Source organism: Acomys minous, assembly GCF_964271855.1.
Source record: "Acomys minous genome assembly, chromosome: 17".
Lineage (NCBI taxonomy): Eukaryota > Metazoa > Chordata > Mammalia > Rodentia > Muridae > Acomys > Acomys minous.
The window spans coordinates 4,927,140-5,071,318 of record NC_140500.1 but is presented as its reverse complement, the minus strand read 5'-3'; the positions used below and the strand labels follow the sequence as shown (position 1 = coordinate 5,071,318).

Here is a 144,179-nt window from a genome sequence, read left to right as displayed (position 1 = left end):
TTAAAAAAAAAAACCCTTAAAGTTGGGCATAGTGGCACATGCCTGTAATCCTAGAACTCTGGGAGGCAGAGGCAGGCAGGTCTCTGAGTTCGAGGCCAGCCTGGCCTACAAAGTGAGTTCCAGGACAGACAAGGCTACACAGAGAAACTCTGTCTCAAAACCCCAACCACACCCCTCCCAGAAAATAAAACTTTTTGTTGGGGCAGAGCATGGTAGTACAGTCAGTAAAGTGATCACTTTGCAAGATGAATACAGACTTCAATCCCCAGAACCCATTAAAAAAAAAAAACAGGCATTGTAGCATGCACTTACAATGCCAGTGCCGGATCCCTGGGGCTCTCCGGCCAGCCAGCCCAGCCTACTTGCTGATTTCCAAACCAGTGAAAGACCCTGTCTCAAAAAGCAAGGTAGACGGTGCCTAGAAATGACAGCTGCGGCTGACTTCAGACTGCACACATGTGCACACACTCTAGGAGTTAGCTGTGGCCATCTTATGCGACACTGCAGCGGTAGCGAGGACTGCATCCTGCTACGTTCCGTTAAAAACAGAATCACTTCAGCCACGGTGGCATGTCTTTAACCCCAAGCCATGGTGGCATGTCTTTAACCCCAAGCCATGGTGGCATGTCTTTAACCCCAAGCCACGGTGGCATGTCTTTAACCCCAGCAACTGGGTGGTAGAGACAAGCAGATCTCTGAGCTCAAGGCCAGACTGAGCTACATGGCAAGTTCCAAGCCAGAGGGGACTGTACAGTGAGACCCTGTCTCAAACAAGCAAGATCACATATCTTTCCTACATACATGAACTGCACCCAAGAAAGTCTGCGTACACTGCTCTCTGCTTCCTCGCTTTATGTTGGCACGCCGTTTCTTTGCTTTGTTTGGGATCTGTTCTACATACATTCTAAACATGGCAAATCCAAAAGGGAACCCTGGGTTACCCCCTGGGACTTGCTCCCACATCCGAGGCGCGGCCTCCTCACAGCAGATACCCACCAACCTCCCAGTTGCTCAAGTGTGACAAGGCTGTCACACCCCAAGTTTTATCCTCCTTATGCCCCGCATCTGTTCAAGAGCATGTCCTATCACAGCTTTATGCACCTACTCTTATTTAGATGTGTTGAGCTGCAGCTCTTTGTCCACCTCCTCAGACGATCGCTCCTCATCTCATTTCATGACTCTTCCATTGAAGCCATCACTTCTAACCCCCGTACAAGCCATGTTGTCGCAGCATCGACAGTGACCTTAACCAAGTGTCACCCTTGGCTGATGTCTCTCACTGCATTGTCTTCTTATAGATCCCTGAGGAGACTTCAAAGCTCCTGTGATCACTCCCCAGTCTCAACTCCTAATGTTATATCCCTGCCTTGTGTCTGTCTGTACGGGTGCCTGCAGTGCCACTGGAGGCCAGAAGATGGCAGCAGATCCCCTGGAGTGGAAGTTACAGGTGCCTGTTAGATGCCCAACATGGGTGCTAGGAACCAAATTTGGATGTTCTGGAAGAGCAGCAGGCATGCTTAGCCGCTGAGCCAGCTCTTCCAGCGGTTTGTTTTGGTTTGGTTTTAGTGAACCAAGTCCTCTTCCTACGCCGCATAAAGCTGCAGGCGGCTCTTTCCTCTGTCAGAGTCATTAAGGTCTTTAGGCTGAATATCAACATCTTGGCAGTTTCCTTTGAGACACTTCTACTTAAAGTAGCTCTCTTTGTTTTCTATCTCAAGCCCATTTCCCTAATTCCGTCACCTAATTATCAAATTTTCCCTGTTAACTTTTTTCATGTCTGTCTCCATCATAAACATACAAGCTTTAATTTACATATAAGATAATGCATGACTACAGTGTACATTATGATATTCCTAGAAGTGATCACAAGGGTTGGCACAGAAAATCTATATAACACAACACATGTATGTATGTAGGTAGGTATGTATGTGTGTGTATTTATATGTGTCTGTACATGTATGTATATAGGTAGGTGAGTTAAGAGCACTTGCTGTTCTTACACAAGACCCAAGTTTGGCCCCCAGTAGCTGTGTTGGGTGGCTTTTCATAGAGCCCTCACGTACAGCGAGACTGCATTCTCTGCCTGTGAGTCTCGTGCCAAGGACAACCCTCACCCTAGTCTGTGTGTCTATCACACAAAGAAAGCATTCTGCACTCACTGGGGTTTGTTTGTTTTTGTTTTTGTTTTTGTTTTGTTTTGTTTTGTTTTGTTGAGACAGAGTCTCAATAACCCGTGCTGGAACTGAGCTCGCTCTGTGACTCACGATGACCCTGAGCCCCTGACCATTCTGACCTGACCTCCCCAGTGCTTGCAAACAGGTTTTTATAGAGACCGTATTTTGAGTGTTTATTTGAATTTTGTACACAACTGGCCCCATTTGGAAATGGTTACTTCAAATGTGGAACCAGTGCCTGGGAATTCATGGGCATGTTTGCATTCTATACGAGGATAGAGGGATGGCATCTCCTGATAGAGATTTCTAGCCTATTTGTCTTCTTCCTGTTACACTCTTTTCTTTGGGGTACAAAAGCTATTCTAAGTGGCTTCCGGACAACTTCTCATTGCCAGGAAAAGGAGACAAGATGTGTTTCCCTAGGCCCTGTGTGCTGTAACTGTCCTGGCGTTCAGCATCCCCGGGGACACCCACCCCGACTCTTACCCTGTTTTTAGTCACTACACAATGATTAGTTTTAAGTGCTAATTTGACTGGACTACAACACATAGCTAGCTATTGGGTCAAACATCATTCCGTAAGTTTCTATGAAACGGTTTTAAATTTAAGTCACTAGATTCTGCAGGAAGCAAATCGCCATACAGTATGTAAACAGCTCATATCTGTTCTGTTGAAGACATTGGTAGCAAAAGACTATGGCCTAGCAGGTCACTCGGTTGGTAAAGCGCTTGCTGTGCGCAAGCGTTAGAATCCAGGTGTGTAGGATCCCCAGGAAAAGCTGTGCTATGGCGTGCTCCTGTCATCCCAGTGCGAGGGGCTCCTGGGCTTCACTCTCCAGCCAGCATCACCAGGCCACTGAGCGCTCTTACCTCAAAACACACACACACACACACACACACACGGAATCTGTCTACTGAGGCAAGAGGGCAGGAGGGCAGAGGTTGACCTCTGGCCTCACAGACACACCAACACGCACACTACTGGCCTCCCCAAATAAAAAGGGGATTGTGTCAGCAGGGCTGCCTGCTGCTTTACACAGCATCATCAGCCGTTTCTGGGTCTCCAGCCTCATGCTCAACACTGCAGTGCAGAAATTATTAACCCCAGAGAAAGTCAGGGAGACAGCGCCTAGTTTCCATCACTGACCCGCTTTCATTAGAGTTCCCAGTTTTAGGGGTGCCACAGAAGGACTAGAGAGGTGGCTCAGCACAGGAGTGTGCGCCTGCCCTCACAGCACATACCCACACGCGTACACACAGTTTAAAATAAAACTGAAACTTCAATGTAGAGAGGGCAGGAAAACACAGAGAGACCACTACTAGGATGGAGTCTCCTTCCTTCTGGAAACACAGAGCAGAAGAGCAAATGTGGTTCAGAGACATGGGAGGACTCTCTGCAGTGCATGCATCTGTAGAGCCTCAAGGCTCATTCTGGCACCTTCCACTCCAGGCCAGCTCACAGCCTCTAACAGACTACATGGCAATCCAAGTCTCTTCTCTCTGCCCCTCCACTGACCAGGTTGATTGTCAAGGGCCAAGGACCGTCTACTGAGCTTCCTCACTTGTCTGTGCAATGCTTATTTCTCGGATACTCCAAAGCCCTTCTGTGCAGGTACCCTCAGAAGAGTGAGCTATTGATCTGCCACTCATCCCCAAGAAGGACCCTGAGTGACATGCCTGACCCCAGGACTCTGCTTTGTCACATGGTGAAAGTCTGGAGCCTGCTGGAAGTACTTGGTTTGGCTGGCTCCTTGAAAGATATACCATAGCCACAAATATTCACAAAACACCTGTGGAGGACTCTCAAGACACAAAGGCGGACCTTGGCGATATAACGTAATCTTTGATGGCCCTGAAGAATGTGTTTACTCAAGTTCACAAAGGAGGCCTGAGTTTACTTTGTTTCAGCAATAGATTAGAGGTTTCAAAGAAACACTGGCAATGTAGGTCATCGTTTTGTTCTTTTTCAATGAGCTTTGAAGCCTTGCTGAAATCTTATCAGTGTGTCAAGATATTAAAGCTCCCACCTGTACCTTGCACTTGCTGGAACTCTTCTGAGCAGCCGCTGCTCCTCCTTTGCTGATTAGGCGCACACAAACTCTGCTGTAGGCAGCAGGGGCCTCTGACAGCCACTGCTCCTTCCCTACTGCCTATCTGGTAGTATACCAGAGCAAACATGAATTCCTAGGGATCGATTTAAGACATAGCATGTGATTAAAATCCGCTAGCTCACCTGCAACGCTTTTGCACTCAGCCTCGCTCAGACCTTCCATTTTTCCAGCCATAATCGTCCCAGGGCTCTTTTTTAAAAGGCACAATAATCTCAACACGGAGACGCTGAACACCACAACTGTGATTGTAAAGAGAGCACAACAGAATGGAAATAGCGCACTTTCACATTTGTCAGCGGGGCTGCGGGGGGTGGGGTGGGGGGCTGTTCTGTGTGATGTACCCTCTGCAGGCAGGTCCTGTGTGCTTGCTTCCCTGCACGTGAGAAGATAGACAAAGGCCAAAAGCACCTAAAAGTTCGGCAGCGCGGCCTTCTTCTGACCACCACAACTCTGTCCCTAGTGGATGGTTTCTCCGTAAACCAACCAACCAACCCCAGTTCCTATGACAACAGGATCCCAAGCAGCGGGGCTGCATTCTCAGGCGACCTTGGAGTGTGCTCCCGCAGGTAACTTCGGGCACTCTTTGGAAGGAATGGAGTCATTCCTAATGGCTCAGGCTGAGTTCTATCCAAACTTCGGGCCACCCTACATGTCCTGTCAGCATAACACCACACCAACACCCCCAAAATGAAGGAAACAGACCCAGCAGGAGGCAGAGGGCAGGACTGGTAGACAGAGAACTCAAGGCATACATCAGTGTAGCTCAACACTTATATACATATATTTTCAACAACAACAAAAATGGCTCAAAGCAAGCGCAGTGTGGGGTTTACATCCCAACACACATAGTGATACTTTTCTCTCACCCTCCTGGAAAGCTGAGGCAAAACTTTTTATCAAATAACACCCCTAAGAAGAACTTGCCTCAGAAGTGTGATTTCTCCCAGCCCCATGTCACAATTATTTAGTGTGATGAGCACAATATGTCTTTGAATTTCCCATAATCCCTACCCTTGGTCTAGTGTGGAATTCTGTTAATTCTATTTTCACAGGGATGAAGTCACCCAGGGTGGTATGCAGGGCCTAACTGAGAGGACGGGAGCGCTGCTGCGCCTCAGCCTGGCCTCTAGCACACAGGGAAGCACGAACAAAACGTCGAAACATCCACAGGTATGAAAGTCTCTACATACTTTATCTGTATGCACCTACCTTAGGTATGAAAGTCTCTACATACTTTATCTGTATGCACCTACCTTCTGTTCCATCCCCACACGTGGACTCAACATCCTTTGTGAAATGTTTAATAATCCCTGGCGCCATGACACAGACTACAGACTCCACAAGAGTGCATGCAGGCATCCAACTGAGAACCTTTCATCGGTGTCTAGAGTGTGGCAGGCATCTAGCACATGACTTCCATATTCAGGAGAAACTACTGCAAAGGTTTTCTTTGTTGTTTGAGAATTTTATACCCCCATACACCATGGGTATGATCAATCCCATCCCCTATTCAGCGTTGTTTACCACTCTAGAGGAGGTGGGTCCTGAGAGGATGGAGCCTAAAAATGACGTGAACTAAAGTCACAGGCAATAGCCTACTTTATCCAGAGCATCAGACAATTTATACACTGAAGGTTAAGAAAGGCCACTTGAGTAGAGTTCTCATGAGTCAAGTGTATATAATCCCAAGGACAAGCTACATGTGCCAAAAAGTGCATTTCCATAGAGGGATATAAACAAATAACAGCCAACAGTAATGAGTAATGTGCAGCAAGCTCACCCCAATCCAATGTGCATGAAAGCACATTCCAAAAACAACTGACTCACCTTGTTTTCTCAGAGTTTTCACACAAGTGCTCAGCATCCCCTCTCATGGCGCCATCTTGGACCATGATCCGACACACCATGATTACACAGGTTAAGCTGATTTGGTTGCCTTCGCTCTGTTTCCAGTGTTACAGAAACCACTCGTGTGTCAGCTCCTTGGTGTGCCTTGAAACGCTCAAGTTAGGGATGTGTGGAGTCAGCTGGGCGAAACTTAGAGAATGCTCTTCCTCCTCCTCCTCCTCCTCCTCCTCCTCCTCCCCCCCCACTCCCACCCACCCCACCCTTCCCCCTCCCCCTTTCTCCACCCTTTCCCCCTTCTCTAAAGCCTCACCCAGGTTCGGGAGCTGGTGAGATGGCTCAGTAGGTCAGAGCACTTGCTGCTCTTGCAGAGGACCTGGTTTTCAATTCCCAGCACCCACACGTTGGCTCACAAACATGGGTAACTCACGTTCCAGGAGATATGACGGCTCCTCCAACTCCCAAGAGCACTGCACACATGTGCTGTATGTATGTACATTCAGTCAAAATACCCAAACCCAAGTAAATAATAAACAACAACAATCAAGGCTTTGGAGAAGCCCAGTGAACGGTTGCTGCACGTTCATCTTAAAGTCATCAACAGGAAAACATTTTTTAGAGACTTTTTTCATGTTTATGTGTTTCTGTGTACGTGCCTACATGGGTAGGTATATATGTATGTTTATGTGAGTGCTGCTTACCTCAGAGGCCAGAGCACTAGTCTCCTGGAGCTGAAGTTACAGGAAGTTGTGACCTGCCCAAAGTGGGTGCTAAGAACTGAACTGGGATCTGTAGGCTCAATTTTCTTAACAAATATATTCTATTACGAACTTATTAACTGCGAGTACATCACTTATAACCCGACTAACTGAAACAATAGGGAAAAAAAGGTTAAAGCATACAATAACAAAACCGTAAGGATATCAGTTCCGAGGAACGATTCTCCTGGCATTGCCAGTAGGATTTCTTCTGCTGAAAGCTGGGGTAACCAGAACCCAGAACCTCAGCAGGAGCCTGGAGCCCCAAAGCCTTCCCTCAACCGGGTCTCTCTAGGAGCATCTCGAAGTGGAGCGATGAGCAGCCAAAACTATCCCAAGTCTCGAAAGGCTCCGCCTCTTGTTTCTGGCTCATTTATATATTTCCTCCCACAGTCTGTTCACGGATCTTTTCAGCTGACAACAATCAAGTTCTTGCATGAGGTAGTTTGCCTTCTAGTGGATTAACCTCACCTGTTCTCTCACGAGACTGTTCCCCATCCCACATTTGGGATTACAACAAAAACGGGTTTATCTCTCCTTCAGGTGTCCCCTGGAAGGATAGCATACATTCTCAACTGCTGAGCCATCTCTCTAGGCCCAAAAGAGGTTTTTAATACCTCACCTGAGTTTCCATTGTTAGTGGCTATGCAGAGAGAGACGTTAGACCAGGTTACATGGCAGATGCTGTAGACCCAGATAATCACCTTCCGTCTCAAGCAAGGGATAACATTTATTCAGGAAAAACAGTGGATTTATTTTCTTATTTCACTTTATAATGAAAGGAAAATACTAGAACTCATGTACAGTTGTTCCCACTGCTATGTAATGGACAGTGCTTATGTTATTATTAGCACAGTGATCTGGAGGCCCAGTGCAGGGCTCGCGGACCGCGCCTCCAGGGGGGGATTGTCATGGGACTACAGAGATGGAGCGTGTTCAAACCCTGGGGATCTCAAACTTGAGATTTGAGTGTGGGGAACTTCAGCACCCAGAGGCCAGGGCTTTGTGAGTTTAGGGGCCAGTGGAGATCTTGTCTTTAAAAACTAAAACAAAACAAAGCAAGAGACAGTTTGAAGTCTGCCGAGTTCCCTACCGTGCTGTCAGCCACCACCCTGGAGGCCGCCATCAGTCTGAGGGTCAGGGGTGGTCTGCTTCTCTGGCACGTGCAACTGTAAGAGCTTGAACTTGTCTACCCGTCTCCTTCAGAAAGCCGTGTGAACAGGAAAACAGTTGTCAGAGGGGGCAGCCCGAGTCGGGAGCTTCAGTGCACTGATCTTACCGTGGAAACTTTCGTTGTATAATTTTTCATGGCGCCCACTACAATTGGAGTATGTTCTTGGGTGTAAACTCCCAAGGCCACGGCTCTCCTGACACTCGGGGGCCAAAGCTGTCACATGTTCACCTTTTGAAGATTCCTATGATATGAGTGCTAGTGACAGGTAGGGGGTGACAGAAGACGTCTCTCAGCAAACGACACACTGAGTCTCCAAGAGAACCGAAACTCTTGAGTAAATTTCTGGTAAACTCAGACAGGACAGCTGATAAACTGAGGAAAGGTGAAAAGTTGTACTCAGAGATGCGTTCCAGGACCCTGAGTGCACAGCTGACCCGTCAGTCAGGGGGCAGTGAGGCTGATCTGTCTGTCAGTCACTGCGCAGTGAGGCTGATCCATCAGTCAGTGGGTGGTTTGTCTGACCTGTCAGTCACTGGGCAGTTTGTCTGACATGTTAAGGGAAGTATTATTTTGCCGACATCACTATTCATCAGCAAAGGAAGTCAATAGGGCAGGACCTGGAAACAGAAGCTGGTGCAGAAGGCATGGAGACACGCTCTGTTCCCATGGTGCTCTAGAACCCAGGACCACCAGGCGAGGGCTGGCACCACCCACAATGGGCTGGCATCTTCCGCATCAACCATTAATGAAGAAAATGCCCCACAGGCTTGTCCACAGGCTGCTCCTACAGAGGCACTTTCTCAGCTGAGATTCCCTCCCCTCAAATAACTCTAGCTTATATCGAGTTGACATAAAAATTATCCAGGACAGATTCAACACTCAGACACCACGGTTTTAAAAGTCAGGCAAGGTGGCACACACTTGTCACCCCAGCACTGCAGCAGGCGGGTCCCTGCATGCTCACTGGCTGACCTGCTTGGCAAGCTCCAGACCAGTGAGAGACCCTGTCTCTGAGACACAGAAGATGAATAACACCTGACAAACCTGACACCGGAAATGTCCTCTGGCCCCTGCATGCACACGAATGCACAACCCCCTGGCTAATAGTTAATTGATTGATTTTTAAATGTAGGCTGTAATACTAACAAGTGGGAGGTGGAATATCCTGACCTCCATGCCCCCAGTGGAGGCCAGCCTATGGAGCATCTCCAAACAACAGTGTTCACAATAGTTACAGTAATGAGAGCAGACAACACCCACCAACATCGCCTTTCCTTCAGGAAGGACCACGGTCAGTTTTCACTGGACTCCTGGAACAAAATCTGGCAGTACCAAAATGAATACATACATACACACATACATACAAACACACACACACACACACACATACACATACATACATACACACACACACATACACATACATATACATACATATATACATACATACATACATACATACGTATGTACATATACACACATAAAAGTAAACCCCTACTCCATGTTACGTTGAAGGAGTATGTTTGGTATGCAATGAGATTTTGTGTGTGCCTGCTTCATGTACACTTAAAGAAATTAGCTGCATGTTTCAGAAGAACGCGCTTGGTAACCATGGCGTCTCAGATGCAGAGGCCCACAGAGCAGTGCCACTGCCCTGTGAATGGGGCCTTTGTTCTCTGCACTGTTTTGGTAGGAAATGGTTGCTATTTAGGTCTCCAAGAGGGAATATAAATTACGCTCACCTAGCCAAACAGACTAGTGGATACAGCAGTTAATCTGCAACTTCAAATTCCTGAGTTGCATTCTGAGTCGCACTTTCATGCCAGCCATCCTGGAAAGCCCATGCGCATCGGGAGCCTCTGGCCACTCAGAGTTCTGTTGCCCTTCGTTGTACTTCGTCTTATTAATTACCACAAGCGCCTGCTTCTAAGGCACCATTTCTTCTTGGTGGCAGAACAGGAAAGAGGTGACTCTGGAGAACACAGCATTAAACCTATAAGTAAATAAGTCAGGCGTGCTCTGTGGATGTCACTGAGAGATGAGAAAGCCTGTGGATGCCACCAAGAGTCAAGCATGCTTTGTGGGTGTCACCAAGAGTCAGGCATACTCTGTGGGTGTCACCGAGAGTCACGAGTGCTCTGTGGATGTCACCAAGAGTCAGGCATGCTCTGTGGGTGTCATCGAGAATCAGGCATGCTCTGTAGGTGTCACCGAGAGTCAGGCATGCTTTGTGGATGTCACCAAGAGTCAGGCATGCTCTGTGGGTGTCACCAAGAGATGGGAAAGCTTGTGGATGCCACCAACAGTCAGGCATGCTCTGTGGGTGTCATCGAGAGTCAGGCATGCTCTATAGGTGTCACTGAGAGTCAAGAAAGCCTGTGGTGACATATGAAAACAGAAGCCCACCTCTGGTCTGTTTGCTCAGACTGCAAGTGTGTCTGCCATGTCCATTGTATTGTTTGGCTTCCAGCAGCTTCTTCCAACTACCCAGCCCTGTGGCCATGGGTATAGAAGCAATACCTGTCACCCAGGTTATGAACAGTCTTGCAATCCATCCTCCTTGAGAATCCATCAACTGCTGCAGGGACAAAAGTTCTGAAAAATGTGAAGCTGTAAAAACAAAGCTGAACTCGACTCGCTCTGGAGTGCAACATAGAATGACATTTTATAGCCAAGGTCCCCAAAATGTGTTTATTTAGTCCTTGGGAATAAATGCCCACTGTTTGCTAACAATTGCAAGACTCTCTTAAAACTTGTGTCCTTGGAGTGTTTTTAGGGAGCAGGGGTCTCATGCGTCCACAGAAAGCACTAAAAGCATTATCTGAACTATTCCTGCTCTTTTGAAGGGGGAAAAAAAGCTGTTTCTGGTTTTCAAAGGAGCCATTGTCACTTCTGGTTGAATGTTTATTTTACTGTCTCCCGGGCGGTGGGGAGCGATTCACCTAGAAAGCTTGATTGCATACGCTAATCAATGCTAGTTAAACTAGGAATAAATAAACTTTTATGGCACCAGGGTTCCAACCCTCCCTGGAAATTATTGTTAATTTATTGAATCAATAATCTCAAAACAATAAATTATGATGTCTTTTGTTTTACTAAGCCCCTCTCACAGTACGTTAAGAAGCAAGGGTTTGGGAAATAGCACAGCACACTAGAAGGAAGGTTTGGAAGCCAAGTCTTTGTATGTGGTCCATGGAGACAGAAGCTGGACTACAAAACTGAGAAGTGCGCTGGGCAGGCGTGGGCTTGGACACGGGCAGCCATGGGCTTGAACACGGGCAGGGGTGGGATTGAACACAGGCAGGGGTGGGCTTAAACACGGGCAGGTGTGGGCTGGAACACAGGCAGGCGTGGGATTGGACACGGGCAGGGGTGGGATTGAACACGGGCAGGCATGGGCTTGGACACGGGCAGGGGTGGGATTGGACATGGGCAGAGGTGGGCTTGGACACGGGCAGGTGTGGGCTTGGACACGGGCAGGGGTGGGATTGAACACGGGCAGGCGTGGGCTTGGACACGGGCAGGTGTGGGCTGGAACACGGGCAGGGGTGGGCGTGAACACGGGCAGGTGTGGGCGTGAACACGGGCAGGTGTGGACGTGAACACGGGCAGGTGTGGGCGTGAACACGGGCAGGGGTGGACGTGAACACGGGCAGGGGTGGGCTTGAACACGGATAGGGGTGGGTGTGAACATGGGCAGGGGTGGGCGTGAACACGGGCAGGGGTGGGCTTGAACACGGGCAGGCACTAGCACATCAGTAACAAGCTATACTCCCTTTACTGCTTAAAGTGGAAAGAAGAGGAGTGTGGATTCTTGCCCCACTAACTCTGTCACTACTTATTTCAATTTGGTTTTATCTGTCAGTTCTCTGAGAAATATTATCTGTGTGTGTGAGAGAGAGGGACGGGGGAGAAAGAGAGAAAGACATGACATGTAGCTGCTATACAAGTACTTTCGTGGCTGTGCACAGAGATATGTACGTGAACATATATGTGAAAGCCAGAGGTCGATCACTGCCAAGTGCCTTTCTCAACTGAACCTTTTTATTTAATATTAGCATGAGTGCACCAGCTCTTTCCTTACACCTTTACGTGTTAGTGTATGTGCACCATGTGTGTGCCTCCTTTCTCTTCTCCCACCTTTACCTGGCTTCCAGGGACCAAACTCCAGTTGCCTGGCTTTCCATGACAGGCCATCTAGATGTCCCCGTTACCTTATTTTTGGGGACAGGGTCTCACTCTGAACCTGGAGCTGCTAAACTGCTGGGCTGCCTGGACAGCGAGCTTCAAGGATCTGCCTGCCTCTGCCTCCCAACCCTGGGATTACAGACACACACGCCCGGCTTCGAATGTGAGTGCCAGGGCCCCAGACTTAGGTTCCCCAGGCTTGCAAGACAAACACATTACCAACTGTCCCCCAGCCCCCAAATTATTACTTACTGAGGGCCTACGTATCAAGATGAGATATGTTTATCGGGCAGGCTACCGCCTGACTGGCTGGGAGGCGTGTCCCACGATTTTTCTCTGAGCTACAGTCTCATTGGTAATCTGTTCTCCATCACAGTCCTTGGGAAAGATGGAACTGCCGTATTCATTTCGGATGTTGGCCCTGCTACTATCCTGCCTCACTGAGGGTAGGATAAAGGAGTTAAGCCAGTGTCTGGCCCCACGGTTGAGGCTAAACAAAACATAATGCCCCCTCTCTCTTGGGCCATCAGGCTGTTGCCTCTCCAGCACACACAAGTGTAACAACAGGTCATGAGAATTGTACCCTGGAAATCTCAAGCAGTTTTCTCATTAGGTTTTTACCTTTCATAGCCATCAAAGTATCTTTTGGGTACCTATCCATCCTGTTACAAAATTGTACCCAAATGTGAGCTCCCCAGCTCTAAAAGAAAAAAAAAGAAAGAAAGAAAAGAAAAAAGGAAAGAAAATAATAATAATATAATGGGGAAAAGCACGCATATGGGGTAATATCTGAAGATGAGACATTACTGTGGAGGCAGCATCCCAGATGCCCCTAATATCCAAAGCTTTCTGTAGATTAAGCTGCACTAACGGCCCTGCAGCTTCTATACGCAATTATCTGCCCACTTACAGCGGCCCTTAAAGCCGGCGTGAGGGATCTTCCAAGCCGAGATCTGCATACCTTAATTACGGAACCAATTTGGGACACTGTTTGTTCCAACGTTTTTTTAAAGACCTTCCCTAGATTATAAGAACATGTCTAATTCAGGATTGTTTTCTCGCGTGCTTGGAGACTCACAGACTTGAATGCAGGCCGCTGCAATGGCTCCCGGGAGTGCCTGCTGGGGGCCTTGCAGGTTTTGTTACAGACTGACCTAAAACCAGAAATATTAGTCCCCTGAGCTGAACTTGTGACAGAAGTGTGCTCTCTGTGAGAGCCAGCTCTGGTGATGTGACTGTAAAGATTTAGCAGCAGGGAGCTGAAACGCAATGATTTGTGGAACGTCCATCAGTCTTGGACCAGAGTGCCTTAAAGAGCTGCAGGTGGGTTCTGTGAGATCACCTTGGGGTTCCAAAGAGCTCAACAGCCATCCCTGGGCCAAATGAGGGAGAGGGGACCCACCGGCACGGATGGCCTGCTCCAGGCCCCAGCTGACACTAGGGTTATCAAATCTCCCGGGCCCCAGCCTTGGCAGGGGCAGATCCAATTGTAAAAGACAGTTCCGAGCAAAAAACAGACTGCTTTCCTGAGGAGGCCACGGCTGAGCTAAGAATCCTGTCAGGGTCCTGGTACATCCCTGTGGCAGGTCTAGAGCCCTTGCAACCTGGCTACGTAGGGAGAACACAAACCCAGGCATCTTCTTTACACACAACTGCTACGTCAGGCCAGCTAGCATTCTGGGAAGCTGGTAGGGTCTGGTTGTATTAGACATTAAACGGTAGTGTCCGTGTACGGACAGCCTTGCCAAGCACCACTGTGGGAGGTTTCCATACGACTGCTCTTTGTAGTCACAGCACTTGTTTTGGTAAAATACCCAATCCACTTCAGGAACAAAGGATGGAGAGTCAGATTGGGGTAGGGTCTTGCCTAAGGTAACAGGGTGACGGAGCCAGAAAGTGACAGGTATCACAAAGGGCCATCCGTGGCTCCAGTGCCCAGGCCTCTTCCTCTAGAACAAGTGGACAGACTTCCCCCTGGAGTGAACCCTTTCAGTCTATACATCTTGGAGGCCCCAGTTAACTTCTTTTCTACCCATAGAAATCAATCCAAATCTTGCTCCCCGTGCATCGTGCACACCCTGAAATTCTCACAGGAAAAAGATTCACGCTGACCACGGCAGCTGCATCGGCTGGGGCTAACGGAACAGAGGCCATAGAATGTGTTCACGGATCAAGGGAATTTACGCCTTCCGTGTTGACCAGGCCCGACAATGGCTGACTTCATACAGGTGAGGCTGAGAACCCAGCAGCTCCCCGGTCCACAGGACAGGAGGCCTCGGCTGGCCTGACCTGATGCTGGAGGTCAGGAGCTTCTCTGAGAGCCGCTGGTCTCCAGGCTACAGCAGAGGCCCAAGATGCTGGGTTCTGCTCTCCGCAAAGGATGTAGCAAGAGGGCTGAAGCAGCAACAGGCTGAGGGAACTCACCAGGGGAGCACTGGAGCAACAAGGCCAAAGAAAGGCTTCTGCTCCTCAGCCTCTGCCACCAGAACCTGCTGCCCACGCTAGGGAGGGTTTCCCCACGTCAGATAACCTGTATAGGTGTATCTCGTATCTGATCTTTTAGTTAATTATGGTACCCATCACAGTGGCTTACACCTGTTACTCCAGCATGGAGGAGGCTGAGGCAGGAGGCTAGCCTGGGTTACATAGCACATACCAAGTCAGTCAGAGCTCTAAGGCAAGAACAAGCACTTGAATAAAACCAGCACCTACCATGCCAGTCCTGTCGGTGAATTCATTTGTATAAGGTCAATTCTGGTGTCACATCAGCTTGTTAATATTGAACAGATTATCAACTGCTTTCTTACAGCATTAGTCCTGCGGTGTGTACACGATTCCCCTTACTAAGATCCTTAGAATCAATTCTCTTCTATGATAGGTAGAGCACTTGTGTAACCTTTAAAAATAGGAGAAGGGGCTGAAGAGGTGGCTCAGCCACTAAGAGCACTCTGCTCTTCCAGAGGACCTGACTTAGGTTCACAACACCCACATCAGGTGGCTCACGGCTGCCAGTGACTCCGGGTCCAGGGTATCTCACACTGTCCACTGACTTCCACACAGGTCTGTACTCACGTGCACATCCCCACACAGAGACACATAGCTAAAAACAAAAACAAACCTTAAAGACATCTGCGTGGGAGACGAGGGTATTGTTTGGATAGGTACGCGCAGAAGGCAGGATGGAAGGCGGGACAGAGATTGAGGCATGTGGTGAGTTCCTGCTATGGAAACCAGGGCTCAGCACTCTGGCTCCCCCTCAGGACTGAGGCTGCCATCCAGTTCCGCACCTCCATAGTGAGCCTTGGTTGTCATTGCGTGCTGATAGAGGCTTTCTCCGAAGTGACTGCTCCACCCAAGGTCACACACCTGCGCAGAAAGCAGCCCATTCGCCAGGGTACATCTGTGCCCCTTGTCACACTTAGATGTGACGTGGATGGGCCGTCCGGCTGCTGCGGAACTCCCGCTGGATAAGACAAGTCAGCCTGCCCTTGCCGAATCCTTCCTTCCCTTTTCTTATAGCATCTGGAGAAGCATCTATTGTGTGGGACATACCCTGGGGGGAAGTGAACTGACTTCTGCTCACCTCAGAGTGGGCACCACAGGGAACCAAGGAGACGATGGCCCTACTCACACACCCTATTTAGCTAGCCAGTGGCTTTACTGGGGTTGCTTACAGAGTAGAGACAGGGTGGCATAGGCGTGTGGGTGAGGGGTTGCATGAATGCAGGCAGCTCCATCACAGAAAAGCCCACCCCGGGAGGGCTGTAACATGGAGTCTGTACTTGACTTGCAGGCGGCTCAACAGCCCAGCCTGCCTCCTCTCCTCCTTAGTCCTCTGTAGGCTTATGGATTGAGAGACGTCAGAGGGAGATCATGGGGGGGGGTAGAGAGGTGGATCTGGCCAGTTAACAGTGCCGGCTGCTCTCATAGAGGATGCAGGTTCTGTTCCAGCACCCACATGGCGGCTCACAACTGTCTGAAACTCCAGGTCCGGAGGATTCCACACTCTCTTCTTGTAAGGGAGTCTTAGAAAAGGCCCAGAGCACCCAGACACCAAATTCTCAGCACAGAGGAGATTTATTATCCTTTCTCCCGCTCCCCCGAGGTGACGAAGCAGGGATAGGGGCTGCCTCTGGATTGGACAAAGGCAAACAGCAGGTGTTGTTGCAGGAGTGGGTTTTTCAGGAGATAAAGAAGCATCTGTGTTAGGAGTGAGTTGGCAAGTCCTGACTGGACCTGTTAGCCAGGGTAGCCAAAATGTGAATTTTGATTGCTGGGGCCTGTGAGAGAGCCCTTCACTTCTGACCTCCAAGGGTACCAGACATGCATGGCGCACATACATACAGGCAAGCAAAACACCCATACACATAGAATAATTAAATATTTAAAAATAGAGAAACATATCATCTCAGTGATATTGACTTGAACAAACAAACTATAACATTTTTTCTATGAAACAATGGGACAACTTCATTTTAATGATACGATGTAATACACTTATCAGTTTGAATCTAATGAGCCGCCACTGGATTTTAACAGCAACTTCTGTTAAGAACACTGACTATAAATTTCTATTTATTCTGTGTTCTTTTGTTTTTTCCCAAGACAACTTTCTCTGTGTAGCCCTGGCTGCCCTGATCTCACTCTGTAGACCAGGCTGGCCTGAACTTGCAGAGATCCTCCTGCCTCCGTTTCCTGAGGGCTGGGATTAAAGGCCTGCACTACCCACACCTGGCTAATGTTGGCTTCTAACTTTGTTTTGGCATGAAGGTGAAAGTGGCTGTCTAGGTGTTCGGAGGAGCCTTATCATCTTTTATTGTCCAGAATAACATAAGGAAAAATGGTATTAGCTGTTCTGATAGTCTTAAGTATTCTACACTGATACCACCTAGTCCTAAACTTTTTTGATGGGAATTTTTTTGTTACTTTTTCTTTCTTTCTTTCGTTTTTGTTTTTGTTTTGTTTTGGTTTGTTTTGGATTTGGTTTTGGGTTGGTTTTTTTGCTTGTTTGGTTTTTTTGTTTTGGGGGGGTTATTTGTTTGTTTTTTAGTTTTTTCGAGACAGGGTTTCTCTTTGTAGCCTTGGCTGTCCTGGACTCGCTTTCTAGACCAGGCTGACCTCAAAGTCACAGAGATCCTCCTGCCTCTGCCTCCCAAGTGCTGGGATTAAAGGCGTGCGCCACCACCACCCGACTTACTACTTTTTCAACTTCATAACCCACAGTCCTGTCAGAGTTTTCTAAATCTTTATGATTCCCTCTTGGTAAGGTGTGTGTGTGTGTGTGTGTGTGTGTGTGTGTGTGTGTGTGTGTGTGTGTGTGTAAATTTCCATTTCTTCTAATCATGAAAGCAGGCATGCAGATGTGTGTCTTAGCTGTTAACGGTCTTGCATGGTTCTGCAGTCTGTTGTAAAGGCCTCCACTCACCTCTGCTTCTGTGCGCGTGAGGCGTCTCTCCCTTCTCTAGCTACAGGTGGCATCTCATTTCTTCAACTTTTCTCAATAACCAATGCTTCGGCTCACTGGTGTTTTGCACTGTACTCCCCATTTCACTGATTTATCTGATTAATTCTTTTCCTTCTACTAATGTTTGAGTTTGGTTTGTTCGACTAGCAGCTTAGTTGCTTCAAATCTTTCTATATTTTTATATAGCCATTGATTCCTATAAATTTCTCCTTTTTATTACAACCTTAGCTGTATTCTATAGGTGCTGATATGTTCAGTATTTTCAAGAAAATAATGTTTGTTTGTTTTTTAAATTTCTTCCTTGATCCATTGAGTGTCCAAAAAATTTCAGTGTTTTCCTCATTGTTTATTTTAGCTGCAATGTATTCTAAGTGGAAAGGTGCTTGACATGGTTTTGGTTTTGGGCTCTACATAGGATGTAGCCTATAGAATATTCCCTGTGGTGATTAGAAGAATGTATTTTTAGACAACTATTGACTGGAATGCTCTGTACATGTTTAGGGTTTGTTTTGTGTAAAATGAAATCTCACTCTGCTGTTCCCTCGTGGCCTTCTAGGTAATCGCCATTGCCAAGAGTGTGCGTTGAGATCCCTAGCCGGCCTAGTATTGGAGCATGTCTGTCTCTTTGGGTCCATTATTACATTGCCTTATATATTTAATTCCTCAAGTATTTGGCTCATATATGCTTTTAATTGATATTTCCTCTTGCTAAATTGGTGGCTTTGCTATATTACAACCTCTTATCTATTTTTGCTCTTTATGGTCTATTTTATGGATATTAATATGGATAATGATGCTTTCTTTACATTCGTGTCATGTGTATCTTTAGCGATCCAGTGTGCTTTTTTAAAGCATATAGTTGGGTGTTATTGTTTATACACTTAGTTATCCTATGTCTTTTAATAGAAAAATTTAATCCATTTATGTTTAAGGTAATTATTGACAGTCAAGGTCTTTTTTTTTTTTTTTTTTACAGTCAAGGTCTTATAATCAACCTTATGTCACTTGGTTTTCTTTTTTTTTAAGATTTGTTTATTTATTATGTATGCAATTTTCTGCCTGCCTGTGTGCCTGCAGGCCAGAAGAGGGGACTAGATCTCATTATAGATGGCTGTGAGCCACCATGTGGTTGCTGGGAATTGAACTCAGGACCTCTGGAAGAGCAGGTAGCACTCTTAATCTCTGAGCCATCTCTCCAGCCCCGTAACTTGGTTTTCTAATAGTGTTTCTCTCTTTCTCTTACAATTTTCCTTAGTGGGTATTTACTCTCTGCATGCCTTCCTGTGCTATCTCCTTACTTACTAATGTCTCCCATTTTTAGTTCAAGGTCTTCCTTTAGCAGTGCTAGTGTAAGCAGACCAACCAAAGGCACACACTCTCTCAGCCTTCATTTTTCTGGGAAAATCTCTGTCTCTCTCTGCTAGGGGATTTTTAACACAATGCTTTTGACTGATTGTTGCACTTCTTTGTACTGAAAAACATCTGGTGCCTCTCTCCTGCCATGAGACTTCTCCTGAGGGGTATCGTCCTACGAATTGGGTTACCCACGTGCTGTCTCCTTTCCAATGAAACCTTGAGACCTTTATCTTTCTTATTCATACATGAGACCTTGGTTATAAGCTATCTTAGGACAGACTTGACCAAGTTGAATCTGGCCAGTGATCTTTGACTATCCTCTCTCTGGCTATGTGTAATCATCTGTGGTTTTTATATCATTTCTTTGGAAATGATTTCTAAACCTTGGGCATCCTCAAGTCAGTCCTAAACCCTATAACCTCAGTATTTGCTTCTCAGTGTCTCCCACTCCCATAAGCTTACTTCACACCTTTCCAGTTTTTCCCTCACCTGTGTATTTTCCAAGTCTGCACTAATTCTTCATGTTTGCTTTATCTTGCCATATACACAATATGGCCTTCTTATCTCACTGAGAGAATTTTTTAGCTCAAGGATTTATGTTCCATTGGTTTTTTTAAAATTATTATTGCTTTCATGTCTTCATTAACTCTTTGTGTTAGATTCATGAAACATTTTTGGTTCCCTTCCTGATTGGCAGATACTCAGTAACTGGGACCTTACTGTGATCTTTAGGTGAGATCAAGGCTTCCCAAAAGCTCCAAGTGCTTTCTTGTGGTATAAATTGTCCTCGTGTTTCTAAACCTCCTTTCTTCTTACTGTCCATGTTGGCATCCCTGCTCAGATGGAAAGGTATCCTGGGACTCAGGACCCCAGGAACCACACAGCTCTGAGGTTGGGACAGTGCCCCAATGGGAAGGGCATCCTGAGGCTACGGAGCCTAGGGACCACACAGGCTTGAGAGGAAGCCTCCTCAGCAGAGGCATTGTAGTCCTGAGGGAGGATGTCCCTGGCTGAGCTAGAGTGCTACAGTGTAACAGCTCCGCTTCAGCTCCCACAGAGGGTATCCAAGCTGAGCTGAGGCGCTTAGGAGCTTTAGCCACGCTTTGCTTCTTGTCTTTTTCCGATGAGTCATACTGGGCAGCAAGTCTCATAAAATAAATTTATTGGGAGGGACAGTTCCAGGGTTTGGTGGGATGAACCCATCAGTGGCTGCCTCTGCCCCTAGAGAAGACGGCAGGGAACTGAACAGTGGGGAAGGCTTATTATAGAATTTCTTAGGGGGTGGAGCTTTCCAGGGTGGCAATTTCCAGGGTGAGGATTGGTGGGATTTCAAGTCCTGAGTTTGTGGGAGCTCAGGGATTGGTGGGTTTTCCTGTTCAGAGATTAATGGGACTTTTTTTTCTTGTAGGGCAGGGTATGGGCACTCTCCTGCCTTGTTGGGGCTGGGACCAACAGTTACAGCCAGTAGCAAATAACCATTAGCGTACTCAGGGAAGCCTGGCAGTGAGGCCTGGCACTTTTCTGCCTTGAAGATTTTTTTTAAAAAGTTCATAAATATAGCAAGGTGCAGTGGCACATGCCTGTAATCCCAGCACTCAGGGGAAGCAGAGGCAAGCAGATCTCTGTGAGTTCAAGGCCAGCCTGCTCTACAAAGCAAGTCTAGGACAGCCAAGGCTATACAGACGAACTCTGTCTCAAAAAGCCAATAAATAAATAAATAAATAAATAAATAGTCACAAAGTATACAAAGTTACCATGGGAGATGAGGAAGGCTTTCTTTGCTGCTTGAGTCGGGGTGAATAGCCAGCAAGCCAGAGTAAAAAACATAGGAATAACTTCATCTTAATCGACATTACTTTCGGCTCCCATGACCAAGCAGAAGTCGACTACAATGAAAGGCTCGGGGCTTGGGGAAAGTTTGCCAGTTCAGTTGATTTCCTCACTTACTTTAGACTCACAGGGTATCCGCTGCCAAAAGAGCCCGCTGACTTCAGGCAAAAGCAATGGCAGATTGATTTGGCCACCTGGGTGGCTGTGACTCTCTGAGTTGTCATTAATTAACATTAAGCTAATTTCTTTGAAAAGACTACACAGACTTGGGTTTTGAAGTCCATATGCAGAGAATGCCTCTGCCTTGCTCTGAAGAAGCTACTCGCTCTCTGCTTAACAGCTGCACCGTGTGTCGTGGGCTGCAGATGTGACTTAGTCTGTAGAGTGCCTGTCTGGCTTGGGCTCAGTCCCCGCACTGCATAAAGCAGGCATGTCACACACGCCTGCGATCCTGGGACCTGATAGTTAGAGACAAGAAGATCAAAAATGCAAAGCCAAGGTCGTCCTCAGCTACACAGCAAGCCAAAGCCTTGCCTGTCCAAAAAAGGAAAACAAAACGTGTGATGTATGTGTTGTATCCATCTTGGACGCGTTTTGCTCTTCTTTCCTACGCTGGTCATGTGCCTAGGGAAAGATGAGACGCTGCTGAGTGTTTACTCTCTGTGGTCACTGTTTCTGAGGTGGAGCTCAAGACAGGAGGCACAGCCATGGCTAGGCTGCCAGCATTCCACCTGAGGCCCCAGCCCTGCCTCGGGAGCTTGAGGCAATTCCCTTGCCGTGGGAGAGAGTCATGTTCTTCCATGGTGTGACCCTTGTAAGTTGTTCTTCCTCAAGTGAGTAACCCTGACTTGTGTGCAGGGGCCACAGTCAAAAAGGGCGTGAGGCAGAGGGTTTGGTCAGGAGAAGCACAGTAGAAGGAGGAAGGGGAAAGAGGGGACGCCTGGCATGGGGTACGCCTGGCATGGCGTATGCCTGTGTGTGTGTGTGTGTGTGTGTGTGTGTGTGTGTGTGTGTGTACGCGTGCGCGCACGCGTGTGTGCACGTGTGTGTAATTGTGAAAGATTTTTAATGGGTTATAAAATAAAAATCAAAGAATAATCTAAATAGGAAGAAAGAAAGGCAAGAAGGGAAAGGAAGAAATGGAGGGAAGAAAATTGGTTGCTGATTTTTGACACCTCTTTTCAACTGGCAGGTAAAATGTGTGTATTTACTATGGATGACACAATATTCAGAACTATGCGTACGTAGTGACATGACTAATCATAGGCATCATCTCACATGGTTATTGTTTCTATGCTAAGAACATGTTGTGGCCACTCTTTTGAGCATTTTCCAAGAGAATGTGCTATAAATTATGGTCACCATATTGGTTTTGTTTGTTTGTTTTGTTTTACTTTAATTTATTATAACTTATTCAGATTACACCCTGATTGTTATCCTCTCACTTATATCTTCCCATTCCCCCTCCATCCTTCTTCCCCTGTTCCCCTCCCCTAGGCCTCTGACAGAAGGGGACCTCCTCCCCCACCGCAGGACCACAGCCTATCAGGTCTCATCCAGATGGATAGCCTGGCTCCCCTTCCTCTGTGTCCACTGGGCCTCCCCACCAAGGGGAAGTGATCAAACTGGGGAGCAGTACCTATTCCCCCACAACTGTGGACATTGGCTAGATCTGAACAGGGGTCTAGGTTCACTGCATGCATTGTCCTTGGTAGGTCCAACAGTTTGTGCAGGCCCCTGGGTCCAGATCCACCAGCTTTGATGATCTCCTTCTGTGGCTCCTGAATCCTTTGACCCCCTGCCCCCACCTGCCCCCTGCACCTCGTACTTTCATACCATTCTCAGCGCTCCACCCAGATTCCATGTGATAGAAAAATCATCCAACACCATGTGCTAGATCCCAAGTACCATTCGCCCATGAACCCTGTAATCTGCGTTGGTAAATGAAGGCCTCCTCCAAGCTGCAGGACGCTAACAGGCGTGATGGCATTGTTCCCTCCCCTGCAGAAGCTGAAGAACAGCTGTACTGTTTAGACAAGGCTCCCACACTCATCCTCACTGGCTCAGATTTCATGTTGTTTGAAGACGGATGACCAATAAACAAACCCCTCTATCAAAGGCAACAAGGAAGTCACGGTTTACAGTGTAATCTCTTTAAAGATTTAATATCGTCACTTTTATCCCTTATGTGGCCTACAGTCCCCCCACTGCCTATGTCCTCCGAATGTGGATTAGATCCATTCTCTTATGCTGGGGTCAAACAAACAGCTTTAAAAAAAAAAACAGTTTATGAGGACATGGCATATGCTCTGTGACTCTGTGGTAAACTAGTGCGGTGGGGGAGGGGGATTTGACCACTCTCTGGACCCAAATACTATGATTTTGTGAGAAGAGAAAGCATGACGTTACAGGCCCACTCACCCCCCTGTTTCTTCTTGCTGTCCCTGGTTTAGCTGGAAGAGAAGCAGAAACGCAGGAGATGCTACTGAATCCAGCCTTGTTTCACGGTCTGCTGTTTTCAGCCAATACATCAAAACCTATGTACTCACCTATAGGTGGACATTGGCCATAAAATACAGGATAGCCCTGCTGCAACCCACAGACCCAAAGAAGCCTAGAAGGGTCCAAGGGAGGATGCTTGATTCTTATGCAGAAGAGGAAATGAAATAGTCATCTGAAGCAGATGGAGGGAGGGAGCTGTGTGGGGGAGGGGGTGGGGAGGGAAGCTGTGTGGGGGAGGGGCGGGGAGGGGAGGTGTGTGGGGGAGGGGTGGGGAGGGGAGCTGTGTGGGGGAGGGGGTGGGGAGGGGAGCTGTGTGGGGGAGGGGTGGAGAGGGGAGCTGTGTGGGGGAGGGGTGGGGAGGGAAGCTGTGTGGGGGAGGGGGTGGGGAGGGGAGCTGTGTGGGGGAGGGGTGGAGAGGGGAGCTGTGGGGGGGAGGGGTGGGGAGGGGAGCTGTGTGGGGGAGGGGTGGGGAGGGGAGCTGTGTGGGGGAGGGGGTGGGGAGGGGAGCTGTGTTGGGGAGGGGGTGGGGAGGGGAGCTGGGATGAGGATCAGGTGTGGAGGAGTGGGCAGGAGGCTGTGAGTGGGAGGACCTGAAGGAAGAATGAAAATCAGTGGGGGAGCATCTCTGGGACAGGGTAGGAAGAAAATACAACACAAAAACTCAAAAAATGCACAAACAAACAAACCCCTAAAAATGCAGAGCCAGGTGATCATTTGAAATGCACACACCTCTGTTCTAAGTCCATCTTTGTTGCTGTGGCCAAAGCCCTGAAGAAAGCAACATAAGGGAGGAATAGCTTGTCTGGTTTATAAATCCAGGCTACAATCCATCATTTCAAGGCAACATTACAAGCAGCTAGTCCTCTCACTTCCACCGAGAAGAACAGTGAGAAATGGACACACACTGTCTGTGACTGTCATCCAGCTCTCTCTTGTCCTATGTACCTCAGGAGCCCCTGTGCCCAGGAAGTGGAGCTTTGCACAATAGCCAGGATGTTCCTGTATCAAGTACCAATCAAGACCATCCCCTACAGACATTCATGCCACTGGCCACACGGATCTGGGCAGTCCCTCATTCACGCTCTTCCTATGTGACTCCAAGCTGTAGACGCTTAAAAGCTACCCTCACCCTGTGTACCGTTTAGTCGGGCTAAGCACATCTCCCTCCTTAGTCAGCATTTCCTTGTGATGAAAGCCATTGCACTGTTATATTATATTCCTAAGACTATGTACCAAGGTATAATCCCTTATTTGGCCACTTCCTCCTCCTGAGGCTGACTACCAAGGTCCAACTACCAAAGTATTGAAGTCTAGCAACCAAAAGCCCCCTTTGGCTCTCCTAATTAACATGCCCAATTACAACTAAACACTTCATCCTAACACCGAGTTTACCATTGTGCCTTCATAAACCGCCATTTTCCTTGCACCCCATCTGTCTCCTCTCTACCCAGAGGCAGTCCTTTGTCCTCTGGGGCGAACACCCCTCCCCCCTCTCCCTTCTTCCCTTCCCCTTCTCCTCATCCTCCGTCTCCTGCCTTTGTCTCTTACTCCCTGCCTTCTGTCCCCCTGGGGCAAATACATCTTTTTTGTGCTGAGACCCTGGTCTTGGGGTGGTGAGCTGACACTTTTCCTTTCATGGTGAGCCTCTGCTGTGTGTCACAGTGATGAATGCATACTATCATTAAACACATCAAACAAGTCTTCTCTCTTGGTGAAAGCCCAAGGAAGAGAATTGATAGGAAACTATTGAAAGAGCTTACACTAAGGGTAGATGTATTGAAACTTGCTGCACACTGTTAAATGCCAAAAATGGAAACGATAATTTGTTAGTACATCTTTAAAATTGATGTGTTCTTTCCAAGCATTTTTCAATATATTCAAAATGAGGATAATAATGGTATTCAATCTTCCACTTAACAGATATTTGGTGAGGACCAACTATATGCAAGGTGCTGTCCAAGGCTGGAGAGGGTACTGAGCAAGGCAGAGTTCCTCCCCTCCTGTAAGGAGCATGTGTTTTTGCCCAGGAAGACAGTCACAGTATACAGACACTCAAGTGGCCATGGAAGGCTTCAAACATACCCCAGTACCAAGAAAATGACATAGTCATGGGAGGTAGGAGATGCTGTCAGCATGGTTAGTACAGTCAACGATGACCCCTCTGAGCTGAGACAAGAGAAAGGTAGGAAGAAGTGACATGAAGCAAAGCAAAGGGGATTCAGGCAGCAATCTGGGTACCAGGGGCCTGGACGGTGAACAGCCGTGAGCAGAATACACTTTGTATAGCTCTTTTTGTTAGGGGTTTGGGAGCACTTTGTGGCAGTGGCTCCTCTCTGTCCCACAGTGGACACATTCCAGAACCTGGGGAATCCCCAAAACCTAGAGACGCAAGTCTTCTGCCTGCCACACTCCTTCCTCCATGCACATCCCTAGGATACAAACGAGGAATTGAAAGAGAAGAACATGATCCTTCTGGGGTTAGCAAGGAAAGCACAGGTTTATTTTCCTATTGAGCATATTAACCTTTTCAATTAAATGGGCACTTTACTGCTTTTCTTCGGCTTATCCAAATTTCCAGTTCTTGTACTTTGAGCTGTTATTGAGTAAATAAAGGTTGCTTCACCATGGCACTTACGTAGTGGTTTGCGATGAGACAGTCTATTGTGAGGCAAGCATGTTAAGGGAGACAAAACCTTGCATCTAGCAGGGAAGCCTGGTGAACAACACAAGCGCTTCAAGAAGTCCCTGAAGCTGACTGGACACACTAGGTTCCTCCCACTTCTAGCAAACATAAGCAGTGAGGAGTGCAAAGAGATAATGTTAGGCCAATCAAACTGCCTGGAAGAGACTCAGACAAGCTGAGCTGCCTGAAACGAACAGCTCCCAACCTGTCAAGCTGCCTGCAGATTGCACATTACTCTCCAGGTTTCCAGCTTTTGTGGGATGCCTTTAATGCTGGGGTGGGCTTTGGTAATACAGCTGAGTCATTTCTGCTTCCGCAAGTAACCCCTAACCATATTCCTGTAAGTAAGCCTAATGGTTCTTGTTGGTTCACCAAATTGAATTTGGGAATCATCCTTACTCGGGCTGCCATTGTTTCACTATCTGGAATGAGTAGAGGTCTGTTTATATCTCCCCAGAATAGGGTCCCACAACAGCAGTGCAGCGCTACAATGGTCCCTTTGATAGTATGTGTGGCCACCAAATGGCTAGTAAGCAAGTAGCATGCACAGTGTGGGAACCTTGAACAAACGCTGGCTCTTGTCCAAGGAAGGATGCAGAGAACCCACATGAGACGGCATCACACGAGACGTCATCATGTGAGACATCATCACAGTACTCAGAATGGCACCTCATTCAAAAACTACAAATTGGTGCTGGAGAGATGGTCAGTGGTTCCAAAGGACATGGGTTCAATTCTCAGCATCCACATGGAAGCTCACAGCCATCTGTAAGTGTAGTTCTGGACCCCATCTGATGCCCTCTCCAGCAAGCACAGGGTGCACAGACATACATACATGCAGGCAAAACTATGTACACATAAAATAAAAATAAATAAGTATTAGAAGAAACAAAACTTAGAAGTTGCCTGTTTCTAGAATTTCTCACTTAACATTTTCAGATAGCCGTCGAGCACAGATGACAGAAACTGTGGAAACTGAAACCACAGATACCGGAGTGTTGGTTACTTTGCACTGTTCCACCTTAAAACCTGAGAGAAGAGCCAGGTGATAGTGGCACAAGCCTTTAATCCCAGCACTCAGGAGGCAGAGGCAGGCAGATCTCTGTAAATTCGAGGCCAGCCTGGTCTACAGAGTGAGTTCTAGGACAGCCAGGGCTGTTACACAGAGAAACTCTGCCTCAAAAAACATACAAACAAACACAAAACCTGAGAGAAAAACAGAGGAAGGGCTCATTTTGGCTGAGTGCATCAAAATACATCAGTACCACCTGGATGAGGCAGCGTCATGCTGGTGGCAGCATGCAGAAGATGAGGCTGCTCACCTCACAGCAGACAGGAAATCCACACTAGGCTGGTTATACTTGCAATAACCCTACTTTTTTCAACTAGACACCCCAAGGTTCCAGAGCCCCCCAGTGCCCCTGAGGCTCCCAGAGTCCCCCCAAATGGCACAACCACTGGAGAGAGAAGGGAACATTTCACATGCAGTCTACAAGGAATGGTGTCAATGCACCAGTTCTTTTGATCCTCAGGACAAAACCCTAAACTGCTGTAAGTGAAAAATCACATACTCAATCTAACATCAGAGGAGGTCTCTGCTCCCTCTTTCTCTTTATGCTCCTTTTTCCTTGATTAAGGATGGGAATAAGGGCTCGAGAGATGGCTCAGAGGGTAAGAGCACTGGCTGCTCTTCCAGAGGTCCTGAGTTCAATTCCCAGCAACCACATGGTGGCTCACAGCCATCTATAATGTGATCTGATGCCCTCTTCTGGCCTGCAGGTGTACATGCAGGCAGAGCATTGTATAGAACATAAATAAATAAATCTTTTAAAAAAATGGGAATAAATTATCTGAGTTTGTGGTTCAATGTCATGGTTACCTCACTGTTGGCTCCTTTGGTGAAGCACATGAGAGACAGCCCAACCCTGGGTTGAGCAGACCTGCCTTGCTGAACCTCCCTATCAGCCTCCATAGATGAATGCATCTGTCCATTAAAGCCAGACCCTGTACCTGAAGCTTAGGCCCAGGGACCCAGCAAGCTTCTGCGGCATCCATCCTTGCAGAACTCTCCCCCCCTCTTCCATCTCCCGTGGATCATCCTGCCATCCTCTCGTGTTCTGTCCCTGTATCTTCTCAAGTGAGGACACACTTTTGCTCTCCCGTTGGCATATTTCAGGAGGGTTGTTTATACCAGTGGTCACTGACCCCCAACTTCCTGTCCCCTATTATCTGCTGATCAGGACATGCTCTGGGGTTGTCCTTGCTGTCTCTGTCTCACGGCCTTTGCCTTCTTGATTCCGCCCCGGCACTTCCTACTGCCTCCACCTGGGAGAACAAGCCACTATCCCCCCTCATCTGAATTCCTAAGGCTGCCACTGGGCCTTCCGGCTGCTTCACTGAAGACAACACAAAAGCAAGAGGGGTCCTTTTTCAACGCGAGCCAAGTGGCCCCTGCGCTCTGCTCAGGGCTGCCCTGCAGCAGCCGTCGTGTTGCGTGTTCAGGCTCTCACCGAGTCCACACCATCTGTCCTGCTCACACACCTGCCATCTCCTTCCCACTGCTCCCCGCCGCCCTCTCTAACCCTGCGCTAGTCAGGATTCCATCCACCCCTTACCCTCCTACTGGAACTAAGTCCGCAGAGGCAGGAGACTGGCTCCCTGCAGATCCCAAGGGCCTGAAGCGACGCCCAGCCCGTAGTTAGCACTGAACATGTAGCTGTTGAGAAAAGACACCAAACTCATGAACATACAGCTAACTCAGGCATGCTTTCTCACAAGTAGACTCAAGCCTACCGTTGAATTTCTTTTTGACAGCCCTTAACAGGACATCTGTGTAAACTCGTCCAAAAACCAGGGACTATGACAAAAGAGGGGACAAAAGAAGTAAGAACCAGAAGACAAGGAATAACACAGTGAGACATGATCCTGTGGACATAGCCACAGGATGCAACAACATATGGCTGTTGCAGTAAGGAACACACAGCAGCTATGGCTACCTGCATAGGACACATGCACACACACAAACACACACACAGGCAAAACACATGGACACACACATACACACCAACACACACACACATATACACATATACACATGGGCACACACACATACACTCAGACACATAAACACACACACACACACACACACACACACACACACACACACACACACGAGGCTGGAGAGATGGCTTAGTTGTTAAGAACACTCACTGTTCCCCCAGAGGACCAGAGTTTGGTTACCTCCGCCATGCTGGATGGCTCACAACCACCAAAACCTCCAGGACCATAGGAATCAATGCTCTCTCTGGCCTCTGCGGTGATAGCACTCACACATGCTTGCCTTGGATACACACATAACTAAAAATAAATATTTTTAAAGGTTATGAATGAACTCTTTTGAATCAGTGAAGACTGCCATCAGATTAAAAAAGATTTTTAACTATGTATCAGAGAAAATTGTTGTTTATGAAATATACAGAAATATTTCCTTTTGAAATGTTCTGTGATTTAGTCACTGGACTAGAGATTTCTGGGTAAATCAGGAATATGTCCTACACCTCAGATCAGAAATGGTGACAGAAAAATAAATGTACCATAGGTATATGATAAAACAGAGAAAGTAAAATATTTAAAGAATAGGCAACCAGGGCCTGGTAGCACACACCTACAATCTCAGTACTCTGGAGGCAGATGCAAGTGGATCTCTGCGAGTTTGAGGACAGCCTGGCCTACATAGCCAGTTCCAGGGTAAGCAGGGCTACAGAGAAGCCCTGTCTCAAAAGAAAGAAAAGAGAAAGAAAGAAAGAAAGTAGCCAGGTTGTAGACACCAACCAACACAAGATTAGGAGTTCAAAGTCCAACTACATAGTGAGGTCTAAGACTGAGTCCTCAAGACACACAAATAAAAAAAAACAAAAAAAAACAACAAATTACTCCTCTGACTTTGATTTGAAAAAAAATATGTTGTACTAAAGTTTCATAAACATTCTAAACTGATAACGACAAATTTACAAGGTTTTGTTTGGTATTTCTTGGACTTAAAGAGAGAAGCATTTCCATTTTCCTCCCATGACTAAAAGCCAAACACACATATTCTCAGAATGCGTCTTACACCCCTGTCTTTCCCAAAGTCTGGTTGACAGGCGGCCTCCCACTACCCATCCCTATTGTAGAAGAAACTCCAGGGGAGATTCCGAGCCCTGGACCCACCTCTCTCACCTCCTCTGCAGCCACAGGATTGCCAGCACAGCACCCCTGCAGAGCTGGGCTTGCACCCTCACAAGGAGGAAGAGTCTCTATTGCCACTGAGTCTGGCAAAGGTGTTTACAATTTGTGGCTAAAGCAAACCACCCGCGATCTAATTGAAGCCCCGCCCCCTCCCCTTGATATGACCAAGTTTCCAGTAAGTTAAGTTCCATGGAGTTAAGTCCCATTCAGTGTTAGGCACTTACTATAGCATAAACAAGGTTCTCTCTCTCTCTCTCTCTCTCTCTCTCTCTCTCTCTCTCTCTCTCTCTCTCTCTCTCTCTCTCTCTCTCTGCTTTCCTCCCTCTCCCTCCCTCACATTTGTTTAAAAGACAGAATCTCATGTTTTCCTGGTTCACTTTGAGCTTCTGATGCTCCTGCCCTTACCTTCCACGTGCAGAGCAAATCAACACACACTGCCCCACCTGGCCATTCTGGCAGTAAAGGGGCACCACAAAACCTCTGGTCTACTTTTACTCACACTCGTTTTTTTAAAAATGCAAAGGCAGAAGGTTGGCATCTGGGCTGTAAAAGGAGGCTGGGTTACCTGCCCCTTAGTCTGTTCGGGGCTGGCTTGCTGAGTTAACTTGGGGTAAACTGCAATCCCATATTTAAAATGTTTGGTGCAGTTTGCTTCCTGTGGTAGAGAAATCTTCACTAAAAAAAAAAAAAAGTTACCCTGGCCTAAGTTTTGAAAGTAAAATGAGTACTTCTGAATACAATTACGCTTGAGCTCAGTTTAAAGACACTCTTTTTATAAACGGTTTAACATTTTGAGTGATGGTGTGACATCTTTAGAAGAAGTATTTGTTTGAGTGTTGTTTGCCACCATCAGAAGAAATCCCAAGTTTCTGAAAACGCGGCCGCTCTCTGCTTTGATCCTTTGTTAGTCTCTGCCGAATTCGCTGTGCTCTTCCTGTGACATATGGGATTTTATACAGTAAAGCAAAGCTGTGTTTGTTAAAAATAAAAATAAAAGTCTGCTGATTTTAAGTTCTAGTTTTTATTCCATGTACGCTACACCCTGTTAGAAGAAAAAAAAAATTACAGATCATTCTACATTGCCCCAAATTCACAGTACAGAAGCCTCTGTATCGAGAAAGGAGCACTAATGAGAAGAAAAGTCAGGCTACTGTTTACGCGGCCGCAAATATCACAAGGCAGAACTCTGCGGCTACATTTAGCTGAACTGTTTATAGACGGTGCACGCTACAGTGAAGCCCTCTTCTCCCCCATAATGGATATCTTTGTGCCTGGATTCTTATAGGGACACAGTTGACATCTTTATCCCTCTTTGCGCCTGTTATTTCTGCATTATTTTGTCCTCTCTGGCTCACTGTATCAGAGCAGCACCTTCTGGCCAAACAGAGACACGGAAAATCTGTAAGAATAAAACAGCTTCCCACCGCAGGGCTGTACCCAGTGGGAACCGCAGACTACACAAGGAGCCAGTGGGCAAATCCCTTGACTAGGGGTGATCTTCTTCCGTTCTGTTCCGCTCCCTTCCCAGTTGATTGTTGAAAGCCCTCAGTTTTAAGCAAGTTTCTATCTCTACAATAATGGCCAACACCTGTATCTCTATCTTATTTATATCTTCACTAATGAGCATCTTCTGCGTATTCCAAAGCTGTTTTTGAAGAAACAGCGGTCCCCGTGAGTGAACTTGGGAGGCCCCCTCCTGGCCATGGGCATGAGTTTCAGGTGCAGGGGGTTTTCTGCCTGCCTTTCTCAGCCTGGGCCTTACTCCCTGTATCCCTGTACCCTAGTGCCCACCAGCCCTACTGCACTTTGTCCCCTGCCATGCACAGTTCCGTTACCCCATAGCAACGTGCTCCGGGTTCAGAAAGAGAGCCTGTCTCAAAAAATATGATGGAGAGCAACCAAGGAAAACACCAAACGTCAACCTGTGGCCTCTAAATGCGCACCTGTCTTCTGTGTCTTCTGTCTACCTCTCTCTTTCTCTCTCTTTCTCTCTCTCTCTCTCTCTCTCTCTCCAGAGCGTGTGTGTGATTTCTATGCATTACTAATGGCCAGTTTGTGATATTTGACCGTGGCCTTGGGCTTGTAATAAAGTTCTCCCCCTTGCTGTGACAATGGCAAAGTTCCGCAGCTGCAGGTTCATCCTTCCTTGCGCAGACCTTAGAGAGCACCTTGTCTCTGCACAGATATGTTTCTGCACAGCGTGGCCCTCCCTTCTTGTCTTTCCTTTCTGTCACATGACTTCCTCTCTTCTGCTGTTTATTTACGCTAATTCAAGAAAATAGAAAACAATAAATTGTACAAGGCTTGGCATTCTGACTCATACCGGTAATCACAAAACCGGGGAGGCTGAGATGGGAATTTTTTTTCTATATGTGCTAGGCTAGCCTGGGCTACAGAGTGAGACCTTGCCTCAGAAGAAAGGGGTTGGGGAGAAGAAAAACATTACAGTCAGGATCAAGTGACTTGGGGTGATCCCTGATTATATCCTGTCTGACCTTGGTTTCTCCCTTCCCACACAGGAGGTCTCCCCAGAGTTGATCCTTTCATGTCAGAGAAAACTTTCAAACAAAGCCTTGGATTCTGCTTAAAGGAGACAAGTTCTTCAATTAAAAGGAAATTACATGAGGACTGTTTCTAGTCTGTGGTCTCAGAACTGAGCCTTCAACATTCGACCCTGACAGTCTGCATTTGCTCAGAGTGAAAATGAGTTTTCTGCCTCTGTGTTCAGCTGAAACATTCTCGTGCTTCGGGGGTGTTTCCTTTTACTCAGGACACAGTACACTGGGGCTGAAGAGACAGCTCAGTGGCTAAGACCATAGTCCCAGCACCTACACGGCGGCTGACAACTGCCTGTGACTCCAGCTCCCTCTTCTGGCCTCTATAGGCACTGCACTACCATGCACTCATGCACACTTGCATGCATGAACACATTCATAGGCACACGCACTCACAAGCACCCATTCTCACGAATGCTCGTGTGCACGAACACACACATTCACACAAATGTATTTTCATGAATGTGCACAGACACACACACAATCGTTTCCACAAGAAAATGAGCACATGAAATGTTTTGTTTGTTTGTTTGTTTGTTTGTTTTTGTTTGTCTGTTTTTCCTGTAAAGGGAGTAAGCAGAGGTAGGCAAGACATTGATGTTCACATCTCCCTGGTGCTTCTCTCACTCTGTCACATGAAGTACCAGAGTAATAAAGTGCTATGCCATACAAAAATGCAGAAATATGAGTGATCAACCACCCACTAAACTCAATGAAGAGAACTGAGTATACGCGCACGGTTAGAAATGTGAATACACAGCTCACGTTCTTAAGCAGCAAACATAAAAGCCCTAGACACAAGCTATTAAGACATCACCTGCCTGTGGTGGCTCACACCTTTAGTCCCAGCACTCCAGAGGCAGAAGTGTGAGGATCTCTGTGAGTTCAAGGCCAGCCTGGGCTACATAAGGAGATACCACCCTGTCCACTGAGGTCATACAACCAAGGCTGCCTTTGTTGCTGGTATTCAACACTAACGGGAAGAGAGTAAGTGGTTTTCGAGAGAGGACATGATGTGGCTTTTGCTGCCTTTCCTTGAACACTGAAGCACAGCCTGGACCACAGCTGGCTTTTCCGATTGTCCCTGTATCACTCACTTCACTTCCTTGTGCTCTGTGGCTCCATGGTGCTCAGGGATTCTGATGGGATGCTATTCTTCATGTTTTTCATATTTTGAAGGGATATAGACACTCTACACAGCAGACAGAAAATGAGTTTAATCTCTGATAGATCAGTAGAGACTGCCGGGTCTCCAGGGTGCTGTCAATCATCACAACTTTCAGGCAGATTTTCTGCATCTCCAACAGTGGAATTTACACTTTTCCCAAACAACTATTTCAACTATTTCAATGGCTATCATGTGGTCCTAATTATTTTAAATTAGAAGAGCTGGCTGACAAGATCAGAACCATGGGTGTTTAGCACCATCTAATGTTCAAGAATAAAACAACTACATGGTCAATGCCAGAGAAACCATGCTAGAGCAGGGGCTTTCTCTTTATGTGTATGGGTGTTTGGCCTGCGTGTATATGCACACAGCATTTGTGTGCAGTGCCCGTGGAGGCCAAAAGATGGTGTCGGATCCTGGAACTGACGTTATAGCTGATTGTGATGCCCTATGTGGGTGCAGGAATCAAACTTCGATCTAGAGGTCGGACTTTTTTTTTTTTTAAGAGAGGGTTTGTATTAGTTTCCTGTTGGTGCTGTAAGAAAGTGCCACACATTTTGCGGCTTAGAACACAAACTTTTTTCTCTAGGTTCTGTGGATTCTAAGTCTGCAAAGGGTCTCCATGAGCCAAGTTCAAGGCATCAGCAAGGAGTTGCTCCTGAGGGAGAACCCCCATTCTTTTTCCTTCACCTTCTAGAAGCTGATGCTGAGCTGAGCCACCCAGCTGGCCCGGAAGCCTCCTCACATCAAGGGCCTATTTATACATGCAGAGTTTTCCCTTTCCACGAGAAATAAGCTAGTCCTGGGTGCCATGGGTTGGGACACACGTCAGGGTGAAGGAGGAGCCCTGTTCTGCCCGGAACGGGATGTGAGAGCCAAAGCAGTAACTCAGATCTTGACCTAGACAGCCAAAGTGTGAGCCCCTGTATTTTGTGGGTCCATACATAGTCACTGGCATGGTGACTTTTATGCTGTGGGGTGAGGAAGAGGAAGGCCGCATTTATGTTAGAGGTGAGGAAGAAGGTGGCTGCATAGTTGCAATTGCGCCCTGTATCGTTTGCTCATTTTAGTGTTTACACACCTGGGCTTCAGTTTGTTTCCTGAGCCTGGCTATTGTGTACAGAGCACTTGTTCTTTAAATGGCCTCTTAAGACCCACCCAGCTCAGGGTACCATGCGGAGGAGGACATCTCAGACCTTACTACTTTGTATCTTTGGTCATCCGATCTCTGCCTTTGACCATCTTTGACCAACACATACACACACACACACACACACACACACACACACACACACACGTGCCTGCACATGGATTCATACATGGACATATATTCACAAAGTAATGTCATTTCCGTCACTCCTGCTTTACAGAGACGCTCCCTGCCCACCTCCCACTGTGGAAAGCCCACACCTACTGAGTTACTCTTCTGTCTTTTCTTCAGCAGTGCCATTTATATATTAGCAATGGGCAATGTCCATGCTCCATATGAGTTGTACCATTGATGATAGCAGAACGTGCTGTCGGCTGCTGCTGGCACTAAGAGCACAGTAGGACAGGACAGGGCAGGAAAGGACAGGACAGGGCTTGCTTCATTCCGCACCTGCTCTGTCTTCTGGTTGCCTCTCACTGGTGAATCTATAACCAACACTCATTGCTGGGACATAACTAGAGGAGAGAGAGAGTCCCTGGAGAATAGATTCTTTCTCCACAGTGACTCACGGATGGATTTAACGTTTATCTCTGAGTGTGAGGGACGAGAAAGAATAAATATTTTGAAAACTAGAGACTTTTAAAAATAATTTCTCAAAATGTCTAAGAAAATAAAGTTTTGAAAATACTTAAAAGACAGGTGCAGTGGTGCATGCCTGTAATCCCAACACTCAGGGAGGCAGGGGCAGGTGGATCTCTGTCACTTCGAGGCCAGTCTGGTCTACAAAGTGAGTCCAGGACAGCCAAGGCTACACAGAGAAAAACCCTGTTTCAAAATATCAAAAAAGAAGAAGGAGGAGGAGGAGAAAATACTTAAAAATGAATGTCAGGCACTCAAGATTTTTCCAAACTTTCTTCTCAAACTAACAACCAGTACTGGCCAGATGGCTCGACAGGTCAAAGGGTTTGCCATGGAAGCTTGACAAGCTGAGTCCATCCCTAGCACCCCTGTCTTGTAGTTCCTGCCTGTTGCTGTGGCAACACTGCAGACAAAAAAAAGCCCTTTGGGGGAGGGGTCACCGTCTGTCATGAGTGAAGTCAGGGCAGGAACCTGAAGCAGAAACCGTAGAGGAAGGATGCTTGCTGGCTCACTCCCAGGTGCATGCTTAGCTACCTTCCTTACACAGCCCAGGACCCACTTTTCCCAGGGAATGGTGCTGCCCACAGTGGGCTGGGACCTCTACACCAATTAGCGATCGAAATCATTCCAATCTGACTGGGGTGATGTCTTCTTCTCAGGTGCTTCTCTAGGCTGCATTAAGCTGACAGGTCCCCGAAATGGGCCAGGACATAAAGGTGTGAGAGAACAGGCTCCACACGTTGTGTTCTGGCCTACACACGGGCACCATGGCACATACACGCCCACATACATACACTGTATAGTCACTCTTAGATCATGTTCACAACTATGGCGTCCGGCTAATGATGCCAACTGTGTGGTGCCGATGTCATTTTATAGTTGAAGAAATGAACGTCTAAGTTGTTGTTAACAAGGATAGAGAGAAATGGGCTGGAGAGATGGCCCGTTGGTTAATGAAATCACTGCTCTTCCAGAGGGCTCAACTTCTGTGCCCAGTTCATGACTACATGCAACTCCAGCTCCAGGGAACAGGACAGCCTTTTCCGGCCTCCACAGGCACCGGGCACACAGGAGGCACACATATATACATGCGGACAAAATACTCATGTGCGTAAAATATTTCTTTAATTTTAAAAGGATATGGAGAAATTATTACAGTTGTGACAGAAGGACTTGAATCAGCTCTCCAGCAAAGGAAATATCATAAAGTTCAGCCTTTGACCCAAATTCCCTCTCAGCAGTGTGTTCTAGGGAAAGTAACATGAACAAAGATGGAAAGAAAGCAGTGTTCATCTCAGAGTTGTTTATCAAAGCAATAAACTGGAAATAATCTGTGGCATAATGACTAGCATTCAGGAAAATGCTCCCTCTGTCTGTGGCATCTCCTAACCTTTATGGTATTAGATTTGGTTGCAGGACTGTATTTTGGTTCACTGAATATAAGCAGAAGTGACACAAATGGGTTCAAGTTCAAGTCCACCGATACTGCTGAGCCAGCGTCTGTATTTTCTTTCTCTGATGATGGTGAAGTGCGGAGGGTCAGAAAAAGAAACCCGGAGCCTACACTGCATGTTGTCACAACTAGTGAAGAGGAGCCTGCCTCCCCTGGACCGAGCATCTGCGGAACTGCCCTGAACTCACTGCATGTGGTGTGAGCGAGAGATACAGCCTTACTGGATTAAGAAACCGCTGCCTGAGTGTTTACCCAGGACGCTGCTAATGTCCACAGTAAGACAGAGCTTACGTGCCCAGCGATGGAAAAATCAGTCCGGTAGACTTAAGTGATTTTTCTTGCAACTTGGATTCTCTTTGAATGAATTATTGATCAGAATCTGGGCAGTCGCCAAGCCAGAAGAAAGATCAAAGCTGTGTCCCCCACCCCGCTGGACCATCAGCCCTAACTGCGGCTCTTACGTGAAGGCAAACATGTGCTCACTGCCAGCTTTGCCCGGTTGCTGGAGTCACTCTACCTCAGATCTTTAGTTTCTCACACAGATGCATCAGGAAATTACGTAAATGATAATTTAAATAAGTACGTGGAAATTTACCTCTGGCTAAATCATTTTAAACTAAAATGATACGTTAGCTTTTTCCTACTTTGGGGGCAATGCACCTCCTTGACGTCATGTGGGGGTCAGAGGACAACTCCCAGAAGTCAATTCTCTCCTTCCACTGTGTGGATCCCAGAAATCAAATGCAGGTAATCAAGCTTAGCAGGAAGCACCTTGGCCCACGGAGTCATCTCACCAGCCCCTAAGATGACACCTGGTCATAATTTTGCCATAAAATCATAGAAGAGTGTTAAGGACTGGCTAAACCTATCACCCTATGGCCTTGGGTCCCACCCCACCGTTCAGAGGCCACTTTTCCATGCAGACACATTAATTCTAAGGACTCAATGAACCTATAATAAGAAGCAGCTTTAGCGTTCTTTTGTATTCTTGTTTGTTTTGAATGGCTTATGACACAGCTATGGAAAGCAAGCGGGCAGGCTGCTGGGCTGAGAGGAGCCAACTGCCCGCTGGCTAGGCCCTGTGCACAACACACTAGTGACTAATTGTCACAATAGCCCCACTGGGTGGATTTGTCAAGAAATGAGTGTAGAGTGCTGCCGTGCACACCGGCCTTATAAGGTGGTGGGGAATCAGACTGAGGGCTTGGTGCACACTGGCCAAGCACTCCGCAGATGGCCCATGTTCCCAGCACATGGCCCCTGTCTTGTTAGGGTTGTTTTTGAGAAGTCTATGGATTAGGTTGTTACCAGGCATAGAAACAGCTCTCAACAAACTCAACTACATCTGCACAGGCTAAATGTCTGTGCTGGACACTCTGCAACCCTACATTAGCCTGTAAAGCCACGGATAGGCTCTAAGGCTTCCATTAGAGCTAAAATGCCTCCACTCTGAAAAGCAGGGGCAAATAATGAGTTAACGCGGGGTGTGACCGTGCAAGTCTGCAATCCTAGCACTGGGGATGTGGAGGCAGGAGAATAGGGGGCCAAAGGTTGTCCTCAGCTACACAGCAAGTTTGAAGCCATCGTGGGCTAACATGAGAACCTCTCAGTAGTAAAACAAAAATCATCCAAGTAATAAGGACTAATTCATCTCCCCAAAATTATGTCAATATATTCCCTAGTAAACTTACCTACTAAGCTTGTCGCCGTAGATAGAATAATAGTAGGAAGTGGCTCTGCATTTTCTTGTGTGGAGGAAAGATAAAATAGCAGTGTATCGTTCCAGAAAATGAGAGGTCGGCCTCAATTGTGTTAAATCTGGGTAGTTGTTGAGCTAGGATTGGAGGACAGAGCATGTGGTAGAAATGTCACTCTGTTGTAAGTAGCTGCGCAAGCTGGGCATAGCGGGCTGTTTCTACTACTGCAACAAAATCCCAGAAGCTGGATCATTTATAAAATTTAAAAAAAAAAAGGAAATAGGTTTATTTGTTGAAAGTCCTGGAGGCTGACATCCTCCACAGTCCCAAGAGGGGTCAAAAGCCATCATGTTAGCCAGGGGAGATCAGAACTGCACAGACAGGATATGTCACTTGGATCCTGTGTAAGAATTTGCAGTTGAGCTACATGAAGTAAAGTCTCCAGAAAATTCCCCAGCTCTGTCAGACAGCAGACAATGGTGATTAACCAGCTGTGAAAAGCTGGAATGTTGCCTATTGTGAGCCAAAATTGTCTTGTCTTTACTGCCCATCTATGTGTGTGACTCTGCGTGTGACCGTTAGGTAAATTCCGTCCGTGCACACACGTCTAGCATCCATAACCCCAAAGGCTGGCAGCTCAGGCCTCTGCAACCTGCAGTAGAGGTTGCTCCGTTTTCCTGTACCCTTCCGACCTAAAGTTTCTGCCAATGTGTTTAAAAGTGTCTTCAGAAGCTAGAGAGATGGCTCAGTGGTTAGGAGTATGCACTGCTGTGCAGAGCACTCAAGTTCTGTACACACACACACACACACACACACACACACACACACATACACTTAAAAATAAGAAATCTTAAAAAATAGATTAAAACTGTCTTTGTTACTCCTATATAACTTAATGAAACTGTTACCACACTGAACAGAGCAGGGTACTTGAAGCCATCTGAGTCTGCGTTCTGGGCCACGGTCACTCATATTTGACTTCAAACAATCTCTTATTCCCTTTGAGGTGCGAGCTGTGTTTTTGTGTCAGCAACTACAAAGAGCATATATACATGACAGCCACCTGCAGCCTCAGCACCTTCAGAGTCACCTCCACCTTTTGAGAACAGACCACCCTCTTCCTGGAACAACCCTCGAAAAAGACTGGGTTGCTAGGGCTCCGCCGCTGTTTCTGTCCAGTATGAGACTTGTCGTGGGGGGATTTTTCTCGGCCTGGGGAGTGGGGCTGGAGTTATCCCTCTGTGGGAACCCTGCATATTCGGCTTCCATCCTCCCTGCTCCATGGGCATCTTATCCCCCAGTAAACCACAAGTATCCCTTATCCCAGCTCAGCACCCACTTCCTGGAAAATGCATGTAAATCACTTTGCAGCCTTCTTAGGTAACTGATAGGAATTAGGTCAGGGGCTATTTATTAAATTAGTTGCTTATAAAAAATGAAACCGAGCAATTCAGTGTGACAATGTGCCTTCCTCAAACTTTAAATGTAAGTGATCGTCCTACAGATAATTGCTCACTTCGCTGCTAAGGCAGACACTACAATTGGCACATAAATCAGTGTTCCGGGATCTGCTATAAAATGTCAGCCTGAAGGTGCACAGCTCATGTCCACAGACATAAACTGAAATTGATGGCAGAGAGGCCCATCCTCCTACTGCAAGCACTGATTCTCATAAATGATCTTCAGATAGATTCAGTCACAACGATGGGCAGATTTGGGGGATGGAGGGGTAGCTCAGTGGTTATGACCGTGGAAAGTTGTATTAGAGGCCTGAGTTCCCTTCTCAGCATCTAAGTAGGGCAGCTCACAACTTCCTCTAACTCTAGATCTGAGTGAGATGGCGCCCTCTTCTGGCCTCTGAACACATTGCACTCACATACACATGCACACACCCCCCCACACACACATATACACATAAATTTTCTTCAAAAAAAAAAATCAGGGGCTGGAGAGATGGCTCAGAGGTTGAGGCCCCACCTCCAGAGTTGCCCAAATTCAGCTCCTAGCATCCATGTAAGATGACTCAGAGCCAGCTGAAACTCCGGTTCAAGGGATCTGATGCCACTGAAGTCTGGTATCCACGGACACGTGCACACACACACACACACACACACACACACACACACGCACACACGCCTCATACCATATACAGACACACGCCTAAACGTAATTAGAATAATAAGAATGAATATTTAAAGTTAAAAAAAATAATTTACTGAAGACCATAAGAAGAACAAGTGGTCACATGAGACAGGAGGAAAGCAGAAGCAGAAGATGGTCTGTCAAGTGACGATGTCGGGATTTTTTTTTTCTCATACTGTCATAGACGTATTGAAGGAAACTGGACACTATTTGCATTAAGCTTGGTGGGGTTTCTTTTCAAACTTTTATTGATTCTTTGTGAGTTCCACATCCTAGTCCTGCTGACTCCTCGTATCCGCCCTTCGCTCTCGCAACCTCACCCCCAAATAAAACACAAACAAACAAAAGCAAAGCATAGAAAACATCTCATCATGGAAGCTGCAGTGCCCCACAGTATAGCCCTCTGTCCACACATCTTCACAAGCAAATGTTCACTGCAATGAGTTATTGGTATGCTTTGAGGCTTCTGCGACACCATCGATATTGGGTCCTCACTGAGACGTCTTCTGGTTGTCTTGCTGTTGCCTGCACCATGGAGATCCTGAAGCTTTGGGTCACCAGGACTGGCCCTTTCACATGTCCAACCATTTGTAGATGATAGAGAGTTTGGGTTGGGCCAACGCAGAGCCCTGGATCTGGGCCTGGGTGGCACCTGAGCTGGTCAGCAAGTGGGCTTTCCCTTATCAGCACCACCAGGGCGAGTTCCCCAGCCCTGTTCAGGCTAGTCCCACCCAGTGCCACCATGGGCAGGAGGCATGGTCACTGTCCTGCCCTCATGCCCGAGGGGCGAGCTTACTCACACTCAAGCCTCCAGGGCCAGCTTCACTGTGCTGCTCAGCCAAGGCGCAGGGCCCACTCTCCAAAGTGCAGTAGCTCTTGAGGGTCTGGACCAGCTCTCCTGCTCTTGTATGCTCAGGCCTGGCTCAGCTGTGCCTTCACCATCAGCACCAGCTCCACTGTGTTTCCAGGACAAGGTGTCCAACCTCCATGGAGCGTGGTATTCTACTTCATATCTGTGTTGTTTGTTTATAGAGAGGACCTATATGTGGGCCTCCGACCCTCAACACCAGAGGTCCCCAGATATGGAGGAGCTGGGGAGCAATATCTCTGCCTGTGGTGAGTAAGGCAGATGTGAACGACCTGGGAGGCTGTTTTGGAGGACAGCTCATTTGTTGATCGAGCGTGCGGTGGGGGCACTTATATGGCTGAAGCGGGGAGGGGGGAAGGAAAAGGGTCAAAGAAGTACTGTATGCATGCTGGGCCTCTCACTTTCCCTTGGGAAGCACAGGCCCTCATGCGAGCAGTGCTTCCTTCTGAGTGCCTCCTTAACCCTCACTCTTAAACCCAAGTTAGAATCTCGTTAACAAAACCTCCAACCCTGCCTCGTCATGAACCGGCTAGTCCTAAAATTCTTCTCTGCCTTGCAACCCTGAATCCCGATTTGTCCTGAGTCAAGGTCCCTAAAAGTCCTACAGGGAGAGGGACTCCTCAGGCTGCAAAGGGTGCCAGTGCAGAGCTGTCTCCTCATCTCTGACAATCCGTAATCACCCCCAATGAAAAGGAGACATTAACTCCCCGAGGTCTCTAAATTCCCACTCTGTATTTCCCAAAATTTTTTCCCAAAGGCTGTGACATCAAGTTCCTATTCCTAGGCTGCCGTGGAGGAGGCTACGCCACCCAGGCTGCTGTCTTTAGGCTCATCCTCGTAACTCTCAGACAAGCTCTCCCTCCAAGCGTTCCAGCCAGAGGCATGGCGCCCTTAGATCCCTTTACATGCAATTATGACAACTAACAAAGAGAAACTCTTTGATGCACTTTCACTCCTGGAATAATTTTAGTAAATCTTGACCTATTTTGTCAACCTGACTGTTGATTTTGGCCCAAACTACTTATTTGAGTCATTGTTTGGCTTGTATTTCTATGGGTGTAAGTCTATGCCACACATTTTTGAGAGGCCACATAGGCAACTTTAATTTCCATTGCTCATAAGAGGCACGGCAGCTCACACCAGCAATCCCAGCACTTGGAAGGTGAAGGGAGACGTTCAAAGCCGTCCTACCTCAAACAAACAAGAAAACACCATAAGGCACAAAGATATGCAACATGAAAACTGAGCCTTAACATCCTTGTGCTGAGGCCATAATAACTTTAGTTAGCAATATACATCAATACTGGTTCATCAGCATGATGATGATGATGATGATTGCATTAGTACATGCCAATAACAAGAAATTCAGATGGCAGGGAGGTAGCAGAATTAACATTTACCTTCTGCTTTTTTTTTTTAACTTAAAGCATCTTTGAAAATAAAATTATACTAATTTTAAAATGCTTAGGCCAATGCCTCCTTCAGCTGGACCTAGCACTAAACAGCCAACACTGCTAGCCTGGGAAATCTGCAAAGTTTGGTGGCAGTGTCTGCCACAGGGCTGCTTGGTGTCATCTGAAGAGACAGGAGATTACCCAGAGAAAGTTGGGCACTCAGAGGGCCCTGGAGATGTGTGCTTCCTCTTGCACCCTCCCCTGCAGACCCACAGCAGCTGGACAGAATCAGGACTGAAAATGTGAAGTGTCAGCTATTCTGGTAGACTGCACACGTCCCCTACGGAACCAGCACACGTGCTCACCCTACTGTCTCTTAGATACAAACCCTTAAATGGCAGAACATTCTTCAAAGCATGAAAAGGATTTCAACAGAAAATTTTTTCTTTGTCCTTTTTGGTAGCTCTGGATGAAAATTTTGTTACTGGTTTAACAAAGGTGTATGTGTGAGTATATGTTCTCCTGTGGAAAAAAAAAGGGAATGCTGTCTTTACTTTTTACCACAAGCAAAAATAATCATTTCAAGTGGAAATAGTAGCCATGAATACATGTAAGATGTTATATAAACTTTTATACTGGGCAAAAATATTCTGCACCTTAGGAATATTATACAGCTCAGGCAGTCAGGGGAACCTCTAGGGGACAGTGTGCTCTCAAACTTGTTACACTAATAAACGTGCTTTGTGGGTATGGGGGTGAAACATTCTCCCCACCTCCCCCACCTGCAGTAGTTGGGAGAGCTGGCCCCAAGGGCATGAGAGCAGGAAAGCTAACCCTGACCCCTCACTGGTTGTAGCACTCTAGGGAGCAAGCCCTGCATCTCATCTGGGTGACACAGTGGAGCTGGTGCTGATGGTGAAGGCACAGCTGAGCCAGCCTTGAGCATACAAGAGCAGGAGAGCTGGTCCAGCCCCTCGAAAGCTGCTGCACTTTGGAGAGTGGGCCCTGCGCCTTGACTGAGCAGCACAGTAGGGCTGGCCCTATAGGCTTAGATATGCATAAGCTCACCCCTAGGGCATGAGAGCAGGACAGCTGACCATGCCTCCTGCCCATGGTGGCACTGGGTGGACTAGGCTGAGCAGGGCTGGGGAACTTGCCCTGGTGGTGCTGATAAGCGACAGCCCACTTGCTGACCAGCTTAGGTGCCACCCAGGCCCAGATCCAGGGCTCTGCGTTGGCCCAACCCAAACTCTCTATCATCTACAAATGGTTGGACATGTGAAAGGGCCAGTCCTGGTGACCCAAAGCTGCAGGATCTCCACGGCGCAGGCAACAGCAAGACAACCAGAAGAAGTCCCGGTGAGGACCCAATATCGATGGTGTCGCAGAAGCCAGAGACTGCAAAGCAAATCAATAACTCATTGCAGTGAACATTTGCTTGTGAAGATGTGTGGAGAGGGATGTACTGTGGGGCACTGCAGCTTCCATGATGAGATGTTTTCTATGCTTTGTTTTTGTTTGTGTTTTATTTGGGGGTGAGGTTGCGAGAGCGAAGGGCGGATACGAGGGGATAGGAAGATGAGAGGGGACTGGGGTGCGTGACGTGAAACTCACAAAGAATCAATAAAACGTTAACAAAACACAAACATGCCACAATCCCAGGCAGATGGAACCACTAACATTCCCAGATAAAACATGAGACAAATGAATCTGAGCAGCCACTTAGAGGCTAGGGCGGCAATCTGTAACTTTGCTGAACCGTTTTGATTTCTTTGTTAATTGATTGCGTGCCTTGAAGATGCTCTACGGATGTGCATTTGGCCTTCGGGCACTCCAATCCTTCCACCGTCCGTTAAGAGGTGATTAAAAGGACGAGGTACATGTGCCTTTTGCCCCTTCTCTTCCTAACAGGAGTATGGTGATTAAGAACGACAGGTGCATTAGTAATTGGCCGGTCTCAGGAGATGGGCCCTGTGTCTCCCTGTGACGTGTCCTTCTGGGTTTGAGTTTCATCAGTGCATGATTCTGCCCATTAACTGGTCCTTACAGGTTTGTCTTGAGCTATCCCAGAATTCTGGTTTGTCTTGAGATAGCCCAGGGTTCTGCCATCCAGCTGCTCAGTAGCTGCATATGGTGAGTCAGGACTGGATTTTTTTCTTTAGCATAATGGAGCAAATCCTGTTTGTGGATAACTGAGCAGGAAGATCCACTCACAGATTCTCTGATCTACCGTTTCCATGGTTGTAACTCCAGTTCCAGAAGACCTAATGCCATCTTCTGACCTCCTTAGTCATAGCGTTCCCATGGTACACTTAGATGCAGCCAAGATGGTCATACACATGAAATAAAAATAAATAAAAGGGCCGGGATGCATCTAACCTAGCATATACAACACCTTAACCAAGAGTTCATGAGTTCATGAGGCTTACAGTCCTGGAGGGTCAGAGTCCCAGGTGGCGGAGTGGGCTGCAGGTGGAAGACACCGAGCTGGAGCTGGAAGTTCAGGCACATGACAGAGAGCCCTGACTGGAAGAGGAAAGAAGTACAGAGAGAGAGAGAGGGAGAGAGAGGGGGTGGGGGGTGGAGGGAGGGAGACCGATGCACAGACAGAGAAAGATACTGTCTCAAGGAAGCTTTCAACTTGGAGTTGAGAATTCTAAATTTGGTCCCCAACAAATGAACAGAACAACTGTTTTGAGAAAGAAGCCTCATTAAGCTGACCGCTGACCTTGAAGCTCCTTTCTGTTCGAAACATCACAACTTAGAAAAGTCTTCAAGTCTGCCCTGGACTTATGTTGTTCCCCACCTCCCTTCTCTCTCTCTCTCTGTCTCTCTCTGCCTCTGTCTCTCTCTGTCTCTCTGTCTCTCTGTCTCTCTCTGTCTCTCTGTCTCTCTCTCTCTCTCTCTCTCTCTCTCTCTCTCTCTGTTTTTCTCTTACAGTTCTCTTAAGAGCTCAGTTGCTTAAAAGATGCTCAAGGAGTGTGTGTGTGTGTGTGTGTGTGTGTGTGTGTGTGTGTGTGTGTATCTGATATTGACTATCTGTGGTGTTTGGATGTGATGTCCTTGCATCAAAAACCAGGAAGATAGAATCCAAGCAAGCATTGTCCTCTGGCACATGCACCCTCACCCACACATAGATCCATTCCTCCAACAAATATGTACACACACCACACACACACACACACACACACACACACACACACACACACACACACACCTGCCAGCACACTCAGCCTCAGTTTAGGTTCTAAGATAGGTGCAATCCTGTAACTGGAGGAAGCTGGCTCTTGGGGCTGTGCTGACCCTTAGTGGCCTCAGGTCCTTTGTTCCATTCTCAACCAGCCAGCTGCCCTGGGCAGAGCACTCCCACGAGTCAAAGACTGTGAGGGGACGCACTCAAGAGGGATGCATTCCAAGAGACAGCCTGGCTGCAGCTTGGCTGAGAGTCTTGTTGATCTAATGGTGTAGATATGCCCTGAGGCAAACAGTGGGGGAAAGAGTGACTAAATAGTGTGTGGGAATTCACTAATTAAAAGCTCCTGTAATTTCCTGTGGTAATTTTTATGGCCCACCATGATGCCTTCCTCACAGGAGACCCAAACAGAAGGGAAGAGCCAGGACAAGGCTGAGGGGGAAAGCTTAGCCATTCAGGGGACCCAAACAGAGGCCCCTCTGAATGTGAGCCTCTTCAAACAGAACTGATCGTCATTTTATTATGACGCGTGCACATTGTGCGCACGTATGCGCATTTGAAAGCCAGATGCCAGCATGTGACGTCTCCTCCATCACTTCCACTCTAATTTTTGAGGCAAGGTCTCTCACTGAACCTGGCGCCTATGGAGGAGCCTGAGTTCTCTGTCTCCCTGGCATTGGCCCTGCAGACACGTACGCTGTGCCTCCATTTTTACACGGGTTCCGGGATCTGAACCCAGGTCCTCATGCTTGTGCCCTTTACCCACAGAGCCATCTCCTCACCCCAGTTCCTTTACTTATAACGTCATCTCTGCTTTGCAAATGATCGGTTGCTGGGCACGCTGTGGCTCTGTGGTACTAAGCGGATTCAAGGTCAGAGCTTTTGGATCGACTGTTCAGAGAAGGCATCTTGCTAAAATAAGGAAGGATTCTGAATCGGTGGGCTTGAGAAGGGTCTAAGATAAGGTTCACTTCCAAAAGCGCACAGGAGCTTCTGTTGCTACTGGTCTGCACACAGAGCTACGCATGGCAAGGTTTTAAATCACCTCAAAACGAATCCAGCAGCTGCAATTTTAGATTGTAAAAGATACTCTCTAAAAAAAAAATTAAATTAAATTAAATTAAACCCACACACCAGGAAGCTAGTATGATTTTCAAAGCTAAATGGTTATGTCTCTTTGGGCCAAGTATGAGCTCTTGCAAGCTGAGGCTTCGAGAGGAAGTTGGCAGGACAAAGCATCAAAGACCAGAGCCAGGCCAGCCTGGAGGAGGCAGGAGGCAGCCCAAACACCACGGGCAACATGCTGTGGTAAATCCAGGTAGAATCAAAGCCATTTTCCAAGTCTGAGTTAAAGACTGGCTGGTGGGGTCCAAGGTAATCATAGTCAGGCAGGACGCAGGAGTCTTGTTCCAGAAGTGCGCACAGTCTCTGTGTGGGAATAGAAACACCCAGACTTGAAAAGGTGGTGGGTCCTGGCCAAACAGGCTGCGGTTCTGGGCACAGCATCCATTACAAAGAAGAGCTGCACCAGGGTGGAAATCTGTCTGTGAGCACGGATGCGCCCACACATGAAGGGCCAGGGCAGGAGGCTCCCATGTAGTTTGATCCAGGAGATGCCAGACACTGGATTAGCACCTCAAAGCTAACCTCATGCTTCTGGTACCCGGCGGATACCTCCCGCCAGGGCCATTTCCAGTGAACTCTAAGAAGGAGCCATGGAACCTGCAAGCCCTGCAACACTCCACGCAGGCAGTTCTGAGAGAAGGAAGGCTCAGGGCCTCCAAGTGCCCAATTAGATGGGAGGCTCTAAGCTTAAAAGGAATGCTTGTCTGTGACTGAAAGTGTGGTAGTTTGAATAAAAATGGCCCCCACAGACTTGCAGGGAGGGGCACTATGAGGAAGTGTGGCTTTGTTGGAGGAAGTGTGGACTTGGTTGGAGGAAGTGTGGATTTGCTGTTGGAGGAAGTGTGGATTTGCTGTTGGAGGAAGTGTGTCACTGGGGCTGGACCTTGAGGTTTCAGATGCTCAAGCCAGGCCCAGTATCACTCTCCTCCTGCTGCCTGAGCATCCGCAGGCAGAACTCTCTGCTCCTTCTCCGGCACCATGTCTGCCTGCACGCCACCATGCTTTCCACCATGATGATAATGGACTAAGCCTCTGAAACTGTAAGCCAGCCCTGGTGAAATGCTTTCCTGTATAGCGGTGCTGACATCATAGTGTCTCTTCAGAGCAATAAAAAACCTAACTCAGACAGAAGAATGTGTCGTCCCCCCCCCCCCCCCCCCGGGAAGACAGGAAACAGGATTAGGCAAATCCTTTTGAGAAATTGCTAGTCTACTTGGAGAGACAAAAAGGGACGTAAACAATTACTGATGCACACAGTCTCGGCTAACCAGAAAAGCGCCAGAAATAGAAAAGCTATAAATAGAAGGGAAATATAAAAAGAAAACTACCTGCAGACTTTGCACATCTGACTCTAGACATTTAATTAGACTAGCAAGGAGGAGCAGGATTACTAGGGGGATGTGGCTCTTTTGGTGGAATCCTTCCCTCGCTCCTCAGAGCACCATAAACAAGGTGCGATGGTGCAGATCTGAAATCCTAGCACTTGGGAGGTGGAGGCAGAAAGACCAGCATTTTAAAATCACCGTCAGCTACACGTGTAGGCCAGTTTGGACTACATGAGACTCTCTCTCTCTTAAAACAACAGCAAAAGTTTGTTAAGAGGAGACAGGGTCCAGAGAGATGGCTCAGTGGCAAAGAACACTGGCTGCTCTTGAAGAAAGGGCACACAGCCGGGCAGTGGTGGTGCATGCCTTTAATCCCAGCACTCGGGAGGCAGAGGCAGGTGGATCTCTGAGTTCGAGGCCAACCTGGTCTGCAGAGTGACTTCCAAGACAGCCAGGGATATACAGAGAAAGCCTGTCTCGAAAAACCAACAGTGAGAGAGAGAGTGTGTGAGAGAGTAAGAGAAAGATCGAGTGAGAGAGTGAGAGAGAGAGATGAGCTTTTATCATGAAGGTGGATGCTTACTTGATAAAGTCTTCCTACCCCTCAGTCACACACACACACACACACACACACACACACACACACACACACACACACACACCCTGAAACCTTTCTATGTAACTTTTAAAATTTTGGGGGTGCATCTACATTCTCAAGGCACAGTATTTAGGCCAGAAAAACTAGCACAAATTTAAGGGGCTTTAATAACCCATAATAACCCAGCCCTCAAAAGCACTTCCCTCCCAGATGCTTGAGCTGCCTGTGTGCGGTATTGTCCCTCCTGGAGTGGTGTTGTCCCCGCTCGCTCGGGGTGGTGTTGTCCCTCCTGGGGTGGTGCAACACTAAGGCCTTTCAAACTCCTGTTTCTCGTAGGTGCTGTCTGCTATTAGTAAACTAACTGAGGTACAGCTTTCTGAACTGCTGGGCATGAATCAGGAGGAGAAAAATACTCCACATGTTTCTTCCTGGGGGAGAAAAGAAATCCTCAGCACAGGTGATAATGTCATCAGTCACTGGATTAGCCTGGGTTCCTAAGAGAAACTTGGGAGGGGGCTAAGCATCTACATCCATCAGTCAGACACTGAGAGTGTAGGGAATTCGGTCAGCTCATGATGTGGGAGTTAAGATGGCCTGGCAAGTCCAATTCCCCACCCTCATCCCCCCCACCCCCCCACCCCCTCATCCCCCCCAACCCCCCTCCCCCACCCCCCCCCACACCTCCCTCCCTCCCTGTCTCATGTAAGCCTGGGCAGCCTCAAACTTGCTATGTAGTCAAGGGTAACTCTAAACTTCTGATCTTCCTGCCTCCACCTCCTGAGTGTCAGGACCAAAGACACCCCCAAAGGTGAGCCTGTGTCAGTTTCCTCCCCGCTGCTGTGCTAAACACCATGACCAAAAGCAATTTGGGGAGGAAAGGGTTACTTCACCTGACAGGTTGTGGGCCTTCACAACAGGTGCCAAAGCAGGACTCTGAAACAGACACCATAGAGGGGCTTGCCCCCAGGCCCACACACTCACACAGGTCCACCTGCCTAGGGATACACCGCCCACAGCGGGCTGGGCCCGCCTACATCTATTAGCATGTTCTAAATGCCCCCTAGACACGCCCAAAGGCCAACCTTCAATTCCAGTCAGTGGAGGCACCCTCTTCCCAGGTGTCAAGGTCACAGCTGAAGCTAACTATAAAATGAGCCTACAGTCAAAATTAACCATGGGGAGGGGGGACACACCTAACAACTGGCGGGTGCAGACGCTGGATGCTGGTGTCTTGAGTCCGTGACCCGCAGAGGAAACCAAGCTGGAAACTTCATGCAGGATTTCTCTTATGCTCTCAAGGCCAAGTTCCTAGGACAGTTGGCTGTGGTCTTAGGGCAGGGATCTACCTAGCAGAGGGCCACCCGCTGTCCTTAGAGCTAACCTGACCAGAATAGTAATCACACCCAAAAGCTTGTGCCGCCTCAACCGCCTAGGTCTTGGGCATTATGGCGTCACAGACGGACGAGGTGCCTATAGCAGTTCTGCTTCTGTGGAACAGAACCTGACACGACCTGTTTCCCGCTGAGTTCTATCTGCCCTGCTCCCCAATTAAGGAATGAACTCAGAGCCACAAGACCAGCCAACGTCTCTTGGCCGTTCTCCTCATTATCAGCCGTCAGCATGTTAGGCTGTCTGTCTCCTCCCAGCTCAGACGATGCCAGATTAAAGCTTGAGTCACCCGTTTCCCACGGGAGAAGGGGTCTGTAGTAAGAAATGTTCACTAGATTACATGACAGCCTTTGAACAGATGCGGCTCAGTCTCTTTAAAATAGTTCAGCTTTGAAGATCGGTATAGAAAGAGTCAGGACAGATCTGCTAAGGATGGGGTATCACGGAAGTTGGAGAGGTGGCCCAATGGTTAGCACCCGCTGCTCTCGCAGAGGGCCCAGGTGCGATCCCAAACACCCAAATGGCTGCTCACAACCAACAGGAAGCCCAGAGCCAGGGGACCAACACACTCCTCTGGCCTGTGGGCCCTGCACACACATGGTGCAAATATGCATGCAGACAAAACACATAAAATTAAAATAAATATTTTTTAAAGTGGAAAGTCGGAAAGATTGTTTTAAATTGCATTTTCGAAGCCTCCAGTATCCATGACTTTGGGGGAAAAGAGCCATGGGTGTTTTCTAGACACAGCTAGAAAGCCAAGCAGTGGTTACACTACAGATAAGCATCGACACTATCTGACTGTGAGTGTTCCTGGCTTCAGGAAGCAAATTTGCCTCTTGTCAACATTCTAGATGGAGTCACAAGAGGTTATCATGACAGGAGGCAGAGGTCCTGTGTCTCACGTGGAGTCAGACCCTTGAGTAGAAGAATAACCTTGAGATGTGTTGAATCAGACTAGTAGAAAAATCATTACAGGGGGCTGGAGAGATGGCTCAGAGGTTAAGAGCACTGTCTGTTCTTCCAAAGGTCCTGAGTTCAATTCCTAGCAACCACATGGTGGCTCACAACCATCTACAATGAGATCTGGTGCTCTCTTCTGGGATGCAGTACACATGCAGGCAGAGCACTGTATAAATAAATAAATAAATAAATAAATAAATAAATAAATAAATCTTTAAAAAAATAATCATTACAAAAATTGAAACTTCCTTCTTATTTCCGGTGCTTCCCACTAAGTCAACACAAAGAGACATTTTAAACCCTGAAGGAGACGCCTGTCTCTTCTCATCTGTCACGTCAGTGCCTGCAAATATGTCCCCATCCTCAGCCACGTCAGGTCTCCCTTTGTCACTCTATAGGAGTGAGGCATGACACTGTCAGGGGGACGACCTTCCACCTGCGTACGTTGCTTCTTCCCCCCCTTCTTCTTTCCATTTTTTTTTCCTTTCTTCCTTCCTTCAATGCTGGGGGATTGAACTCAGGCTTTGGGCATCCTAGTCAAGTGTTCTACCACTAGGCTATGTCCCCAACACGTACATGTAAGTGTCTGATAGAGATCTTAGCAAGGGCCAAGGTCTTCACAGGTTGAGTATGTGTGGAGAGGTCACCGAGCACTCAGACAAGTTCAATTTTTTCGATTTATGGCAATTCTTACAAAAGACGAAACAAACCTTTTGGCGTTTGCTACACTCACATTAATTTGAATAAACCACAGAAATGCATGTGTGGGGATGGCTCAGTGGTTAATACTGGCTGCTCTTCCAGAGGGACCTGGGTTCAATTCCCAGCACCCACATGACAAGTCACAGTTGTGTCAAACTCTAATCCTAGGAGCCCCAACACCCTTTTCTGGCCTTCACGGGTGTCAGGCACACACATGGCGCACAGACAGGCATACTGGGAAAAAAACATACACATAAAATAGTTTTTTAAAAATGTGTATGTAATAGGTGCATTTGGACGAGTCTGCATTTAGCTTTATTCTCTATAAGGTAAGTGTCTGGAGGGCAATTTACTCAAGGCTAATTCAACTACAATCACTTGTGTATGCTCAGGATCTTTGTTTGTTTGTTTGTTTGTTTGTTTTGTCTTGTCTTTTGTATTCTGAAGGTAATCAGCCACATGCTGTACACCCTTGTCAGTGAGGTGGGCTCACTGCAGCAGTAATGGCAAGAGACCACTGTCCCACCCAGTGACTTGCTCATTGCTAAGTACCTATCAAAACAACGCGCACTGAAAAGACCCTATGCTCTCTAAGGCAGGAGGCCCTCATGGCCAGAGGAACGGCTGCAGGGAACTCCAGGCTGCGCCTTCACATCCCGCCACGTCAGTAAGCAGAGTAGGGAAGCCTTCACTCAGCAGGATTCATGCCTGGCCCATGAGATGCTGCCACCCAGATGTCTCCTTCAGATGATTGGCTCTAAAACAGCCTCCCATGCACCCAGGCCAGTGTTTGAAACTGACCAATCACAGAGCTCCCAACCCCCATCCCCCCCCATCTTCCCGTGTAGCACTGAAAAGAAGGGACCAAAATGCTCTAGCCAAGGGGAAAGATGGCTTGCTTTACTCATTTATTAGTACATGTGTTGGGGGTGGTGAGAGCATTCGATGGTGCACAGAGGTCAAAGGTCAGAGGTCAAAGGAAAGCTGTGGGACAGTTCTCTCCTACAACCAGTCAGCCCTGGGGATCAAATTTAGGTCATCAGCCTGGGTGGCCAGCACCTTTACCCGCTAGCCACCTCACCAGCCAGGATGGTTTTTAAATGCCCATTTTATTTCTTGTGTGTGTGGTTTCAGGTCTCTGGTACCCTTAATCGTCAGCTTCTTAGTGCTGCTGTGGTTTAGAGATGCCCACTCCATTTATGGACCAAAACCCCTGAGGCGTAATTAAAATGGTAATAAACCATTATAGCTCCCTGCGTGCAACCACACCAGTTCCACAGCACTCGACAAACAATATGATTTTAAGTTGTTTTATTGGTGACAGGAAAGTGTACATAATCACAGATCTGAAGAACCTGCCAACAACGAAGAATTTACCTATCGTCGGCAGAACACAACCACCTTGGGTCCCTAAGACAGACGGCTGTGGAGCAGCAGAGCCACTTTCGAGTGCTTAATTGTGCTTCTACAAACCCATGGCAGAATGAGGTAGTTTCCTTTACCCACTGACCTCCCAAATCGCCATCTTTACACTGCAGCCCTTTAAACTCTTTTGAGATCTTCCAGCCATCGTCCCTGAAGGCCGGCCTTGTACACAGCATCTTCTCTTCTGTCCACTTAAGGACGGAAGAAGCTGTGCCTTGCAGTCCTGTGGCTTTCCCGGTGCTGATTTGGGAGCCCCGCCTAAGACACTATTAATGTTAACTGACTCTGTCCCCACCCATAACCTCTGATGTTAAAACTTACTGTACTTAGCTGCTCCGAGCCTCCAAGTCAAAGGGCACAGACCCTGTGCCTGTGGGTGTCAGACTTCCTCCATGTAGCTGTGGCTGCACATGTGCTGTGGGAACGTTGCCTACTTGACATCACCAGGGAAGATCTACAGGTGGGTACAAACCGGACGGCTTAGTCTTGAGATGGTCTTGCTATGCTTCTAAGACTGAAGATTGAATTTACAGCGTCCTGTCCGTCTTCTTATGCTAGAGGGTATCAGTCTGTAGTCCAGGCTATACCAGAGCTCAGTTCATGCCTCAGGCTGGCCTAGAACTCACGGCTATCCTCCTGCCTCACCTGACCTTTTAGAGACCTGGTTTTAAACTGTGGGGAACTGAAAGAAAGCTGGAGTTCCTGGGAAAGGTGCCAGAGCCGCGGGCACTGAAGAGCTTTCTCTGTCCTGCTCCCAGCCCTGAGGATGGCTTTCATGACCTCGTGAAGCCAGCTAGAGGGAATAGCAGCTTGGCACACATAATCGTCAGCTACATAAAATTTCCAATTTTGCCCTTCACCTAGAAATGGGAGCAATTGTGTAGCGTCCTCCCAAGGAAGGGAAAGGCGCAGACTGCACGCCGCTAATTATTTGGCTTTAGAGCTTCCGAATCGGCTGACACAACAGAGCTTCCACAATGCGGTACTTTTCCAAACTGGCCTTTTACACAACGCGACCCTCAGGTCATGAACTTAAAACTTGGTTCTAGCATCTGGCAAGCCTGGCCACTGGAGTGGCTCCCCGGCCACACTAACTGTGCTTGGCACTGACCTTGAAGGCTGAAGGTCTCGGGACCTGGCCGAATAAGGGAGATGCTCCTGGGACTCACAAATGGACCACCCCTGTTCTCTCCACTTCCCTCTCTCTCTCTCTCTCTCTCTCTCTCTCTCTCTCTCTCTCTCTCTCTCTCTCCATTTCCGTTTAGTGGCGGGTGCCCAGTATCATCACCGCATGGCAGTGGCCATGCAGCTATGTCTGTCAGGGCACTAGGCCTTAACACCCCCTGGCTTCCAGTATCTCTTGGGGTCTCTGTGCATGATATAAACTGCACACTGTACCACGAAGGTTTTGAAGCTCGGACTTCAGCTCCGTCGTAGTACGAAAAGAGCGCCGGCAGGTGGATAGCCTGAAACCTCAAAACTCACACCCAGTAGGTCTAAAGCACACTTTGGTTTCTATAACTGAAGTCCATGCTTTCCTTTTTATTCCCTCCACAAACAAACAAACAACAAAACAAAAACTCCCCTGGGCATCTCTTTGCAGCCCTGGCTACCCCAGATCCTATTATGTAATCCTCAAATTCAGAGCCCCACCTGGGTCTGCCTCCTGAGTGCTGGGATTAAAGGCGAGTGCCACCACACCTGGCCTGCATTTCAAGCTTTTGTCACTTAATAAAGCAAGTATGGCCCCGTGGAGTTACTACCAGTCTTCCTAAGCTTCATGACCAGCCTTTCCAAATTACACAGCTCAGAAGTCTTTCACTATGGAACCACGCTAAGGGTGAAAGTTCTTGATTCTACCCAGGCTTTGGAAAGGAGCTTTTCAACCATGATTAAAAGAATCATCATCATCATCATCATCTCTTTATAATATTGTAAATGGATTTTGTATTTGTATTCAAATCTTTAAACTGAAACTGGGACTGGTGCCTATCGCCCCAGCTATTTGGGAAATTGAGGCAGGAAAGTTGAAAAATCTAAGGCCAGCCCGGCTAATAGAGCCTGCAAATTTGGGCATCAAAAGTGAGGTGATGTAACCAATAAAAAGCCAAGGCAAGAGGGAGAAGTAGCTTACGGGCAGAGGCTAGGTTCAAGCCCCAGCACCAAAGGAGAAATGAAAACCTTCAACTGAAAATCACGGGCACATAAAAATTACTCAAGTGGGTGACCTACCCCTTTAAGCTATGCCTTCCAACAGCTCTCCCCACAGTAGATAACAAGGTAGAAATGTTTCTCTGGGGCCATTTTCTTTGTTTCTTTCAAATTAATCTTGCTTTGAGTTTATTGAGACAAGCAAGGGTGCAGACTGAGATGTTATGTTAGACACAGCTGACGGCCCAGCACTACTTCACAAGGATGCAGGTAACAGAGTGCAGATGACAGGCTCGCTGGCGAGTGACGGCAGGCCTGGTGGAACACACACACACACACACACACACACACACACACACACACACGAGGATGAGAGGCCCACAGTTCTAACTTCCGAAGCAGCAGAAAAGAACAAAATCGGCAAGGATTTCCTTATAAAAAAGGAGATGAAATGTGATTGTTGAGAGCTGTGCTCTCTCGGTTCCTCCTTCGCTATTTACAAAACAACACTTTTATGTCTAGAGCTGGTTCAGGTGATCAGCCCACACACTCCACGAGGCAATGTTCGCATGCTAATCAGTTTTCTATGTGAGCTTCCTATCCTATTGTTGGCTGTGTGAGACACGCATTGTGGCTAGCCAATTGGTGTGTACCTCTCTTCCGTCCAGGAGCACAGGATATGAAAAAAACGTGAGACCCTTTGCCTCTTTGGGGCCAGAAGATATGTGGAACACAGAAAGCCATACAAATTCTGCCCATGCCAAAACAAAGTGACAGTTGTTATTACACGTACATAGATCGCTCACTGGCACCACTGTTTGTAACTGTAGTGTCTGCATATTCACGAGAAACTTGCTTAACGAAAAAGGGGTCGCTGACCTTATTTCGGTCAGGACACAAAACACAGAGTTTCTCAAAGTCCTTGGCCTTGATGTGACCAAAAAGCACCACTCTGGGTAGTTTTAGAAAGTAGCATCCAATAGACACAAACAGCTGCCGTCTTTTGAGAGGCTGTCTACCTCGGTCACGTGGGTCAGACTGACGAGAGGACAGAGGACTCTATGTAGAACACAGAACTTACAGGGCAGCCTTGTCCGTACCCCAACTGATTCCCTTAAAAAATCCTGAAAGTGCAGAACTGACACAAAGCCTCTCCTTTGCCTACTCATGCTCAAAGCTGCCTCCAGTGCCCAGGATGATGTACAGCGTACAGAAGATGACTGTTCAGATGCAGTTTCATCAAGCAACAAGCTGACTGCAGGAATATTTTATCCCAGAGTCCACCCTGCATCACCACATGGCTTGTTTAAGATGATTTTATGTATATGTGTGTGGGCCTGAGTGCATGCAGCTACCCCTAAAGGCTAGAAGAGGGTGTCAAATCCTCTGGAACTGCAATTAAGACAGTTGTGAACTGCCAGCTGGGTACAAGGAACTCAAGCCCAGAGCGGACACCAGGGCAGCAAGTGCTCTCCCCACGGGGCCATCTCCCCAGCCCCTCTATAGCATGGCTCCCTAACAACGCCCCCCAGTCACTTCCTCTGCTGCTCTGTAGCTGCCAGAAATTCCTCACTTATGCAGTCCAGCCTGCTTGGCCGCCACAGCTCCCAAGCACCCTTAGTATAATCCTTGATGAAGTGACTCTAACAACCGCGTCTCCATCAGCAAACATTAGGCTCAGATTCTCTCTACCTTTTGAGCTCCTGGTTTCCACCTGTGCTCTGCGGAAGTCTGACAAACGAGCGAAAACAGAAGATGTGCAAAATAAGTTCATCAGTCTCCAGCTCCCAGTTCTGCTTAGCTCTGTTCAGACCCACTCACACGTGACTTGCTGAATCTCATCTGATCAACCCAATTAAACATTTTAAACAGTTGCAGTCAATTATGCAAATATTAGCAATAGTATTACTTTGTTGATTGTGCGTAGCAGATTAGCTTTGCATGTTCCTAATGCTGGGTCATCGTGTGCCTTAAATGATCGGTTAGTGTTGGGATAAGTGAGTCTTGAAGAACGGGTAATTGCCTGGTTACAATCTGACCCTCTTGCTGCATTACACCCCTGCAATTAAGCAAAGAATGGACAAGGGGAAAGAGCTACAGGTTTCTTTTACGCGTATAAAGAGGTCATTGCAGAAGTCAATCTCCTGTTCTGTTACGTCAGTGAGAATGGCAGACCCGGCTCTGTATCAGGCCTCCAATTTCCAAAAACTGTGTGTCCTTCCTTCTTCTTCTTCTTTTGTCTGTTTTTGTTTTTGTTTTGGAGAGGGCTTCTCTATGTAGCCTTGGCTGTCCTGGTCTCCATTTGTAGACCAGGCTGGCCTCGAACTCTCAATGATCCACCTGCCTCTCCCCCGCCCAACCCCCCAAAGTGCTGGGATTAAAGGTGTGCACCACCACACCCGGCTTTCCTTCCTTTTTATCTGAGCATGACGAAAGCTTAGCAGGTTTTTGTAAGACGTCACCATGCCCTGTAAGCGTCACGCGGCCACTCTCAATTTAAGAACGTGAAGTCTTAGGCGGCCTCAGGCAGACAAGGCATCTCCCTCCCCACAGGACTCACGTTGTCCCTCTGCAGTCCTTGATAGCTAATATACCTGCAAGTCTATCCCAGACCTACGCTGAGGATGGGGTCAAAGGGTGAATCACAATGCTCTCCGAGTGGTTAAATGTCTTAGACTGTCTCTGACAGAAAGAGCGTTCACAATGGCCTCCCCTGGGACCCTGAAGAGACCCAGGTTCCTTCAGTGAGACGAAAGCAACTGCAACCAGGAAACCAAAGTCTCGCTCAGAGTTCCTAAACAAGGAAACACTGTCTGAATTACTCTGCTACCTGACCAGGAGCTCATTCAAGAGAAGGGCACAGCTGCAATCCCAGTGCATGGGGAGGCAGAGGCAGGTGGAGCTCTGTGAGTTCAAGGCCAGCTTGGTCTACAAAGTGAGTTCAGGACAGCCAAGGCTACACAGAGAAACCCTGTCTCAACACCCCCCACACACACACACGAGAGAGAGAGAGAGAGAGAGAGAGAGAGACAGAGACAGAGACAGAGACAGAGACAGAGAGAGAGACAGAGAGGTACAAGGTGTAGATTAAGATCAAAATCTAGAGTTTATCTCCCTACCTACCCCTTTACTTGGCATTTAACACTTAATGTACAGATCTGCCATTTCCACGTGGTTCGTATTTTATCAAGAGTTTTTTCCAGAGCAGCATAAGACAATTCTTGCAGCTTACTGTGCTGCACACGCCCATGGACAGCATGAGGAACATGGGACACGCTACCAGAATCAGGCCTGGCTTCCAAAAGGAGACGGAGCGCGGGGCTCTATGTGCGTTCTCACAGTAAACATACACCGACACCTACCATGTGGTGGACTTTGAGGATACAAGGATCTAGAAGGTACAGGACCCCTAGTCTCACAGCAGCGCCACGAGCAGCCAGTTGTGCAAAAGGGCAGTGGGGACAATAAGCTTGGGCCTCGCAGACACACTAGGTGAGGGGCGGGACGGACCATGGTGCCAGGAAGGCACAGGTTCGCCTTAGCAGTGGGGACAATAAGCTTGGGCCTCGCAGACACACTAGGTGAGGGGCGGGACAGACCTTGGTGCCAGGAAGGCACAGGTTCGCCTTAGCACGGGCTCAGGGACTACGGAAGCATAGAGAAAAGAAACCCGGGGGACCAAACTTTGGTTAAAAGACAAAAACAAATCCAGGTGTGACAGCGCCTGTTTGTGAGCCCAGGACTCAGAGGGCTGAGAGGAAAGGCCTGAGCTGACATCAGCACAAAAGCCTTGCTCTGAGGATGCCACGAGCCACAGCCACACCACCTATGGCGTTTCCTCGGGTGGCCCTCCCAGGGCATAGACGTCTCATCGGCTGGGAAACCATACCTCCTACTAAGGAACAGACATCCGGACATTAACGGGGTGAGGGAAGGCATTGGTCATCAGTATCTTTCCAGGGAGAGGTGCAGTGAGCGATTATTACCGTGTTTACAGGTGACATTTGACATTGGCACGTTTCTGTGGCTTAAGGAGAAACCTCAACTCGGTAACACATGAACAGTGCAACTATAATATACAAAACTACTAACAGATGGTCACAGTTCAAGGGCGGAAGTCTTCTTCTGTGGCACCGTGGGTTTTCCCATCATGGTAACTCAAGTGTCCAGTCACTCTCGACCCTTCCGTACTACGACAAAAGCAAAAACACACGTTTCAGTCTAAAACAGAGCACATCGACAAACCGGCCCAGACCTCGTCAGCTGCTGGAGCACAATGGGCTCAGCAGTTAAGAGCGTGTCCTGGGCCTGGAGAGATGGCACAGTGGTTGAGCGCACTGTCTATGTCTACTCTTCCAGAGGTCCGGAGTTCAAGTCTCAGCAACCACGTGGTGGCTCACAGACATCTATAATGGGATCTGGTGCCCTCTTCTGGCCTGCAGGTGTATATACAGATAGGGCACTCATAAAATAAATAAATCTTTAAAAGAGTTGGGGTGGGGCACGTGTGTCCTGACCTTCCAGAGAACCTGGGTTCAACAGGCACCTGTGCCGGTTCACAAATGTCTAATTCCAGCTCCGTGGAATCTGACACCTTCTCTGGGTTTCACGTGCCCCAGCACTTACAAGTGCACATCCCACCCCCCTCATCCCCTCTGTCCCCACATACACATAATTAAAAACAAAAGTAAATCTTCTACCAAAAAAAAGCCCTGCTAAATCCACTGTGTCAACACACACCTGTAGTCCCAGCACAGTGAGGTGAAGGCAGTTGGCATCTACAGGGGTTTAAGGCTAGCCTGGGCTATAAGAGGCCCTGTCTTAATCAATAAAATGAAAATGTCCTTAGTATCAGCCCTTACACTGCTTTGCCTGCTGCCTGAGGCCTGGGCCCTCCCCCCCTCCCCCCCTCCCCCCCTCCCCCCCTCCCCACCTCACACCCCTCCCCTCCCCCCACCAACTGAGGCAGGTACAGTGATGTCATCAGCATCTATCTTGTTAAGAAACATGACAGGTGGTCTTGCAGTCATGTGACGTCAGTTGCATCTCCTTCCATGGTTCTGGTTTGGAGGCTTTGTCCCCAGGGCAGTGCTACTGAATGGTAGCAGAACTTAGGCTTTGGTCCTTAGCTCACTGGGGCTATTCCCTTGAAGTAGACAGTGGACCCCTCACCACAGACCACGCGGGAGCCTGCCACCTGCCGATCTAAGACCAGTGTCAATTCTAGACAAACCCTTTCTTGTTATAAAATTACCGGCCTTGAGTATTTTGTCTCAGGAAGCCTGCTAATGAATGCCACATCACTCAAGATATTTTCCCATCTTTTCTTAGGCACGATTTGCTTTTTTTAAAAAACGGTTATCTTGGCATCTCTCATTCCTTCTTTCAATGATGAAATGTTACTGCCTGCATACTTTACTCTAGACCCCAGGGCTGAGCCCCAAGGGACATAGAACTCCAGCACTCAAACAGCTCCCCAGAGGGCACAGAAGTGCAACTGAATATAATGGAATTTCAGACTTTAGGTGGCTCAAAAGGTACTTAAAGGGTTTCCACAGGAGGCGCGGCTCACGTGTTCTAAAGGAACTCTGTGAGGTTCAGGGCCAGCCTGGTCCACACAGTGAGACCCTATCTCAAAACCAAACCCAGTGAAAATAAGTTCCTACAGGGGACAAACACTGAAGGACTGCCATTGGCCCCATAATACAACCAAACTGTAGGAGGCCCAGCAGAGACAGTGTTGGCAGGGAACAAAGCCTTTGGAGGAGAGAGCCCAGGCGAGTAAGACCAGGCGAGACCAGGCGAGCCAAGCAGAAGGGCAGCCAGCACCGCCAGAGCTTAAAACCCAGGAGTGCTTTTCCTTGCTGATTATAAAAGAAAGTGTGTGTGGGGGAGGGGGGAATGATGACAAAACAGCCTTGTATTGGAACTGAGCCCTCGCAGGAAGTGTCCGTTCACCCAGGGGCCAGCGCGGATAAGCAGCTACATAACAAGTACTGGAAAGTGCAGAAGCTAGGTCAGATGTGAAGGTCTGAAAATTCCCCTGGGTCGTACTGGCAAGAACCTGGGGTTTTTTTTTGTTTGTTTGTTTTGTTTTGTTTGGGTTTTTTGTTTTTTTGTTTTTTGTTTTATGTTTTTTTGTTTTGTTTTGTTTTGTTTTGTTTGTGGCTGTTAACTCTTGTCTTCAATTTTGTGAAACACTTTGTAAGGAAACAGCATGTCTCCTTATAACACTCAAGAGATCAAAAATGTCAAACATGATGTAACATCATACTTTTCTTTTTCTCAGTAATTACTAAAATTATTTTTCTTGGAAACAGACAAGCTAGTCGCTTGGCTAACAGCACCAATTTGCCATCTTGTAAGAGGATAATTTGGAGACTTGAGGACACAAGCATAAAATAATTGAGGAAAAAAGATGTGGTTTTTGATTATGGATGGAAGGCCCTGTTGCTTAACCCATTGGGATACACAGGGTACGTGTGCTTTGTGACTGACTGACTGTGGTTATGGTCCCTTTGTTCAGTATGGATTCTGAGTGGATTTGGGGGGCGTTTGTTTGTTTGTTTGTTTGTTTGTTTCTAAGACAGGCTCTCTTATAGCCTAGGCATCAAACTGCCTCCAATGACCAACTTCTGTCTTCCCAACTCCACCCCCCAGGTGCTGAGCTGTAGACACACACCTGCAGGACCCTGGGCTTGATGTGCACAGGAAAAGCAGGAAAAGCATAGCCAAGCTATGTCACCATCCCTAAAGGACATAGAGCCAAGAGGGGAAAGCCCTGGTTTTCGCAAATGTTCTGCCGTATCTTTTATTTATTCTTTTTTCAATTGTATGTCTGTGTGTTGTACATGTGTAAACATGTCTGTATGTGTATGAAAAATACATTTATAGATACACATATGTGCACATGCGTGGAAAGAGCTGATACTCTTCCACTTTATTCACAGAGATAGGGTCACTCAATCGAACCCAGATCTCATGGATTTGGCTCGTCACGCCATTCAGCATTTATAGGACTCTGGGGTCCTGAATTCTACAGCAGCAGCATTTTAGCCACCCATCCTCTGTACGTATCTTTTCTATTTCAACTTTTTCTTTTTTTTTTTTCTTTTTTCTTTTTACAGGCCTCACTATGTACCCTGGCGGACCTGAACTCCCCGGTGTAGACGAGGCTGGCCTTGAACTCGAAGATCCACCACCACCACGCCCTGTGCTCCATACCTCCCAAGTGCCAGGATTAAAGGCATGCTCCACCTCACCAAGCTTCTTATGAAAGATTTATACAAGAAGAAACTCACTGGTGCAAACCAATAAATAAGCATTCTTTTTCCTTTTTTATTTATTTACCTTAGTTTTGGTTTCTTGAGACAGGGCCTCAGGCAGCCCAAGCTGGCTTGCAAGTTCATTCAGCGGAGAATGACCTCTGGTCCTCCTGAGCACCAGCTGTGGTGTTAGACTTTTGTATATGTGTGTTTTGCCTGCATGCACGTATATGCGCCATATTGTGGGGTGCCTGAAGCACATGGAAGAGAGCACTAAATCTCCTAGAACCAGAGCTGTGAACCAACATGGGGGTGCTGGAAAATGAACCCAGGTCCTTTTCAAGAGCAGCAAATGCTCTTAACCCCTGAGCCCATCTCCCCAGCTGGACCCCCAGCCCCAGGTGGTAAAAATGGGTTACCTGGATGTCAGTCAACTCTCCCAGGATGCGGCTTGCAAGTTTGGGACCGTTCTCCATGGTAGGGATGTGCAGCATCTGCAGAAGAGGGTGGAAAAGAGTTTGAGGGGGTGAAACACACACGGAGGTAACAGGAAGACCCGGGACACTCCAAACATGAAGGTAATTCTGCTCAGACTGAGGGAGGCACCCCAATGCGCTGACTGCAGGCGCACTACCTCTCTAGCCAGAGTCTTTTCTAAGCAGAATCTGAATAAAACCAGACAGTCAATGACAACTTATTCATTCCCTGCCAACTCAGTCCAAGGCACAGAAGGTGGGTGACATTCTTCAAGGCGCTTTAATGAATTCAGGAGACCAGAAGGGGTCCCTGAGACAGCAGATGAACCTCACCCAGGATTCTAAGAGCCACAGGATGAATGACTGGCCTCTGCTGAACCCTGTGGCCAGAAACCGGTCCTCAAAGATACTTTACAACAAGCAAAAGCAAGTCGTTTCAAAGGGATAAGTTAAAGCAAATCTCTTCTCCTTTTACATGAGGAGTTTCTGAACCCACATCTGGGGCAGGCAAGGTGTACCTCACGGGCCACAGCTCCCATGGGAAGGCAAGCCAGAGCCCCGAGCTAAGAGAGACTTCGTGCCCTTAGCTTGTATCTGGGCCGTGCCCATTCATGCCTCGCTGGCGGCTTAGCTTATGATGCTTTGATTTGGGAAGATAGCTCACATTCTCAAGAGCTCTTCTTCCTATGCCTGTTGGTGTAACAGGATAATTAGGAGCCTCTGGGCTCTGAGCGCCTCCCGGAAGCATTTGAGAGAAGCATTAAAAGTAAGTACGCTTCGTAAACTCTTTATTTCTAGGCTGGAATAACAATTGGATTATGAACTCTGGTGCCCCCCATGTGACCACTTCCCCTTGGTGGGGAGGCCTGGTGACACTCAGAGGAAGGGGACACAGGCTGCCCAGATGAGACCTGAGAGGCTGTGATCATATGGTGGGGGAGGAGATCCCCTTCTGTCACACAAGTCCAGGGGAGGGGAGTAGGGTGACAGAGGGAGGGAGGGAGGGGGGAATGGGAAGATACAAGTGAGGGGATAACAATTGGAATATAATCTGAATTACTTAAATAAAATAAAATAAACACTGATGATTGCAGGAGGCAGTAAGGCTGGCTGACAAACAAAAACAAACAAACAAACAAAAAACAATTGGACTTTAATTACTAAAATGGACCAACAACACACCTAGATCCCCATAAAATACTCAAACTAGCCCCCATGGTCCTTTTTTTTCTCTCTTTGCTTTTCTCTGCTCCTTTCTGGCACACACGCCTCCCTCCTCCCCTGTCTTTCTGCCATATTGACATAATAAAAACCTCTGTGTATGAATATATCAGCAAACACTCCTGAAAAATAAATTTTTAAATGTTAAGTAATAATAATAATAATAATAATAATAATAATAATAATAATAATAATAATTTAAAAATCAACCCAATCAGAGGAACTTATATTTAAGTCATCAGAAGTAGTTAGGTCTGTAGGAATAACATCCCCAGGATAATTCCTACACAGCTACAGACCCCTTACACACCTATGGAGTACTGCCTATACACCTACAGACTGCTTACACACCTATGGAGTACTGCCTACACAATTATGGAATGCCTGTAAAATAATTCCTAAACTGTTACACTATAAAGACAGAGGCTGACAGATGTGTGTGAGGATTGGATTTTTCTATGAAAGGGAAAGCCCTCCAACTGGTAAATATATAGCACAAGTAAAAGTGAAAAAAAATGGGGGCTGGAGAGATGGCTCAGCGGTTAAGAGCACTGTCTGTTCTTCAAGAGGTCCTGAGTTCAATTCCCAGCAACCAGCTGGTGGCTCACAACCACCTGTAACTGCGGTTTCAGGGGCTCCAACACCCTCTTCTGGCCTCCACGTAAGATGCACAAACAGGTATGCAGACAAAACACCTACACACATGAAATAAAAGCAAATAAGCCTGCTCATTAAAAAGCAGACAAATGTAGTAAAGAGGCAACAATTTTTTCCTTACAACCAAATCCTTGAGTTGCTTCAGAAGGTCCGAGTCAGCACGTCAGAGTGCATCAATTGAGATTGATGTTGTGTTGTGCGTGACACAGGCAGCGGTGATGGCAGGAGAAGGAAGGACTGACACCCTCCCGGGCACTGAGTACCCATGGCCGCTCCCCTCCAACAGCCTCCTGTGCAGCATCCCTCGGCAGGCTGGCAGGACCAGGTAAATGTGCAAGTCTCCGTTCTGACTGAGTTGGGCTCGCACGTTCGCCAAGGACAAGGCTGACTGACTGGCTGTCGTAGTTGAGCTCTCCCTAACCCACCAGGAAGATGGACGTGCTGTGACGACACAGGCCCGTACAAGCTCCAACTTCCTTCACGCATGTGACTTCGTTAAATGACGGGCGTCCATTCATTCATTCACTTATCTATTGAGTACGTCAGGGAGGGTGTCGCCGAGCACATGAGGGGGGCAGAGGTAAGCTTCGAACATCGTTTTCTTTCCCTCCACTATGTGGGTCCCAGGGAACGAAGCTCAGGTTCCCAGCCTGGATGACAGGGGGCTAGGAACGACTAACATATCAAACGATTGGTCTTACCTGGCCCTTGTACAGGATATCCGAAACTGGGCAGACAACGCACGCCGTCCCTGAGCCAAACATCTCCTTTACTCTGTTCCCCTCTAGGGCAGTGGTCAAGTCGTCCATGGTGAGGTGTCTCTCACACACCTTAAGCTCACCCTGTTTGGAATACCAAAAAGAAAATGAAGAAGAGGAGAAAGAAAAAGAAAGTTGTTACATGTCTTTGGGTCTGGCTGACCTTGGATGGTGTCACAATGGTCTTCTGGAGGAAGCAGGAAAGGGCACACTGTGTGGTCACCTTAACATGTCGAGCGGGGGAAGGGCACACTGTGATTGCCCAACATACTGAGCAACCTGCTCCAAACTGCAGCTTTCATGAGTGAAGTCATTAAGACGGGTTCATGGCGTGATCTCGCACACGCCTGGCTTAGGGCTTGCATGTTGTGTGGGGAAGGTCTCTCCCATACTGACTCACTCTAAGAACCACTCAGTACAGTTTCCTCATCTTTTATGATAAAGGAGACCAATCCATTGCATCACCCATCAGGAAGTGTTTACCATGTACCCACCATGTGCCAAGGTCTTCAATGCTGACGACAAAGTCTTTCCTACTTTATAGATGGTGACACTTGGGTTCCAGAAGGTGAGCGGCTTCCCCAACTCCAGACAGCTGGTAAGCAGTGGATGCTAGACTTGAACTAAGCTTGATCTTACTGCCTTTAAGACTGGTAAGAATCCTAAACTAAGCTCATAAGGCTAAAACAGTCACTATTTTTTTTTTCAGGAGCCAATATTTTGACTTTATGTGAGAAGTTACACTGAGCGCTGTGGTGATTTTGTTCAAAATTAAATAAATTACTAAACAAGTAAGTTCCAGAAAAATCAGCAGACATTACTGAAAACAGTTGAGATCTGTGTTCTGGAGAGAAGAATAAAACAAAAAACAAAACAGAAAAATAACCTCCTTGCAAATCAGCAGAATGGCGCTTGCTTGGCTCATCTTTATCTTTGGACTAGTTCCCCTGTCTGGCAAGTGGCGGTGACCCCAGTGCCTCTTGGCATTTTTATCTGGTTCAGCAAAGCTTTAAAATAAACTGCCTATTTTCCTCGTGTGGAGGCCAGAGGCATGGGATCTGCTCCCGCTCACCTTGCCATCAGACTTTCTGCACTGGGTCGATTGATTCTCTTAATAAAACAGAATTTACGGAGCTTTGAAAAGCTGTCTTTCCTACTTCAAGACTATCTGGTGCAGGGCAAGCTGCAGAAATGAAATCAACAGCCTGCAAGCGCCATGCCCGATGCACCAGCCAACAGGCGACAGTTGGGGCTGGCCTACTCTGGACTTGGTAGGATTATTTTGCTCATTTCCTCTATTTTCAACCTTTTCCAGAGACGGCTGGTCTGCCCCAAAACAATGTCCGTGTGTGAACACTTGTCTACCAGGGCTGTCTGACCACAGTGGGCTCAAAGCCTTTTCATGGTCTCTGGGGACCGTTAGAACACACGGCTCGTAAGTACCAGCCAAGAACCCTTGCCAGCCAGCCAGCTCGCTCCACATCCACCTTACAGATACCATGTCTCCTCAAATAACAAACGCCCTAACACTCTAGCCTCTGTCACATGAATTTGAAAGGCTGCCGAAAATAACCTCATATTTGCTTTGACCGTTTTTAATTTTAAAATAAGCATGTGTGAAAATCTGAAACAACAGGGGGCTGGGGGGGGGTGAGTCAGGGAGAAAGCAGGTAAACAAGCATCATACTGGTATTTATATGTCAATAAAAACCTGAAGCTCCAGCCGGGCGCGGTGGCGCACACCTTTAATCCCAGCACTTGGGAGGCAGAGGCAGGCAGATCCATGTGAGTTCAAGGCCAGCCTGGTCTACAGGGTAAATCCAGGACAGTCAAGGCTAACACAGAGAAACTCTGTCTCAGGGGGCAAAAAACCTGCAGCTCCTATAATGGTCACGGACGGGCACGCTGTAATAAATACAGGGCACGTCACCAATGCAATGTGGAACAGCTTACAGTTGACGTCAAGGGCTGGGTGGAAACACCCAGTGTGAACCAGGTAGGCTTGTAGAAGGCACCCTGTATGCAGACCGAGGCTGGTGCAGAAGCCTCCTCGCTAAGACAGCTTGTTCAGCTGGTTCCTCTTGTTCACTACTAAAAAAAAAAAAAATAGTTCTTGGATGGCTCTGCCAGCACAGAACTTCTAGAGACATCTTTGTTCCAGGTAAGATGTGAAGATTAGATAACACTGGTGGGAACCAGGGGACATGACGTCATTACAAAGGGAGGCTTGTTTTTTGATGTGTGTGTGTGTGTGTGTATGAGTGTATATGTAAGTGTGTGAGTATGTGTGAGTGTTTGAGTGTGTGTGTCTGTGTGTTTGAGTGTGTGTGTGTGTGTGTGTGTGTGTGTGTGTGTGTGTGTGTGTTGGGCGCAGGGAGCTGTTCAAATCAGGCACCCACCCACTGCTGTGCCAGCTCTAGGATGCTCTGCCTCGTCACTCCCGGGAGAATGATGCCATCTAGCGGAGGCGTCGCCAGCTCTTCCTCTGTCAATTAGAAACAGGGATGTTTGCAAAATTTCACTCATTAGACATGTCAGAGCAAATGCCAGTTGTAAAACCAACTAGCTAAAACCCACCTGGCTAATGCTAAACTTGCAGATAATTAATTCCACTGTCCTGCCTCATTAGGTTTGTCAAACCTCTACTCACTCTTTAGCCAGATACTTATTTTAATATTAGAACAGGAGAGATGCTCAATGGGTAAGAACAGCTGCCGCCGCTGCAAGGCTTCTGTGCCCGCTACCCACACACGAGGCTGTACCTCACCTCCAGACGATCTCAGTCCTCCCTTCTGGACTCCACGGGCACTGCCCGCATGTGCACATCCCTCTACACAGATGCACACACATACCACGTGATTAAGACTAAAACAAATCTTAAATAAGCAAAACCAAAAATGGACCAGCAAGATGCTCAGTGGGTAGGAGGTTAGCCACCCGAGTCCAACCCTCTGGACCCCCACAGTAGCAGGACAGAACTGACCCCCACAAGCTGTCCTCTGACCACCACATAAGTGCATGGCAAGTACACACACACATGTGCATACACACATACACAATAAATAAATAAATACATGTTTTTTAAAATTAAGAATTTTTTAACCTAGAAAGCTCCTTGTCTTAATCATCTTCCACTCATCACAACCAGTGAAATGATCAAATGCGCTCCGCAGTTAAGAGCACTTGCTACTCTTGCAGACGACCCGTCCTGGGACACCTAACAGCGGTCTACAACTCTATCTCTGAGTGTTCCAATGCCCTCTATTGGCTGCCGAGGACACATGCACACATATAGAGCACATACATATGCTAAGGAATGCGCGTGCACACACACACACACACACACACACACACACACACACACACATGCACACAAAATAAAAATAAAATCTATTCTCAGATGTGAGAAATAAAAAATGCTCTTCAAGATGAGCATCTGAGTCAAAATTATTCCTTAGTAGATAAAAGCTGATAGTCAGGCGTGCACACCTTTAATCCCAGCACTCGGGAGGCAGAGGCAGGCAGATCTGTGAGTTCGAGGCCAGCCTGGACTACAAAGTGAGTTCAGGACAGCCAGGGCTACATGGAGAAACTCTGTCTTGAAAAACCAAAAACCGAAAACAAAACAGCAACAACAAAAAAAGCTGATTGATACTTAGAACAACACATAAATCCTGCTCGGGAGCCATGTCAGTACCATATCCGGCAATTCTGTGAGGAGCCCGTCACCTCAGAATTGAGTAGCCTGAGAAGGAGAGATAATCCATGGCGAGCATTTCTCAAGGGCCTGAGTTCAGGTCCCAGCACCCATGTAAGCTGGACGGGGTGGCTCATACTGGTGCTGCCGAGGCAGGGAGGGCTTCCTGCCAGCTAGTCTAGCCAAATCGGTAGCCCTAGGCCTGGTGAAAGATTCTGTGTCCCAACACATGAGGGGGCAGCGAGCGAAGACTAGCCACCTCAAGCCTCCGGGCACCACAGCAGTGCACCCCCACATGCACACAGGAAGTGATTCCTCCTGGTGCCACTGGCACACTGCCTTCCAATTCCCACGTAACCGGCCTTTCAAGCCACACAGGTATTGACAGGAGTGGGTGAAGAATTATGCTTTCCACAAAGACCTGAATGCAATGGGGGGGGGGCGGTGCGGGAGGGTGGCTCAGGCACCTACACTACAAAACAAGAAAAAAGAAAATCCAAGCAATCTCAAGAGGTGAACTGTTGGCCTGCTACATCAGGACCCCAAGTGAAGTCTCCACCAGGGAGACCAGGCACAGTGATCCAACTGTAAGCACCAGGCAGCCCTCCACTACACAAGCTCCCGTTAAAACGTCACTGTGGGGGGCTGGAGAGATGGCTCAGGGGTTAAGAGCACTGGCTGTTCTTCTAGAGGTCCTGAGTTCATTCCCAGCACCCACACAGCTCACAGCCACCTATAATGTGATTTGATGGCCTCTCCTGGCCTGCAGGTATACATGCAGGTAGAACACTGTATACATAATAATAAATAAATAAATCTTTAAAAAAATTCCTAGCACCCACATGGCAGCTCACAAGTGTCTTGTAACTCTAGTCCCAGGACATCCTCACACAAGCACGTGCAGGCAAAACACAAAGGCACATGAATAAAAATAAATTATTTTTAAAAATCACTTTGGTGGACTGAGAAAGCAGACCAGTAAGTAGACGGTTCATATAGCAAGTCTGAAGCCCTGGGTTTGATCCTCCTACCACATCAACTGGGTGTGGCTGACTTTCATTCCCAGCACTCGAGAGTTGAAGGCAGAATTGGGGATCCAAGGTCATCCTTACATCGGATTTGAGACTAGACTTGGCCACATGAAACCTTGTCTTTAAGAAAAATAATCATCTTCAGAAGTCAACGTCTCCCCTTCCTTCCCGGCATCTAGCCACGTGGACCAACAAGCCTTAAATCATCACATTATGAAGATGCTGAGCCTTATAGCAGACAGTCTGCCTGTGTGACCTAGCACCTGCTTGCAGAGAACTCACAAGTACTTAAAGGAAAACCGGGTGGAAGCCGTGAGGGAATTGCCATGCTGTCTCGGAGCTCCCTTGGGCCCTTGAGTACAGTTCAGAACTTCAGAACTACCCACTTCCAGCCTTATTTTACAGGAGAGACCAACAAGTGTTTCCCAAGGCTGGTGACGGTGAGAAAAGGCAGCATCGCACAGGGTCCAAGCTCTGGGACCACTACCCGTTGTCTCAGGGTGGGGTGGATCCAGGGTCTTCAGCTCCAGGACGGTTATCAGAATAGAGATCTGCACATCTTTATATGTCCCGCCTCCGCGTCAGAGAAGTCTATAAGGTTTTCGTTTTATGTTGTTTTTGTGTTTGGGTGTTTTGCCTACCTGTATGCATGGGCACCACATGGGTGTAGAACCCATGAAGGACAGAAGAGGGCACCAGATCCCCAGGACTGGAGTTACGGGAGGTTGTGAGCTGCTGGGGCCCAAACCTAGATGCTTTGGAAGAGCACTGAGTGCTCCTAAGCACTTAGCCACGCCCCAGCCTCTATAATAATAAGTATCTTTTAATTTTAAAAAAAATGAGAAAATGAATCTGCTTTGCTGGGCCGCAGCAGTTTGAGTTGGAAGAGTTATTTATTTTCTGAAAATTGCTTTTGTAGAAAGAAGAAATTGGCTCTGGCAATGTTCCCAAAGCTACGCGCTATTTTCTAAGTGTTGATGATCTCAAAATAAAACCTGTTTTGTAATGGCTCGCTAGCTAGGCACAGAAATGCATGGACATGCGTGTGCACGGTTTTCACACACTCACAGACCTTTCCTACAGTTAGCTCAACTCTAAGTCAACACCAAGTGAAATGCGAACAGCAGCCTTCATGTGGGCAAAGGCTGTTCTGTGAAATGAATTTAGCACCCACTGTAAACACCAGTCTGAGGTCAAGACACAGAACATCTGTCCCCCGGCTCCCAGACACAGCCGATGACATGAAGACATTTGGGCGAGAAACACTCGCTCTCCTCGGCAACCACAAACACACCCCCAGGAGCCAGAGTGCGTTCCAGAGCACGGGAGGAAAACAGAGCCCTGCAGACGGAGCTTGTTACTCAGCCAAGCCTGGGGCTGGTCCCGTGCTAAGTTCTGCTAAGCGGTTCACTCCCTCCTCACCCTCCGACAGGGAGACACACGCCAGGACTGTGTTACGTAGATTATGGATGAGATAGAGAGGTGGACTAACGAGGCCAAGGGAGAGGAACATTTTTGCTCTTTTAAATTACTGTATCTGTGCTGTGAGTGTCCATCCATGTGCTCGAGTGCCTGTGGATCGGCTGGCGCTGGAGTTACAGGCAGCTTCCAGTCCGTAGGTGCTGGAAACTGAATTGGGGTGCTCTGTGAGCAGAGCACTCACTCACCCCCTCACCCACTCTCTCCAACCTCCTTTTATCTCTTGGTGAACACCCCAAGAAGTGAAGGAACACATTGAAACTAAAACTGACTTGGGCCAAAGTTATAAAATCTGACTCTTATTAGGGCTTCGTATATTTTGCAGGAGGCAGAGGACAAAGCCACCCAGTCCCACTCTGATCTTTATGCCTGTGGCTTCTGTCTGGATAAGGAACAAGCACTCGCCAGGACAGGGTCTGGCTAACTTGTGTGGCGATGACGCAGATGGTGTTGAAGTCCTTGGCATCTGAGCAATGTCCCTGTTTGTGTTCGTGGTGCTGGCGGGTGGGAGCGGGTACAGCAGAGGCCAGAGAGGAAGACATGGCCTCCCGAGCAGAGTCGGCTCGCATCCCCTTCTCTTGCTTCAGAGGCATGTGTGTGTGAGAAGCCCAGCCCCAGAGCCTCCAAATTCCAGCATAAATTTGGTTTTCTTGCATTTTCAAGCGCAGAAGAAGAATATCTGGTGCAGCCAGCTGAGTCATGTGCCGGGCACGAGGAGCCGCTGTGGCGGAGGCGCCCAGGGCCACCTCAGGCAGTCTGCTTACTCTCCCCCAGATGGAATATAAAAGGCTCCCCTGGTACTCAGAGGGCCACGCAGTGCTTCCCCGGCGATAGCAAAATAAAGCAGATGTGAGGGAGGCTACCACAGAGCGACAAGTTCTTAAAAACCTCAAGCCAAGGCTGGGAGATTGTACCTGGAACCTGGAAGCATTATTTTGGTGTGTGTATGTGTGTTGTGTGTTGTGTGTGTGTACGGGTGGTGTGTGTATAAGGTGTGTGTGTGTGTGTGTGTGTGTGTGTACGGGTGGTGTGTGTATAAGGTGTGTGTGTGTGTGTGTGTGTGTGTGTGTGTGTACGGGTGGTGTGTGTATAAGGTGTGTGTGTGTGTGTGTGTGTGTGTACGGGTGGTGTGTGTATAAGGTGTGTGTGTGTGTGTGTGTGTGTGTGTGTGTGTGTGTGTGTGTGTACGGGTGGTGTGTGTATAAGGTGTGTGTGTGTATGTGTGTGTGTGTGTGTGTGTGTGTGTGTGTGTGTGTGTGTGTACGGGTGGTGTGTATATAAGGTGTGTGTGTGTGTGTGTGTGTGTGTGTGTGTGTGTGTGTGCAAAACCAGAGGACAACACTGTTGTCTTCCTCTACTGGTTTCCAACCTATTTTTGAGCCAGGATCTCACTGACCCCGTAGCTCGCCCTGTGGGGAGGCTGACTCAGTGAGCTCCCATGAGCTGCCCGTCTCCCCTCCTCCTGCTGGTGTTAGAAACATGAACAGCCAGTCACACGCCTACTTCATTTCATAATTTTCGGTGTGTACAATTACTATGAAATAAACAATCTAAAAACATAAACAGACCTAAAAATGTGCTCCTAAATTTCATGTACCCATCAAAATCCTCGTGGCCAATGGCGATTTACTTTGTCCCTTGCATTGGGTCATTTCTAGTGAGAGAGAGGTGGTGGAGCCCGGACAACAGCCCACAAAGCAAAGCAAGTCAAGGCCCAGTGGAACATGCCTGTTACCCCAGCCACTCAGAGGGCTGCAACAAGATGGCAAGCCCAGGGTCAGCCCGGGGTGCAGAGTGAGGTAAGGCTAGGCCAGGGTCAGCTCAGGGTGCAGAGTGAGGTAAGGCTAGCCCAGGGTTAGCCCAGGGTGCAGAGTGAGGTAAGGCTAGCCCAGGGTTAAGCCTGAGGTACACAGTGGGGTAAAGGTAGCCCAGGGTCAGCCCGGGGTGCAGAGTGAGGTAAGGCTAGCCCAGGGTCAGCCCAGGGTGCAGAGTGAGGTAAGGCTAGCCCAGGGTTAAGCCTAAGGTACACAGTGGGGTAAAGGTAGCCCAGGGTCAGCCTGGGGTGCATAGTGAGGTAAAGCTAGTCCAGGCAACTATAAAAGCCTCAAAATAAAAAGTGAAAATGGGGCCACAGGTGCAGTTCAAGAGAGAGCTTGCCTAGCATGGGGGCGGGGGTGCTCGAGTTCAATTCACAGTTCTGAGAAAAAGAGGGGCACACCAATTCCCCTCCATATAGTCAATGTTCACTATAAGATGCTCTATACGGTACAGAGCAAATGACCACTGAATGAACCAAGACTCATCACCAAAGGCAGGCTGCTGTGACACCAGGAGAGGGCAAAGGGGAGGGGGGGAATCCCTTTTTAGAAAAAAAAAATGTATTTATTTAATGTACATCAGTGTTTTGTCTGTGTGTATGCTTGTGCATTGTGTGTGCAGTACCCACGGAGTCCGGAAGAGGACATTGGATCCCCTGAAACTAGAGTAACAGGCAGTTGTGAAGCCATCATGTGGCTGGTAGGAACCAAGCCCAGGTCGCCCGCAAGAGCAGCCAGCGTTCTTACATCCTGAGCCATCTGTGCAGCAGCTGAGTTCTAAGTCAGTGTCAGGCCAAACGGCAGAAACAAGACTCTAAAACCAAGCCCAGGGCGCTCTACACAACAGCCACCGCCGGACCCCACCCCTGTGCCCCTGCTGTCATCGGCTGCCATGCCACGGAAGAGCAATTACCTCCGTCTTCGTTTATCCAGTAGAGGAAAAGATTCATCGTGCCCACTTCCGTTATCTGGTTGTCCTTGCCGTACAGCCACAGGACCTGCTGACAGCCGTTCTCCACAGCCTCGCACTGCGCCAAGAGGGAGGCCCCGTAATTGCTAGGGACAAAAAGAAAGCCGGCTGGTTACAAACACGCATCACCTACTTCCGCACTCACTCAAACGGTCTCAAGTTTTTACTCTTCATTTGTTTGAGTGTGTGTGTGTGTGTGTGTGTGTGTGTGTGTGTGTGTGTGTCTAACACTTGGGGGTGGGGCAAGGCGGCTCATTTGGTTAGAAGGCCTAGTGACTTTCCATCTTCAAAATCTTACAGGGTGGCAGGAGAAAAACCAATTCCTATGATATGTCCTCTGACCTCCATACTCTCACTGTGGATACACACGGATGGACACACACAGACACACACATGTTCCAGCCACTTAGACCCATTGGAGATTTAGTGGTCTAAAAATCCAAACTTGGTTAAGGAATGAATAACTGACGCTGCCTCAGCTGAGGCCCCAACAAACTGACCTGTTTTCTTCAAACACTTCCCTTAAAATGCTGCCCCGGGCCAGCACACAGCTCAGCAGGTGAAGGCACTGCCAAGCCTAATGACCTGTGTTTGCTCCCTGGGACCCACACAGTGAAAGGAGAGAGCTGAGTCCCACGAGCTGCCTCCTGGCCTGCCATGGCACATGTGTCAACACACAGACACCCACATGTATGAAGTAACTAGGACAGATGTACATGGATGTTAAGAACAAATGGTGCCCTGACAGAGGAAGGAGAGGAAACAGGATTTGGGAACAGACCTGAAACCCAGAATGCCCGAGGGGCTAAGGGCTGAAGTCTGTCCTGCCGGGGCTCCCTTAATGCTTAAATGACCTACATTTCTCTCTCTCTCCCTCCTCCCCCCCACGTGTGTGTGTGTGTGTGTGTGTGTGTGTGTGTGTGTGTGTGTGTGTGTTTAGTGGCTTCAAATGGGAGCTCAAAGTGCCCTGGTTTTCTTACTCCCAGATGTGTGAAAATCACGACAACATGTAATGTTAAACATGAAGTGGTCAGCCAATGCACTCGTGATTTTTAGCTTCATCACACAACCGAGTGCAGGTGTGAACCTTACAGCCTGAGGCAGAACATTCTCTCTGCAGTGATGGCCACACCCTCAGCCTCAGAACCTGGGACTATGTCAGAGGCACTCAGAGGTGCCACTGATGTCTTCTGTGCAGCACACGATGATGGTCTGGGGGAGACACACCTCCTCATAGGAAGGTTGGGGCAACTTGCGGTGGGAAAGAGGCTGACCAACTTTGAAACTGACACAGGTGCCACAAAACCTGAGGTCATTGACCTGAGCAGAGACCCTGGAAGGGGCAAGAAGTGACCAATGGTACAAATAATTGGTGGGGGGAGGGGGGCACAAGGGGGGAGGGGGGAGGTGGCCAGAGGAGTGAAGAGGGGCACTTTAATAGTCTGTGTACTATTTAATAGACATGTGTACTCCACAGGGGAAATCTAAGCACATATGGTAACAGCCTCACACATGTATGCTGCTTACGGTTTGTTCTGGGTCAGCCTCTCTGACCTCCCTGACCTCCACCCTCACCCATCACACAGTCCGTGAGCCCAAACACTAGAGAATGATGAGAGAGGGCGAGAAGCCATGACGAGAGAGGCCTGGAGGCTGGAGAGGTGGCTCAGAGTTAAGAGCACATGTGTCTCTTGCAAAGGACCCGGGTTCCATTCCCAGCACTCACACAGCCGCTCACAACCACCCAGCGGTACCGCAACAGGGCGTCCAAGGCCCTCTTCTGGCCTCCAAGGGCGCTAGGCAGGAACACGGTTCAGACTTGCACGCAGACAAAGTACGCATAAGAATAAAATACAATTTTAAAACAAATAAGAGAGGCAAGGGCACCTCAGAAAACTGACTGCACACCTGCCTGCCCGAGCTCAGCCCGCCAGCTGGTTTGTGCCAACTCCACTCCTCCCTATAAAGCTTGCCGGATGCAGGTGAGGTGTGAGGGGAGACATTAGGTGTTGTTTTACTGTCTCCTCAGCTCACGGGCTCTGTGAATAACGCACACCGTAAGGCTTCAGTGCCTGCCTTGCTCACCGGCATTTATGGTGAAAGACAACACGGATGCTGATATTCCAGTAACTCAAATATGCACACTGTGTGCGTGTGTGTGTGTGTGTGTGTGTGTGTGTGTGTGTGTGTATGTGTGCATGTGTGCATGTGAGTGTGTGTGATGTATGTCATACGCAGGTACCTATAAAAAGCCAAAAGAGAGCCGGGCGGTGGTGGCACACGCTTTTAATCCCAGCACTCAGGAGGCAGAGGCAGGTGGATCCCTGTGAGTTCGAGGCCAGCCTGGTCTACAAAGCGCATCCAGGACAGCCAAGGCTACACAGAGAAACCCTGTCTCAAAAAAACAAACAAACAAAAAAGCCAAGAGAACACCACACCTCAGAGGTTTGGAGCTATGGGTTATTGCGAGCTGCTGATATGGGTGCAGAGAGCTTAACTCAGGTTGTCTAGCGGGGCAGCAAGTGCTCTTAAGTGCTGAGGCGTCTCTCCAGCCTCCATTGCTCTTTTAAAGGAGATTAGAATTCTAAAAGTCTTCCATTCCATGGCAGCAGATACTAGTCTAAATCCAGGGCCAAGTCCACCCTGAAGCTGGCCAGTGAGGCTGGCCAGGCAGAGCCAAGGCAGGCCTTTCCTTAGCCCCTCCACAGCAGGTGTGCCTGCCATCTGTGGCAGAGACAGTGAAGCAAGCACCTTCCCAGACAGAGCTCCCTGAAGCCATTGCGTCAAAGCACTGTCCCACTCCACTGTCATCACTGTCAGTGCTGCCTTAGAGGAGGCCACAGTCACACCTCCGGCAAGTAGCACATTTACAAAGCTAAATCTTAAAGCCACAAACAGCGATTCGCTTTTGAACGCTACTCTGCACAGCACCACTGAGGGCACACAACTGATACACACTCGTCAGCAGAGTCAGGAAGGGCTTACACTCTGACTTACCCGCCCATCTTGCAGTCCCCAGTCCCACCTTCCCAGGCTCTGACGTATTTCGGATTGGCCCACAACGACACTGGAGTGAAGGTTCCACTAGAAAAATAAGGTCCCACGGGGCTCAGGATCACAAAGAGCAGGGCTTTGGAAGGCTTCTTGACGCCGAGAGATGGCTGTAACGCAGAGAATAAAACCACACCTCTGTAACTGACAAGGAGACATCCTTCTTAAAGTCTAGACTAGACCTGTGTCCACCTCGCAGAAGGATGCCCACCCCAAATCTAGTGACACAAAGCCTTTTAAAGATAGCACAGAGAGTGGGTATTAGGTGTGGGTGGGTGGAGCGCAGGATGGGATGGGACACAGGATGGCCCCGTGGATAAAGACGCTTGCTGCCAAACCTGAGAATTTGGCTAAGGAGTCTGATCCCTCATCTCCAAATGGTCCAGGAAAGAACTGATCTCTGCAAGCTGTCCTCGGACCTCCGCATACGTGCTACAACATCCACATCCCCTACCTCTGCCCAGCACACACACAAAATGAATAATTATAATTTAAAAAACAAAAACCAAAAAACTAAGTTTAATTTTGCTTTGCTTTCTGAGTTATGATTTTAGAGAAAGCACAAAACACATCCGTCAAGTTGCGGTTGCTGCAATTGTTGGCAGGATGAAAGGGGAGCCTGCCTCTCCCCCCTAGAACACAACCCCCTTCAGCCCTTTCCCCAGCCTGCTGCTGGGCGCTTCAGAAATGTGAGGCCTGGGAGAGGAGGGTGGGCACGTGGAAGCAGGCCATGATCACGCCTGTCTATACAGCACGCCACAGGCAGCAGAAGGCAGGACAACAGGTACCGTCAGTACCGTCAAAGAGAGGAGAGAACTCTGCTCTGACCTCACACCACGAGCAACAGGGAGCTGGAAAGGGGGTTCAGGAGTTATTAGCAGTGGACGTTCTTGTAGGGGACCCAGGTTCACTTCCCAGCACCCACATGGAGGCTCACAGCTGTTCATGTCCACTTCCAGGGGATCCAGTGCCCTCTTCTGGCCTCCACAGGCACTGCACATGCACAGCGCACTTGACATAAATGTAGGCAAAACACCACACATATAAAGGTAAAATAAATAAAAACACCATGCACATAAAATTAAAATAAATAAGTCCTTAAACAACAAATGATTAAAAGACAGAAAACAGCCCTTTCCACAAGTAAGGGAAAACTATAAGTGTGTATAAATGTTTCCGGCCAAGGGAGGTCATTACGTCAGGGCAACGGGTTATTAGAGACAGGAAGTCCTGGAGGCTGTGTCACAAAGGGAGAAAGGTCAGTCTCCAGTCAGCCATACAGTGGAAGACCTCAAGAACAGATGAACAAAGCAGGGTGGCCCCATGATAGATGCTAACCACTGCGTGTCACAGAGGGCAGCAGCCACGCAAAGGGTGACAGTGAAGCCGATGGCAATCCTTATGCTGTTTGCGTGCTGACGCAGCTCTGGAGCTGCCTCTACTCACATCTCCGTTACACCTGTGCCTACTAGACACCGCCCGCACTTGGGGCCCACCCATCCAGGGGCCACCATCCAGAGCCCGGTGGCAGATGCCTAGAAGCTATGGGAAGCGCGTGTGTGCTGGTGAGATGGCTTCTTTGCTGTGTGAGCCTGACTTCCTGAGTTCAGTCCCTACAACACGTGTTAAAGAGCCAGATGTGGCAAGATGTATCTGTGATCCCAGTGCTCCTACAGTGAGGTGGGAAGGAGAGAGACAGAGACAGAGAGACAGAGAGAGAGAGAGAGAGAGAGAGAGAGAGAGAGAGAGAGAGAGAGAGAGAGAGGAGACAATTGGTCAGAAGCTTATGGGCCAGTTAGACTGGTGCACACAGCATGGCAGACAGATCCTCCCTCATCAAGTGAAAATAAGAGAACAACTTCCTAACGCCATCCTCTGACCTGCACACTGTGTCATCTCTCTCTCTCTCTCTCTCTCTCTCTCTCTCTCTCTCTCTCTCACACACACACACACACACACACACACACACACGCACACTCACACTGCTTATGTGGGCAATAATGTTGCCTGACAGCCCCCTACCTTCCTCCATCACCTGGACCACACAGGGCTCTGAGACCCTAGGATAACCTGATGCTGAACTACGTTACTGAGCCAGAGGCTGGTCAGTGAGCTGCATGGCTGGTTTGTGTTTGCTCGGTTGGAGTTTTTGGTTGTTTTTTTTTTTCATTTGTCGGTTTTTGGAGGCCTCTCTCTACATAGCCCTGGCTGTCCTGAAACTTACTCTGTAGACCAGGCTGGGTTCAAACTCACAGAGATCCTCCTGCCTCTGCCTCCTGGAGTTCTGGGATTACAGGTACATGTCATGGAGCCTGGCAAAGTGTTTGTTCTTTAATAGGAACTTTATTGGAAAGTAAGAATCCTCTCCCCATGAGGGAGGAAGAGTCCGAGACGTCCACCGTCCTCTAATCTGGGAGGGAGAGTGCGCGAACACATACCTGTTCTTCCCTGCTTGGAAAGAACCATCTTATCTCTGAAAGTTGATTTGCCAATGAGACCGAGTGGGCAAGGAGTCACGTGAGAAGCAACCGAGAAAATCACTGCCACCGTATCTCAACTGCATCTCTGGTGGTCAGAGGCATTTAAATAGCCTTGAAGTCGGGATGTTTCTACTGTGCCGGAAAGGAGAGCACCTCCCCAGTTAGCACCCACAAACACCACTCGGGGTGTGAGAGCTCAGAGGCCCCTGGCTTCATTAGAACACTCTCCTTCCAGATGCCGCTGCCTCTTTCTTCCCTTGTAGGCTTTTCTAGAAGCTGGCAGGGCTACCCTAAAAAGGGAGAGACAACCACCAGAGCCCAGAGGGAGAAGGAGTCACCTTGCCCAATAAATACGCCACCTGCTTTATAGCTATCCGATAAAAAACACCTTGTTAAAATCCCAACACAACTAGTCAGGAGGAAGAAAGGGGTTAATGAGAGAGGGATAAGAGAGGGTAATGGGAGGAGAGCAAATAGGTCCAAATACATGACAAATATGTAGGAAATGTCATGAGGGCCCAGGTGTCGTCGTCATCATCATCACCATCATCATCATCATCATCATCATCATCATCATCATCATCATCATCACATACCAATGCAAAGTAAAATCCGCAACCCAGAACTCACTGGGTGGCTCCTCCCTTACTGGCCTTACAGGCCGGCAGGATTCCATGTCTGGAGGGTTGGTCCAGGTGCTGTTTGCTTCTGGCCATGAACAGGACTTCGAGGTCAAAGGTCCCGTTTTGGGTGAGAGGCCTGAGGCCCCTGCACTAGGTCAGGCTCCGGGTCTCACCAGGGCAGGTTCTCCACCACCAGGTGGTATTAGCTCTTTTAAATGAGACTGCTGGTGTCAGACAGCCGGGAAACTCGAGTGTTCCACAGGCCTGTGGTAATACAAGAAGTGTCACAGTCCCTTGCTAAGCTGCCCTGCTAAGCCTGGTAGAGGAAGCGAGTGGGTGGATGCCTGCAACCACCTGGAAGGTCAGCACCGAGCTAGTGGCAGCGGCAATGGAGCAGCCCCACCATCACCGACCTGCACTCAAGCCCTGGGGAGGAAAGGCACGAGCAGGAGAGAAAGCCAGCCAGCCAACCCTTACTAGTGAAGCCGGGGATTTATAAACCCTGGGCAGCGAAGAGGGGTTTGAGGGTGAATGTGTCTGGTTCCCTAAGGCTAGGGGTGCCAGGATCCTTGGTTTCCATGCAGTGGTACAGCACCTCAGGAACACGCAGTAGCTTGGGGTCTTTTCATAAGAAGGAGAGAGAACACCGTACTTAGGTATCCTATGGGGGGGGGGTGGAATTCTAGGCGGGTATTTCCAGGAATCCCCGGGTGCTTGCTGAACAGGTTCTCTCAGGAAAAGGCTGGGCCTGAAATCTTCCCGGAGGCTCTGTGACACTCCTTAAGGGAGCTGGGGGGGTCCCCATATCAGGCGAAGAGAGGACCTCGATGAGAAAGGGAGTCTGTTGTAATAAACTGAGCTCAGCTGACTAACCAGAAACACCAGACTTCGACCTTAAAAAGCAGGTCCAGGTAAACTTTGTCTCTTTGCTTTGGGAAGGCAAGAACCAGGAACTTTCACCCAGTAGCAGAGGACACTCAGGCATGAATTTCAGACCCAGCAGCATGCTGGCTGTTGTCTGAGGGCCACATCTAGCTTCTGAATTTCTGAATGAATCATCTTTCTTATGTACAATCTAATAGCACTTTGTCACGTACCACCTGGATGTTGGGACACCTGACCAGGTGTACACACACAAAATATTTTATACAATTGCGTTATACTAAAAAAAAAAAAAAAAAAAAAAAAGTAATGCCAGGCAGTTGTGGTGAACACCTTTAATGCCAGCACTCGGGAGGCAGAGGCAGGAGGATCACTGTGAGTTCGAGGCCAGTCTGGTCTACAAAGCGAGTCCAGGACAGCTAAGACTACATAGAAAAGCCTTGTCTCAGAAGAAAAAAAAAGTAACAGCTAAAACAGAATAATTTTTTCTGTACTGTATGTCTCCTCGCTCAGGCTGAGGTAGAGCACACAAAGCTCTCAACTAGTACAAAACTAGTACAAAAGCGGAAGCAATTTTTTTGAAAGTTAGTTTGCATCTATTCCACTAGGTGGCAGCAGAGAGCACTGATGGAAGGGAAAAGGGCACAGTTCCCTACTGCTCAAATCTACCCCCCTTGAAAACTCACTGAGAGGGCTGGAGAGATGGCTCGGTGGTTAAGGACACTCACTGGCTGCTCTTGCAAAGGACCCAGGTTCAGTTCCCAGCACACATGGAGCCTCCCAGCTGTCACACACTCAAGTCAAGACCCCTGACTTAGCCCCTTGCTCCAATCCTCTTTTCTATGCTGAAAAGCAATTTAGATCGTTCCTATGAGGAGACTTTTATTATGAAATGTCAGTGGAACAACAGGCAACAAGATTCTGTTGTGTTTCTGATGAACTAAAGCAAAGGCCACATAATTAAAGAGGAGCCAAGGATGTCAGCAGCTGGTGGGGGCTGCAAGTACCTGCAACAAATCTGATTGTCTAAGGAACAGTTCAGGGTATTTGTGTTTTAGCTCTGGGGGACAGGGTCTCCATATACAGGACAGCCTGACCTCAAACTCAGAGCAATCCTCCTGTGTCAGCCTCCCACATCACCACACTTGGCTCCTTCTGGGGAGATGCTGCAAGTTTAACACACACACACTTGGTGTGGTACCACTGAGCTACACCCCAGCCTTCTCAGGGACAAGTGCCAGACTTTGTAGTCTCAGGAAATTTACATAAGGAACGGAAAAGGCCACAACATTTCAGATGTGAAGTACTGCCTCAAGAGACCACAGTGAGGAGGAAATACTACACACACACACACACATGCGCGCAGAGAGAGAGAGAGAGAGAGAGAGAGAGAGAGAGAGAGAGAGAGAGAGAGAGAGAGCGGTGCACGGAGGTGGGGAGGGAGGGGGAGGGAAGAGAGAGAGAGAGAGGAAGGGAGAGAGAGAGTGCACTTTCACTTCCCAGGCTAGCTTCACAACATCAGACCCATCAGCACTCTGCATAGACAAATGCCACTTAGGTGTGCTGAAAAACAAAGGCTGCTTCACAGTGAGAGTTACCACCCCTTTCTGGGTCACCCAGAAATCCCTTCGCAGAAAGGCGGGTGTCACGAGGTGTTTGAAGAGTGGCAGAAAGGAGCCAGTGAGCTGACAAATTCCATTAGCCTGGCCTCAGAGGCAGAGCCGAGCAGCAGCAGGCAGGGCTGGGGCAGTTCTGACCAAAGCAAACAGCAACGAATGCGGCGGCTGGGGCCAGGAGGGCTTGAAGGACAGCTGGCTTGCTCTTTCACTCCTTCTCTAAAAGATTTTGGAGTGAAAGGAGAAAATGGAGCCACCTCGGCAGGAAGCTGTCATCTCAGCACTTAGGCTGAGGCAGGAGGATTAAGGGGTTCAGGGTGAGCTGGTTGCAGAAGACAGAAGAAGAAGAAGAAGAAGAAGAAGAAGAAGAAGAAGAAGAAGAAGAAGAAGAAGAAGAAGAAGAAGAAGGAGAAGAAGAAGAAGAAGAAGAAGAAGGAGAAGAAGAAGAAGAAGAAGAGAGACGGCTCTGGGGAGTTAAGAAACTTGCGACTCTTTGTTTTTCAAGACAGGGTCTCTCTGTGTAGCCTTGGCTGCCCTAGACTCTCTTTGTAGACCAGGCTGACCTCGAACTCACAGCAATCCGCCTGCCTCTGCCTCCCGAGTGCTGGGACTAAAGGCGTGTGCCAGCACGCCCGGGCTTGAGCTCCCCACTCTTACAATTCCTCACAACCAAGTCAAACTCCAGCCCCCAGGGATCCAGACCCTCTTCTGGACTCCACCAGCAACTGCGCACACACCAACCTCACCCCATCCACTCCTACCCCCGCCAGACACACACACACAGAGAAAATGAAAAATATAAACCCTTTTTTAAATTAAAATAAGAAAGGAAATGTCAAGGAGTCTGTAAATGAGGGGTGCTATTACACTGAGGCTCCAGGGGTCCCCTCCCTAGGCACAAGGCTTGTATGTGGTGCACATCATACATGCAGACAAGACACATATGGTGACATACGTATGATACAGAGAATAAGGGCAGTGATCAGCACGGTACCCAGACCTTCCCTGAGAGCGCCCTCATGCTGTGTGAATCCCCTGCTCAGCATGTTGCCCCCCCCCCCCCCCCCCCCCCCCCCCGTTCAACTCCTCCTCCCTCTACACCGGCTTCCTCACCGCTAAACTCAGGTTTCTGCGGGAGCAGCAAGTGTCGTTAGCCACGAGCCATCCCTTCAGCCCCGGTATTCTTTATAGAGAAGGGCTACAGAGGCAGGCACAGGGGCATGCACCCATAACCTCAAACACCTGAGAGCCCGAGGCAGGCAGACGATCACTGTGCGGTCAAGGCTAGCCCAAGCTACATAGTGAGCTCAGGCTCACCTGCAATACAGGAGACCTTGCCTTTACAAATAGCAACAAAGCCAGGTGGTGGCAGCGCACGCCTTTAATGCCAGCATTTGGGGGGCAGAGGCAGGTGGATCTTTCGATCTTTCGAGGCCAGCCGGGTCTACAAAGCAAGTCCAGGACAGTCAAGGCTACACAGAGAAACGCTGTCTCCGAAAAACCAAAAAAAAAAAAAAAAAAAAAAGAATGGCAACAAAGCCACTGCATTTGAAGGTCACCCAGCTGAGGTCACAGAGGGGACTCCCTGGGCTTTGCTATTAGATAACAGCTCTGTCCTGAGGGTTCAGGTGATAATAGATAGCCTGGCTCTCTTTTCTCGACCTCTGCAGGTCACTTCCCAGAACAATGACTCCACACTTAGGCTGACAACTGTCCCGTAGGGGGTGAGCAGAAAAGGACAAAGAAACAGCCTGGATCTCTGCTTGAGTATTGCAACCCTCTCCTTCCAGGCTTGAACTCTCAGTAAAGAGGCCTCCCAGATGCCAGGCCCAGGGGTAGGTGCCGCACGCACTGGAAGATCTCTGCCTCAGCCTCCTCCCTCCTCCAGGTCACCATGCTCAACCCCTGCAGTCAGGAAGCTGGTCTGAGAACAAAGCTTCCTCCTGCATCCCTAACACGGGATAAGGAAGGTCTCTTCCCCACCCCACCCACCCACCCACAACCCACAAGGAAATGAAGCCAATGGTGACCTAACTGGTTGGGGACATGGTCCTGTCTGTGTTGGAGCTATAAAACTGAGTACTTAGGGAAAAAGACAGATCGTGATGCTAGGACCTCAGAAAGACCAGTTGGTAAATTTACAATCAGTCCTAGGCAGAAATGTCCACAGGAACACTGGGAAATAGTCCAGAGGGAGAAAACACATCGTGCAGAGAAAATGTCTTTCCCTCCCTGCCACAGTTGTCAGCCTGTAATGGGATGTGCTGTCAGGGCCGGCTAAGTGGCTACGTGGCCTGTAAGACCAAAGGTATCTTCTGTCCAGCCTCTTCCAGAGAAGGCCTGCACTGAGCTATGGGCAGCACAGCAGGAAATGGTTCACAGGACAGCACCTAACCTTAACCCTGTCTCCTGCATCTCCTGGGTCAGGATTTCCTCACAGCTCAGGTCCTGGCCTGGGAAGAAGAGAAAACAAACCCAGCCGGATGTGGGCACGCATGCTTGCAATCCCACTCACAGGGCAGAGGCAGGAGGATTACTGTTAAGTGTGAGGTCAGCAACCAGGGAGAGAGGGGGAGACCCTGACACTAAAACAAAAAAGGTGGGGAGGGGGGCATTCAAGCATTGCAAGTCAAGCGAGCAATCCCAGAACTGGGGGGTGGGGGGGGGGGCTGACCCAATAGGATCGTTCTAAATGTGAGGCCAACCTGGGCTACTGCAGGGTAAATTCTAGGCTAGTGGGTCTAGGCTAATGAGACCTTGTCTCAAGATAAATATAATAAAGAATTAGGTAAGGTGCTGTGTTTTTTTCCAGCTTTGAAGCATTCCATCCTTCCAAGAAGCTCCTAAACGCAGTAAGATAAATAACTCAAAATTGTTTCAGGAGCCCCTGAATCCCTACCCCCCCCACACACACCCCCACTCCACACACACACACTCGCAACAACTGAGCTGCCTGCAGGCTGTGCAGTGTGCTCCAGGTACCCTGTTTTGTGACCTGTCACCTGTGCAGGGGTAGGCTTTGGTGATGCAGCTGTCTTTGAGTCATTTCTGTTCCTGTAAGTGACCCCTCACCCACATCCTTGTAAGGAACGTCAATAAAGCTCATTGGTTCACCAAGTTGGATGTGGTGGTGTGTCCAGGTGCCCACACATCCATGTGGCGAGGGATCTCTAACTAAGGTGAGTAGACGTGTGTGTTGTGTCTCCCTAGGAAAAGGTAAGACATCGCCAAAGAGTCCAGTCAGCCAAAGCTGAGGGTGTGAAGGAGCAGGAGGACACCAGGTCAGGGGAGCAAGGGCGCAACACTGAAAGGAAGGCCCATGGCAAGGCACGGGTGTCAGCAAACTCCACTCACATTTTCAAAGAGCAGACTTAGGTAGAAAGCCCATAAAGAGACTGCACCCCTGCAGGCTCAGACGAGCAATCAGGCTTGATCAAGGGAGAGCAAACATCACTACCCCCTCCCCTGAAATTAATCCTGGGTGAATCACCTACAATTACCAGCCAAACTGAGGGTGACAAATGTTTCCTCAAAGCCTAAAATGTTTTCTACCTTATCATCACAGGAAAGATGGCCTTGACAATTGGAAGGACAAATGGGGCCATGAATGACAAATGGGGCCATGAATGACAGGGTGTGTGTGTGTGTGTGTGTGTGTGTGTGTGTGTGTGTGTGTGTGCATGTGTACATGTGCATGGCATTCAAACCACACATTAAAAGCTTCAAGAAGGAAAAGCAGGCTGGAGACAAAGCTGAGCAACAGGGCTCAACCAGATACACAAGACCCTGGCAGGTCCCTAGTGCTGTAAAACAACATTAGGGCATACAAGATGGCTCCTGCTGCCAACTCTAACTACCCAAGCTCCGGCCCCAGATCCCACACAGTAGAAGGAAAGCACCAATGCCCAAGATACCCTCTGACATCACACCCACTCATGTACACACATAAAATAAAGAAATAATTTTAAAAGACATTTTAAATCATAAAAAAAAACCTCCCCCAAACAGCGAGTCAGGTCGCACCTCGGTTCCGACAAACGTGGGGCGGATGTAGAGACTGGCAGAGGTGGAGTAGGGCACCCACTCTTGGTCGATCTGTATAAGCCGCAGAATACATTCTAGAAGCTCCTCCTTGTCAAACATCTGAAAAGACAGAATCCCTAGTGAGGCTCAAGAAAGGACACAGACAGACTTTGGGATCAGAACTGACAAAAGCTCAATTTTATTTTCTTTATTTTTTATTAATTCATTCATGTTACATCTCAATTGTTATTCCATCCCTTGTATCCTCCCATTCCTCCCCCCCGCCTCCCCCCCCCCCCCCCCGCTTTTCACCCTATTCCCCTCCCCTGTGCAGAAGTTCAATTTTCAAAACTGTTGCCATATTACAGTGCCGATTCTATTGAACAACTTTTATTTACCCTCCCACAACATGAAACATCAGGAAAGGTATTCATAATAAATGATAAAAAAAAAAAAATTCTGTGAATCCCTCTGGCAAAATAAACAATTATATAAGCGTGACGTCTTCATAAGGAAAAGATGAGAGCTTAGAATCCCCGAGGCTTGAAGACAGCTCAGCGCGTCAAAGGCTGTGCTGCCGAGCCTCACTCCCCAGAGCCCCGTGGCAGAGAGAAAGCCAAGCTGTTCTCAACTCCATCCTGACTCCTTTGCACCCAAGTAAACAGAGAAACAAATAAATAAATAAAATCAGATTTTTGGAAAGGAAATTAGATCGTTACAGAATGATCTGATAAACCCATCAGTTATAAATTAGATCTTGCACTCAACTGTAACAAATTACGATCTTAATTTTAAAATGGGCATCTGTGGCCTCCTATCAAAACCCTGTATCAATCATGATTGGATTTTATACTCAAATCTAACAAAAATTGTGACTTCTATTTAAAAGTTAACATCTGTGACCTCACATTCTCAGCTGGAACTGGATATTATGATCAAGCGTAACAAAACATCCTGACTTCTATTTTAAAAAGTAGATGATATCAGCCAGGCAGAGGTGGTGCACACTTTAATCCCAGCACTTGGGGACAGAGGCAGGTGGGTCTCTGTGAGTTCAAGGCCAGCCTGGTCTACAAATTGAGTCCAGGACAGCCAAGGCTAACACAGACAGACCCTGTTTTGAAAAAACTAAAATCATCAATCAATCAATCAATGCTATCTACAATGTTATAGTTTAATAACAGCTTCTTACCCAGGAAACAATGAATGAAATAAAGATAACATTGGCCTCTTTGACACTTGAGGACCCCTGGCTTTTTAAGACAGGAAGCTGCTGGTGAGAGAGACACCACTGAGGAATGGCACCAGTCTAAGCTATGAACTGATCACCGTCACTGGTTAGAAAGACAAGGGGCAGCTGATTTCTGGGTGACGACTGGCAAAGGTGACAGACATGCTCTGTAAATGGTCAAGCAGTTCCCACATAGCCACGGGCCCGAGAGGGACACTTTCAGGGATGCAGTGGGCTACAGGAGATGGAACTGTGCCACATGTTAGCTCGATTACAGTGAAGCTAGCATGGTCATAGTGAAGGCATGTTATCACAGTGCAGGCATGGTCATAGTGAAGGCATGTTATCACAGTGCAGGCATGTTATCACAGTGCAGGCACAGTCACAGTGAAGGCATGTTATCACAGTGCAGGCACAGTCATAGTGAAGGCATGTTATCACAGTGCAGGCACAGTCATAGTGAAGGCATGTTATCACAGTGCAGGCACAGTCACAGTGAAGGCATGTTATCACAGTGCAGGCACAGTCATAGTGAAGGCATGTTATCACAGTGCAGGCACAGTCATAGTGAAGGCATGTTATCACAGTGCAGGCACAGTCACAGTGAAGGCATGTTATCACAGTGCAGGCACAGTCATAGTGAAGGCATGTTATCACAGTGCAGGCACAGTCATAGTGAAGGCATGTTATCACAGTGCAGGCACAGTCACAGTGAAGGCATGTTATCACAGTGCAGGCATGGTCACAGTGAAGGCATGTTATCACAGTGCAGGCATGGTCATAGTGAAGGCATGTTATCACAGTGCAGGCACAGTCACAGTGAAGGCATGTTATCACAGTGCAGGCACAGTCACAGTGAAGGCATGTTATCACAGTGCAGGCATGGTCATAGTGAAGGCATGTTATCACAGTGCAGGCATGTTATCACAGTGCAGGCACAGTCACAGTGAAGGCATGTTATCGCAGTGCAGGCACAGTCATAGTGAAGGCATGTTATCACAGTGCAGGCATGTTATCACAGTGCAGACACATCATAGTGAAGGCATGTTTGCACAGTGCAGACATGTTATCACAGTGCAGGCACAGCCATAGTGAAGGCATGTTATCACAGTGCAGACATGTTATCACAGTGCAGGCACAGCCATAGTGAAGGCATGTTATCAGTGCAGACATGTTATCACAGTGCAGGCACAGTCATAGTGAAGGCATGTTATCACAGTGCAGACATGTTATCACAGTGCAGACACAGCCATAGTGAAGGCATGTTATCACAGTGCAGGCACAGTCATAGTGAAGGCACGTCATCACAGTGCAGGCACGTCATCACAGTGCAGACATGTTATCAAAGTGCAGGCACAGTCATAGTGAAGGCATGTTATCACAGTGCAGGCATGTTATCACAGTGCAGGCATGGTCATAGTGCAGGTGTGTTATCACAGTGCAGGCATGTTATTACAGTGCAGGCATGGTCACAGTGCAGACATGTTATCACAGTGCAGACATGTTATCACAGTGCAGGCATGGTCACAGTGCAGGCACAGTCACAGAGAAGGCATGTTATCACAGTACAGGCATGTTATCACAGTGCAGGCATGGTCACAGTGCAGGCATGTTATTGCAGTGCAGGCATGTTATCACAATGCAGGCACAGTCACAGTGCAGGTGTGTTATCACAGTGCAGGCATGGTCACAGCGCAGGTATGTTATCACAGTGCAGGCATGGTCACAGTGCAGGCATGTTATTGCAGTGCAGGCACAGTCATAGTGAAGGCATGTTATCACAGTGCAGGCATGGTCACAGTGCAGGCATGTTATTGCAGTGCAGGCATGTTATCACAATGCAGGCACAGTCACAGTGCAGGTATGTTATCACAGTGCAGATATGTTATCACAGTGCAGGCATGGTCACAGTGCAGGCATGTTATTGCAGTGCAGGCATGTTATCACAATGCAGGCACAGTCACAGTGCAGGTATGTTATCACAGTGCAGATATGTTATCATAGTGCAGGCATGGTCACAGTGCAGGCATGTTATTGCAGTGCAGGCATGTTATCACAATGCAGGCACAGTCACAGTGCAGGTATGTTATCACAGTGCAGATATGTTATCACAGTGCAGGCATGGTCACAGTGCAGGCATGTTATTGCAGTGCAGGCACAGTCATAGTGAAGGCATGTTATCACAGTGAAGGGGTGCTATCACAGTGCAGGCATGGTCACAGCCTAGGCATGGGCACAGTGCAGGCATGCCATCACCACCACACAGGTAACCTGTGTCAGCAAGTCAGGTCTTGGGTGCCGCTGGCCAGAGATGAAATTTAATCCATCCCATGAACACTCGAGCTACGAAACCAAAGAATGCTCTGGTCACTTCTCCTGAGTGACCCTGGGCGTGTGGCTTATAAGGCCTCCCTGGCTGGGTTTTAATTTTCTTCTTCGTATAAAGGCACTGAAATGTGCAGTGTAAGATAGTTCAGCAGGTTAAGGCATGCGCCATCCACCCTGTGGTAGAGAGAAGTGACTCTTACAAGGCAACCTCTGACCTTTTCACTGAAGGACATCACATTAACTTAAAGCCAGACTCACATTCAAACAGTTTGTCTGAAAACCTAACACGCCAGGCATGGTGGCACATGCCTTTAATCCCAGCACTTGGGAGGCAGAGGCAGGCGGATCGCTGTGAGTTCGAGGCCACAGCCTGGCCTACAAAGCAAGTCCAGGACAGCCAAGGCTACACAGAAAAACCCTATCTTGAAAAACAAAAACAAAAACAAAAAAGAAAACCTAACACAAGTTCAGCAGACTGGAACGGCCGTGCGATCGAAGGGAACACGAGTGTCCGTACCGGCAGGGTGCTCCTCACAGCAGACCGGCACATTCTCCTCATGTTGAGGTCTGGTCGGAATAACCGTATCTTATTGTCAACTCCCCGGAAAGCCTTCAAGCCTTCGAACAGCTGAAGAAAAGAAAAAAGCCATGAAAGACAACCTTAGCGGGTAAGCGGCTGCCAAGATTTCCTGCCAACAGTGGGTGACCACAGCTGGAGGTGTGATCCCATAACAGGGTGATCACAGCTGGAGGTGTGATCCCAAAACAGGGCGACCACAGCTGGAGGTGTGATCCCAAAACAGGGCGACCACAGCTGGAGGTGTGATCCCGAAACAGGGCGACCACAGCTGGAGGTGTGATCCCAAAACAGGGCGACCACAGCTGGAGGTGTGATCCTGAAACAGGGTGACCACAGCTGGAGGTGTGATCCCAAAACAGGGCGACCACAGCTGGAGGTGTGCTCCTGAAACAGGGCGACCACAGCTGGAGGTGTGATCCCAAAACAGGGCGACCACAGCTGGAGGTGTGCTCCCAAAACAGGGTGACCACAGCTGGAGGTGTGCTCCCAAAACAGGGTGACCACAGCTGGAGGTGTGATCCCAACACAGGGCAACCACACCTAGAGGTGTGATCCCAACACAGGGCGACCACAGCTGGAGGTGTGCTCCACACTGCTTCCCACTACCCTCTGGGCTCTTACAACAGGACACCGTGAAGTCCCATCTTACCGGAAGGAAAATGAAAAGAGCAATCCAGGAACTTGTTCAGACTAACCTGGCTGGACATGAGATGTGCCCTTAGGAGGTCTTGCCCCTAGACTATCTTTGTCCATGTATCAATCTGGAATGGGCAGTGGTTTGGGAAGCAGTGATTGACACAGCTGGATGAGCCCTCTAAGGCCTGGCATCAACGGCTTGCTAACAGCTCAAAGAGGTGGAGCTAACAGAAAATTCTAGTTAACTTCTTGCTTTTCCTTCATTTTTTTTCTATTTATTTTATGTACATGAGTGCTTGCCCACATGGATGTGTGCACAGTGTACATGCAGAGTGTGGCCAGTCCCCTAGAACAAAGCCGCAGGTGGCTGGGAGCCAGCATGAACCCGGGTCCTCTGCACAGGCAGGAAGTACTTGTAACCACTGGGGCATCTCTCCCACCTGTTCCTCTTTCCCAGTCCTATGTGCATGCAGCCTTCTACTCTATCAACTGCCCCCTGGGCCCTCAAAATTCCAATGTCCCCGTCAGCAGTGTGCTCACTGGTAACAAATCTTTCCCATTACTCGAAATGACAGAACCATTTAATTTTGTCTTCAAGAGAACAACTGCTAAATGCCCAACTCTGAATAATGATGTTCTTTCAAGTAAAAACAGTGTCCCTGGGAGAAAAAAACAAAACAAAACAAAACAAAAAGCCCATGACTAGTTTGGCTCAAAAGCTGCTGGCCAAGGCGAGTGCCTTCCTCCAAGGCTGCAGTATTATAGCACACTGAAGGAAGCTGTCAATTAGCTGCTTTGTCATACAAAATAGTAAAATGATGTTTATTGGAGAATTATTAAATTAACAGCAGGCTGACAAGATAGCCTCAGCAAAGAAACAGGATGGCATCCAAGCCTGACCACCTGAGTTCAATCCTCAGAACCTACATCAGGAGAAAATCCACTGCTGTGGGTTGACCTCTGACCTCCAACAGGTGCACCACCTGCGTCAAGGGCTGCCCACCTCCACACCCTCACCCCACCACCCCCACCATATCACCCCCCCACCTACCCCCCTGCTACGCGCGCGCGCACGAGCACGAGCACACACACACACACACACACACACACACACACACACACACGGATGAGAACCAGGGTTCACCTCCAGAATCACCAGGCATGGACAATGGAACACACTTGCAATCCCAGCACAGGGACAGACAGCTTCCAGGGCTTGCTGGAAAGCCAGTCTACTCAGTCCTGAGCCAATGAGAGCAGGGTGGACAGTGACTAAAGATGCCTCTGTTTCTCTCTATCCCCCATGCCCGACACACATCCTCTCTCTCTCTCTCTCTCTCTCTCTCTCTCTCTCTCTCTCTCTCTCTCTCTCTCTCTCTCGGGGTAGGTGAGAAGGGAAGATCTGTGAACTCACATTCCCTGAAAAAGAGGCATCTAGGCTAGAGAAACCACAGAATGTCGAATGTCCCTAACTGAGCAGAGCCCAAATCATCCTGACGTATCTTTAATCTCTACAGCCATTAATCACCCACTTGTGTGCTCTAACCTCACAATATCCTGCATATCAAGTAGATCATCAGCCAGAAGCTAAAAGAATGTTATCCGATAGCAGGGTTTCCGCTCGGCTACCCTGCTACCCACGGTCCCCACCCGGGCATTCCGTGAGTGCACCGACTAAGGACACTGCCGTGACCATTTCCATGGTGGGCCATGCCATTCAGGGCTGCCTACCTGACTCCGTGTGTCCAAGCCATGGCTGCTATTTGGCTCTTACTCCCTTTGGACAAGAGCTGTCCATCACACACCATATGGCAGCTTCAATACACAAGAACACTTCCAGGAGAAAAAGACCCTTCCGAAAGCCTGCACAAGGCCACGTAATGGAAAACTACTGCTTTGGGACTCGTCATGGAGCATTTGCTCCTCACATACCCCAGTAGCCACACCTCACAGCCACGACCTTCTCCCTGGGCAGGTAAGCATTAGGCCAAGGGACAAACACACCTGCACCACAACCTTCCGTTCCAGATGCGCATTCCCAACACAGTCGGCTCTGAGCCACCGTCTGCCTCAGTGGGCCCCCTTCACCGCGTCCCCATCTGAGGGCTGGTCAGGGGCCACCTGCACACAGACGCAGACTGTGTGGGTATTACAGACAAGAGCGCAGTGCTCAACCCCAAATCCCTGTTGTGTGATAGAGGACACTCTATGGACTGAGATGTTCTCCCTCCCCCTTTTATGGAAAATAGTTATTTTTCTCACATAATATATCCTGATAACAGTTCCCCCTTGCCTCACCTCCCTTTCTGTCTCTCACTAGAAAACAAAGTCTTGCCGGACAGTGGTAGCACACGTCTTTAAATCCCAGCACTCAGGAGACAGAGGCAGGTGGATTGCTGTGAGTTCGAGGCCAGCCTGGTCTACAAAGTGAGTCTAGGACAGTGAAGGCTACGCAGAGAAACCCTGTCTCAAAACAACAACAGCAAAAACCCCAAAGTCTTCCAAGGAGTAATAATACAATAAGACATAACAAGATAAAAGAAAAACTAACATCAGAAAGTAAACAGACAAAGTAAACAGAAGGAAAAAGCCCAAGGGAAGGCTCAGAGTCAGACCCACTCATTTGCACACTCAGGAATCCCATAAAAACACTAAACTGGGGACCATAGTAGTATGCAGAGAACCCAGGGCAGACCCCTGCAGGCCCTGCGTGTGCTGCCTCCGTCTCTGGGAGTTCAATGAGCTTTGCTGGTGTTGATTTAGGGTTCCTCTTCCTCCTCCTCCTCCTCCTCCTCCTCCTCTTTCTGGTGTCCTCCATGTCCTCTGGTCCTTACACTCTATCTGCCTCTTTTTCAGCAGGTCAGGAAGGAGGGTGGGTGGAGGTGGGGGTGGGGAAGGTTCCCTGAGCCCTGAGGGGAAGCATTTGATGGAGCCATTCCCTTTAGGGTGCTGTGTTCCAAGCTCTCTAACTTTCTACATGTTGTTGTGGTCAGCCTGCGTGTCTCTGCATCTGCTCACATCTGCCATAGGAGGAAACTTCTCTGATGCTGGCTGCTTCAGGGCACTAATACATGAGTATAGCAGGATGTCATTAGGGATCATTTCATTGCTACTTTTTTTTTTAAACAGTGGTCTTTGGTTTTGCCTAGGTCCCTGGGCTGCCTAGTCTCAGGTTCTTGGTCATGTAAGCAGTGTCTGGTAACTCGGTCTAGCTATCAAGCCTTATGGAGAAGTGTGCTGTGTCTTACTAGGTCGCTACAGGGAAGGCTGTGGCTTTACTCTATGGCAGAATAGCTGTAATTTGAGGGCTATTTTTGGTTTTGCTTGTGTTTTCAGGCTAGAGGGGGGACACAGGGCTTTAGTCATTCGAGGCAAGTGTTCCACCCTGAGCTACATCTCCAGACCTGACATCTTTTTAGCAGTGGCCCCAGCACTTGGAAAGGCTGAGCCAGGAGGATTGCTGTGCTTCTGAAGCCAGCCTGCCTCCAAGGATAATTACGGGGAAGGTCAAACTGAAATTTCAGTGGATGTTCTCCAAAACCCAAACTTTTTTAAAATCTCAAAAATGAACTTAACTCTTCCCTAATTTCACTTCCTAAAAGCCAACAGCTCTCAGACGGTGGAGCCTAGATTCAAGCGTGAATGGTACTCAGAAACCCCCGTAGTGACTCTGAGTGCTAAGTGTGAGAATTAGGGTCTTAGAGGCTGCCGGCTTTCCAGCAGCCTTCTCTGAAGGGGACCGGTTGGCTCATCAGACATTTGATGCAGAGATCTGGGCGTGAGCAGTAATACTCAGCCAGACCGTGCAAGTAGGAGTCGGCTGGGAATGAAACAGGGAACCCTAAGCTCAGACCAGCAATGTTAGTGCACCCCCATAATCCTAGCACCTGGGAGGTGAAGCACAGAGAATTGGGAGTTCAAGGCCGGCTTCAGCTGTACCTCGAGCTGGAAGCCAGCCTGGGCTATATGAGATGCTACCTTTAGAAGATAAAAAGAAAGGTACTGGGCCGGGCAGTGGTGGCGCACGCCTTTAATCCCAGCACTTGGGAGGCAGAGGCAGGCAGATCGCTGTGAGTTCGAAGCCAGCCTGGTCTACAAAGTGAGTCTAGGCCAACCAAGGCTACACAGAGAGACCCTGTCTCGAAAAACCAAAAGAAAAAAAAAAAAAGAAAGGTACTAAAGGGCCTGTTTGATCATCTTCTAGACCAGAGGCCGCCGCCGAGCCGAGGGTCACACAACGCACGTTGTGTTCGTAAAGTGTGGGGGACTCCAGAGCAGGGCTGGCCCCTCCCACTTCAGAGCCAAGTGTGTTTGCCCTAAGTGTCCTCCAACCTGGAGAAAGCAGACACCCCCACCCTGTGACAGAGAGGGGGAGGAAAAAGAAAACAGCAAAAACACTGTGTCCTTGAGAAGAGCTGGAAAGTAAAACATTTCTAACAGACATTACCACTGTTTATCCCACATTTAAAATGCCTGTGGTGGGAGTCTGAAGCCAGAAGCTGGTTCAAGGAGAAATCAGTATGCATCCAGCTGGGAACTCCAGCGGCCTGTTTGCTCCCCAGACCATGTCTCCCATGCAAGGACTAACCAGGCCCAACAGTGCTGAGCTCCCCAGATCTGGAACATTTGGGGTGGTCTGACCGTAGACAGCCCTTCCCCCCAAGCCCTTCCTACTGAGTCCTGCAACCACCAATATAAGGACATGACTTCAGCTTGTTTCTTCTCTCTAGGGGAGACAACCAGGTCGTCTCTCCCGATTCTAGGAGCCCCAAGGGAGCCCCAACCTAAGGATGCTTCGATATTTTTCTCCTGAGCCTTTGTAGCTGCTAATTGGTATTCATTCTTTTACTCTGTGCTTGCTGTATGCGTAAGTCACTCATTCAAAGCACAGAGCATGGCCCATTCTTTGGCCTGTAGGAAACAGTTCATCACCGAAGTTGTTTGCACTCCTCCTCAGCATCAGGCAGGGCTCTACAGCAGTCTCTGAGAGTCTCAACCCTCCGAGGGGGTTGAACGACCCTCTCACAGGGGTGGTATATCAGATATCCTGGCTTTCAGATGCTTACGTTGTGATTCATAACAGTATCAGAGTTACAGTTATCAAATAGCTACAAAACAATGTTATGGTGGTAGTGGGAGCAGTCACCACATGAGGGGCTGTATTAACAAGCCACAGTGTAGCCGGGCAGTGGTGGCGCACGCCTTTAATCCCAGCACTCCGGAGGCAGAGGCAGGCGGGTTGCTGTGAGTTCGAGGCCAGCCTGGTCTACAAAGCGAGTCCAGGGACAGCCTAGGCTACACAGAGAAACCCTGTCTCGAAAAACCAAAAAAAAAAAAAAAAAAAAAAAAAAAAGCCACAGTGTTAGGAAGGTTGAGAATCACTGCTCCACAGCCTCGGATGAACTACTGTTTGATTCTACACTTTCAAGAACACAGATCCTCGACAGGGTGGGCAAGATGGCTCATCAGGTAAAAGTCTTTGTTGCTAAGTCTGATGACCTGAGCTCAAACAGAGAGACCCACTTAGAAAGAGGACAGCTCCAATGTCCACAAGATATCCTCTAAAACCCACATATATACAGCCACCTCCCCCTACACATAGTAAATAAATATAATGCAAAATATAATGCTATCACTACCTATCATAAACAAAAGTATTAAAGCATAAATGGTTGGATTTCCCAAGTTCCATGAACCTCCAGGGGGCAGCTGAGACAGAGCTTGAGCCCTGGCTCTACGTTGCTTCTAGACCCTGGTTGGTTTTATTTGATTTGCTTTCTACTTTTCTCAAGATTTTTTAACTTATGTGTACGTATGTGTGTACATGTCTGTTCATGCGTGTGTGTGCTTGTCCAGAGGCATGAAGAAGACATCTATCTGATCTCCTGGAGCTGTGAGCTATGAGCTGCCTGGCGTGGGTACTGAGAACTGCAGCACGGAGCCAGCCCTCATGTCAGGTCCCAAGTAATGGCAGGAAGTCTGCTTCTCGACACAGATAATTAAACGACAGTGATCTATAAAGTACAAGATCACTAAGCACGGCCACGCTGGAATTCCAGATTCAGCATTGATGACTTTATCATTGCTACTGGTACTTTTCCTATGGTCATTTTTTGAGTCCCTAGGTAGATCAGTGGTTATCTCTAGCATCTTCAACATTCTGGGGGAAGGTGTCCCGTGTGGGAAAACACAGGAAGATGAAATGCAGGGCCAAGGGACTGGGGCCATGTTCTGCAGACCTGGTTCGCTATGTATCTGCAGTGGACCAAGAAACGGATTCTCCAAACACTCAAGCGTGGAGGAGCACATTCAGTGCCATCCCTTAAGCAAGAGCACAGGCTGGTTGTGAGAAAGCAGCCAGCATGGGCATCTCAGCCTGTGGCCCTTCTTATCACACAAAGATCTGAGAAAAAAGAGGGGACTGAATAAAATAGCAATACTCACGCTTTGGGGTTCTCTGAGGTGTCATTTTGTGGCCTGGGCTGGCCCAGGAAGAACTTCCCCAGTCTAGGCTAGTCTAGAACCTTCTGCTGAGCCCCCACCCCCCACTTAGATTATAGTCATGGCTGCACCTGGCTTAGTGTGGCCTCTCAGTTTCTCATTTCCCTAATTATCCTTTCTATAAGTTCTAAGTTAATATATATACCTACCACACACACACACACACACACACACACACACACACACACACACACACACACATTTTCTTTACTAGTGCCACAGTTAACCAAGACAACCTGACAAAACTAGTCTGTAGACTTATCCTCAACCCATCAGGCTGAGGGGGAAGTTGGAAGGCATTTATGACAACGTCCAGTAAAGACAGCAGGGCCTGTCCCACCCCAGAGAAGCTTGCAAGGAGGGGAATCGTGGCCCGGGGCCCGTGGCCGCTGCCACACACTTACTTCCACGGAGTAGTGCAAAACGGAAGCAGCAGGGTGTATGGACAAGTTTTCAAAAGGCTTAATGTGAGGTTTCCCCCATCCAGATGCTGACGACCACTCCACCGTCAGCATGTGATCAGTAAACGAGGCTCCGAACACCAGCGAGTTGGGGTCCGGCTTCTCCCTTAGGACGGTGGCCGGGGTGACGATGAGATCTTTGGCCTATAGAGGAAAGGGGAGCACTGTGAAGGGAGAGTGAATGCAGGCCACACTGTAGTGGCTGATGGTCCACGTGCGAACAGCACCCCCTGACGCTGACGAGTCTGCAACCAGCACAGAAGGTAACACAAGGGCGTCTGAGGACTGGCTTCAGTCGGTAAGTGCCTGCCAAGCATCTGAAGGCCTGGGTGTGACCCTCAGCACCATTGAAAGACAGGGAGGCAGGAGGTTCACCAACCTTGTCTAGAAAAACAAACCCAAATATAACTCCATAACACTGTGAGAACCGAGTAGATCAAAGCTGTTCTCTGAGTTCGGCCAACTGTTCAAACATGTCTGCAGCGGGGCTGGCAAGATAGATCGCAAGTGAAGGTACCTGCCTCCAAGCTGGAAAACTGGAGCTCGATGCCTGGCTAACACATGGTGGATGGATCGAACAGACTCCCACAGGCTGCCCTCTGACCTGTACACAAGCATCGTGCCATGTGCGTCCCCGGCTTCCCCGGACACACACAATAAACAACTGAAAAAAAAAAAAGCCGGGCGGTGGTGGCGCACGCCTTTAATCCCAGCACTCGGGAGGCAGAGGCAGGCAGATCACTGTGAGTTTAAGGCCAGCCTGGCCTACAAAGCGAGTTCAGGATAGTCAAAGCTACACAGAGAAACCATGTCTTGAAACAACAACAACAAAAACCCAAGAAAATAAAAAACGAAAACAATAATCTTGGAGCTGGAGAGATAGCACGTGTTGCTCTCACAAAGGGCCCAAACTCAATTCCCAGCACCCCCATGGTGGTTCACAACCATTCATAAATTCAAAGTTACTGGTGATCAGATGCTGTCTTCTTGCCCTCCATATGAACTCCATATGAACCAAGAAGCATGCATGTGATACATGCACACACATACATGAAGGCAAAACATATACTTATTCCATAAAATAAAATGAAATCTAAAAATATTTATTAAAAAAAAATCAGTAACCCCTGCAATAATATGGTGGTACACACCTGTCACCCCAGCACGCAGGATGCTGAAGGAGGAGGAGAGCCACAATGTGAGGCCAGCCTGGGCTAACTCACAAACCCCTGCAACAGCCTTGGTTACAAGGCCACGACAGAAGCAAACTTCAGGGATGGGCCAAGGAGGAAGAGGTGGTGAAATGAGTCAGGAAGGGGAGAGTCTGCTCCCCACTCCCGCCAGACTCAAATGGAGCTGGTCAGAGAGAAGAGGCACCCTCCAGCACACAGCGCACTCACAGCTCCCTGCGGCTGCGCTCCGTCTCCCCAGAGCATCCCGGGCACACAGCTCTGAGGCCTCCAGATGCGGATGCAAAGGCAGAGACGTGCGCGGCAGGCAAGCACTGTCCTCTGGAGATGGACAGGCAGAAAATGGGGCCTCAGAGACAAACCCTCTGTTCTGGGAGGAGCAGACGGTGAACAAAAGCCCTCCTATTCAGCGAAGCAGAAACAAGGGCAATGGGAAGCAACTGCACTCAGCCGCTCTCCACAAAGCCAGCTCGACCGTCACAAACAGCCACCGCCTCAGTTCTGATCCTTGACTTGAAAGCGACTATAAAACAGTAAATTCAAACAAACAAAACAACCTATGGAGGAGACAGCTTCTGGTGATCATAGAGTGTGTGTGTGTGTGTGTGTGTGTGTTGTGTGTGTGTGTGTGTGTGTGTGTGTGTTGTGGGGGAGGAGGGAGGTTGTACTGCCAGGGTCTCTTGCCACTCAGGCTGGCTTAAAAACTCTACCAGTTAAGGGTGGTCTGCACGTTATCCCGCCTCCGCCTCCTGAGAATCACAGGTGTGCACCATCACCTGTGCTGCACACTAGGCAAGCACTCTGCCAACTGTGCTACATCCCCAGCCCCCACCTACAGTTTCTGAAAGTAAAATTGTTAGCAGCTGGGCACGGTGGCTCACGCCTTTAATCCCAGCCCTCAGTAGGCAGAGGCAGGCAGAAATTCGAGAGTTCGAGGCCAGCCTGGTCTACAAAGTAAGTCCAGAACAGGCAGGGCTGTTACACAGAGAAACCCTGTCTGGAAAAAATAAAAAATACTAGCAAAGTTCCTCCCAGGAAGATGCAGAACAGCTGGATGGTGTGAGCTGAATCTTAAACATTACAAAGCCAACTAGCACTGGCTTTTTACATTTTTACTGATTATTGTATGTATATACACATGATATGTAGGAGTGTGGGCATGCCACAACGTCCATTTGGTGGTCAGAGGACAACTTTGGGGATTTGGTTCTCTCCTTCCACCATGGGTACCAGGATTCAAACGTGAGGTTTGAAGGGAAAAAAAAATCATTGGATACTGGGCCATTCATGTCCCTAACATCCTTTAAAAAAAAAAAAATCAAGAATGTGCAAGGTTCTTCAAAAGATGAGGAAATTTATTTTCTTCTCCCAGTCATTAAAAGCCAGCTCCATCCTCACCTTAACATGACCCTTACGTCTTTATTGCATTCCTGGGCCCCCGCAATGTCTCTTCCTGACATGAAATAAACAGACAATAAACAGCTTTACGGAGAGAGCATGGCTTGCTCTCCTCCCTTTACCCCTCTCCCTCCTCCAGGCAGCTACCGAGATCTACAGCTTGCCCACCCTGCTATTTTCTCTTGAACTTTAATAAAAACTGCTGTCAAGCTTTAAAAAAGACAACAACAACAAACAAACCATTATGGCCACTTTTCTTTCTTTTTGTTTGTTTGTTTGTTTGTTTGTTTGTTTTTCGAGACAGGGTCTGTCTGTGTTAGGCTTGGCTGTCCTGGACTCGATTTGTAGACCAGGCTAGCCTCGAACTCACAGCAATCTGCCTGCCTCTGCCAACTGAGTGCTGGGATTAAAGGCGTGCTCCACCACGCCCAGCTGAATGGTCACTTTTCAATGACCACCTGAATTAGGATCATTTGAAAGCAAAGCTGGGGCTTTGTATTGTAAAAATTGAGGGTGCTCCTTGCTATCATTATTCTTTTATTTTTTTAATTACTCTTAGCATTTTGAATGTTGTTTATAACCTTTAACTGCAGAGGCACTTTGGCTCGGGGAGTGCACAGAATGTATCAACACTGCCCTAGGTCCAGCCCTTGCTCACTCTATAATGTCACTCATAGTCAGCCAGGGACAGAGACACACACTATCCACACACCTCACCTAGTCTGCGTCTGTAATGCCATGGGTCTGCTAGCAAAGGAAAGAAAGAACCAGAACACTAGCTTAAAGGGTGATTAATGCTGTGAAGAATTAAAGCAACCCAGAAAGAATGGCAGGGGTGGGTTACGGAGGGCTGTTGCGGTCCGGAATGGCAGGAGGGATGGACCAAGACAGACACCACGCCCCTATATACCAATCACATTCCAACCCTGAGACCTCTGGCTCTGTTTTGCCAAGGTCATAGCCTTTGCTATCTCCTTCCCAGGAGTGTATCTTGCCAGAAGCCCAGCAGGCACAGGAAAGCTGCAAGCACCTGCCTGTGGGAGGAACTGTCAAGAGGGGACTCTTGCAAAGTCCAGGCTGTCCTGTACTTCCTGGTGGCTTAGCGGTTGATCAAGCAAGCCAGCTAGGGTGAGCAGACGTAGGTAAATGAATCTGAGCGATGCTGAGTGCTGCCCTGCGTCACCAGGCTTCCTCATCCACAAACCAGTGATTTTCCAGGCCCAGGCCCTCAAGCTTGTGAGGTCAACTAGGAAAGAGCTCTCGGTTCTCACTCCGTCTGTCCAGCTAAAAACCGAGTTCGAAACTTTGAGTAAATTATGTCTCAGCCCCTCCACCCCCTTCCCCTCGGAGGCTCTGGGTCCATTTTGAAATGCGATCTAGATTTTTCCATGATAGGGAAAGAGTACTTGCTGTGAAGACAAGAAGACCCAAGTTCAAATCCCCAGTTTAAGATGACTTTGGTCTAGTTTATATCATTGCGTATTCTGAACCCTTCGCCTAAAATGCTTCCAGAGTTGGGCCTGAGCTCCAGGGGATAGCACGTGCCTATAGAGTGTAAAGCCCTGGGCTCAACACCCAACGTTGCAAAAACCAATGGGGGTAGAGCTACCCATGGCCACTTGGTGCTAGACCAAAGCTTTTGAGCTGCTTAATGGCCAAGCGGAGACTCAGAGAACATTCATGCTTAAGTTAGTGTTTCTTCTAGGGCCAGAGACAGCTCCAAGGTTAAGAGCACCCGCTGCTGTTTCAGAGGACCTAGCACCAGCAAGCAGCTCACAGCTCACAGACCAGTGTAACTCCCGGCACAGGGTCTTCCACCACCTTTGAAAAAGCTGGGCGTGGCAGCCCATGCCTATAATCCCAGCACTGGGGAGGCAGAGGCAGGGGAATTCCAGGCCAGCCTGGTCTTCGAGTCCAGGACAGTCAAGGCCACACAGAGAAACCCTGTCTCAGAAAGCCAAAAAAGCAAAAACAAAACAAAACCCAAACAAACAAAACACACACACATTAAAAAAAAAAAAACCCTAAAATCAGTGTTCTAACTTTCAAATACTAATTGAATCCTAAATGATAAATTTTCCAGGCGACCCTCTGTCTGCAAGAGCCACAGCACCTCCTTGACTATTTTTCCCTTTCATTCAGCTTTGAACATAAACAGTGCTCTGTACCCAGTGTTTTCAAAGTAACACACCGTTTTTCATGGCCTTCATAATTTCATCAAGACTCTCTATAAATGCCTTTATTTGAGACAATTTCTGCAATTCTGGAAATCAAAATTTTTCTGACACAGGTTCTCACTATATAGGTCAGAGATGCACCAGCCTCTGTCTCCTGAGTGCTGGGATTAAAGGAAAGAGCTGGGGACCAGGGAAGGTGGGAGTGAGGCCTGAAGACTTGGCTCAGAAGTTAAGAAACCCTCCCCACCCCACCTCACCACCACCCCCCCTACCCTCCCTGTCCCCCCTCCCCCTGCTCTTTCAGAGGACCTGGGTTGGAGTCTAGCACCCAAACAGCAGTTCACAATAATCTGTAGTTCTGATCCAAGGGATCTGACACCCTTTGTCAGGGCTATGTAGACACTCACCGGACACACACGGGTACACATACGCACATGGTACACATATGCATGTGGAAGGAAGCACTCAAACACAAAAGCAAAAACAAAGTTTAAAGGAGTCAGACGGAGGCCGGGAGTAGTGGCGCACGCCTTTAATCCTAGCACCTGGGAGGCAAAGGCTGGTGGATGGCTGTGAGTTCAAGGCCAGCCTGGTCTATAAAGTGAGACCAGAACAGCCAAGGTGAACACAGAGAGACTCTGTCTCCAAAAAAAAAAAAAAAGAGTCAAGCTGGGTGAGACACATCTTTAATCCCAGCATTTGAAAGGCTAAAGCAGGTGGGTTCCTGTGAGTTCAAGGCAGCAGGCACCCACCCACGGGCCCTGGAAGAGTACAGGGCAGCTTAGTAACTGAGAAGCCACACGAAGTAAGGACAAACACGGGGCAGACGAAGAACAAGCTCCTGATGGAGCACGGTGACGCGCACCTGCAAGCCCAGCACTTGGGGCGGCAGAGGCAAGTGGATCTCTGTGAGTTCAAGGACAGCCAAGGCTACACAGAGAACTCCTGTCTTGAAAAATCAAAAACAAACAAACAGAAGTTTCTGGGCCAGCTACATGGCTCCGTGGGTAAAGATGCTTGCCGCTAAGCCTAACGACCTTGGTCCTGAGCCTGGAATCCGTACAGAGCAGAAGGGGAGAACCAATTCTCCAGGTTGTCCACGTGCGTGTACCCACACACGTGTGTACCCACACATGCACAAAACGATAAACACACAGGCGTAAAAAACATTTTGATTTAAAAAGGAGAACAATTATTTTCTGACATCCATGACAATGAAGCATCAGGCTTGCAGAGCCCATCCATGCTTCTCCACGCTGGAAACAAACAAAACCCGTCCAAAGCCTTTCCTGCGTCGGCACCCAGAGGCTCTGCAGCGAGAAAGACAGCCCTGATCTGCTCCTGGCTCTGAGAACACAGTGAGGCCTGAAAAAGAAAACTACCGCTTTGGGGCCTATCAGGGGAAAGGACGATGCAGAGAGCCTCATCTCCTTCCAGGAGGGTCCTGGCGTCCATAGCTAACCGTGTAATATATACGGAAAGGGAGCTGGGGTGCAGGCTGTTCTTCCAGGGGACCTAGCTGCAGGTGCCTCACAACCGCCTTACCTGCAGTTCCAACAGATCTAATGCATCTGGTCTCCAAGGACACTCGGTACAAGTGTACAAACTTACACACACATACCACAACACACCACAACACACAAAATTAAAAAATAAACCTTTAGGGGAAAAAAAATGAGAAAAAAGTCCTGCAAAGAGCTCACTGAACACACAGGCCTGACTGACAACCTGCCTCCCCCCAGAGTACTCAAATCACAGTGGGAAAGGGAAGGAACAACCCCTCCAAGTTACCTCTGACATCCACATGTGCACCATGGTGCCCTCCCACAATAAGAAATAAATAAGTAGTGGAGTTTTAAAATAATAAAATGTTTTAACTTAATAAGAAAAAATCAGATTTTTTTTTTAAGATGACAGCATTCCAGGCCCAGCTAGAAAAATCTCACCCTCACTTTATGGGACCTCATCACGGTGGGAAAGGGACAGTAAGAAAGGGACCTATGGGAGACGTGGGAGGTAGCAGGTAGATTGGCAAAGAGACAGACAGGAAATCCAGGCTGAGGGTGTGACTCAGCAAGAGAGGGCGTGCAACAGCCAGCGGGGCGCAAAACCAAGATGGCACTTCCAATAAAACCCGTTGCTTTTACTTTCCAGAGTGCCAGGAACGAAGCAGATTAGGTCAAGCTTTGCTATTGCTATGCAAAGGGTGGGCATACAACCAAGTTATATACCCATTTCAATTACCAAATATACACTATTTTCACTATGAACTCTACCTTGCCTTGAATACTTTGTATAAAAGCATAAAGCCCAGCCGGGTGTGGTGGTGCACACCTTTAATCCCAGCAGAGGTGGGCGGATCACTTTGAGTTCAAGGCCAGCCTGGTCCGCAAAGCAAGTCTAGGACAGCCAGGGCTACACAGAGAAACCTTGTCTGGGGGTTTGGGGGATAAATTCCTTTCGTTGAAAATATACAATTATTTCTCTTGAGAAACTGATTTACTGATTCTTTGTCTTAAAAAGGTTTGCAAGAGTCCAAGGCCAGCCTGGCTTCCGTGAAGTTCTAGGATGGCCAATATGACCCCAAAAATGTTCATATAGTAGAGCTGAGTCCTGAAGGTGCTCAAAAAACTGAGCCCCACCTGTTCTGACTGGTGACACGACACATAAGTGACCAGTATGGCTGTCTCGGGAGCTGTCAGGCAGTCCATATTGCTTTTCATGTGCCAGAAATTACAGACAAAATCCGCAGCAGCTCGCTGTAGTATATTTTACTGTATTTTTTTGTTTAAAGCAAATGGCTTGTGAGCAGAGGGCTTATCTTGACTTCACCACTCCCCAAACACTGAGTGTTCCCTGTGGTACAAAACTGATGAGTCAAGTTCCAGCTCCTCTCTGAACTCTGCCAGGATGTGAAGTCACAGGGACATTCTGTACTATGGATGACAATTGACAGTGGGTATCGGGGCCAGGAAAGCGGCAGAGCCAAGCAAAGCCCTCCAGGCTGAGGGCTGGTGGGTAAGGATAGAGATGATTGGCTGTTGATGAGATCTTTATCTCCCTTAAGTTAACTCCCCTAGGAAGCATGAGGCCACGCCACACGGAAATCATACAACTCAGATAATAAGAAACTGCCACCCTGGACTGTAATCTCGATCAATGATTTTTAAGAAAAGGCCTAGTGCCTTTCTTTTCTTGGACAAGAGGAGTGAAAGGTTAAGCTGGTACAATTTAAAATAACAACAACAACCCAGGTTTCTATTTATTAATCGATTCTTTTCCATTAAAATGTATGATTCCTTAAGATGAAACAAGCAAGCTTACTGCTAGGTGGAATTTAGTTTTGCTGACTGGCAATAATCTCAAATAACTTTTTCCCTCCCTGGCTGTACTTTAAAATTCAAGATATTCGTGTAAACTGACGCAGTTGAAATTCCCCAACCCCAATCTCAACCTGAAACGAGTTAACTCAGTAACTTCCGCAGCAGATGCCTTACCCTAAAAGTCTCAGCCACATCAGATCCTCTTCCTCCAGCAAAGGGCGCCGAGCATCCATTACTGCAGTCCTTAAAAATAAAAATAATTAAAGCTCCGTTAAGCAAAGCCAGGTGGGTCGCTGCGGGAACCTGGTCAAGGGACTCACCATCACGGAAGACAGAAACACCAAGCCTGAGCTGTCCAACAAAACCCCGAGCCAGCTCCAGCCACAGTGACCTTTCCAGCCTTCCCACCGGATCCCAGGTCTGGCTTTTTATCTTCCAGCAGCTTAGGGAGGGGCTCCTTAAATTCCGGGCCAGCCCAGGAGCAAGCAATGAACAAGAAGGCAATTGTCTCCCGAACGTCCGAGTAAGTAGTCTAGACCGAAGATTTAAGCCATTTATACAAAGGGAAAAAGAAAAAAAAAATCACCGGAGCGCGCTCAGCCTCGTGGTCTTGTCAATCACAGGCGCACAATAGGCAGGCTGCTTCAAGTGTGAGGGGACGCGCGGACTGGCTGGAACCATTTTCTCCACCCGCAGGGTCCCTGGTGCAGCCAAAACCTCACACTTCAGGAATAAAACCTCTTGAATGTGGTGGCAATTAAATAAATAAAAGATAGCGTAGTTCGGAATTAACTGCAGAAAGAGGCAGGCATTCAAACAGCTGGACGCTTCTTCGCTAAATAACTGGGAAAGAGGATATTTTGGGGTGGTGAAGGCTTTCCCTCACTCCCCAGTTTTCCCAGTCATGACTCCCGCATCCCTGGTGACGTCCCCGCCATTCCTGGTGGTGCCCAAGTCCCTACGGCGAATCTCAAGTTCTCCCAGTCCGCGATTGTGACCCCAGCATCCCCGGTGGCGACTCCTGAGTCCCCAGTGGAGATCCACGAGTCTCTCCAAGTCCCAGTGGCGACCCCTGAATCCCCACAGTAATCCCTCAGTCCTCAGTGAAGACCCCCCCCAGGGTGACCCCAGAATTCTCCGGTGGAGACACTCGCAGCCCCTGAAGTCGCCAGTGGCGACTAGCTAGCACCCATGAATTATCTCCATCCCTGTGTCCCGGAGTGTCCCAATCCCAGAGTCCGCTGTGGCGACCTCCTGCGTTGACCCCCGAGCCTTCCCCACCCGTGGCATCTCCTCGTGACCCATGACGCCCTGCGGTGACCACGGAGAACGTCGTGGCGCCCTCGCGCAGTGACCCTCAGTGAATCCCGGTGGGATGCTGATCCTGGCGCCCCTCGCCATTCACCACGCGAGTACCTGGAGGGCCAGGGCTGCAGTTGCCCGTGGCAAGCAGGCCATGACGAAGCCACGGGAGCGTGGGAAAGCGTGGCGAGGTAGCGACACGTGGCGCACGGCGGGTCCCGCGAGCCCAGGGCTGCAGTTCAGCGAGGCGGGCTGTAGAGGTGCGATGGGAGAGCCAGCAGCCGGCACCGGGCGCAGGGAGGAGCGCAGCCGCTGCAGCATCTTCCCGACGCGGGTGCGAGCAGTCACGCGGGGCTGGGCACGCGCACCGAGGGCCCGGGAGCACAGGCGTTTTGCTCAGGAACTCTGCCAGCCAGGGCCCTGGCCACCTCGGCGACACATTAACATCACCACCGCTCTCTCGGACTCCAGCGAACAGACCTGGGCTTGGGACCTGCATTTCTGCCTGGCCTCTGTCTGGCTTGCCACTGACCTACAGCAGCTGACCTCAAACCGTGAATCCGGTTTTCCACGGCCCTGCATCGCGGTGCGTGTGACCTAGCTACCTTGTCAACAGCCTCGGAAGCAATCTCCACGTCGTTTATCTTGTTCAGACAACACAACGTTCCAGCTAGTGTGGCGGCTGTCGCTTTTAACCCCAGCCCTTGATTGGCTGATGAAAGATGATTGCCGCGAGTTCAGGACTAACCTGAACTACAATAAAATTGTCTCCGAAACAAACAAACAAAAACTAAGGGCCACAACCACCGCCAGCTGCGGGGGCGGGAATTCCGTATCCTTAGTCTCTGAGTCCCTGCACTCAGGTGTTACCACTACCTCCTCCATTTCTGCCTTCACTATTGATTTTTAATATGGATTAAAGAACAACTGGCCCTCCATTCTTCCTATTGTTCAACTTCCAGACGTGTTTCCAGACTCTTAATATTTGCACTTGTATTTCTCAGGTAAAATGAGATTTATGTTCCTATTGTGTAGAGTGTTTTTCAAACCAACAGACCACAAAGACCTTCTGAGAACCAGGTCGACTTGACTTTAAAAACAAAACAAAACAAAACAAAAACAAAAGCCGAGGCTTTTGGAAACTGACCACAATGACATTTGGCACAGTTGATCTTGAAACGAGGAGAAAGCAGCTAAATCTGCCTGGTTTCCAGTAGCTGAACAGCGCGACAGTCTGAAAGGCCACAGAGGGTGACCACCCCACAACCCCAGCCTTGAACCCCACCTGCTATTTCCCAGGTAAAATTACAAAGGAAAGTTTCACTGCTACCCCTATTTAGGATTTAAAATTCTATTTGCAAAGGTGGGGGCATCAGGACTTTTAGAATTACCTCCTCCTGATCAACAAAAACTGAATTCAACCTCTAGCCCCAAGTTTTAGAGATGTAAATGCTACTGTCCCCTCCCTAAAGAGTTAATCAAAGCCGGCTTAGTGGCACACAGGCCTTTTATCCCTGCACTCCGGAGGCAGAGGCAGGCGGATTGCTGTGAGTTCAAGGCCAGCCTGATCTACAAAGCGAGTCCAGGACAGTCAAGGCTACACACAGAAACCCTGTCTTGAAAACAAAAAAACAAAAAAACAAAAAAACAAAAAAAAAAAGAAAGAAAGAAAAATAAAATGTACGCAGGTGAATGGATAGGTCTAGAAACAATCCTCCTGAGTGAGGGTCACAGACAGGAAATGACAAATGTCACATGGACATCAGCTCTCAAGCTTTAACTGTGTGTTTAAATATGCGTTTCAGGGGACAACCACTGAGCATTGCAAAGGAGCTGGGTAGGAAGAGGATCTTCCATGGAGGAGCAAGTGGAGTATCATATCAAAAAGAGACAGGGGTGGGGGATGGGGGGAGGGAAACTATACCAAGACTGAATGGCAGGGGCGGGTGAGGGGGAGTAAAGGGGTGCGGATGGGGAAGGAAGGGATAACCCTGAAGGCCATCTGAAAAGCCGTATGGAAGCCTACCACTGCGAGAGCTTGCTGGAGTGCACGTACATGAGGGGGACCTAAAGCCGGAGCATCTTCTGCCACCTCCTGTGCCAGGAATGGGTTACTTACATCTTACTGACTCGTTGGCCAGAGCGCCCGCATGGAAACCCCTAAACATCACAGGCTGTTCCTGAGGCTGCTGGCTACTCTCCAGGGCCCAATGGTAAGTCCCTTGCTACTCTCCATGGCCTGATGGTAAGTCCCTTTGCTGAAGGCACACCTTGCTTGTTCGTCAAACATGGAGAATAATCGAGCTGGCGCCAGCACCCATGGTACTGGAAGGCACTGTTCTGCAAACAGCCACAGGAGGAACGTGATCCCCGGTGTCACCCATCCGTGAGCCATGTGGTGTGTCACAGCGACCTGACAGCAAGACAGGCTGGTGCAACTGTGGCGCAAACACTGCTATTGTTAGATGCGAAGTGGGCCCCACAAAATGGCTGGTGATTCCATCATAAACAGAACTATTCTGAGCCGGGCGTGGTGGCGCAGGCCTTTAATCCCAGCACTCGGGAGGCAGAGGCAGGTGGATCGCTGTGAGTTCGAGGTCAGCCTGGTCTACAAAGTGAGTCCAGGACAGCCAAGGCTATCACAGAGAAACCCTGTCTCGAAAAACCAAAAAAAAAAAAAAAAAAAAAACCAGAACTACTCTGACTTGACTGGGTAAACACAAGGACTGCTACAGGGGAAGAAAAATCCTAAATTCAGCATTAGTCTGAAAACCTCTGTGGCAGGACTGTGTTTACCAGGAAGGACACTATGTCCCTTACCCACCCTCTGGCAAGGGCATCTAGTTCCTGACAAATCCTGTGCTAACCCCCAGGCTTTTCTGGCTTGCACCTCTCCTTCTCTGTCCCCTAAAAATTGGCAAGGCTTCCCCAGCATCACCCCACCACCACCACCCCACTACACCCCCTCCATCCCTGCTCTATCCACACACCCTACCCTGCCAAGACATCCGAGCTGCTCTGGCTGCTGCTGCCAAGACTTTCCCTCCAACTATGAGCTAAAACAAACCTTTTCGCCCCTGACAATGCTTAATAATAATAATAATAATAATAATAATAATAATAATAATAATAATTTGTGAGAATGTATGTATGTGCATGTGAGTACAGGTATCCTTAGAGGCCAGAAGAGGGCATCAGCTCTCCTGAGTTAAAGGCAATTATGAACTTCCCAACATGGGAGCTGAAAACCAAATGCAGGTCCTTTCCAAAACACTGTATGCTCTTAGCCTCTCTCTGAATCTTTAAGTTGCTTTTGTCGGGAATTTTATCCTAGCAACAGGACATGCAATGATTGCCCTCAAGTCAACTGGAGGAAGAAAACTACCTCATGGAGGCTGACAGCAGTGGTGCAGAGACTGAGAACACTGGATGGAAGGGAAATGTGGAAGTACTTTCTAGGGAGTCAATCCCTGTATACAGACCGTGCTAAGCAAGCTGTCTGTCCGGCACACAGGTGGAGGAATGTCCATCAAGAACACTAAGTGCTAAGGCCACACAGGAGCAGGGATCTGGGACATGATTGCACAATGGATGCCTATTGGCCACGTCATGTACCACACAGCTCAAAGGCTGGAAGGAAGGGTCTAACCATTTCCACAGTAAGCGGTGATGCTTGAGGAAGCCAATGATGTGAATATCATGCAATGCATTATGGGTAGGAACTTCATCAGAAACTCCATTAATTTGTGCACCTTGGAGGCCTCAATTTAAAATAAAGTTTTAAAAAGAAATATATATATATTTTTATGTCTACCATTTAATTCTAAAAAGTAACTCAAAACACAATGAAAGGAATTGTGGATCTAAAAATCAGATAATGTAGCCAGGAGCGGTGGCGCGCGCCTTCAATCCCAGCAGGTGGAGGCAGAGGTAGGTGGATCTCTACAAGTTTGAGGCCAGCGTGCTCTACAAAGAGTCTAGGACAACCAAGGCTACACAGAGAAATCCTGTCTTGAAAAAAATGAAACAAACAACAACAATAACGAATCAGATCATGTTACAGACTTTTTCAAATAAATCTGCTGCCTAGTTTTAGGTCAACTTGTGACAAGCTAGGGCCATAGAAGAGGAGGCAACCCCAGCTGAGAAAAAGCATGCATGTGTGTATGCATACATGAATGTGTATGTGCGTGTGTGGTGAGTGTGTGTGTGTGTAAGTGTGGTGAGTGTGTGTGTAAGTGCGGTGTGTGAGTGTGTGATGAGTGTGGTGTGGGTGAGTGAGTGTGTGTTTGAGTATGAGTGTGAGTGTGGTATGAGAGTGTGTGTGTGTGTGTGTGTGTGTAAGTGCGGTGTGTGATGAGTGTGGTGTGTGTGTGTGTGTGTGTGTGTGTGTGTGTGTGTGTGTAAGGGCCTCAATTCTATGAAGAGCCAAGGCTGACCTTGAGCTCCTCCTCCCCCCACCTCCACCCCCCAAGTTCTGGGGTTAAACGTATGCACCACCCCACCAAGTCTGTTTGGTGCCCTGAATCATCACACCCAGGGCCTCGTGTGTGCTGGGCAAGCACTCAGCCGCCTGAGCTACATTTTCAGCCCACTTAAACAGGGGTTTCATTTACTTTAGCCCAGAGGCAAGTAACCCACTGCAAGGTTCAGAACTGAGTAGAGGACAGGAGACAGCGATAGGATTGTTGTCCACTCAAGGATGGCGCCAAATGGGGCACTGAGGCAGCTCTGGGCAAACATGCAAAGCAGATGATTCTGTTAATAAACTGGACGAGACTGCAGTAGCAGATAGAGATGCAGAGTAGGGTACAGCCGTGTCCTTGAACTGAAACAATCTGGGCTAGAGAGAGACTCCCTAAGATAAGGAAAGTAAATAAAACTCAAGAAGCTCAGGAAGTTCCTAAAACTCACAAGATTCCCAAAGGCCTGGGACTGGAGAGGTGGCTTGGTGGTTCAGAGTGTGCAGTGCTCTTGCAGAGGACCCCAGCCAGCACTGGGCAGCTCACGATTCCCTGCAAACTCCAACTCCAGGGCACAGGATGCCCTCTTCTTGCACACACCCTCCCCAACACACACCTTTTTTTAAAAGATTCACAAGGTCAGATGAGCAGTAAAATTTAAAGAAGCAGTTTTCTTTCTTTCTTCCTTTTGTTTTTTGTTTGTTTTTTCAAGACAATGTTTCTCTGTGTAGCCTTGGCTATCCTGGACTCACTTTGTAGACCAGGCTGGCCTCAAACTCACAATGCTGAGAATAAAGGCATGCACCACCACGCCTGGCTCAAATAATTTTTCTAGTGATGTTGCCATTAATTCTGCAGGGAGCTGCAGGTATGTCATCACCTAGGCTGGGCCGGACGACTTTGCGGTGACATGCTCCTTTAAGCAGCCCCAGTAAACTCAGTGGTCCACTAAGCGACTCTGTATGCAATGAACAGAAGTCAGACACAGAAGGGCGCAGCCAGATGCCAGTGAGGCTCACAGTGGACAGGAGGAAGGACAGGGAAGGGCAGAGGGTGGGATGGAGTGGGAGGGGCAGGGGAAGAACAGGCCTTTCCAGGAGAGCTCAGTGGGGACATTCCCTCAGCACCATGGGATTCTCCAGACGCTGCGGTCTGCGGGGATGGACGTCTAGGGGGGTACACTGAGGAGCCTCTGAGAGTGAGATTGCCTCCCAAGGTCAGATGACTGGTCTCAATGCAGGTAAGCTTTTGGCTTGGCGCTGCATACAGGTGGTGACTGAAGCAATGAGTAACAAAAAGAGAAACCTGCGTTGTATTACTTGTCACTTCCAATCAAGTCCGTTTGTTTTTGAGGCAGGGTCTCATCTGACCCACGTGGGCTTCAAGCTCACTAAGTCCTCATACGGCCTTGGCCTTGAGTTTAACCTCCGATGTGCTGGAATTGCAAGCATGCTGCACCACGCCCAGGCTGTGCTGTGTGCCGGGGCCAAACCTCAGACTTGCTAAGCAACACCTGAGCTTGAATCACCGTTATCTCACAGTGGGATGTGGGGCGGCGAGCACTAGTGATAAGAACTACAGATTAATCTGCTCTGCCGCAGAAGATGTGACTCCTCTTGCTTTTACATTGCTATGGTTTTCTTAATTCTGGATTTAGTCTTTCTTTCTTTCTTTCTTAAATCTATGTCTGCTTTTTCTTTCCAGATCTCTTAAACCCAATTGTCCCTTTTGCAAGAACACTCTGTGACCTAATCTTTAAATCTCCTTACCTCAGCTCCCACAGACCCCAGCAGGGCAAGCCTGCTGAGAAGCAGGTTCACGGATGACTCAACTCTCCTCTTCCCTCAGACCACCACACATTTGTCACAGGGTGGCCATGTAACACACAGAACACTTGGTAGCCAGCAGCGTGACAGGGAAAAGGAATGTGCTGAGGGCTCTGAGGCCCCGAGCTCCTCTCAGGACGGCACCCCTGCTCTCTTACCTGCTCACTTTTTTACTAATCCCATTACTCTCTGTACACAGCGACAGCCTTGGCCTGGGAAGTCTTCAAGCTCTTTTCACGGGAGTGACAGATGGACAGTCTAAGCAGAGATTAGTGATTCCAGCGATGTTTGGAAACTTAAGCTCGGACTTTTGTATTTTACAAAAATAGATTCACATTCAAGTTCTGAGAGGGGAACATCAACCCTAACTAAATGAGGGTTTAAAAAAAAAACAAACACCTAGATATTTCCTTTAAGGCGTTAGAGAACATTTTGTTTTACACACTGACACTTGAGAGGGTACACCTTTTTTTTTTCTTGGTCTCAAACTCAGAGATCTGCCTTCCTCTGCCTCCTGTGTACATGCATCACCACAGTAAATAACCTGTACTCTGCTTTTACATTTTGTGTCCTGGAGCTGACTATGCAGCTTAGTGAGTAGGAGCACTTGCTACTCCTCCAGAGGACTGCAGTCTGGTTCCCAGCACACACATAGGGGAGGGAGCTCACAGCTTCTGTAACTCCTGCCCTGAGAGAATCTGACGCCCCTTCTGGTCCCCACAGGCACTGCACTCACATGCACAAAACCATACACAGACACAAAAGGGCTATCCCAAGTGGGGCTATCCCAGGAGCGCCTAATGATGGCCACATACAGATAAAAGCTGCTGCTCAAATCTGGTTCTGATGTGAAGCGAGGAACTGCCTCTGCCAGCAGGCACTGACTCTCCCTGAAGACCCTGTGGGCCAGCCCAGCCCAGCAACCCTCGCCTGTGAGATCTCCAGCTCCACTTGCTTGGCTGTTATCGATTCCCAGGAGCTCAGCAGTCATCCTCCGGAAAACGTGTCCGCGTGCTTTCTGTTGCTGTGACAAACACCAAGGCCGAAAGCAACTCGGAGTTAGGGTTTATTTGGCTCACATATTGGGATCAGAGGCGGGCATGGAGGGGATTCGGGACAGCACCACCTTCCGGCGGGGTGGCAAGGTCTACAGTGAGCTGGGCCCTCCCACATCAATCGCCAACCATGAAACTGCCATCAGACACGCCCACGGGACACGCCCACAGGACAGTCTGAGTGGAGGTATTGTCTCACCTGAAGTTCCTTCCTTCCAGGAAACTGACAAGAACTAACCATGGCTTTGCAGGAAATACTGACATATTTGGGTGGGACGAAGGCAGGATTCACATCTTAAGCCTTCCAACCCTCTCCTACAATTTCTCTTTCTTCTCTCTTATTTTACACTATCCCCTTGAGACTTGTGATACTCAATACAGTGTAAATCCTTACTTCCTGCTTCCTGTGAGGAAGAGAGAAAGGGCTCACTTCCCCTCCCCCGATGAGGAGGAAACAGTGCCCCTGGGGCGCGAATAGGAACCTCACATTTTAACAGATTTGACTCAGACTCTTGAATGCTCCGGTTCTGCTGCCCTTCTCTGTTTTCCTCAGTCTAGGACTCGGGCCGTGGTATGGGTTCCTCACAATCAGGGCAAGTCTTTCCCTCCGCCCCGGGTTAATATCCCAGCGACGGCCCAGGGTATCTGCCGTGCTGGGCCCTTCTCCGTGTAATTAAGCATCCAGCCAAAGTTAACGTCACGTTTCATAAAGTTATTTCTCTGCTTTGTTTAGAGAATAAAGACGAGCCATATGCCGCCTCCCACGTGGGACTCTAGCTTCTAATTGTTAAATATTTGCAGCTGGGTAGGAGTAAATGCGAGTGAAGCCCAGGAAACTGGCCGGAAGCTCATGAGATGGGGGTGGGGGGCGGAGAGCAGGGGAAGGGAAACAACACAAGGAAGGGGAGGTTGGGGGCACACCGGGTGCAGTGGGAACAGCGAGCACAGAGAGATGGGGGCAGGGAAGGCAACCAAAACAGTATTATAAAAATGCCAATATGAGGCCTGTTGCTCTCTATAAGCCATTGAAAATGAGGGAAGGAAGGAGGAAGGAGGGAAGGAATTATATAGGAGGCAGAGAAGGGTGCACACGTGACCACCGCAAGTGTGCTATGCTCCCTGAGGTGCCCTAGTCAACCAACACTGAGCGTAAACATGGAGTGCCCGGCATGTAAGTAGCCTGAGTCTGTCTGCCCAGTACACATGACCCAGTTCTAGAAAGCACATGCCATACGTACTTACAGGAAGTAGCCAACACAGGGAGAGTGGGGAGTATGGCTGGCAATGAGCAAAGACTCTCAGGAAAGGGAGACAAGGGAACAGCTAATTAAAGGGTTTTTTCACTATTAATAATTAAAGGGTGCTGGCCGGGTGGTGGTGGTGCACGCCTTTAATCCCAGCACTCGGGAGGCAGAGACAGGCGAATGGCTGTGAGTTCGAGGTCAGCCTGGCCTACAACGCTAGTCCAGGACAGCCAAGGCTACACAGAGAAACCCTATCTCGAAAAAGAAAAAGAAAATAAAGGGTGCTGTACATTCAAAGAAACATGGAAACTCATGGGAGCAACATGTTGTCACAGCCCCTGGGCCACACAGGCAGTAGTAGCAGCACAAGCCTTTTCATCTGCATTTGAGAGGCAGAGGCAGGAGGATGTCTGTGAGTCAGAAAGTCTCAGGTTCCAAGACAGTCAGGGCTACTTAGTGAGACCCTGTCCCTAAAAAGAAGAGTCAGGCTGGAGTACATGACAATCTCTCTGAGGTGTACCTGGTTGTGGAATTCTGTCCTCTAAGCTCGGCACACCTGAGAGTCTAGCCACCCAGTCCCTCCTGCGCAATTTGCATGCGGTCCTGAGAGGAGCCACGTCTACAGGAGGTGGTGGCTGACTGTAAGGTGAGGCTTCAGCCACACAGCTTTTGTGAACTGTCACTCAGGCAGGGCTTTTGGGGTGACACAGCTGCCTGAGTCACCCATGTTCGTGAAAGTAACCCTTTGTTGCATCAGCTTTTCTGGGGAGACGTCAACAAACATCTGTTCACTCCCAACAGGGTAGCAACCAATGACAGACCATTCATCACGGATGGCTGACTCCTAGAGGTGGCATCTAAGGGTCTTACCTTCAGGAGGGAGGTAGTGACAGCTAGACTCCCAAGGGAGGGTCCTGTGACCCGCCTGGTACAAGGTCCACTAGAAAGTGTCAACAGTTGCATCGCCATTACCACAGACCTGGCTCCCTCCCACTGTGCCACTCACTGCCTAAGCAGGGTACTCTCTGCTAAGCTATGCATGACCCTGAGGAAAAGGCCACGCGACACCCCCCACTCCCAAAAACTCCCTCCGAGAAACTCATTGGTTCCAAAGACTGGACTGGGGTGGAGTCATTTCTTTCATCTGCCATCACTGTGGCTGCCCTTTCGTTCTACAAACTGCTGTGTCCTGTCAGAAATGAAGTCACCAGGAGCCCACCAATCCTTGGGAAGGCATTACACACAGCAAACATCACCTGGCTGAGCATACCAATCAGGCTTCCTGGAGTGACAGTGCCAATAGTATATCCGGTCCTGGCAAGCTCTTTATAATGCCATTGCCAGTTTGGGTGGGGAACTGTCAATCACAGCATCCTAGGGAGCTCTGTTCATTCTCTAGGGACCTTGACTCTCAGGTAAAACTGAATCCTTGGATTGTTGCAGAATATTTGATCACACTGTGAACCCGGAAATTGTGTTATTTGCTGGAAAATACTGTTTGTATTTGTGGTATGGCTGAGCCCTAGCACACACCTTTAATCCAAGAGTTTTCTACTTGAACAGGATTAAATATAGTCACTGATAGGTCTCTGTGAGTTTGAGGCCAGCCTGGTCTACAAAGTGCATCCAGAACAGCCAAGGCTACACAGAGAAACCTTGTCTAGAAAAACTAACAGTCAGAACAAACAACCAGTTGACAAGAAGTGAACATAGAAAAAAAAACATAGAGAGGAAGAGGAAGTGGGGAGGATGGACAAAGAGACACACAGGAAGTAGAAGGAAGGGACATTCAGTTTGAGGGTTTTGTTTGTTTGTTTGTTTGTTTGTTTGTTTGTTTGAGATGGTGTGGAGAGAGAATGCTTCCTTTTTTGAAAGAGGAAGTGGACATCATTGAGGAGGAAGTTCAGAGGCTTTCTCTGCCTCTCTGAACTAGCAGGCTTTTACTCCAACATCTTGCTCCCTGAGTAAAGACTGGTAAAATTGAGCATGTGAGATTGGTACAAATACCACTGGCTTTCGAAGGTAAGCCAGCAGATAGCAGAGTTGGAGTTCAGGCAAAAACATTTTTCAGAGTTAAGAGGAAGAAAGACGGCTTGGGCAGAAGCATGCTTGCCTGGTGTGCACACGGTCCTGGGCTCAAGCTCCAGCATGGACAATCTTAAATGCTAATAACAATAAATTGTAAGAGGTCAGAAGGGTAGTTCAGTGGTTAAAGTCACTGGCTGCTCTTGCTGAGGCCCAGGTTCAGTTCCCAGCAGCCACGTGACAGCTCACAGTCATTTGTAATTCTAATTTTGGGGATCCAACACCCTTCTCTGGCCTCTGCAGCATTGGGCATGCACATGGTACATGTACAAACATGCAAGCAAAATACTCATTCACATTTAGAGAGACAGACAGACAGACAGACAGACAGACATACACACAGACACACACACAGTGAGACAGAGACTCACTAAGAAGATTCAGCCAAGAGCACGATGCATGTGAGCTTCTCCAAACACGACATAAATGTCATTTTGATGGCTCTTAAGTTACTTTCTCCAAGGCTTGCTAAGAAACTACTCTTTCTTTTTACTCTTTTTGCTCCAAAATAAACACGCAATTTTTAAATTTACTTTTTAAAAAAGGTACTTTTAAACATGGTTTCATTACGTAGCCCCGACTGGCCTAGAACTCACTACATAGACCAGGCTACCTTCACACTCACCTGCCTCTGGCTTCTGTGGACTGATATTTAAAGATGTGCACTACCATTCCCAGCCAAATGGTTTGTTTTTATTTTAACTGTGTGTATGGGTATGGGTCTGAGTGCAGTGCCTTCAGACCCCAGAAGAGGGTTTCGGATCCCTCTGGAGTTCCAGGCTGTTGTGAGGTACCAAACACAGGTTCCAGGGAGTAAGCTCGGGTCTTCTGTAGGCCCAGAACACGCTCTAGGCCAGTGAAACCGTTTTCTTCTTTTTTGACAGTTACAACTGCTGGGACCCTGTTCCTGGCTGACAGGGACTTCTCAGTCAGAGCTGGGAGGACAGACATGATTTATGGTGGCTTGATTAGAGGAGAGTTTGGGACACAATAATCTAAGTTATTCATTTTTTTGTGCCCTAGAGACTCCTGTGGCTTACCATTGGAGTAGATGAAAGGAAAGCTTTGGCTTTTTAGAGAGGGTGGAAAGCCATGTGTGAAAGGAGAAGTGGGAACTATGCTTGCCAAGATGTCCCCTCCCTCAGCTGTGTCCTGCCAGGCAAACCTTGGGAAAGATTTAAATAAAGGTTCACCAAGGACAAAACTGCAGGCTGGAGGGAGGACTCAGTGGGAGACGGCATTTCCGCCAAGCCTGACAGCCTGAGTTTGATCCCCAAACCCACAAGGTGATAGAAGGGAACTGACTCCCTACAAGTCAGACATGTGTGATACCCATGTGAGAGTGCAGATGCACACACACACAGACATACACACTACACACACAACAATTTTTTTCTCCAAAAAATCACATTTTAAAAGACCTTATCTGGCTTCATTTTCATTTTGCTTTAAGACAGGGTCTCACTATGTGGCCCTGACTGGTCTGGAGCTCAACCAAGAACCACATCATAACCCGAGGACAAGAAATGAAGCCTAAGCCGGGCATGGTGGCGCACACAAGTAATCCCAGCCCTCGGGAGGCAGAGGGCTGGTCTCTGAGCGTTCGAGGCCAGCCTGGTCTATAAGGCGAGTCCAGGACAGCCAAGACTACACAGAGAAACCCTGTCCTGAAAAAAAAAGAAAAGGAGAGAGAGAGAGAGAGAGAGCGTATAAACTGGTTAGAATGCTCAGCCAACACATTGATTAGAAGGACATCAAAAGACAAATTCAAGACACTGGAGGGGTTTCAGGGGAACACTGTCAAGGCAGCAAGGGTTGTGTGTTTGTAGAGTTACAGGACAAGAATTACAGGGAGTGGGGTGTGGGGAGGGGTGCTTGCCTTCTCCTAGTGTAGGGATAACTGATTCCTTCCTGGCACCAGAGTTCCATCCTAAAGCAAGATAGCTATCTAAGTCACCTAGCAGAGGGCATTTTTCCTTCCTTCCTTCATTTCTCTCTCTCCTTTTTTCTTTCTTCTTTCCTTTTTTTTTTTTTTGAGATTACACTATAATACGTCATTTCCCATTTTCATTGCTCTCTCCAAAACCTCCTCCTATGTTCTCTTTCAGCAGAGAGCTAAAAGAAGCAAGCAGAGGGATGTTTGCCCACGAGGTGGGTGTCTTTGGATGGTCAGGACTAGCTTCTAGACGCCTAAACTCTTGCTGGCTTCTGCCTTGGTATGCTGGCCCAGGAGGTGCCTTGGGTGGGATCACAGTCAGGTAAGGTAAAGCCAGGAGCCACTGGGGCTGCACAAGACACAGCTGGTAAAAGGCCTGAGAGACCCAGATTAGCTACTCAGAAGGGAGAAATGTCTTCAGCAAGCATTGGTTGCTCTGAAAGCTTTGTGCTTCAGCCACTGAGAGGCTTGGCCAGACTCAGGCGAGAAGTTACACACCCTCTCTCCCTCCTCCTCTCCCCCCCTCTGCCCCCCTCTGCCCCCTCCCACCCCCCCCCATGCTGCCATAATTATCCCCATCTGTAAAAGTTCTGCCTAACTGTATAGAGTTAAAGAAACAGTGTCAGTGGGCGTGGTGACACACATCTATAATCCCAGCACTCTGTGAGGCAGAGGCAGGTGGATGGCTGTGAATTTGAGGCCAGCCTGGTCTCCAAAGTGACTCTAGGACAGTTAGAGGAGAAAGCCTGTCTGGGGGGGGGGGGTGGTGGTGTCATTCGTCTACAAGGGTCTGCCGCCACCACCAGCGCTCGTCTCCTGGGTACCATGGTGACATGTAGGACCTACCTCTTCAAAGAATGGGCAAGTGGGGGTCTTTAAACAAGGGGTCTCACCTTGCTCTGTCTGGCAGTCAGGGTGGAGTGCCACCATCAGGGCACATGGACGGATGCTCCACCCTGGCTGGCAGGGACTTCTCAGTCAGAGCTGGGAGGACAGACATGATTTATGGTGGCTTGATTAGAGGAGAGCTCAGAACACAATAACCTACGTTATTCATTTTTGTGTGCCCTAGAGACCTCTGTGGCTTACCATTGGAGTGGATGAAAGGAAAGCTTTGGCTTTTTAGAGAGGGTGGAAAGCATGTGTGAAAGGAGAAGTGGGAACTATGCTTGCCAAGATGTCCCCTCCCTCAGCTGTGTCCTGCCAGGCAAACCTTGGGAAAGATTTAAATAAAGGTTCACCAAGGACAAAACTGCAAGCTGGAGGGAGGACTCAGTGGGAGAGGGCATTTCCGCCAAGCCTGACAGCCTGAGTTTGATCCCCAAACCCACAAGGTGATAGAAGGGAACTGACTCTCCATAAGTCAGACATGTGTGATACACACACACACACACACACACACACACACACACACAGAGAGAGAAGCATGCATGACATGGAACTTTGGTATGACTGACTCCATTTTGATTTTCAGCCTGATCAGTATCAATGCGGAGTTGAAAGCAGTCATTTCTGCTGGCTTTACCCAGAAGGTTGGTCACACAGCCCTTGGCTCTTCCCTGTTTGCCCCTCCCCAGGAGGTCCAGGTAGCCTGGTAGTCAGGTTACACTTCCTTTCCCCTTATAAGGCCATGTCCAGAAGCACGAGGAATTCCTCCTTATGCAAATGAGGTGTTCCCAGCACCCAGGTTCTGACCAATGATATAAACTCACCCTGAGATCCTCTGCCAACCCCCAAACGGTTTAAGTAGCGGGAGCTGTCTCACTGAAGCTGTCTGCTGAAAAGTCTGTTTCTCACCGCACTTGCCACCACCTGAGGTGGCTTTCATCCCTGGCTGTCCACCCTGCCCCGCCACCCACCCCACCTCCACCACCCCCACCACCCCCACCACCCGTCAAGGTCTCCGCCAATCGTCGGGGAAGGAGGGGGAGGTCTGAACAGCAACTTTAGATCAGCTGAGCCATTTTAGTAAACCGATAGTCGGACTTCCATAGCTGCAGGCACTGGGACCTTTGCTTTCTTACTTGCTCTGGTTTGTTAGTGATGAGCCTGCTCTTCCTGAGCTGCCCCTGTAAGTGCTCTGAGGTCCCAGGTGGTGGCCGTTAGAGAACCCACCTGGTTTCTGCACGTCGTGGGTCTGTCCTTTTCTCATTCCCTTGCCCCTGCTAGCTAGGGTTCGTGCAAGCGCAGGCCCTTCACTCCTGAGCTGCCTCTCTGTATCCTCGCTTGGGATTTTTATGATGAAGACGCATACTGGATCTGAAACTCTCTTTTGTTTTTACTTATTGGCTTATTTTTTGTTATGTCTTGTTTTATTCAAGATGATCTCACACATCTCAAGCTGGCCTGCAGCTCAATGTGTAGTTCAGTCTGGGCTGGACTGCCCTGATCCGACAGTATTCTTCCTGTAGACGTGGTTGCAAGTAATTGGCCTCTTTTATTTGCCTGAGGGATTGTTGTCTTGGAGGTTTACTGCCTCTGTCTGATAACCTAGACCTAGTCCTGGAAGCTTCTAGCCTCCAGTCTAACCTAGGCCTAGAGTGTTTTCAGCCTCTGAGACTTACTGCTTAATAAGCTCACCCTTTTTAGTTCTTTCTGAGCTCTGGCTGGCTGGTTCAACTCAGCTGTTCTGGCTCAAACTCCTTTCCCAGCTGACTGATTCAAGCTGGCTTCTCTCAGTTTCTCATTGAATTGCTCTTCTTGGCCTCAACCAAACTCTGGAAATCCCTTCTAATCTTCTGGCTCCTTCTCATTCTCTGGCTCGTTCTGTTTTCACACCTAGCTAACTAGCTCGTTCTCCCTTCACCCTGACTCTAGAAAACTCTCCCAGTTAAACTGCCTCTGACTTCCATGAACTGAACTGCCACAAACTCAACTCCACTGCTTGGCCTCTCAACCAAAGTGCCTGAACAGCACTGATTAGATAGAACTCAGAGACATGCGTTCCTGTCTCCCCCAGTGCTAGGATTTAAGGTGAACGCCCAAACACCCGGACCTCAGCTTTTCTTTACCTGAAACTTGCTCTATACCAGGCTGGCCTTGAACTCAGATCTGCTTGCTTCTGTCTCCTAGATTAAAAGCGTGTTTGTACTCCAGCTGGATCATACAGACCTAGAAGGCCTTTGGATGTTATCTCCTGCAGTGCAGCCAAGTTCTGAATTTAAAATTCCTCTACAGTTGCACAGCAGGTGTGCTGCACCGCACGCAGAGTCAAGAGCTCCTTCTTTGACTTCATGAGTCATTTGTGAAATCTGAGCTGCGTTTGTTTAGGGAGCAGAAAAGAACCGCAGAACCTGAACTCCTCCGTAGAGCATAGCTGTGGCCTGGCTTAATGAGAGCCCTGGGCCGACCTGAGAAGGGCACCTGGCAAGCTGATGCCACTGTGCCGTGTGGATGCCTCATTCCCTGAGGACACTGGCTGGGTAGCCCTGCCTGGGGGGCTGGAGCGACACACAGAAGAGCCAGTTCCCCACTGATGTTCCTCAAGTGTTCAGATGCAGCTGAGTCCTCCAAAGAGTTGAAACTGGCTTCTTTAGCTGGTTTCCACCTGTGCTTCTAAAGCACACAGGGGGCTGCTAATTGCCAATCACATGACACACAGTTTTATCTCTGTTAGGACGCCTAATATACATACGACAGTCTCAGTTTATTAAACAGATGAGCCAGGGGTCTTTAGTATTTTTTAGTATTACAGACTTTTTTAACTTTTGCTTTTGCCTTTTTTGAGATGGGGTCTCATGGAGCCTAGGCTGGCCTTGGTCTTGAACAATCTGTATAGCAGATGGCCAACGATTTCTGAATTGTGCGGAAATGATCAGACAATCACTAGGTGAACTAAGAACACCCGTTGCTCCTCCAAAGGGCCCAAGTTTAGTTCCCAGCAGTCTTCCAGGGAGGTGAGGAGAGGGCGCTGCTATTGGGTTGCAGAGAGCATGGTAAACATATGTGGGGAGAAGATTCCGGAGAGTAAGGGGCGAACATGGGAGCAGATGGATGATGGTATCTCTCTCAGGTTACATGATCTTCTCCCCAGTTAGCTCCAGGGTCCCACCTTCCTGAAAGCCTTTCTGTGATAGTCTTGTTTTGTTTTGTTTTGCTTTGTTTTTCAAGGCAGGGTTTCTCTGTATAACAGCTCTAGTTGTCCTGGAATTCCCTCTGTAGACCAGGCTGGCCTCGAACTCACAGCAATCCACCTGCTTCTGCCTCCTGAGTGCTGGGATGAAAGGTGTTCGCCACCACCGCCCAGCTGTGATAGTCTTTTTAAATTTTTTTTATTTTTTCTTTTGCTTTTTTGGTTTTTCGAGACAGGGTTTCTCTGTGTAGGCTCGCTTTGTAGACCAGGCTGGCCTCGAACTCACAGCGATCCGCCTGTCTCTGCCTCCCGAGTGCTGGGATAAAAGGCGTGCGCCACCATGCCCTGCAATAGTCTTTTTTAAAATACCACTGCACTTTGCAATTATGCACCACTGCAGAACTCAACCCTATTAACCTTCATCTTGTCTGCACCCCACACATCTTCTCAACACAGGTATTTCTCAAGACTGAAAATAATTCAGAGGCAAAGAGAGGGCTCAGTGGGGTAAGGCGCTTGCTGCCAAGCCTACCAGCCTGAGTTCTGTCCTGGGGAGCCTCGTGGTGAACAGAGAGAACTGACTCCCCAAAGTTTTCCTCTCACCTCCCTGTGCTGTGTGGCATGCGCACAACCACACAGTATCTTTTTAAATAAAAGGATATGATTATGTTAATGTTACACAGCACAGTCTAGTGGCCCCAGAAAGACCTACTTATGCCAAGGTTTAATTATATGAAAATTAAATCAGGTACTGTTTGTTTGCAGGTCATTATTGCATTGTATAGCTAGTACATTTATATCGTTTTAAAAACCTTTAATGGGAGGGCCTGTCTTGTTTGTTTTGTTTGTTTGCTTGCTTTTGAGATGGGAGCTCCTGTTGCCCACCTGGCTTCCAACTTGATGTGGTGCTCACGTGGCCACACACATTCAGGTGTGCACAAAATTAAATGAATGCATGTAAAAATAAATTAAAGTATGTATATTAAAAAAAACCTCTGGCAAAGTTGTCATGAAAAGCAACATAAACAGTTGATGTACAGAGCGGAAGCTGATGTACAGACGGGAAGACAACCACAGGAAGCTGCAAGTGAGCCTGGCGGGCAGCACAAGTCCAGAGGAAATGGGGGAGGCCCTTGTCCTTCCTTGGATGGCAGGAAACTAAAAACTAGAAAATAAAACCAAAAGAGCAACCCTTCTTTGCCAGGAGGAAACTGTGTAAAATGGCCTGACAGATGTGTTCCTTCAGATTCCATCCGAGGGTTGGGCGAGCAGCACCGTCTAAAGTGTCACTTTGTTAGCTTTGTCTGAGTGCACCTTCATTAATTTACTTAAAAACAGCATCGTCTGCAACAAAGAAAAACGAGCTGACCAGCCTGGGTCCTGGGCAACATTCTGGGACACGTGGCTGTTCTATACTAACAGCCCTCCAGCCCAAGCACCTTTTTTTCTTTCTTTCTTTCTTTCTTTCTTTCTTTCTTTCTTTCTTTCTTTCTTTCTTTCTTTCTTTCTTTCTTATTATGTATATAATGCATGTACACCTGCAGGCCAGAAGAGGGCATCAGATCACATTCTAGATGGTTGTGAGCCACCATGTGCTTGGTGGGAATCGAACTCAGGACCTCCGGAAGAGCAGTCAGTGCTCTTAACCTCCAAGCCATCTCTCCAACCCCCAACCACCATTTTTTTCCCCCACCATTCTTAATTAAGCTAGGACAACCACCCTCAGGCCTGCTGTCTCTTCTCCTGTCGCCAGCAAGGCCCTCACGTGCACAGAGCATCCTCCGATCGGCACCGTGGAGTCTGAGATGCACCTGCGGTGGTTTCAATAGGAACGGCCCCCATAGACTCATGCGTCGGAAAGCTTGGCCCACAGGGAGTGAAACGGTTAGGAGGTGTGTCACCGTGGGGACAGGCTTTGAGGTCTCAAGCTCAAGCCAGGCCCAGTGTGGCCATCTTCTGAGGCCTGGGGATCAAGATGTGGACCTGCCAGCTCCTCCAGCGCCATGTCTGCCTGCCCGCTGCCGTGATGATAACGGGCTAACCGTAAGCCAGCCCCAGTGAACCGCCTCCCTTTGTAAGAGTTGCCAAGGTCACGGTGTGTCTCCACGGTAACCAAGACAACGCCTCCCTGCATACTTTATGGTTACATTTATCTTTATTCCTTAAAGCCAAGTTTCACACCACCCAGGCTGGACTCAAGCTTTCTACATATCTGCGTATCTGAGAGTGACCTTGAATTTACGATCCTACTAGCTCCATCTCCACGGGGCGGGGGTAGGGGGTAGGGGAGGGCGAGTGCCTAGATCTGAGGCATCAGTCACCACTCTCCATGCTATTTTAACTCTCTTATCTTCAAAGTTGAAGAAGTTCATACTGTGCTTTCACAACTTGCTGGGCTAACATCCAGTGCAAAGATCACAGGAGATAGCACCTCAACCAGCCAATCAGAAACGAGCAGCCCTTGTGTGGGGTGAGGGAATGCCCGCCGCGACCCCCGTGGCTGCCCTGCTCAAATGGCCTCACGCAGGATGGACGCAGACTGCGGCTCAGCTGGGGCTTTTCTGGGTGAGCATCCCAGCGCTGCTCTTACATTTATGCTCATAGGGAACCAAAGTGCGGCCTCAAAATCTGTGCCACAGGTTTTCTATGCGTGTCCACAGCCCACGAGACTGTCTCAAGAAACCAAAACCAAACAAGACTTCTGCAGGTCGGGCCAAAATAACAGAGGCACACACTAAGGTCCAGACTATAAATGTCAGGTTCATTCATCAAAATAAAGAATAAATGAGCTGGCTTTCGGTCTGGGTTTGGTTTGGCTTCCTTCCTTTCTTTCCTTCTTTCCTAGTTAATTTAAGACTATCTTCAATGAATAGCAACGTCACAATTTTTCATCCCACAGAGCCATGTATTTTAGTATTGCAACTTGAAACCCAGCTGGGCGTGGTGGTGCAGGCCTTTAATCCCAGCACTTGGGAGGCAGAGGCAGGGGGATCGCTGTGAGTTTGAGGCCAGCCTGGTCTACAAAGCAAGTCCAGGACAGCCAGGGCTACACAGAGAAACCCTGTCTCAAAATAAGTAAATAAATAAATCATGGCCATGTCAATTGCTAGTCTACTTTTATCACGAGAATATACATCTTAGGGCAGCAGAACAATGTGACTCTATAGGAAGACAAGGCTGCACAGAGAAATCCTGTCTCAAAAAACAAAACAAAACAACAACAACAAAAAAACTATCTTTCCCATTATGCTGTGGCCCACTAAACACAAGAAAAATATTTTGGGAAAATCATTTTCCACCAAAAAGCCATGGCCTTTATGATAGAGATCTGTCTATAAGGCACACCAAGCTATTGCGGGTAAGACGGTCTAAGCGCTCAGCTACTGTAAGGGCACAGGCAGTTCTGGAGGTAATGTAATTTAGTGAATTATTCCAATGAATTCCCTAGAGCAGAGATGACACGGACGCTGGCACCTGTCTGATCTTCACAGCGCTGTCTTCACTTCGCATTCACGCGCACTGGGAATCCAATGGGACCTTAGCGTGCAACCAACCAGGAATACGGACAACGATACGCCTGTGGCCCAGGACTTCCTGAATCCCAGCTCTGGGTTTACCTTATGTGTGTCCACGCTTCGGTCAGTGCACTTCAGCTCAGGAGCTCATGGAGGATCAGAAGGCAGCAGACACCGTGAAACTGGAGCTACTCGTCCTGGGTGCTAGGAACTGAAGTGCCCAGTAGGGGCAGCAAGCACTCTTGACCACGCGGCCATCCCTCTAACCCTTAAAATGGTGTTAAAGGTAGGCTGCGATTCTCACGTGCATCTCTGTTGCTTCCTTACGGACTGCACCCGCCACAGGTCCAGCAGGAGGCCTGCAAACACTCTGAGCACTGGGCAGCTACTGTTCGGGAGATAAGACGACGACACCAAGGCTGCCCACACGTACCCCTGAGAAGTGAGTGGGTCAGCTACATTCTCCCATGCTTGCTGGGAATGCCGGGTCCCCAGACGGTAGGGGGCGCTGGGGAAGTGACATCTAACACACAGGTGAGTCCCCCTGGGGGAACTGTGGGGGCTGGGGCAGCTCAGCAGGTGTAGCAGAAGCTGTAGGACCTGATGTATTCCCAGAGCTCGGTCGGTCGAGTGAGGTGGTGAATCAGTGATTCCCAAAGCTCAGACACCAGCTTCCCTGCCATGCTCTATGGCTAACAACAAAGGCTATACCAAACAAGGAGGAAGGCAAGGCTCACCAGAGGTTGCCCTCTGACCTCCATACACACACGTGTGCACGCCAGCACTGACACACATAGACATGCAGGCAGAAGCACACGCCATATACATACACACAGAAGACAATGGCCCAGTGAAATGGACCCACAGGCAAAGGTGCGCTACCGGCTTCAACTCTTCAGTTCTGTCCTGGCGACCCCCGCGGTGGATGGAGAGAACAGACTCTCGATGGCTGTCCTCTAGGGGCCTGCAGATGGCTCAGTGATTAAGAGCACCGGCCACTCCTGCAGAAGAAGGCCTGGGTTCCATTCCCAGCATCTACATGGTGACTCACAGCCTGTAACGCCAGTTCCAGGGGATCTGATGGCCTCTTGGGGCCTTCGTGTGGCTCATGGATACTTGCAGCCAAAACACTCATACATATAAAAATAAATATTCTAAGTCAGTAAAGAAACGTGGCCAGCAGGCTTTGAAGGAATAAAGGAGACTCTTTTGCCAGTCATCCCAGGGCAACACCACAGAAGGCGTACCCTGAAGCACAGATGCTCAAACACCCAAAAGTAGAACCAACCCAGCCTCCCAGGCAGCGTCTTGGTTGATGCACTGAATCAGGGTCCAGGTAGCCCCAGCCTTCGGTTGGTTGGTAACAGCTGCCAAGCAATTCGCTCACGGACACGCAAGAAATGAGGCATAAAACCTACAACAAACAACTGAGGGAGTCACGGGTACGCCAGGAAGCCTATCGGTTAGCGTCAAACGGGATGTTTTTAACTTCCTCCCCAAAAGATCCAACCCATTTCAGATGAACTTCAGGTTTCAAGGAGCTGAGAATAGTTCTTACACAGACTCCCTAACCCCAGGATCCCCTGTAGCCCAGGGTGGCCCAAAGGCTGCTGTATAGCCAAGGATGGCTCTGAACTCCTGACTCTTCTCTCCGCCCCACAAGGACTAAGACTTCTGGTGTGTGCTTTTGTTTGTTTGCTTGCTTTTTGTTTTTTTTTTTTGAAGACAGGGTTTCTCTGTGTAGCCTTGGCTGTCCTGGACCCACTTTGTAGACCAGCCTGGCCTTTGAACTCACAGCAATCCGCCTGCCTCTGCCTGGGATTAAAGGTGTGTGCCACCACAACCGGCTTCTTAGACTTTTTTTTTTTAACTTTCCATCCTTTGTCTCTATGACTCAGAAAGCAGAGTAAACTGAGTCACATCCCATCCGCTCCCAACAAGGCAGTACCCACCCCAGGTTTGCCCCTTTATTAGTTGTGCAGCTTTGAGCCATGCCAAAGGGGCCTGTAAGCTCCTGGCCTCTAGCTTTCCCCTGTACACAGACTGCCCACCCATGGAGTTTGTGAACTTATATGTTAAGGTAGATATATTCAGAACAAACAACTGACTAAGAAGGATAGTGAATACAATAAATGCATTGTATAAAAATTACAAATGCGTATGATTTTGTGAAATAAGGTAGAGAAAAAACAAAACAAAACAAAACAAACAAAAAACCCACGTATATCAGAGCTAGAGGCAAAGGAATCCAGGATGATTGGAGAAATGACGCGTGAATTCTAAGCAGAGAGGCTTGAGTAGTCAGCGCCTCTTAACTCTCTCCTCCGCCTCTTCAGAAACTGAAACGTGGCTCCGCTCTGTTGCTCCCCAAAGCTCACATTTTATTACTGGAATATTCCTTTCGGGAAGCTAGGTGACAGCACAACCGACCAAGTACCATTTCCCTTAGCTCTGGAAAACAGCCTTTAAAAAAAAAAAAAAAACCACGCCACTGGCTGGCCGCTGAGCCAACTGCCTCAGATTAGCATCAGAACACACCGCCTGCAAGCTCCCGCCCTTTGGGCTGCCCTGAAGCTCAAGTGATCCTAACTCCCCGAAGCTGGACCCTAAAAGATGAGCTGTCTGCTTTTGGCACCTGAGAGGGTCCTCCTCCTATTCTATTACTCGCACCAAAGAGAGCATCCATGAGCATCCTCCGTAAACTCCATCTCTAGGCAGCTCAGGCGCAAGGGCGCGGTCCTTCCCGCCTTGGGAGCATGTGGGACAGGCGCTGTGGCATCCTCGGAATCTGGGCACCGTACCCACAGACGCCAGGCACGAGCCAGAGTGGGAGCATCTGCGGGCGGAGACGAGGCCCGGAGGCCCCCCATGCTTGGTAGCGGAGGACCCGGAACAAAGCAAGCTTCCGTCCGTTCCCCCCCCCCCGCCCCCCCTCTGTCCGAGATGTCCCAGGTAGGTGGCTGCGTTCCATCATGAGCTAAACCAATACACTTACCTTCATTGCTCGTGTCCCGTGTGTCGTGGCTCCAGCTCCTGGGTGCAAATCTGAGTCTCCTCCTCCTCCTCCTCTGGCGGCGGCGGCGGCGGCGGCGGCGGCGGCGGTTCGGCGACACGTGGCGCTCAGGGTCCTGAAGTGCGGAAGGTGGAGAGCTCTGCTACAGATTGCATCAGCGACTGGCCCAGCAGCAAGCTCCAGCCCGACTCTGGCTCACTCCAGGCTGAGGGACACTGTGATGAGCAGGAATTTGTGTCTCCTCCGGAGGGGAGGTCTCAGAAGAAGACGCATCTGATAGCATCTTTGATTCATTTCCTCTCCTGCTTGCTGCTGCGGAGAAGGCCTGACTACCTCTCCCATCCCTTCCCCTCCTCCAGCTGCACCAGGGTCTGGTCTCAGAACTCAGAAGGGTTTTTTATTTGTTTGTTTGTCTGTCTGTTTGGTTTGTTTGTTTGAGGTTTTTGGTTTTTTTGTCCTGGACTCACATTGTAGACCAGGCTGGCCTCGAACTCACAGAGATCTGCCTACCTGCGCTGCACAGTGCTGAGAGGAGGACCACCTGGTTCTTCTCCCTGACCAAAGATACCTTCTCAGACAACAGAAACACTTTCCCCAAGTGATGTGAGCCTGGTGTTGGGTAGCCCATGCCTGGAATCCCAACACTTGGAAGGTAGAAGTGGGGGGGGGGGTTAGGAGTTCAAGGTCACCCTAAGCTACCTACGGTAAGTCTTGGGCAAGCCTGGGCTACAAGAGACATTCTTAATGTATATCATATCAGAATCTGTGGTTGGGGGTAGCACCTTGTATCAAAGGGACAAACTTTCTATGTAATGTCAGAGAGAGTCACTCCCAGGTAGATTTCAGGGCTGCAGACAGCTCAGCTTCGTTATGTTATCACTGCTAGCAATCGGGTCTTGAGCAGGGAAGTTTTCAGAGAGCAGCAGTGCAATCTGTCATGAGGAGCAAAAGAAAGCTACTAAAAAAAAATCCCACTCTTCTAAATGGTGTGTGTGTGTGTGAGTGTGTGTGTGTGAGTGTGTGAGTGTGTGTGTGTGTGATTCATTTCATTTCATTGTCTAGTTCTCATAACATTAAAATATCTCCAAATCGTGTCTTTTTCTCACGTTTCCTATAAGGCATTCATTCTCTGCACAGCAACAGAGTGGTGACTTAGACGCTGCTGTCCTTGTGTTCTTGTGTTTTGAGATAAGGTCTTGCTTCCCTCATTAGGGTGCGCTGGCTGGCCAGTGAGCCCCAAGGCTCCGCCTGTCCCCACTTCTCCATCACTGGGATTCTGAGAGACATGCACACCACATTCAGATTTTTTTTTTGAGGTCTGAGTGCTTATATGTCAAGAATTTTACCAACTCTGCCATCTCCTCAAATCCTTCCATCATGAACTCACCCCTTTCTTCTTGTGCCCTCCAAATGCAGGCGTTGTACCCTCCCATATCGAGTCCTGGATTCACTGTCTTGTACTCTGTGCACACAGGTCCCCAGAGGTGCACTAGATTCCAGGTGCATGGCAGCCACCTCATGTCCAGCAAATCCAAATCCAAGCACAGCCCCTCCCTGTTAGGCCTCTGTCTCAGGACATCTTTGTAGGTTAGCACAGTGACGATTGACTCGGAGCCATCATTAAGGCTAAACACACAGGCTGAGGGCACAGTGGGATAACCAGCTTAAATGGCCTCACGGTGTATTAGGTGTATTATTAGCTTTGGCTTCGGGGTCCCAAGAAGCTCCCAGCGACACACCAGCACAGATGTCCTTCCGGAGAGTCAAGCCCCAAACTGTCGTTGGTTCCTATCTTCACAGACAGCGTTTATGGAGGGAAGATCTGGGCCCCCTCCAACAGCGTATGCCCCCCATCCCACCTCAGAGGAGATCATGACATTCACTGTTCTTTTCCTGCTTCTGCCCCAGTTTGCTCACCCGCTGGCCAAACCTGCCGCCCCCCACCCGCCCCGCCCCTCCCCACAGCCCCGCCCCTCCCCACAGCCCCGCCCCACCAGGGGTTTAATGTCTGCTTTTAATCTCCCTTGCCCCAGTCCACCCAGCCCAGCCGGGTGAGTAATCTTCCTAGACTTCTGTCCCGATCAGATTTGTCTCCAGCTTTTCGATAGCATATGCCGTGCTGGTCACAGCGGTCCAGGGCTGTGATCCCAGGACACGGGAGGCAGAGACCAGAGAGGTTCACTCTTCTCGGTGACTCTGGAGTGTGCCAGGCTGACAAGAAAAACTACCCAGGACACCTTCCATCTTGAATGCACTTTCTATGCTGTGTGCGTGGCCCCCAGCGACTCCTAGGGACCACCTTGGAAAGCCTCCTCCACTACGGCTCCAGGCTTCAGCAAGCCGTTCTCCGCACTTCCCTCCCACTCAGGTTTCATCCTGCATCCCTGAGCATTGTTTGTCTTTCATTCCAAATGTTTTCCATGGCGAGAATGCATTCGACGTTGGCTAGTTCCACCATTTATCGAGAGGCCCTTTTCCTTCTAATAAAGCCCTGGGGGCTTTTTAAGAAGTTTATTTTATGTTTAATTTGTGTCTGTGTGTCTGTGTGTGAGCGTGTACATGATGCACATCCTAGGAGGGGCCAGACGATGAGGAGGAGCCTGCTTCTCCGCAGCTGAAGTTACAATCCCAGTGCTTTTATGGGAATTTGGGAGGTGGGCATCAGGGAAGCCCCCGGAAGTCCTCAGGCCAGGTGGCCTATGTGGCAGAGTCACAAGCAGATCCTGCCTCCGACCAAGGACGCTGGTGAGGATGAACATACTCAGGATGTCTACTGACCTCCACATGTGCGGTGAGGAGAAGGCCAGTTAGGCAGGAGTGCTTAGTGTATCCACATGGAGACATGAGTTCCAGTCCCCAGTGCCCTTGTGAAAAGCTGCGTACAGACGTGTGTGCACCTGCAACCCCAGCCCGGTAGAGGGACGGAGACAGGAGGACAGCTGGGGCTTCCTGGCCACAACCTAGTTACATGTTTGCTTATACACCTTGTTTCAAGGGAATAAGGTGGACACAGTAGATTGAGCACCCAGTGTCCTGCTCTGGCTTCCACATGTACACATACACATGTGTACACACAGACTTCACTGTTATTAGGATGATATAATTTCATGTCAATTAATTTAGTCTATAACTCTAAGGAGACCAGATGACCTACCTTGAGCAGGACTCCTGGGTGGGCCTCTGATATTGCCCCATGCCTGTCAGCGCTTACTGCAAGATTTTCTGCCCTCCTAGCCCTAAGCCAACACTTAGATATTAGGCATCAAAATTGGCATTTACAGGCAAAACTTGTTTCTACTTATGTTCTTTTTTTTAAAAAAAAAGTCAGAGTCTTTTAAGAAGTTGCCCAATTTGACAACCAGTGCCTTTACCCACCGAGGAGGCATCTTTTTGGCCCTTAACTGTGTGTGGGTGTGGGTGTGGGTGTGGGTGTGTCTGTGTGTCTGTGTGTGTGCAGTGTGGCCAGAAGAGGGCACTGGAATTACAGGCAATTCACTCACCCAAAGTGGAGGCTGGGAACCAAACTAAGGTCGTCTGCAAGAGCAGTAGACGTTCTTAGCCAGTGAGCCGTCCCCAGATCTCCACCCCAGTCCTTTGTCTGAGACAAGGTCTCTACATTATCTCTGGCTGTCCTGGAACTCACTCCATTTGGCTTCTTACACGACTTTCTCACATGCAGTTTGCGTGGAAGATCAGTGGATTCTGATGCAAACATAATAAAAGCAACTAACAAGGCAAACGCACAAACGGTGCAGACTTGTATATGAATGCTTGAGACAGCGTTTAAACACTTATTTCTGAGATGGCCTCATCTTGTCCAGGATATCCTCAGACTCACAGAGATCCACCTGCCTCTGCTTCATGGGTGCCGGGATGAAAGGTGTGTGCCACCATGTCCTGCAAAATCTATTGCTATTGGTTTTAAAAAATATGTGTAGAGGTGTGTGTGTGTGTGTGTGTGTGTGTGTGTGTGTGTGTGTGTGTGTATAGGAGTTATGCACATGAGTACAGGTGCCATCCAAGACCAAAGATGTTGGGTTCCTTGGAGCTGAAGTTACAGATCATAGAAGTTACTCACCACTCACCATGGGTGCTGGGAGCAGAAGCTTTGTCCTCTGGAGGAGCAGCCGGTGACCTTGACCATGGAGCCAGCTCTCCAGCCCCTAGGAACTGATTTATCTTCAATCTTCCCCCGACCCAAAGCAGGGTTCTGGCTGGGTATGTTAGTGCATGCCTATAATGCTAGGGGCTTGGAGGCTGAGGCAGCAGGATTCCAAATCTGAGGCCCAGCCCTGGTGATTCTATTTTTAAAAAATCCAAAACAGCCCTGCATGGTGGCTCACGCCTTTAATCCCAGCACTCAGGAAGCAGAGGCAGGCAGATTGCTGTGAGTTCAAGGCTAGCCTGCTCTACAAAGCGAGTCCACGACAGCCAAAGCTACACAGAGAAACCCTGTCTCAAAAACCAAACCAAAACAAACAACCCAGTTACACTAGAATAAAACTGCGTGAGTTTTGAAACTTGGATATTTCCACAGAAAAATTTCACATGATATATTATTAGTATTAGTATTACTACTCACAGCTGAGCACACAGGAAGAGGTCACAAGATCGAGGAGAGGATGAATTACCAAGACTGATAATTTGCAGAATATTGAATTTTGACTTTCAACCACTAGAGGGCACCACTGATCCATATTTTCACAACGTCTAGTTTTATTGGAATTCCAGTGTCTGACTTTCCCCAATCTACATTGCATGTGGCTATTGTGGTCGCCAATTTCTTCTGGATTTATATGTATGTATATTTTTTATGTACTTCACCTGTCAGATCAGCAAAGATTGACACATCTGTGTTCATTAGAGCACGAGGTACCACCGGATGACAGACAGTACACTGCAGAAATGAGTTGGGCAACTGCTAACAAAATTTCATAATGAAGTTAAGTGTGGCAGCTTATACCTATAGCCCCAAACTTGTGCTGAGGCAGGAGGATTGCTGTGAGTTTAAGGTCGACTTGGGCTGCACAGTGAGACCCTCTGGCAAACCAACAAACAAGACTGGAAACATAGCTCAGGGTTACCATGCTGTAGTGCATATTTCAAACTCACGAGGTCCTCAGTTCAAACCCCAGTACAGGAGAGAAGAAATTCAAAACGGAGCTAATGATCCAGGCAGAAACAGGCAACTGAACACAGAAGCTGAGAAAGGAGAACTGGGAGTTCAAGGCTAACCTGTACTACATAGCACTGACAGCCACCCGGGGTTACATAATGTGAGTCTATGAGAGATGGGGAGTGGATGGAAGGGGGAGAGAGAGAGAGGGAGAGGGGGGAGGGAGAGGGAGAGAGAGAGGGAGGGGAGAGACAGAGAGAGTTTCTTTTGCAGTATGGATGACTGCAGACTCCTGAGAATGACAGACAATGAAGGCTTTTGTGGCAAGCCCGCCCCCCCCACCCCAGAGAAACAGTCCAGACAGGCAGCTTTTGACTAGAGTCCTTTTTTGTATTTTTGTTTTGTTCTTGGTTTTTTATTTTTGTTTGTTTGGTTGGTTGGTTTTTCAAAACAGGGTTTCTCTGTGTAGCCTTGGCTGTCCTGGACTCACTTTGTAGACCAGGCTGGCCTCGAACTCACAGTGATCCACCTGCCTCTGCCTCCCCAGCGCCTCCACACCCGGCTTTGAGGAGAGGCCTTAAAGATTGTGATAAAGATGCTGAAGGGTAGCTCTCCACAGCTGATGGCTTCTGGTGGGGGTGGGGAAGGACTCCGTGGGGAAGAAGCGGGCCACTGGGAGTCTGGCCACGCTCCAGGAGGCTGAGGCAGGAGGATCAGGAGTTCAGGGCCATTCTCAGCTCTATAGCCTGGCCTCGAGAGACCTTGCTCAAAAATATATAAGGAAGAAAGGGAGGGAAGGAGGGAAGGAGGGCTGGTCCAGGGATTAAGTGCTTGCTGTTGGCCAGAGGATTTGAACTCAGTGCCTAACACCTGTGTCACAAGGTTCAGAGCCACCCACAACTCCAGTTTCAAGGGATCCCACACCCTCTTCTGTCCATGGACACCGGCACAAATGTGCCATACACAGAGATTTTTAAAACAATAAATAATAGAACCACGAGGCATGTATTGACCAGGGAGAGACAACCGTCCATCATTTCTGCTGGATTAACAGGCTCCCTTTGGCTGTTCTGAGAAAGCTGCAGGTGCAGGAGTGCTCATCTGGAGCAGGAAGTCTGTCTTATTTGTCAGTCAAGCCCTAAGGCCGAGTGGGGTTAACATGGTTATTTCTGGTTCTGCCTTGCCTTCCTTTCTGCTTGGCGAGAGGGGAGGGATCGCTGGGTGTTGCTGGCTTCTGTCTCTGCGGACTGAAAGCAGGTGACAATCCTGGGTGTTAGAATCGTCCATCTCACAGGCAAGTCCAGGGAGAGGGAGCAGCTGACAGCTCTGGCCACTAGAGGGGAGGAGCCGCCAATATGTGCCCGAGTTAGTGGAGTTCCAGAAAGATCACCCAAATGCCAGTGTTGTGCCAGGGACATAGTTTAGAGGCAGAGTGATCGCTTAAGATGTGTGAAGGCCTGGACTGGATCCCCAGCACCACAAAAACCCAGTGTGGACCTGCACATCTGTAATCCCAGCACTCAGGGGGCAGAGGCAGGAGGATCCTCTAATCTTGCCTGAAGTCATTCTTTTTTTTTTTGAGACAGTTTCTCTGTGTAGGCTTGGTTGTCTTGGATTTGCACTGTAGACCAGACTGGCCTAGAACTCACAGCAATCCACCTGCCTCTGCCTCCTGAGTGCTGGGATTAAAGGCTCATGAAGTCATTCTTGACTAGTAGCAAGTTTGAGGCCAACATGGGCTACCCAGTGAGTTCAAAGCCAGCCAAGGGTACAGTAGACACTGTTGCAAAGGAAATACACAGTGGCCAAGGCACTGTGTGTAAGAAAGAAAAACAAGGGGCTGGTGAGGTGGCTCAGAGGCTAAGAGCACTGTCTGCTCTTCCAGAGGTCCTCAGTTCAATTCCCAGAAACCGCGGATGGCTCACAACCATCTACAATGAGATCTAGTGCCCTCTTCTGGCGTTCAGGGGAACAGGCAGGTAAAAACACTGTATACATAATAAACAAACAAAAGAAAATCTTTATAAAAAGAAAAGAAAGAAAGGAAGGAAGGAAGAAAAACAATAACGTTGTAAGAAAGTTTGCAGACCACAGCAAAACACCAGAGTCAGCAGCACCCACCCACTGGTTCCCCTCCTTCCGTCAGCGGCGGGCGGGGCAGGATGCTGGCTGGCGTTCACCTTTCCAGGCGCAGCTTATTCATCTACGAAGCGTTGACTGCCTTGGCTGTCGCATTTTGTACAACTTATAACAGTGTCTTCCAAACCAGAAAAGGAAAAGACAGCATCTGGTATGTTCGTAAAAACCACACAGCAACTCGGATCTGTATTATAGTAGGAAATTTCAAGATGGCTTCTGCAGCGGTGTGCGTGTAGATCAGTGTGGTACGGTAGAGCATTGGCCTCGCACACAGCCATAGGTTCAATTCCCAGGACTTCATAAGCCACGGTGTCTCGGGAGTTTGAGTCAGAGGAGAAGAGGGAGGGGACTCTCCCACCCTTCTGAAGTGAGGAGGTTCAGGTGAGTTAATTCTGGTCCAATCAGGCAGACAGCAGCCCTGTGGTTCCGGCACACAGGGCTTCCTCCTTAGCCGCCTGTGAGCCTTTTCTTCTAAACCAAGACAGGTGTGGCGGATCCCACCCACCCCCTCACCAGCAGGTATATACATTAGCAAAAATGAGCTTCTCCCCCGCCCCCTCCTCCGTCCATCTGCAGACCTCCTCTCACTGGTGGGAAGCAGAAGACGGCTCTTGGCGCGCTGGAAAAGCCCGGTGGACCACACTGCCTAGATTTCCCCAGGTTAGTAGTTCAGCCAGCCCTGACTGGTTACCTCGGCTGAGAAGGTGCTCTCTCCTCGAGGTGGGGTGGGGTGATGGTGAACCACCCCTGGGGGGGGGGGAACAACCCCACAGGGTAACCCCACACTGCCTTATTCCCGCCTCAACCTCAAAATACCCGCGGAAAGGACGTTGGCGAACATTGTCAGAGGAAATTAGCATCTCAGGCGGCGGGGGTGGGGTGGGGGTGGGGTGGGGGTGTGGGGGTGTGTGGGGGGGTAATGGGACTATGAAGTTAAACTAGACAGGAAGTGAAGGGGAAGATAAGGAGCCAGTCGACGGCGAGTGCTAGAAGTTCCACCTTCGCTGGGGCCAAATGTTCAAACTCCCCTCCTTCCTTATTTTGGCACAGGCTTGCTCTCTGTAACCCAGGCTAGCCTCCACTCACAGCAATTCTCCTGCCCCACTCAGTCTCCCAAGTGCTGACATTACAGGCATGAGCCACCGCATCTAGCAGAGCTGTCTTTACGCAGGCATTTCGGGGGAGGCCGTCTGAGGTCTTCACGGGGTTCCAGGCCTGGTCCTTTGAGAGGCGTGTTTAAGGTAGGAAGCAGGAGTGCAGTTTTATAAGCTAAGAGAACAGGGAAGCCCCCGAATTCTTGGAGTTGGGAGTTTGTTGTAAATTTTTTTTCTGTCTGAGAAAAAAACTAGATGAAATAGGTGAGACTAAGGACACAGGTGACTCTCAGAAGCACGCTGCTGTTTCAGGGGTCGTCATCCAGAGAGGCTTACGGGGTGGCTGTGGCCCAGCCAAGCGTTTAGTATGAGAACGTTAGAAAGTTGTGTGAGTGGGAGAGGGAGAGAGGGTCGCAGTCTTGTCTTTTTTTTTTTTTTTTTCCCCAGACAGGGTCTCTCTGTGTAGTGTTGGCTGTCCTGGGCTCGCTTTGTAGACCAGGCTGGCCTTGAACTCACAACGACCTGCCTGCCTCTCCCTCCCAAGTGCTGGGATTAAAGGCGTGCGCCACCCATGCCCAATGAGGGTCTCAGTCTTACCAGAGCAGGTGTGTTACTTTAACAGAAAGGTTTGCAGACAACCGACTTAAAGAGCCCAGGATGTGGGGTTTCACAACAGCTGTTATTTCTCTAGCCTAAGAAAGACAAAAAAAAAAAAAGCGTGTTTAATTTAACACATATAGAGCTCACCGGTTTAAGGGGAGCACGGCAGCCTGCACCTGTGATCCCAGCATGGAAACTGAGGCAAGGGGAGTATCCTGAATTCCAGGCTAGACCGAGACTGTGTCTCAAAACAGCAGCAACAAAATCATGGCTTAAGTAGAGTCACTCGGCCGGTCCCACTGGCCTGCTTCAGCGTGGGTCTCCAGGGACTATCCCAGGGAACAGGTGTTTCTTGTGTGTGTTTTGTGGGAGAGGAGGGTTTCAAGACAGGGTTTCTCTGTGTTGCCCTGGATATTCTGGAACTTATTCTGTAGACTCAAACTCAAGAGAACCTCTGTGTCCTGAGTGCTGGGACTAAAGGTGTGTGCCGCCACCACTCAGCTGTTTCTTGCTGCTTCATGAAGATTTTGGCTTTACCTGATGATTGACCAAGGACTCTTTTGACAAAGGGAACCCCTTATTTAGCATCAATCGGCACATGCACATTTAAATTTACATTCATCAATTAAAGCTTTTGTTTAACTTATAGTAAATAGACAAGTGGATTTCACCTCTACGGGTCATATTCATGTGAGTGTGTCTGTGTGTGTGCATGCCACGTGTATGTGCTACAGAGTCCAGAAGAGGGCGTCGGATTCCCTGGAGCTGGAGTTACAGCCGCTATGAGCTGCCTGAGGTGGATGCTGGGAACTGAATTAGGGACCTCTGGGAGAGCAGTAAGTGCTCCTGCCCCGGCACCGTCTTTCCAGCCCGGCACAGATTTCCTGAGTACTGAGTGACTTACAGGCGAGTGTGCCTGGTCTTCAGCTGGAAAGAGCAACACTGAGGAAATAACATTAATTTGGGCAAGTTGATGTGCTTGGGATGCAGAGGCAGGGGGATCACTGTAAGTCTGAGGTCTTGTCTACAATATTTATAAAGAGAAAACTACATTATCTTTTTCTTTCCCTCCCTCCTTTTCTTTCTTTCCTTTCTTCTAAAAGTTTTTTTTTTTAATTATGTGTGGATGTTTTACCTACGTTCATGTCTACATGTGCAGTACCCTCTAAGGCCACAAGAGGGCATAGGATACCCTGGGACCAGAAGGTCGTGATCTGCAGTGTGTGTGTGTGTGTGTGTGTGTGTGTGTGTTAGGAATTGAGCTGAGGACCTTTTGCAAGAGCAGCCAGTGCTCTAACCACTGAGCCATCTCTCCAGCCCCAAGAACCCACAGCTGTTTTGAGATGAACCATTCTGAAATTTGCCAGTTCGTCAGTGATTCTACTTTGGGACCCGTGTATACATGAGCGTGTACATGTGTGCACACGCTCATGTACATGTGCACATGAGTATCGCAATCAGAGATTGACACTGGGTGGCCGCTTCACCTGATCTCCACCTTAAAAAAGGAAAAGATTTATTGTATGTGTAGGAGCGTTTTGCCTGCATGTATGTATGTGCATACATACAGGTCTGGCAGCCCAGGTGACCAGAAGAGAGACTTAGGTCTTCTGGAACTGTGGTTACAGGCAGTTGTGAGCACCATGTGGGTGCTGGGAACTAAACCCAGGTCCTCTGGGAGAGCAGCCAGTGCTCGTAAACCGCTGGGCTGTCTCTCCAGCACACTGTGTACCTCATTCTGTGAAACAAGGGCTCTTCCTGATTGGCCAGACTGGCTGGACAATGGCACGAGAGATCCTTCCGTTAGGTGTCCCTGACTGTGAGTACAGACTGTCCCGTGCCAACTGTTTTGGGTTCTGATGTGTTTATGAGGCAAGCTCTGCCTGTTGCCCAGCCCCATCCTGCATATTTCTTTTTACAATAAAATCATCAATTACCTAGTAATGTATTGATCAGTCATGGCACCCGCTCTTGTTGTTTCCGAATACTTAATGGCTATGGAACAGTGCCTGATGTAACGATGCCCGCGTTGGGCATGGATGGTAGATTTATCGTGACTCGCCAAAGGCTCTTTTAGGAAGCAAAACAAACGTATGTGTGCATGAGCCTCAGAGAACTAATGTTGAGCCACACAGGGATCAGCAATGAGAGTGAGAGAAACAGTAGCATAACCTAGAGTTTCCCTGGGACACCTGAGGCGTGAGCCATCCCTGGTGGGTAGACGCTGCCTCACACACACCGCATGAGAAAGCTGAACTTTGCAGCCCTGCATCAGGCAGGTGATTCAAGGTCTTCTGCCACACAGAGGACACCGTAGGCAAGAACAACACTAGGACCCGGGGTTTACAAACAGGGTAAGTGGAGCCCACTTCCGTAAGAGTACAAAATAGGACGGGGTGGCTTAGGTGGCTTGGATAATTGCTGGCATTTCTCTATACCATGTTAGCTCATGTGAGTCCCAGCAGAAATCCCCACAACAGGTATGAAATTCAAGATGTTTTTCATGTGTATGGTGTGCATTGGGTGTATGTGTGTCTGCATGTGTACGGGCACACACACGTGTGCTGGTGTGCATGAGGGTGAGGGTGGATGTGGAGGCT

General features: G+C 48.6%; 2 protein-coding genes across 5 annotated transcripts in view; one reads left to right on the top strand and one right to left on the bottom strand.

Moving 5' to 3' along the window:
• Window positions 1–60,165: 60,165 nt before the first annotated feature.
• On the bottom strand, window positions 60,166–132,970 carry BCAT1 (branched chain amino acid transaminase 1). 3 transcript variants are annotated; one of them, XM_084765312.1, is made up of 11 exons: window positions 132,613–132,970; window positions 108,294–108,362; window positions 99,975–100,175; window positions 92,371–92,481; window positions 88,295–88,414; window positions 78,617–78,780; window positions 75,563–75,705; window positions 69,025–69,110; window positions 66,569–66,709; window positions 63,933–64,007; window positions 60,166–60,438 (listed from the first exon to the last, which is right to left on the bottom strand). In XM_084765312.1, exons 1-11 carry the CDS (start codon window positions 132,616–132,618, stop codon window positions 60,397–60,399), a joined length of 1,158 nt encoding a protein of 385 aa, XP_084621438.1. In that variant the 5' UTR covers window positions 132,619–132,970; the 3' UTR covers window positions 60,166–60,396. The 3 variants fall into 3 exon arrangements, with proteins under 3 accessions (XP_084621438.1, XP_084621437.1, XP_084621439.1); XM_084765311.1 differs by lacking the exon at window positions 132,613–132,970 and adding an exon at window positions 109,536–109,879; XM_084765313.1 differs by lacking the exon at window positions 132,613–132,970 and adding an exon at window positions 108,440–109,481.
• A 7,469-nt stretch (window positions 132,971–140,439) lies between these two features.
• Window positions 140,440–144,179, top strand: part of IRAG2 (inositol 1,4,5-triphosphate receptor associated 2) — an 85,962-nt gene continuing 82,222 nt past the window's right edge. For both annotated transcript variants that reach the window (XM_084765298.1, XM_084765297.1), the window contains exon 1: window positions 140,440–140,545. The gene's annotated coding sequence lies outside the window, so the exon portion shown is untranslated. The remainder of the gene's footprint in view (window positions 140,546–144,179) is intronic.

Excerpts from the sequence above, each read along its gene's own strand:
- BCAT1 (XM_084765311.1), bottom strand. The coding sequence starts at position 109,742 with ATGCTGCAGCGGCTGCGCTCCTCCCTGCGCCCGGTGCCGGCTGCTGGC. Across the intron at positions 100,176-108,293 it reads ATGTGGCTGAGACTTTTAGG|GCCAAAGATCTCATCGTCAC; the intron begins GTAAGGCATCTG and ends TTTCCTCTATAG. Across the intron at positions 69,111-75,562 it reads CTGGATAAACGAAGACGGAG|AGGAAGAGCTGGCGACGCCT; the intron begins GTAATTGCTCTT and ends TCTAATTGACAG.